The following is a 144,179-nucleotide window of genomic DNA, read 5'->3' as shown; positions in this document are numbered from 1 at the left end:
CAGACCATTATCTGCCGAAAATGCCTGTACCAAGTCAATAATATGACATTTGTTTTCTATTCGTTCCGTTGGTTAATCCAGTCAAATGTTTGGTTTTTTGGATTTCCTATTTTTTGTTTACATTAGAGTTCGTTTTTTTTTTTGTCAATACTCTATTATGCTTACTGTTACATGTATGTGAACTTTTGTTTCTTTTCGTCGTTTCTCATGTGGTCATGGTTTTGTCTCTTTTTTCTCGATCTGATGGTTTTCAGTACCCCTTTGGTAATTTCCTGCTTTGTTTTTTTTCAGCACATGAATAGGAAAACGAAAGACACTATTACAATTCTTGATGTGTTGGCAGGGGATATTTATTCCGACTTATTCTATTACATCATCGGTACTGGAAATCGCTGTAGTTGATAGACGCATACCGTGTAACTATTAAAGAACAGTTCCATCAACAAACTTATAAAAGGCTGAAAAATCATAAGAGGTTGTAAGCTTTTTTCCTTGAGATCATACTATTTTCTGCATTCGTGGTGAGTATGTTACCACGAGACAATTGAGGCGGTGAAAAAATGACAATGTCTCTATGATAAAATGTTTTATTATTATCATACATGCCGCTTTTGAAAATAACTCTAGAATGTAAAACATTAAACAATTTTAGCTTCAAGATTGAAGGAATAAGAAAAAAACGTATTTGATAAAAAAAAAAAGAATGGCAAACACAGATATAAATATTTTGTATAAGGACCGGACACATCATCCTTTTTTAAAACATGCTTTCTGATTAAAACAAGTTTTTTTTTTAAACTGACATAATCAAGGTACTAGAATGTTTTTTGCCAATACCATCCTTAGATCTTTATTTTTTCCGTGTTGCTTAAGCTTTAGTTGGATGTTGTTTGTTATTTCATCGGCTTTATAGTCCACGGTGTTGTCTTTTATCTTATGCTGATGCCTTTTGAATAATCGCATCGTATCCTTTTCTTTTTTTTTTTTTTTATACTATCTGCTATATATAGTATACCGTTCTTTAATTGTGCTTTTTAGATAATGTATTTGTGTCTTTTTAGATAATGTATTTGTGTCTTTTTAGATAATGTATTTGTGTCTTTTTAGATAATGTATTTGTGTCTTTTTAGATAATGTATTTGTGACTTTTTATGCATGTCTTATTTCACAATTTAAACTTTGACTGAGTATACCTTTTTTGTATATTTTCAGATAATGGTGTACTATAAATTGTTACTCTGTCCCCTTTTGCATTGCTTATGTTAGCTTCAATTGCAAAGCTAAGAGAACTGAAATTGTTATCAAGTGTTAATTTTAATACTTCTGAGTAAGGGTCCCTACGCTTGGACTTTCAGTTTCTTTAGCAGTGTACTATCGAACCAGCATCAAACATTTTCAATTCATGAATTAGGTAATTGAACTAAACTGAAGTTGCAATACAGATGTGCTGCCAGTTTTATAATCGTATTACCATATTAGATATATTTTATCTAAAACAAAATATTGTTTTTCAAGCTTTTGAAATTTACGTGACTAATATTATGCCAAACATTTTGACCTGTTTACCCTTTTTGGCATACTCTGAGCGGAAACGTCAAATATATTTTGCTCTTACACTTTTGGTCTCGATTTTTTTTTTTTTTTTTTTTTTTTTTTTTTTTTTATGGGTTATTCCTGAAATACGTGTCTTCAATAGAAATATCGGTAACATTGGTTTATATTTTATATCTATTGTGTTGCTCCGTACAGTTTTGAAGACTGTTGATGGTCTTTCGTGTTTTCTCTTCTCTGCCATGGTATGGTAAGTGTTTCATCATCTATGATCTTTTATTGTCAATTTAGGTATTGTGCCTCTTTTGTGTTTTGTTTTCCAATTTTCGTTTCATGCGATTAGGAAATGCACTTGAACCTCATGGAGGCACATGCAGAAAGTTAGATCATACTAGCGTATCTTGTTTTTAACTTTTGTGTGGTCTTTACACCAACACTTCACTGCTAGTGCAAACACATTTATACATGTAAGTTTCAATGCTGTTTTTTAGGGGTAGGGTATTTATATGGTAATGAATATTCATAATAAAATATTAAAACAAGTCCTTTAAAAGTTTCCGCATTGTTATTATTTCATCGATGGAAAAAGGCAGGAAAACGCAAACGAAACAATCAATATCACCAAGTCAAAGGACTAAAAAAAATCAGGATCAAAAGAAAATACATGAAATACGAATATTATTCAACAAAACAACTCAACCCTACAAAAATTAAAACACTGAGCATCGACAGGCAGTCTGATATATTCTCTAAATGACACAAAGTAGTAGAGTACGAAGTTCGAATAATGGCTGAGGTATCAACAAAAAGCTTTTAATCCAAAAATCAAGTATTTATTCAGATTGTAGACGGATACTTGTCCGGTCAGTTAGTTATACGAATGAAAAATCAGACGACTAAACTACATGAAATTACATTAATCATTACTTTAGGTTTTGCCTTGCAGACAGAAAAACACTCAGATAGTTTGTCTTGTTATTTGATACCTAAATAATGATGATGATGATGATGATGAGGATGATGATGATGATGATGATGATGATGATGATGAGGATGATGATGAGGATGATGATGATGAGGATGATGATGATGATAATGATGATGATGATGATGATGATGATGATGATGATGATGATGATGATGATGATGATGATGATGATGATGATGATGATGATGATAATGATGATGATGATGATGATGATGATGATGATGATGATGATGATGATGATGATGATGATGATGATGATGATGATGATGATGATGATGATGTGGTTAGAAAAAAATGTATTTACAATTACCTAAGAACACATAAACAACGACGCAAGAGAGAGAGAGAGAGATCATAGCTGCAACTTTGCAATAGAACTTGAACTACACACTGAAATTAAGATTTAAGATGTCCCAGTAAATACATAATCGTATCATTATTCAATATCATAATCTTTCCTAACAAATATCATTAATATTATCATTGATCCCGCTCGAAATAATGTAAATGAATTATTTTCTATTTATGAACGAATTTAGGAGTGACAATTAGTACATGTTTGCCCTTCCAACATCTACATATCAATACTTACACATAGAATTTGATCATCCGAGAAACTACGTCAGAAAACAGACGTAAATGGAAAAAAGAAGCTGTGATAATTGCTCTCTCCGGGATATTTAATGAGTGAAAGTTAGCAAATCTGCTTTATGTCCACTTATTCCTTAATAAAACATCGCATGCTATCTAATCTCGTCAATTGAATCTCCCATTAGAATCGTAATGTTAAAGCTGTTATATAATAATTGAAAACCAAATAAAAATATTACGTTAAAATATGTGACATTGTCAGAAAAAAGAAAATGACAAACATACCGAACTCCAAAAAAAAATAAAAACGGCAAAATCTAAGAATCAAACACATCAAACGAATGGAAAACAACTGTTATATTATGTTCTAAAATGCATGTACCAAGTCAGGAATATGACAGTTGTTATCCATTCGTTTGATGTGTTTGAGCTTTTGATTTTGCCATTTGAATAGGGAATCTTCGTTTTGAATTTTCCTCGGAGTTCGGTATTTTTGTGATTTTATTTTTATTTTTTATTTACCTGACTTGGTAGAAAATGATGCATTAAACCTGTTTTTATAGCTAGCTAAACCTCTCACCTATATGACAGTCGCATATAATTCCATTAGATTGACAACAATGTGTGAGCAAAACAAACAGACATGATAGATAGAAATGTCAAAAATTGGGGTACAGAAGTCAACATTGTGTTATAATCTTAATCACTATAAAAACAAACAACTATGTCAACAACGAAAAAAAAATGGCGAATAGCCACTTTATAGACAAAGCACAGAAGCAAAAATAAAAGACAAGAATACAAAAAATATGACCATAGCACAATAACACAATAGCTGGATGTATAACTACCGATCCACGCCAAAAGGATATTACCAAAAATAGACTAAACAGTTAAGGTTAACAATATACAAAGACAAATAAAAAGAACACTATAGCATGTATAACACGTAATTAAGATGATAAACAACGTCAGGACCTAGAATCTATACCTGTGATGTTGATACGGAATATTTATCAACAAGGTCTTGGTTTCTTCCGATTAAATTTTTTTAGAAAAAGGACGAGACGTTCTTTGAATTACTCTTGTTCATCAACTTCCTGCTCAGACACTGATGACGTCTAATAAATTCTGAGTAGCAGCTCCAGTTCTTGAATACTATATAAGTTGGTAAATGTATTTCTCATATCAAGGTGACGTTGGTATATTGCTGATAATAGTGCGGTGACAGAAGTGTAAAAAGTCGTCTAGATTTCGAGTTTAATCTCCCCAAATAACACACGGCTAAAAATAGTTTTAACTTAAAGACAAATATGTCTACTTTATTTTCCACCTTGTTGTAAGAATTTCGTATGGTAATATTTTTCTAAAGATTCTTTTAAATGACTAGAGTATATTGAAAAGTTTGCAACCCCTCTTTTTCAAAATGAAAATTTGAATATAATTTATTACATTTAATTTATATAATTTTTTTTCTAGCTATTATCATATGTCAAAATGTTTTATTCTGTATTTTATTTTCATCTAATCTATAAAATGTGCAATGTTCTGACTGTTTAAAAGTGAAGTAATTACAAATTCAGACACAAACTTTAATTTCTTCTTCATAGTAGTAGTCATTACTACCTAATAATGTTTTAAGCATATAGTACTTCATAAAACTTGTAACTGATAAAACTTTCAGAACGTAAATATCAAATAGCCTTAAGATATCAACGAAAAGAAAATAGAGTTAAAAACTGCAATTTTTATGTTTCTTTGATACATATGACGTGTCTCTGTACTTTAAACATCACGCCATTGTGTTATTGTTCTATTATAATTTTTGCATACTTTGAACGACAAAATTATTTTATATCTCTACCTGTGTGACGTTTACATTCTGAAGTCAAACGCCAGAGTTAATGTTAAAATTACGATTCGGTCCCAGTGCTTAAAATCCCTCGATCCTTTATGGGTTGATTTGGCATACATAAATAAAATACAAAAACAAGCAAGCAATGGACGAGGTTGTTAAATGTGATATATGCTTTTTTTGCTTCTTTATTAAATATTTGTTTGCTTTTGTTGTGATTAAGATTGTGACACGGTGTTGACTGCTGTACTCCTATTTTGACATTTTTAACCATTATGTCTGTTTGTTTTATTCACGCATCGTTGTCAATATAACGGAATTTGATGCGACTGTCATACAAGTGAGAGGTTTAGCGCTATAAAACAAGGTTCAATCCACCATTTTCTACATTACAAATGCCTGTACCAAGTCAGGAATATGACAGTTGTTGTCCATTCGTTTGATGTGAGTGTGCTTTTGATTTTGCCATTTGATTAGGGACTTTCCGTTTTGAATTTTCCTCGGAGTTCAGTATTTTTGTGATTTAACTTTTTTTTTCATCACGGAACTTGATCACTTCCCTTTCATCACATTTTGTGTATTATTAAACCTTACGGTTAATAATTTGCATTCAACTGATATATGACATTACTACATTTGTCGCTTTTATATACAGATATTTTCAATTTAATGCACTTATATATGCATACATGTTTGTATATGTTTATATCTTTATTGTTTTTTTTTACTATAATCCGTCAAATATCACTTTTTCAGAAAAGTTTTATTGTATAAAATCAAAATAAACTTCCAGAAAATACATGGACCCTATTTCCTTTTTCATATCATCGTTTCAAACAGCTGTCGATACCAAACGTTTTGCTGAGGTGAATGTGTTTTTTTTTAACACACATTTTGCCTTTGACTGAAGAGTTCCGGAGATGGGGTTGTGGAAAGTCTCCCACATATAAGTTTTGGGACATGTTTTTGCAAGCAATTTAGTTACTTCTTTAGAACGTTTGATAAAAAAAAGAGTGAGTGGTCTCTTCACTTCAGCTCCATTGCTGCCATGTTGCCCTATATCCTATATATATGTAACAAATAGAACCAACTACTCATTATGGCTACCTGTCTACCTGCTAGATATGATAGCTTTACCAAAGGATGTAGAACTAGCATTTCAGCGAGGACAGTTTTCGATACCTCATAAGCCTTGAGATTTCAATGGAATATGGAGCGACATAGCTACTGAAAAGGATTCCAAAGGTTGTGGTGGAATCAGTGGTATAACACGTCAAAAGCCAGCCCTGATGAGATAGTGACTTACTCAACATGTGCTTGCAGACTTTTTTTCACAAATGAAAACCAGGTCTGGTTGCACCAATGACCAAAGCGTGGAGCATGATGAAGCCAACAGCTTTGACCCGAGATTAAGAACAAATTTAGAAAATTATTGACCATGTTCTTGAAAAAAGACTGACCCGTTCGCCACAGATCTTCATCTACCATCACTAATTAACATTTCAACTGGAATGCAGGCTTCAAAAGTCATACAGACCTCTTTGACGTCGATTGTTGATGATGGTAATACAATGGTAAGATCATTTATCGACGAGACATTTGCGGAATGCACGACTCGTAGTTTCTTTGGTTCTATCCCTCTGTCAAAGTTACTGAAACATTTGATGACCTAACGAAGAAAACAAAATTAACAGTTGAACAGGAGAAATTTTGAATCTTCACATCAATCCTGAACTCGTGTTCCGTCGAGCATTGATGTTAGCGACGCTGTTGTTGAAAAGGTTTTGTCATTTTTGATGGTTCCTATACCTACAGCCCTTTTTCATGATGGTGGAACCATGCCTTGAACTGGAGAACGAGACATCGTATTGTCACTCTCTCCCCGAGTTCGATAAATTGCTTACCGTTTTGATTAGGGATGGTATGTCTCTGATCCAGTGTATCAATGCTAAAAATTTGAAACCTTTAGTGACCTAGGGACAGAGATCGTCCAAGCTCAGCTCTGCTGTTTTTCAAGGGCTACTTTCGTTGTTGGTATCTTTGACAGATATGACGTCAAACTTTCTATCAAGGCAGCAGAACGGGGCCGAAGATCAAATTTTACACCAAAGGTCAAAGGTATTCCAAGTAATTGAAGGTCGCTCCCTTCCAGCCTGGAAAATGTTTTTATCTTCCAATGAACATAAGCAAGCATTGGTCCAGTTTCTTGTGAATTTTATTGTTTGTTACCACAAAAAAAAACATAATGCACTAGCAAATAATAGTGAACTAATTTTAGCTGGAACTTTTTCTGATCCTCAAATTGTAAAACGCATTTGTGTTTAAACTGTCATTGACTGCGTCGACCTTTACAGTAAGCATGAAAAAGCTGATAAGCGTATGATTTTCCACGCCATGTATGCCGATGGACAGTTTGGAAGTAGTAGCTGTAAAGGAAGGATTAAAGTGAAATCTTCAGACACGGATGTTTTAGTTCTTTGTGTCCACTATTTTTTTCCCTGAAAAACACAGAAGAACTTTGGTTTGAAACAGGAACTGTAACCAGCACCAAGAATGCAAGACGGTTTATACCTATACATGAACTATGCAATTCTTTGAATTCCATCGTCAGTTAATGCTTGCCTGATGTGCATGCAATTTCAGGATGTGACTCCACATCGCAATGTTTTGTAAAGGTAAAAAAAAGGTTGTAAAGGTAAAAAAAAGGTTGTAAAAGTCCTGAAATAGGTGTGCAGTGATGTATCCGATTTAGTTAACCTGACAAACTGTGATGTTGATCAATCTCTTTCAGTTGTAAGAAATCTCGTGGCTTTACTTAATGATCAAAAATATATAAATTCAAAAGCGTACACAGTAACCTCAATAAATTACGTGTAAAACTTGAGACTACTAAAGATGCGTATTTAGCCAAGGTTCCCCCTTGTGAATCAACATTTAGGCAACCTTTGCTTCGAACATCTTTGCAGAAAAGTATATGGACGACATCACACCTTCCTAAACCACTTCTAAGATCTCCATTTAATTTTGAAAGGACTGATAAGGATGGTTTGAAGCCGGTATTTTTTCGAGGTCCAATGTCTTCGGATTTCCTACAAGACTTTGTCTGTACTTGTAAAGGAAAATCTGTGTGCTTAAAAAAAGAATGTGTTTGTTTTGAGCAGATCCTTTCATGTACAGACCTGTGTCCATGTCAGGCAAGTGAAATGTGCGGAAATATTAATACATGTCTTGTGATGGTTGATGGAAATGAATAAGCTGGAGATTAGACTTGAGTACCTTTTGAAGTCTTTGGTACGTTGCAAGGGAAAAAAGGGGGTTATGGGAGTAGAATCGATCATGTTATAGACATTTACTTGAGGTAAAATACACAACAGTAGATAAAGCTAACAAAGCATCAATAATCGGTGAAAAAAATAGAAGCAACGAGTCGTCTATAAAAAACAAAAGTATCCGCAAATTGCAATATGAGGTCATATTTGACTAGTGTACTATTGCTTCTGGCTTGATACCTCACCCAATATGCTAGTTCAAAAAATAATTTTAAAGGATTGTCCTTTATGACATGTGCTTTTTACGTGAAATTAAAATAATTCATAAGGTTTAGGTGCTATAAATATTGTATGGGTTGAAAACTGGATTTATGAAATTTTGTTTATAAAAACGTCGTTTTGGGAAATTTTTGAGAGAAAAAATATTTATGATTAAAGTTTTTTATGAAATCAAACATTACTAAAGCCAAAACAGAATTGTTTGTATTTAGGGAGAAGTTACAAATAGAAAAAATTGTCAAAATTGAAATCCTTCAAAATTTTCACAGATTTGTAAAGATGACCTTTGACAACAATTTAAAAAAAATGTGACAATATCCGGTCCTTACGACAGGCAAATTGTTTAAGTACAAGGTTTCCTCTTCCGAATGATATATAATAAAGGTGTGTGTTCTGTAGGGAGATTAAGTTCCAAAAATTCTGCCCTCAGTCAACGCACTATAAGGTGGGGGGGATTTATAGTTTAAGGAAAAGAAAAGAAAAGACAAAAATATCTTATCGAATCAAGTAAGTTATGTATATTCTAGTATACATTTAGGAAATTCAGTCGCCTATCTTTGTTGAAGTCATTCACAATTTGTACCCACTCTTGGCGATTTAGAGCTGATCCTATGATTGAGACGCTTTTCTAATACTAAACATATGTTTTGAAATGATTGCATTGTCCCATTGACGTTAATTTGATATAACGTGTATTCATACCATTAAAAAAAAACAAAGAATTTTACTTTTAATAAATCTTTCAGCTTATCTCGGTGCTTTGTATCTATTGTTTTGTGTTAGTTAGTTCTGCCTCGTACCGATCTTTTGAAATAAACCAATTGCAATTGATTTTTAAAGTGCATTCCAATGTTGTGCTGTTACACCACTGTCCAAGGTAAGGGAGAGGGTTGAGCATTCACAAACATATTTCACCAAAACAAAAAAAACTACTAGATGGCTGAAATATACAGTCTTCAACAATAGACTGGTGTCTATACAATATGTCAAGATAATCTAAAATGTCCCGGGTCTTTACAGTTGTGAAAAATTAAACAAAAAACGATCTAAGGTTACACTAAGCACAGAACAAAACTGTTTTTTTTATTGAGAAAGGCAGCTTCTGACGAGGTTACGAACATAACACGTGCAATGTGTTTACTTGGTTCGTTAAATGGTTTGAAAGTTCTGACGCTACATGTTTTATTGACAATAATTGAAAATTGTCTGATTTCGTTCAGATTCGAAATGTTATTACAAAACATTAAAATTTACATAGGGAAAAACTTGTAAACTTTTTTTTTTTTTTTTTAAACTGTTTCCTTTGCGTTTTGCAGAGAAACTTTCATTCGAAAGTTGATTTATTCAGATACAATTTGAAATTCAGATATCATAAAAAAAAAAAAGTGAAAGTTATTGATGCTACGTCAACATTCTGGTTTGCCTGATCTGTAAAAGAGCCACAGGTACTGCAAAATGTTTTAAAAAATCCTAAAATAAAGTGTGTCTGATTGATGTACTGTTAACCACCTTAAAAAACAACGGAAAAAATGTTTTTTGTTTCATAATATTTGTTTTCGTTTGTTCGTACTTCTTTTTGGTTTAGTTTTAATTTGCCCGATTTAGTCCCTGATTATACAATCGGACCAGAAGTCTGTGCAAATCAGTAACTCAACATATATATACTAATTGTATTGTTTGTTTTAAATGTGTGTTTGTATCAAACTAAGCCGTTGTATAAAATCCTGCAGAGAATATTAAAGATATATGATGATTTATCTGAGAACTTTTTCATTTGAATGTTCCAAACCGTAATTTTATTTAACATCCATACTTCTTGTTCGAGCCAACTTGATGAATCTGCATCCTGAAACGTTTTGGACACCATTATCATTAATATTAATGATTCAAGGTCCAGTACCATGATTAGTTAGGATTCTTGATACAAACAGACAAAAAATACATACACAGTTTTTGATGTTTTATATTTGTGTGTACTTGTTTGTATGAATGTATGTAGGTAGGTAGGTAGGTAGGTAGGTAGGTAGGTAGGTAGGTAGGTAGGCAGGTATGTAGGAATGGAGGTAAGCAGGTAGTTATGTAGGTAGGTAGATAGGTAAGTAGGAGGGTATGTAGATACGTAGGTAGGTAGGTATGCCTGTATGTATGTATGTATGTATGTATGTATGTTTATATGTATGCAAAACAACTCGACATTACTTAAGTAAAAACACTCAAATTTTCATACACTTAAAATGTGGTATGAATAATGAAAATAGGCAAAGCCAACCTTAATTAAAGATATTAGCAATATCTCTACGACATCTATGACATTGCTTTCCTTTATGTACCATATTTTCCATTAGTTATTAGACAATTACTTTCAACGGTCATGTTTTACGGAGTTTACCATGTAAGATACACATTCTGAACTTGATATAAATTACTGAAAGATGTATTTGTTTTAATCGTCATCGTCTTATGTAAAGTTTAAAATGTCTTTCAGGCTTTGATTGTTCATATGATTGATTTTTTGAACAGAAATAAAATCACCACACATTCTCGTGTAAACGAACATATGTATAATAAATACATCAATACAACTTATGTTTTTAAATTACGAACTCAAATAGTACAGAGGTCAACATACTATTACTTACATAAGTCATTAATCAAAAATTGAAATTGCTTAGTAAGACAATTGACGTTTTTGCTATTTCAAAACAGACGAACAATATTAAAATTTTGGCATTTTTATAATAAAAGAGATACCAATTATTGTTAAACATTATATTCAGTAAGTTCATTCTCAAATTTGGTAACAAGTCCTTCCGTATAACGTATTGCATTTCAGTTTTGATGGGTTTCACATATTGCTTAAAAAACTGTAACATTACAAAGCGTTGAGTTACGACACCCCATGGTTGTAATGCCTAAATTGATGGTACAGTATTTAATCAAGCTTCTCGAATATTGTTTTAATTTTCTACTCTGTTCTTCGATGTATACCACACATACAATGTTTGATGTTTCAATGAATAACTTTACATTGTAACAGAAGTCTTTGGACATACATATGTTCGCACAAATCAATATTTGCTGCTCATTTTGAAAGTCAGTTCAATGTTCACATTATGTTTGAAAAAGATTCGTTAATTAACTCATATTCTAATCAATATCAATATACAGATTTCATCTATCATTTGCCGATCAGAGCTTGATCCGAGAATGATTTACATGTAATTCGTCACTTTAACATTGCCAATAACACTGATGTCCTAAATGCGTTAGCCGAAGTGTCAAAACATTGTCAGTCGAACCCTATGATGTATAATCACAACGTAAAATACGAGGATTATTTCAAATAATGAGCAAAACGTTAAAAAGAAGACGTTGATCGTCGTTCCAAATGTGTTAAAGTTTTGCGGTCGTTCACACCAATAAGTATTAAAGTATTAAAATAATTTGGGCATATAAACAATCATGCTACATCTATCTTCGAAATCCCAAATTTTGATGAATTCCAAGGCAATTATGGGATTGTCCTCGCATCAAAAACACAAATGAAAATGAAAATTTGCTATTTTGTTTAAATCGGATTGTATTTACAAACTATCTAATTAAGAATTTAGATATCGACAATTTGCTTGGAAAGCAAACATTAAAAAAATATAATTTCCAAAGAAAAATCCTGACAAACTCCATGTTTGGTGTCTTATCAAACAAAGTTATCCTGATGCATGCAATTTAAGAGTTTTATTTTTATTTAGCGACTTTTGTATATGTACATTTGTGAACTCAAATGATATGTAATACTTTTGTCCATTTTTGTAGTGTGTTAACGATTTAAATAGGATGTCAAGTTAAATTATCATAACAACAGTTTTATGCATGAAAATGAAACTGAAGGTACAAGAGATACACGTGTAAACAAATAGCTCCTAGTATTTATTGCAAAAGACGTATTATAATGAGCAAACCACATTGAAAATTTTACCCCACAATCATAAAACTTTCCTTGACTCGTTCACGAAACGTCATAATGCAAACAGGACCTTTCAATGGCAAATTGACTTTTTTTTTAATATTTCAATACGGTTTATTTCAGCAATGTTTAATAGTTTAGTCTGAAGCAACATGGATCTAACCTTTATTTAACATTTACCACATTGTCTAGAGAACATTTTATAGTGAATAATTGATATTTAAGATTCAAAATTAAATTTCAAAGTAATTAGATGCTTCAAATATCATATACTATAATAAATTAGATAGTAAAGCTTATATTAACATTTATTGTCTTTTAAAGACTCCTAACAAAAAGACGATGCAGTAGAAACAGTAATCCTTCTTATAGTAACTTTAATGAAATAAGAACTCTTAACGGTGTGGGAGCAGGTGCATAGGCGGGTCAATCAGTACCAGCTCGTTTTCAAAAGAAGTGATATCAAGTAGTGATATCAAAGAAATAAACTAAGCAACAGGGCTAAAATGTTGGATTAGTAATGAATATGTGGGATGTATGGCAGGGTTAATTGGGAAAATGAGACACTGTAACAAATAACCGATAGCACGATTTGTAATCGAGTCTGTCAAAAGTGATAATTGAAATTGTTTATATAGCTTGCTGGTGTTTTTTAAGTTAAATTATACCATACTCTGTTAGTAAAATAATCGCAAAATATCAACATTTTTTTTTATCTAGAACAAGAAAATAGTCTCTACATTTGTTTCCATTAGTCAAAACACTGTTTGATGCCGAAATGATAAATCATTCAAAATGACAAGAAGAAGTGGTAGTAAAAAACGTGGAAAAGTCAAACATTTAATGTAAAATGTGAGTGACTGACATAGAAAATATAATAAAAATCAGAGAAGATACCTAGTTGGCAATCAAGAACCTAATGTCGAAGAAAACCAGACCAAATACAAAATACAATTTACAAACACACTACATATAATTCTAAAGATTTAGCAACGCGAATCCCACAAAAGTTGTTTCGAAAGGTTATACAGTTAATGGGGTAGTGCTAAAGTACGAAACGCAACGCAACGAAACGCAACGCAACGAAACGAAATTTACTATTATAAGAAACGCAACGCAATGGAAATTCCTATAATGCGAAACGAAACGCAACGAAACGAAATTTACTAAACTGCGAAACGAAAAGATATTTACTAAACTGCGAAAAAAATAGAGATGTATTTGCTTTACTGAAAATAAAAATACAGATGAAAATGGTATGGAAAACTCAGAATTTAATGTTTGTCGACCCTAAGACAATTTAAAATCACCAGGCTTTGAAAAAATCTTAATTAACTGACATACAGGATTATTTTTCCGAAATGAATTGGATTTGTATTGTTTTTCGTTTAAATTGTGGATATATACGCCATGCCTGTCTAGCGGTCATTTATTCATTGCAATCTTTATGTCCTAATAAAAAGATAGCCTATAAGAATTGATTATTAATTCACTATGATTCGAATTTTAAGCTTCCGTGTGCTTGCATTGTAAAATTCAACGCAGATTTCAAAAAAAATATAGCGAACTCATGAGTCGAAAAAAAAAATAATAATTGGTTTGTTGATGATGATGGGGGTTATTAACGACCTTGACTGGCTGCGAAGCCCTCGCACGATCGGTATGGTTTGAGTCATCTAGCCTTTCCCCTATAAAAGAGGACGCAATTCTTTTGATGATTTGCCGCAGTTCAGTATAGGTGATATACGTTAATGCCTTTTAACTTTTTTCACGTTACTCGTTCTAAGCGTTATATATTCATCTGTTGCATTTAATGCTCGTGCAGCGAACGAATGTATCTGATCTTCAAAGGAAAATTCGGCACAATGATTCCTTTGAAGTCGGTAAATCCGCAATATGTCGAAATTTTTTTCCCACGAATATGGTATATAAAGAGATATGCAACTTGTTGAATTTAATAAAACAATGAATCCTATAAAGATGGAAGGTCGTGATTCCCAGCAAACAAGGTAAATATTTTTCATTCTTTATTCTATGTAGACATACATGTACATAACGGAACACTAATGTTGAATATATAGGAAAGAATTAAAAATCGAAGCATTGTTCAGTAAAAAGGAAATTATATGGGAAATTAAAAGCCGGGTCTAGATAGAACAAAAGACAAACAATAATTTAAAAAACAAAAGACAATTGTTAAAAACAGTTTCCCTGCTAAATTTTAATGAACACTAGGTGCCCCGAACAGAAAAGCATATCCTGCTTTTTGCAAGATATCAGCGATATATACCATCTATTAGACTTATCTATTTTATTTTATGAGGCAATATCCATTTGATTTTTTGGAATGAAGAGGGATTGGCTTCTAATAAATAAAAAATCAGTTTATATAAATGGGTGTGTCCATTAATTTCATTTTTTCCGCCATACTATTCAACACCTTGAAATGCATTTTAGAGAGGTACGCAATGTCGAAAAAAATCAGCAGACGTCCATATTTTCTTGTGATCACCCCCCCCCCCCCATACACACAGTGGCGGATCAAGGGGGGGGGGGGGTCCGAGGGTTGGATCCACACTTTTTTCGACAATCAATTCATTTGAATGGGGACATACATTTGGACGCCCCCTTTTCTCCTGTGTTGGAACAATCCTTTTTTCAAAATTGCTGGATCCGCCCCTTACAGACACACACACACACACCAACACACATCCCCACCCCGACACCACACACACTGACAGAAATAATGTTTGCCCTATCGAAACTACATGTATGTGTTATTTTCTATACTGAATAAGTGTTTTTAAATGGACATTTTTTATTATAGCACTATTAAAGACAGTCCAAGTCCTGTTAAGAATGCAGATCAGAGCATTAATGAAACAGCAATTTACGACTACAGTTCAGTAAGTATTAGTTTTCTTACATCTGTGTATATCATTCATCAAACCAACTGATGAACAGTTCCCCTTTTTTATTACACCGAATTATTCTGTCTCTTATGTTCAGTTTTAGCTTATGCCATCACTTAGCGTCCGTCGTCGTCCGTCGTCCGTCGTCATAAACAATTTCAAAGATTTTCTCCTCTGAAGCCACTGCCAAGATACTTCCAAATTTTAACTGAATGTTCCTTAGGGTATCTAGTTTATAAATTGTATCCGAAGTTTTGATCCATCAATTAACATGGCCGCAATGGCTAAAAACAGAACATAGGGTTCAAATGCAGTTTTTTGGCTTACATTTCAAAAACTAAAGCATTTAGAGCAAATCTGACGGGGGAGTAAAAAAGTTCAATAAGTAAAGATCTAACAAGCCTGGAATTTTCAGACGAATCTAACAATCCATTGTTGGCTTGCTGCCACTGACATTATAGTAATTTTAACGGGAAATTTTGCAGTTTTTGGTTATTATCTTGAAATATTATTGAAGATAACGATAAACTGTAAACAGCAAAGATGTTCAGCAAAGTCAGATCTACAAATAAATCGATATGACCGAAATTGTCAATTGACCCCTTAAGGAGTTATTGCCCTTTAATGACAATTTTTACACAATTTGTTCATTATTTGTTCATTATGTTGGATGACTTCTCCTCTGAAACTACTGATTATAAAAAAAGAAGATTTGGTGTAATTGCCAATGAGACAACTCTTAACAAGAGATCAAATGACACAGAAATTAACAACTATAGGTCACCGTTCGGCCTTCAACAATGAGCAAAGCCCATACCGCATAGTCAGCTATAACCAATTTAAGATACACTTATTGATCCTTAGAGTATTAAGTATATTTTTTTTGTTTTATTTCCTTGTCAACAAGAATTATATATAGCCACTATGGCTTTAATAGATCATATGGGTAAAATGGTTTTTTTTGCATTTGAAGACAACGTGACAGATACAAAGAACATTTTTAAGCACTTTTTAATATACATTGAAAAGCAAAATTAATCACCGTGTCAAAAAATACAAACAAAATGGACACAAGAGAAAGAATAATTTCGGTCTACATTTTCATATATACATGTCTTACTTAAACAAGTTGTTTTCAGTCTGAGGACGTGTCATTGTCATACTCTTATTTTAGTTTAATCGAACAGATCATATTCAAATTCTGTTATATTAGTGGTTGTTTGCAAAAAGAAGGGTTGGTATTGATTTGGATAGTCTGTCATGTTCGTAACCATAAAGAGTTAAATAGGGAAACATTTATGCATATATATATAATAGTTCTTATGGACCGACCAAATTCTTGTCCCCCAATTTGATAAAAAAAAAATATTGTGGTCAAGCAGCTGACATAAAAATATATTCTGAATCCAAATTTCCCCATACCATTAAGTGTTAAACAACAAATCATTTGATTGATAGCGTTGAAAAACTAAAAAAAAAAATCTGACTCAGACAAAAAACCATTACGTCCCGGAACTCGTCCGTCCGTCTGTTCCGAATCGGGTTAAAGTTTTTAAGGGAGAGTACTTTACTAGGATAAAGTCGCATCAACCTGAAATATAGTACATATACATTTTGTATATAAGTCATGTTTCTTATATGCATTTGTGTTTTGATCTGAATTTCATGGTTTTAATGATCATGATAAATAAAAGTGCGAGAATCAGTGTACTTTGGACACATTTTCTTGTGTTTTTTTATTCCTTTAGGATTTGCACTTGCAGCATTGGCAATAGATTAGATAAATACAAATTACTTAAACGATTTCGAAAATATGGGAAAGGGAGCTCAAATGGGTATATATCTAACAAAACCAATTTGAGATGCATTAAACATACCAAACCAAATGTGTTGCTTGTGTCGAGAAAAATATATTGTACTGTAGAAACACTTTATTATAGAAAATCCCTGCATGGTCTGTGCACCTGTCACTGTGTCAGTTCATTTTGATTTTCGCCATTAATTTCTTAAATATTACAATCTTGTTAGCGAATGCTTTGATTTTTTTGTGAAAGTTATATCTTTTCAAGCCGTGATTTCCAGATCTGAACAACATCAACATCAACTCTTGTTTGATATAAAGACAGTTTAAAAGTTTGCCTCACTTTTCTAGACCTTCGACATTTATAGTATAACTAATCCAAATATTCAAATATAGAAAAATATTCAACGTGTGACCGAACAAAACATTAATTAACGCCTGAATGAGCGTAGCGCATGCTTTAATTATCAGTGTTGTTCGGTCACGAGTTGAATATTTTTCGATACTTTTTATTATATTCATTTTAATGGAAATGTTATAGAAAATGTAAGGAACTAGATTTGTTCTACGCATTTTCAATCTATTTTGATCTTGCATGGTCATTAATTATCTCGCTTGCGCACAAAGAAGCGATATCATGTGGTGTTGCGTTTCCGTCCAGTCCGGCGTCACAAAAATTAACATCCGCTAACATGTTTAACCCCGCCACATTATGTATGTATGTGCCTGTCCAAGTCTTGAGCCTGTAATTCAGTGGTTGTCGTTTGTTGCTGTGTTACATATTTGTTTTTCGTTCATTTATTTGTACATTAAGTAGGCCGTTAGTTTTCTGGTTTGAATTGTTTTACATTTGTCATTTCGGGGCCTTTTATAGATGACTATGCGATATGGGCTTTGCTCATCGTTGCAGGCCGTACGGTGACCTATAGTTGTTAATTTCTGTGTCATTTGGTCTCTTGTGAAGAGTTGTCTCATTGGCAATTACACCAAATCTTCTTTTTTTTATCGTACTTTTCTGAACAACTACATTGGACACCATCTTAATATTTGGCATAAAATTCTGGGCCAATGTGTTCTACCGTGTGTAGCGATTTTAATTTTGAGGCTCGTCATATTCCTATTTAAACTTTTTGTATCTTGGCCTGTCTCTCGTTGAAGACCCACGTCAGCTTTATAATTAACATGCGATATTTAACTGTGGCTGCCGTAAATATATTTTTACATGACGCTGAAATAAACGGAGAATCTGGAGTTGGACGATTCCAAAGGACTCCTTTTTTAAAAATATAACTGCCTATTATTTTTGTTTTTATTTCACCGCAAAAAAATTGCATTCGTATATTTGATATCACGTCGGCGTCGTCGGAGTCAGCGTCCGTAGACAGATTGGTTTCCGGACAATAACTTTAGTTTATGGATCTCTATAAAATGTTGACCAAAAGGTCCAATACCACAAAAGAAACGTTGGGATTGATTTTGGGGGTGATGGTTCCAACTAAATAGGAAAAAGGGGCCAAAGACAAGCATTTTATTGTTACCAGACTATAATTTGTGTATATGTGGATAGATCTCTCCTAAATTGTATCAAATTTTTCAAAAAAAAATCTGAAACATTTCAGCTTTGGTTTTTTTTGGGGTGGGGGTGTGGGGGGTATCTTCAAGATTTTCGATTTTTTTTTTTTTTTTTCATTTGGGGGGGGGGGGGTCAATTTTATTTTTAACAATTTCTTTTGCTTATTCTTTGTATATAGTATAAAACATATTTACTTAAGTATTGCACAACAGCATAGTTCTTTGACTACATTTATTCTGTGTCAGAAACCTATAATGTGTCAAATATTAAATAAAATCCAAATTCAGTCCCGTATCAAGCCTGAATATTGTCAATACTTGCCCCAACTTTCAGGGTTCAACATCTGCGGTCGTATCAAGCTGCGCTCGGCGAATCATATTTTTATTCTGTACTCCCATGACAACCAAATTTATTTTTTTCTTATTCACATATGAGAATACTGAAATTTAAAAAGCGTATATCGATTTAAAATTTTCGTTTCTTTGTAGGGTGATTCATATGGATTTTCGCCTACTGCAGAGATGGAATTAGATGATGCATTGCCAGATCAGCTATCTGTAAACTCAGCCTCTCATGCACATGATCCAAAACAAATAAAGATAGAACTTTCCGATTCCAAAGAACCAGTTCAAACGCATACAGTAATTGAAAGTTCAGAAATAGCTGCACTCGATCCAAAGCATATAAAAATTGAAAGTTCAGACTTTGCTGCTCCTGATCCAAAGCCTATACATATTGAAAGTTCAGACTCTGATGAACCCGTTCTAAAACATGTAAAAATTGAAAGTTCAGACTTTGCTGCTCCTGATCCAAAGCCTATACATATTGAAAGTTCAGACTTTGCTGCTCCTGATCCAAAGCCTATACAAGTTGAGAATTTAAACTTTGCTGGTCATGATCCAAAGCCTATACAAATTGACAGTTCAGACTCTGATGAACCCGTTTTAAAACATGTAAAAATTGAAAGTTCAGACTTTGCTGCTCCTGATCCAAAGCCTATACATATTGAAAGTTCAGACTTTGCTGCTCCTGATCCAAAGCCTATACAAGTTGAGAATTTAAACTTTGCTGGTCATGATCCAAAGCATATACAAATTGACAGTTCAGACTCTGATGAACCCGATCAAAAACATATAAAAGTTGAAAGTTCAGACTCAGACTCACCATTTTCAAAGCACGTCAATATTGAAAGTTCAAAATCAAAAGCACTAAATACAAATATCGTCAGAATTGAAAGTTCAGACTCTGATTTATCGGACCCAATGAATATCTCGATTGAGGTCTCGAAATCGGAACCAATCTTGAAATTACCAATACTGGAACCTCCCAAGAAAATTCGTCGTGGACCTAAATGGAGAAAACAGTCTGAATTTCTCCCAGAGTTTACATCATCTCCTGCTAAGTTGTTTACCTGTGAACCAATCAAAATGGATGACGATTCTCCAACTGCCATGATCCCAATGTCGTACCATGAGAGTCCAAAAGATTATACACCCGAAGTCGAAATGCACAATGGCAATGTACCTATATATTCCAAACCGTCAAAAAGTCTGACTTCTAAAGAAATTGTTCAGTTATGTGAAGGAGAAGTAGAAGATAAATACGTTTGTAAAACCAAACCTGTAAGCGTTAGATTCAATGCTGTTTTTATTATAGACCTAAACAAAGTAGACATGAAATCCATTTACGCGGACGATAACGGGGTATGGAAAACCTCGTGCCCCAAGAGTCACCTGAATGTTTGCTTTAATGTTGGAAAGGTAGAACATGTAGAAATTTCAAACGCTGTAAACTATACTCATTATATTAAAAGACAATATGGCACTCATCAAGGAACGTTAATATCCAAAGGTGTAACGTTTCAAAGAATCATTTCTTCGCTTACGTCCAAAAATAACAAACGGTGTCGTTATGCTACTATACAATATATTGTTGACTTTTTTGAAGGCCTTAACAAATTGAATAGTGAATTTAAAGATATCCAAGCTTTTGGGTGTGATGGCGATCTAGCGTTGTTGAATGCAGTAGCAATTTGTTACCCTTCGCCCTTGCATGTAACATGTTCAGATCACAAGAAATCTAACATCGAGACGAAGCTTCGAGAATACAAGGCAACGAAAGGTGCAATAAAATACATTTTAGCAGATATCTTCGGCAGAAATTTGGGAAGTGTCTTCGAAAAGGGACTCATTGACTCTGAAGATAAGAGACAATTCGATTCACATGTTCGCGATTTCAAAGCAACATGGGATAATTTGGTACCTTCTTTTCATACGTGGTTTATCGCTAACGAAGCGGAGATGTTCAAATCTCACTTAATAAGGGAACAAACAAGATCCGCCAGGTTAGAAGAACGCTTCTCTAATAACAGAACTGAAAGCATCAACAACAATATTAAGGATTGGATAGGGAGAACGGGCAATCTAAGTTTCCCACAACTCAACAACAAGATAAAAGAAGTTGTTGAGGCACAACAACAGGAGTTTGAAATGTGCCTTTATTCCAATGGGTCCTATGAGCTTTCAGACAGTTTTTTAGCTTTTAGAAAAGAAAGACACGTTTGGAATGGTTTATCATCGTATGATCGACAGGAAGCTCTCGACAAATTTTGGAGTGCAGAAATTGGCGGTGAAAAGCCACATACATCTTTAGTACGGTTTGCCGGACGACCTACGTGTAGCAATGACACAGTGGTGTTACTTGGACAGGATAACAAAGATGTAGAATCGGGAGTTACGTCACCAAAGTTGTCAGTTTCTCACGACACAGTAAATTTAGTAGGACTATCTGAAAATTTTTTGGCGGAAATTTGGCTTAAATCGGAAGCACTTCTGTTAAAATCAGACTCAGTTGCCAAAGCCCCTGGGTTTAATGGTTATTTTGTACGACACTCCGTAGATAAAAACGTACAGCCGCATCTAGTAACAGTAGGTCTAAATGGTAAAGTCACTTGTTATGACTGTGTAACTTATAAAGGACTAAAGCTTTGTCCCCACGCTCTTTGTGTCTAAGAAAAAATGGGTATGTTAAAAAATTTTTTAGAATGGAGGCAAAAATTGAAACAACAAGTTAACATCACCACTGTAGTAATGGGAGAAATTGAGTCTGGTCATAAGGAGAAGAAGGTAGCGAAACCAAGAAAAGGAGGTCGAACACCAATAGAAAAAGAGAAACCAGAGCAGGAAATCTTAAGACAGCCAATAGTAGCAGACTCTTCCGTTACAGCGACACTTGAGTCTCTTGAAAATATTGACGAAAGTCATCCATTTGAACTGATATACCTTTATCAGACCCGGGCGTCTTTATGTTATAGATGTGGGATCAAATTTATTCGTGAAACAGAACAAAATACCTTAATAATCAGGCATTTTTGTGAAAGAGACTATACTGTTCATGGTCAAAAGAAAACGAAGTATCAATATGCATACTTTCATTTGAAAAGCACATGTGCCCGTAAGAAGTTTCCAGAATTTAAGAAAGAACAGCTAAAGATTTCAGGAGAATGCAAGACCATTATACCCGCAGAAATTTTAGACAAGTTGAAAGCAATGGGAATTGAAGTGGATATTTAACTAAATAAAAAATGTGCATTGCATTCTTAATAAATTGTTGACTGTTAGAGAAGTTTCACATTAAAACAATAATAATTTTTAGCTTTTATCATATTCAGATTATTTCAAAATGTTAAATTTGATGTAATAAATGAAATTAACTCCAGTGGATCTTTCTGTGTATATCAGTCTTCCGACTTCTAAAAAAGAACAGATAAGAAGTAACTTTTATAAGAAGCAATATCTGCATACCCTTCCCGACTACACGAGGCCGCCCTGTTTTTATTTTTAAGGATACCTTGGTTCTGATCTATCTTTAGTTTTAAGCACATGCACTTGTTGTGTGGTTCCTCCCCCTTTTGTTTGTTTGATTTAACATGAATATATATTCTTATATATTCCAACCTATTGCCAATTGTTTTCACTTCTTCAAAATGTTTTCACTTAATATTCAAAATGTTGTATCTATTATACATCAGATAAAAAAAACAACAGTTTATAAATGTTGGCGTGCATTCTTATTTACAAGGGAAGCATATTTAAACTACAGTACTGTTTAAAAATTGCATGGAAAAGATCGAGTTACAAAACGAATTAGTTGAAATACGAAAGAATATTTTCAAATAGATTAAACACAAAAAAGAAAAATGTGTGTGCGGTAGTAAAAGGAAAGAGGTGGTGGCAGGAGGTAGCTCCAAAAAAGTGGCTTTGGTTTTCAATGTGGTTGTCCTTATAAAATTAAAAAGATGAGGTATGAATGCCAATGAGACAACTATCCATCCAAGACAACATGACGTTGATGTAACCAGTTATATGTCCGGACGTACGGCCTTCAACTGATATTGTTTCTTTTTCATGCGTTTCATTGTTTGTCCCTTAATTTCCCTCCATTTTATATGCGTAGTTTGTCTAATATATCCTTTTGGCAAAAAGAAGAATGAAACCAGAAATCGGTTACTAATAGGTCAAATGAAGTTTCCAGCAAAGAAAAAACAACAGCACTACAAATTGAGCTATATATATGGTTATAATTATCCAACTAACTTCCCTACCCAATTTCAATTGAGTTTGAAATTGCGTAAGTATGCTACAAATGCATCACTAAATAGATGAAAACCAACAAATGGAAGAAAAAGTGAATTAGAATGGAATAATCAGCATTTTGGTTTAAGTATCACCTAGTAGCTAATTTGCACATACACTCCATACATGCCAATTCTATTCACGTGTTTAAGTCGTGTTGGCACTTTTTTATTTTCCTACAAACCTTGTTTTTCAAAATTAGTAAACATATTCAGAACTCAACATAACAGCAAACCCATTTCAACATGATCAAGCCAACAGCGACATGGAAATTATGTTTACCCAAGAGAGAAGCAAACTTGTAGGTTAAAGTCTTTTGCATTTCTAAACATTCTATGCACACACCAATAAAACGTGGCGAATACATCAATATATAGAATAATGGACAGAACATAAGTCTCTATCAAACTCGGTTTAAACATTATAAACAAAAACAAAGTAAGAAGATTGTTGTATTTTTAATGTAAAGGACATCCTCTACTTGCAAATTTAATTTCTTGTACATAAAAATGGTCAACTATCAAGGCGAAATTAAAACTTTGGTTCTTAATTTATCTTGAATTTTTGTTGAACTGTCATACTTAATTACCCTTAAAATTAAAGCTTGCAATATGTATTGTGTGATTTTCCACCGAGTTGAAGTCCGTACGTAAGATTGGTAACATCAACAGCATGTTTTCCTGGGTTAAGAGTTGTTGCATTGGTCATCGTACTATATCGTCTTTGATTTCTTAACGCGTGTCTGGCGAAATAAAAATTACCTTTGATGTGTATTTACAACTACTGGGTCAATGCCACTGCTGGTGGACGTTTCGTCCCAGAGGGTTTCACCAGCCCAGTAGTCAACACCACGTATAAATTTAATGTTTGAAAACTATGAATTATTCGAAATACTAAGGATTTTCTACATCCAGGCACAGATTATCTTAGCCGTATTTGGCACAACCTTTTGGAATGTTTAATTGGTCCTCAATGCTCTTCAACTTTTTACTTTATTTGGCTTTTCAATAATTTCGATTAGAGCGTCATTGACTCGTTTATAGACGAAACGATGGTCTGGCGTTATATAAATTATAAGAGGGGGTGGGGTGGGGGGCAAGGGGGTCCAATAACAGTTAACAGCAAATACATTCTCATAATAACAGATAACAAAAAAAATATAGTCCTATAACAGCTAAAAAGGAATAGTCAATAATAGATAACAGCAAATATATTTTCAGAATAACAGATAACAAAGAATGAAATTGTTCGATAACAGCAGAACAGTTATACCCCTTGCCCCGTCTTATAAGCCGGTTGATTCCTTTGATATGTATTTAAAGAGGTATAAAAAACTGTGATTGGGAATAGCCATTATCCATTTCAGGGACAAGGAAATGTTTAAGATGGACAAAAAGTTTGATCAACAGAAACTAAAATGTTATAAGCTTATAGGACTGCACCAAATATGAGGAGCCTTAAGCATGGCCCTATATATGCACCGTTTTTCTTTCGGCGTTGAACACAGATTTTATTTTTCCCGAATTTCCAGGGAAAAACGAATGTGTATTCAATGGAAATGTAAACAAAAGTTATTTCCATATAAAATAGCAGTGTTTAAAAAAACGACACAAATGACCACACCGCTAATTAAGGTCTCATGCCTGTAATTTCGGGGAAAAAATGGCGGTGCAGAAAGACATGCAAGTATATTAAAAGGCGATATGTTACTCTTCATAGAGGACTGGCATACCAATAATTAACTCAATATCCAATGGCGAATCCGGAATTTTAAGCAGTTTGATAAAAGGGGGGAACACAATTTACCTAACTTGAATCCCTGTGATTTTTTAATATATTCAAAGAAATGGGAGTTGGGAGGGGTAAAAGGTTTTACCCTCATGGATGCCCAACACCCGTTATCACTGTGTAGCATCACCACTGGATAAAGCTACCTTGGACTGGCTTTTCGTTTTTACAGGGTGTTATAAAGTGTACATTAATATCGTTTTCCATTACAAAACTAGCCAAAGTTTCTATTTGCATGGTGATGCATGCTACATGCATGGTGATGCATGCTACACAGTGATTAAATATGAATGAAATACCGAAAACTTGTGCTACATGTACGGGCTTGTCGGTTATTCACACATGTTTTTGTTGTTGTTTTTTTTTAAATAAAAATCTATATATCTTTTAAATCCGACGTAGCTGTGCATTATTGAAAAACATGTAATTTCCAAATACTGCATATCACGCAATGTGATACCGCTTTATTTGGCCGAAATTTCTCTGACGTCATACGGCCTAAGGACATGCAGGGGACGTTGGACCATGGCCCATGCACGGCCTCAGTAAGTCTTTAAAAAGTCTGTTAGAAATCAGAAAAATCGCGGGCTTGGATACTGCCTACCAAAAGAGGGGTTATATACCCTCATTATATATAATAGGATAACTAATTAAAGGTGCTACAAAGCTGTTATAATATATTGAGTTTTTATTAGGATAGTAATGGCATTGTTTTTACACTGAAAGAACATTAGTTTACTCCCAACCAGTATATGTTCTTAATATTGTTTGTCGCCAAAATCACAATACAATTACAAACGTTGCATGGGATAAACTTGCAACGTGACTGATTTCATCATAACTTAATTTTACATTTCACAGTAAATTCGTAGTTAAGTTAGTTAGATAATTTCTTTTCGTTTCGCAGTTTAGTAAATTTCGTTTCGTTGCGTTTCGTTTCGCATTATAGGAAATTTCATTGCGTTGCGTTTCTTATAATAGTAAATTTCGTTTCGTTGCGTTTCGTTGCGTTTCGTTGCGTTGCGTTTCGTACTTTAGCACTACCGACAGTTAATGCCCAACAAGTGTCACCTGCCGTGTTACTAGAACGTTGTTCTTGGTAAGTAAAACTCCAGTAATAAATCGAATTTTGTTTTTATCGGAAACATCAGAACGGGATTCCGTCACAGATATTCCGTAGCGGTCAAACAAATCATAATAGCGTCCTTACAACTGTTTAAAGACGACTTCAACAGTACCACAAGAAACCCTTGTTTCGAAATCTTTTTTTGTAAGCAGCAACTCTAAATCAAGGCAATCATGGTATGATAAAAACCGCAAGTAGTTAAACATACTCCTTTAACGCATTGTGAACGTGGTCATTGGATCACTTAATGTATTATTTGTTCAAAGTATTTTAACTATTAAAGAGATGTTTGCTTATGAAAAATATATTGTGTAAACAGCGCGAATAACATAAATACTTTTAGGTTGTTGAATTATAGGCAAACGATCAACATGTTTATGAACCCTATTGTGGCGCTGGGTAGTTTTAAATAGTTCCAATCTAATCACTTGAAGTGAAACTAGCTTAGACAAAACACCACGTACACTTAGTCTATCAGTTTTGTCGTTATATTGATTGTGGAGAGCTTTGCCCTGCTCCAATATCTAGAGGTCTTTTCTTTTACATTGAATATTTTTTCAATTCAACAACTTTACAAAAAGCATACAGTGTGAAGATTTTAAAAATGTGTGTTGTTGAATTAAGCAATATTTCAAATGTTTAAGCTTGATAATTAAAGGGCAAAATATGGATATATGTTTTTTTTTCTTTCTATTCAGAATAGGAATCTTAAGACTGAACATAGGTAATTAACAGGGGTGTGCTTCTTACTCAAAAACTGCTTCAAAAGAGTAATGAGGAAAAACTACTGAAATCGAATCTACATAAGTTTTACGGTGACAGCACGAATGGGTTGACCGATACGACGTGTCGGTGTCAAATCTCATCAGCGAAATGCTTTCGCAGTTTTATATCTTAAGATCCAAGTAAAGTTGTTTGATTCGTTTGTGACATTTTGACTTAGTGTGAAATCGCATTTCGGGGGATGCATGCCTAGAAGAAAAAAACTTACCATGTCGACGCACAGGATATTGCTACTTTTGGAGTTCATGCGATTTTATAAGTGTTTTGTTTGTCACCTTGCTTTGTCTCTTCTCGATTTACGAGATTTCAACATTGGTAAAATACTGACGCCTTAATTCATTCAAAAAGATGATTTTGTGGATACGGGTTTTGAGCGTGTTTTAACAGATCTTTCGTGTTCGGAAAGGGGATTAGCGAGAGAAAACACTAAGGCGATAAAGGTGTAATACCACCAAAACATGGTACGTCCTATCCGGTTTCTTACAAAAAGGGGTCGAAAATAAATATTCCCTTGAATTCGACAGTGTAGAAAGTTAACCCTGCATTTCATTTAAAAAAAAAACATACCTTTGGTGATTCAAAGCACCATTATTTTTTATTTGGTGTTTCAAATAAAATATTTTGGAAACTTGAGGTGATACGGTTACTAAAGGTTGCACTTTGTAAATACAGCTGTTTCTCAAACCACGCCTCTTTTGGGGAGATATAGAATATTCATAGTTATGATCTCTATGTTTCATCTCATAGAGACATAACTTGGGAATGTTACCAGTAAATATACATATGCATATTGTTTACATGGAAATCTGTGGTAATCCTACTGTTAAGGTAGGGGTAGTTGAGAAATTTAGTGTTAGTTTAAACTCGTAGAAGTTTGGGGCATATAAACGTTAAAAATATGACGCACAGTCCTATATTTTGACCTTTGAAAAAAATAGTAGTGCATATGAACTTTCCATTCTAGGATATGATTTTTTTCAAAACTTCATAGTAAAAGTGGTACAGTTTTAGCCGTAAAAGAAGTTCCTATGGGAAATTGCATTGTCAATATTTACAGAAATGCAACCTATATTGGGTGAAAAAAGAGAACATACAGAATTTATCCAAATTTGGTTTATCTCACAGATTTTAATGAAATTAACTCAAATATGAAGTTTTATAAATATTTCATGAAGATTGGGAAAATCCTGGGCCTTAGCTATGATGACTCAGCCTAAATTCACAGTTAACAGTATGCATTGTTTACTTAAAGCCCTGAATGCAAAATAAATTCATAATATATGCATATTTGTTAGTTAAATTGTTGAGAAGTGCTTATTTTTACTCTTCGCAGTCATTGAAACTCATAGATCCTTCCTGAATATTATTGGTTGGGTGTTTTTGTCCTGTCGATAACCCAAAAGTAAGCCGTAACACCTAAATCTGCTTTTTGTCACTGCGGCATAAAAAATACAAGCTAGAAATACACAAATATCTCAACAAATATACATTAGTTTGTTCTATCCTGAATATGTACTAAATATTTCATATTGCTAGAAACAGCAAAATAATTGAGGAAATTTGAGGCCCCAGGGGCAAAAAACAGAGACAATTGCCTACCCCCTTGGTCATAAAACAAATAATTTAACTTGTAAATGCTATGATTTTATGGTTTTAAAGGTCTTTATATAGAAAACAATAACTGTGCTTGGAAGTTATGCAAAAATCAGATGTTAGCAGTCATTTCTATAAATTGTAAGTGAATTTATACATCAGACTTGTATCTGCATACATACAACTGTTGCAAATATGGCTTTGTTTTAACACTTCTAGTTCATATATTAGCTAAATTATGTCAGATATATAGTTAGAGATGATACTGTTGTGACAAGAATTCTTAACTGGCCATTTGAGGCAGAAATTGTGAACTTTCATTGACAAGTAGGCGTACAGTAAGATGTGGACTGGAGACAGAGGCAGGATTGGGTATTTTATATAATCTTGAATGTTGGAATGATTGACTGCTAAACATTACATTTACAGTATTCTGAAATGCTTTCAATTTGTTATCAGAACAGTTTTAGACAGATTCTAGGCATTTCATGTCAGAAAACATGCAAATAGGGTAAGCTGGCAATAATTAAAGTCTTGTTTTCAAATTCTTTAAAAAAAAAACTGAAACTGGGGAGGGGGTATAAAATGTACAGTAAAAGAAAACTTAGAGTATATGCAGTGATTTCTATAAGGCTATAAATCTGATAAATAATTATAAATGTGAGAAAAAGTGTTTTTGAGAGTTTTCTATTTAAATAAATTTTTGTATAGGTTGCACTTTGTAAATACAGCTGTTTCTCAAACCACGCCTCTTTTGGGGAGATATAGAATATTCATAGATAATTAATTTTGTTTACAAACTGGATCCCAGTTATGATCTCTATGTTTCATCTCATAGAGACATAACTTTGGAATGTTACCACTAAACATACATATGCATATTGTTTATATTGAAATCTGTAATAATCCTACTGTTAAGGTAGGGGTAGTTACGAAATTTAGTGTTAGTTTAAACTCTTAGAAGTTTGGGGCATATAAAAGTTGAAAAAATGCCGCACAGCCCTATATCTTGACCGTTGAAAAAAATAGTAGTGCATATGAACTTTCCATTCTAGGATATGATTTTTTTCAAAACTTCATAGTAAAAGTGGTACAGTTTTAGCCGTAAAAGAAGTTCCTATGGAAAATTGCATTGTCAATATTTACAGAAATGCAACCTATAGCTTTCAAACAGGTAAAAAAAGGGGTGACAACTTGATAGGTCAACCTCCAGTACATGCAATGAATTGTTATGAGAAAATTTGACTGTTTAAAGATAGCTGTATCATGAGAGTTTATGGACCCCGTTATTGTTTTATTCTTATTAGTATCATAGCCCTAACAACATTACCTTCATTCGGAAAGAGTAAATACATTTGTAATCTTTTTAACGTTTTACTGATTGTTTGAAATAATCCAGACTGAATCCAGAAGTATTGTAAACGTATATTTCCAGATTAAGGGTTTAGGCTTCGGGTATGGCGACCCTGTGTTAATACAAATAGTTGTTTACAATCTTTGAATTTTTCGAAGTATTAAGGATTGTCTACCCCAATAATAGATAACCTTAGTCTTGCTTGGCAAAACTTTTAAAATTCGCTTCAATCTCGTACTTTATTTGGCCTTTAAACATTTTTCATTCGAGCGTCACTGATGAGTCTATTGTAGACAAAAAAGCGCGCCTGGCGTACAAAATTCTAAGCCTGGTATCTATGATGAGTTTTATCAATACATTTTGATAGAGGTTTTGTTGACAATGTTAAAAAGGTAGACCTAGTTTGAGGTAAATAACTCCTTAAATTATCCGTACGTTTTTGTTAACCAATGTAATAGAGATACTGTAAGCTTCCAGGTAACACAGATTAATTTAATTCTGTTTCACATTTGAACTTAAACATCATTGATAGAAGTGTCTATTAAATGCGCAAGACTGGTTAAATGAATTGTCCCTATTAACCCAGGTCTACTGCTTAATGTCGCTAGTTAAGCCGTGTCCAGCTGGATTATATACGACTAAGGAACTTGCAAAGATGTAATAAGGAGGTTGAGATTTGAAGCAATTAACATGATTAATAAAGGATTGAATAGTTTTATATTTCAATGACGTATACAAAACAACGATCTCGCAGTTATTAAATTCGAACCCAGCAACTTTAAAGTTTATTGGTTTGAAATTGATAGTTTGTTGATGTGAAATCAGTAGTTTAAATAAAATAGTTAAGCTGACCACATAGTTTTTAAGTACAAAAGCACGTGAATTTTGGTTTCATTCATTAGGAGACAAGTAGGTGAATATCTCAGACCGTAAAAAACTGCATATTTAAACATCTTTAGATTAAAACAAACATCCGTTATATTTGCTTACAAAACGCTTGCAACTTTAAGAGGCGCAATACAAAACGTTAAAATAAAACTGGAAAGGTGGTATTAGGTAAACCATGATGTTAATTTTGCCGCATTGTTTCTGTTCAAAAACTTTTTTAAAATTGATTAATACATCCTTAAAAGCTCAAATAATTTTAGAGCATTGTTAGTTATCAGGGTCCTGACCTACAATCAATACCTAAAATTTGTAAATAGCATGTCAATACTCTGAATAACATTAAATTTACCAATGTCACTGCATCAGATGCGCATTTCGACAACAAGTTTCTCTTCAGTAATATTACAGATTAGCAAAAAAGATCTGTAATAGCAACTGTGTAAAGGCATACAAATTACTCTTACAAAGCAGCATATACAGGTTGCATGTCTTTTTCATGTACGTGGTACAACTAAATATATCTATGTATGAAACGAATAGTCTAGTAAAACGAATTGCATTACTTATTGATGTTTTTTCTGATATAAGTTTTTTCAAACCGGATGATATGCTAGTCGATATTGAAAAAATATCGATGCTGCCATTTCTCCGAACACATCTGGTAGACACCAATTCTTTAAACAAATCCTATTTTTATATGACCGATCATGTTCAAAATAGCTCGTTAAAATGGAATAAGATATAGAATGTTAAACTAGAACATCGATTTCGATATTCGGGGTAATTAAACATGACTATTGTATATCATGCGAAAAAAATACAAATCCAGACAAGGTAAAATATTCTGAGCCGTAAGTCTATATATCAATTCATCAGAGGAAGATATTCCCTGATATTATTAGCGTCTTGTATAAGTAATTACAATCACATCTGGTAGGTAAACTAAATGATCTTGTTTCTTTTACATTGTTATTCATTACCAATCAGTCAAACATGATTATTTGTAAACCTGTCAATGAAAATGACATCGATATGTGACGTTTGATTAAGAGTGGGTTTACACTATATTGCTATTATTCCGATGATGAAAAGAAGATATGACGTTTACTTTTACTTTTGTTTGCGAAAGAAAAAATCAACAAAAGTGATTCTTTTAGACTCATAAGAAGCTAGCAAATTTACAAAATAAAAAAGTTTAACACAAAATGGACACACATTATATAGAACATACAATATCAATCGCAGATGCTGGTGGATTCGAAAGGGTTGGAAGACCAGCGGGCACGTTTAAAAAGCATGAGTAATTAATGCAGTTTGAGAACAAAAACAAACATATGTACCTTTGATTCCTAGCCATAAAATCTACTTTTATTTAAAAACGTGATTCAGCTAAATAACAGAAGCAACTATAACAATTATAACAATGAACAACAAAGTTTTGAAGAGTTTTTTTGTCATGAAATTGCTAATGCAAAACAGACATGTAAATACAGTCCAACTTCGTTGTGTCGAACTCGGTTGTGTCGTAAACTCGGATGAGTCGAAGTAATTGCTCCCGGAAAAATTCACGTTTAATCAATGCATTTTAACCTCTGATGATTCGAATTTTCGGTTAAGTCGAATAACTTTTATAGTCCCTTCGATGGAAACCTTACTGAAATTGCCCTCGATCATGTCGATGTTTCGAAGTTCGAAATTGAGAAATTTCGATAAATGCAGACTTAAAGATAAAAAATTCAAATCGGATGTTTTTCTTATGTAACCTAATCATTTTCATAAGCGATTAAAGATGTGAAAACATACTTGTTTGTATAACAGTTAGAATGACATGTTTATGGTGTCCGGTAAATAACATTGTTGTTGATCGTCCAAGCGAAATTTTAGTTTGATGACCATATCTCATCTGATATGAAAAAATGAAATGAATTCAAATGACCCATGCAGAGATTAAATGAATCGTTTGAATTGAAATTATTTAATTACAATATTTAAAAGGATTAAGACAATTATGACAAATTTACAATAATTGAATGAAAAGCAGATGAACCTCATCAGTGATCGCTCTGGACTACTTTCGTTCTGCGATTGATTCCATAATTTATAGTGACTGACCTTTGTAAATATTTGTGTATCGATTTTATTTGTGAATGTTTTGTATCTCTACTTGTGTGTTTAATTACTATGATGGACCAAACAATATGGAGCTTGAATACACAATCATAAATTGTCATATATAATCTGATGTTCAGTAGTTGTCGTTTGTTGATGTGGTTCATAAGTGTTTCTCGTTTCTCGTTTTTTATATAGATTAGACCGTTGGTTTTCCCGTTTGAATGGTTTTACACTAGTAATTTTTGGGGCCCTTTATAGCTTGCTGTTCGGTGTGAGACAAGGCTCCGTGTTGAAGATCGTACTTTGACCTATAATGGTTTACTTTTATAAATTTTTACTTGGATGGAGAGTTGTCTCATTGGCACTCATACCACGTCTTCTTATATCTATATAAAAAAAGGTACAATGTTCAAATTATTTAGCTTACACAAATATCATACCGTATCTCTTGCATTCCAAATGTGTTACGACACACTTGACCTCGAATGAGTTCAACCTCGGATAAGTCGAAATTATCGTCTGGTTCCTTCGACTTCGACATAACGATGTTAATAAGAAATCGAATGCTTTGAAATTGATTCAAAAGTGCTGTCAGAATAATCTGAAATCATGTATCAATTCCAAAGCGCAGTTGTTTGGGTTTTTTTTTGGTTTTTTTTTTTTTGCATAAGAACCGAACAATTAAAACCTATTCATCTGCATTTTCGTTATAATATCTGCAAAGAACACTGATGTAAAAGGCAAATGATCAGATCTAATAAATAATCTGGTGGTAGAATTAACCTTATAACAAGATGGTTTCATAAAAGAGGGAAAACAGATTCATCATCACTCTTAGACAATTTGAAGTACAATGATAGATCAACATAAAACTTATTTGGACCTAGTGACATTAAAGTTATAAATTGCCAATCAAGATTTTGATTCCGTTTAAAAAGAAAAAAGTAAGTTCACAAGGGTAAGTTATATAAACAATATATTTTCAGACGTAATTCTCAACTGACAGTGTCATAGACATTTTCTTGAAATGCTATGACGAGAAACTTAAAAGTTTATAGATAACGTAAAAATACTATGAATTCAGAAATTATTGCGTGCATTTATTAGTGCGATTTTTTAAAAATGGACACAAGTGCGAGATTAATTATTGCGATTTCGGGAAAATCTGCATACAGATGTAAGTATAAGTTATTTCAATGCGAGTTCTTATTATTGCAATATTCACCCAGTCTCATTATCCGCATTACTAAATATCTCGCAATAATATCTGAATTTACAGTACGTCAGGGAATATAATAAATGATTTACCCCACGAAACGTCATCAGCAAATTCAGATGTCATTATTAATATTTGAAAAACATTAAAACAAATGCGCCTGTTTCGTGTAATCAGAAACAAGGAATTACCCATTAAGAAGAAATGCCAAATCGTACATGCACCAAAACGATTGCATAAAGTTATATTCTAACGTAAACAAATATGTATACTGCGATCGCTATATTTGCGGAGGTGAAATGCTTTGTGCATATAAATCTATGTGATATTTAATGACTGTCTGTATAAAGCCTTTACCGCTGAGACTTGTTTTTAAAATTCGTAAGGTTTACACTTCCACGAGGCGGGGACCAACATTAACACATTCATTCCACAAGCATTGAGCAGACGTATTGTGCTGGTTCTTATTTTATTTGTTTTGTTGACATTGTTTACATTATTACGTTCATACTTATAAATAAATTGTAGTTTATAATCAGTCGAACTCGTTCTTACAAAATCCTATTTTGAAACGTAGCAATATTAAAGGACTTTTTGAGGCTGTTGCACCTCTGTTCCAGGTAAGGGGTGGGGTTCAGCGATCACATACATGTTTAACACCGTCATATTTTTAATGTGCCTGTCCGAAGTCTAGAACCTGAAATTCAGTGGAAGTCATTTATTGCTGCATACTTTTATTTGATTTCTTTTAGTATAATATAGACCGTTGGTTTTGAATTGTTTCAAACTTTGGCATGGCGCGGGCTCTTATTGCTTATATCTGGGTCTCTTTTCGGTCATATAGCTCTTCATAAGTTTTGGGTCTTATTCTTGAATTTTAATTTGTTTTGGCTTTGCGCGTTTCTGATAAAGGTAAACCCCAAAAAATGCGCTTTAGACGTATAAAATTTAGTAAATGATATTTGAATTTTCTAGAATTAGGTCGATACCGCTGCTGACTATAAGTAAACGAAAGTATCATCAGCTCAGTATTTTGTGCGACTCTAATGACATGATTTATAATTTTTTCAGTGTTATTTTCACTATTCGGTTATGGTTGTATTCATGGTTGAAGGCCATACTGTGCTATACACACGCTAAAATCCTCGTCCTTTGTTCTCTTGACGATAGTTGTTTTATTGACAATCATACCTCATCTCTTTCTCTTTATATAATATCATTTCCGTGTACAGTATGTCAATGTTGAATCTTTCGAAGCTTACAAAATTATAAGCCTGGTATCTTTGATGTGTTTATTTTTATGAAAACAACAATAGTGAATTGGCCTTAAATGAATAGAGACATCAACTGTCTAGTTTAGTCGTGTGCCTATGTAAATAAATTTCGAAGAAATACATTTTGATTAAAGTATAGAAGATCACAGTTCATGTTGCGGTGATCAGAAAACAAACACTGTAACTTAAAGGCTGCAGTTATTGCTGTTGTTGCTGTTGCTTCTGTCAGTTTCCACATTCTTGATTGTGAATAGGATTATTTTTTATCGGTACAAATTTTAAATATATGTGTATGTTTTTAGTTTTCAAATGCATTTATCAGATTTTCTTTCTAAAACCCTCTAAATCCACCACTAGCTAAGTGTACAAATATTTGATTCAAAACATAAAAAGCTTCTAAAGAGTTTTGAATTTTTATCTTCCTCAAATTATAAGTATTGGTAAACGTTGTGTTTGCTGTGTTTAAAAATTGTCATTAGTATAATTGCATTTTAGTATTGTTGACAATCAATTACCGTTCATCGATTTCATTTCCAAAGACAGACATAAATATAATCATGTTTGCTGTTTGGCAATGGAATGCAATGTAAAAGAAACAATATCATTTAGTTTACATGCAACTTAAAAGATATGAATATGAAATTTGATACAAGAGACTAACCATCGAATGGAATAGTTCTTTATCTCTCTCTGATAACCTCTAATACAACCTATCGACCAAGGCAGTTTATCTACTTTGAACAGGTATTATTTGCAAATATCCCTCCTGAATTACGCCAAATATCAATAGAGATGATTAGATTGAACTTTCGAAATTTGGTCCATTATTATTTCGCTATCAAGACGTTAACAAAATAGTCGCATTCATTAAAAAGCACAAATGTTCAAGCTTCTCCCTGTCACAGAGCTAGTTCTTCCTTTAGTGATTTCCTTGATAGAGAGTTCCTTCGGTATTAGCCTGAAACTACGGGTATCATTTATTAAAATGCGCTGTTATAAAATTTCGAATCAATTCAAAATTAAGGAATGTATCTCACTGATGCATAGCTCTGATTCCTTGTCAGTGCTTGGGTTTCCTTTTTGGTCCTTTTTGGTTTGATAAGCTGTTTAACTTTTGTATGAGGTTTTGACTTTCAATGGTGTGGCTTTGAGCATAACTTATTACCTTTGCTAGTGGACTGAAAGTTCCTGAGGGTTTCATTGGCCAAGTAGCTAGTACTTCGGCACTGGCATGAAAATAAGCAAATTTATCTCCATCATGCATAGCTCTGATGCCCTGTTCAGGTTTTGCTTTCTTTGTTGTCCTTTTAGTGTGACCAGCTCTTAAAAGGTAGGACTTCATTATATTTTTTTATTTTTTTGCGTCGGGAATCACTGAAGAGCCATTTATTGTCGAAATACCCATCCGGTGCAGTGAAATTGGTACCGTTTTTGTTGTTACTTACCTTGTATTGTGTAACATTTGTTCAGATATCAATAATCTCTGCGCTCAAATAACTAAAGCACCTTTACAAATCACTTTCTTTGCACAGCTTACGGAGTGTTATGCTTTCATTGCTCTTTGCATTTTTAATTGAAGTAGCTTTTTAACTATTTTGATTTGAGCGCAACTAATGATATCTTTAGACGAAATGCGGACCTTTGGTTCTAAATTATAAGCCTGGTAACTTTGATGAGGTTTTAAAACAACTGGGTCGATAACATTAATGGTGAGCGTTTCGTCCGTCTCGAATATATAAGTTGCCAATAGTCATCACTTCGGCAATATCATTGATGCGACGATCCTCTGTTAATATACTGTTCATAAAATGGCTAAATCAAGTTTTATGCCCGAGGTTTGATTGCCTTAGCCCGATTTTGAATTTTTGGTTTACAATGTTACAATTGTTAAACTTTTTGATTGGTTGACTTTTTCAACTATTTTATTCGAGAGTCGATGCTTAGTCTTATATTAGTGTACAATATGTTCAGCCTCTTATCTTTGATGTGTTTTGACCCACTCTTGTAGGATATTTACAAAATTAAATGACTCTTTATCAGGCGATGAAAGATTAATCTGAATTTCAGAAGATCTGTCAAAAAGATAAAGGAAAAAGGAAGAGACATTACATTGCATAATCGAAATATAGAATAGCTTAAAAACCAAATATAAGATTACCACATATGTTCATGGTTACCAACACAATTTGGTTGCCCGATACGGTGTATTTGTATCTCTAATCACGAGAAAAATATATATCCCGTTCGTATATTTCAAGATACCGGAAAAGTAATTTGTCTGTAATAGTATCAATTGTGCTTGTTTACTATCCTACATTTTTTGACTGAATCTGGATTCGCATATCTGCATACATGTACAGCAAGATGTGTTTATCTTATATAGCTACGTTTGGAGTTCATAAGATTCCCAAAGTTTATTTTATCTAGGATTTTATATTCAAATGAACCTTCAAAATTTCATCGGCGAAGCACTGTTTGAATAAGACTTTGGTTTTCATGTATAACAAATGCACACACATACAAACACAAACACACCAACTTGTTGAATAATTTATTCAAACATGTATTATTATTGTTTTTTAATATTTATTATGAAGTATATGACTAAGCAAAATTTGTTAACAGAGGGATTTTTGACAAACAAACATGTTCATCTTCTTCCGCTAAAACACAAGTACGCAGTATATATATATGTGTACACTATATATTGACTCTTCTATTTTCGTCAAATGAATACCGGAAAAAGAATTGCGACTTCTACTTAAGAAAGGATTGATTTCATAGTACGTTAAGGCTAAATGTGTTGGAACAAATAAAACTTGACATCTAAACAATGCCGCTAAAAGGAAATAGAATGATTAGAAAAGTAAAGAATTCCGTTAAGAATGTCACGGTTAATTAAAACTCTTATACTGCAAAACGAAGTAAAATGCATTAACAAGTTTATCTTCTCAGGATGGAGATAAAACAATGACAAACCCTGCTTACACCTAATTTGTTGAATAGGATATTTCCGGTCAAGTGTCGAATATCATGAAATCCTAGATAGATATCTGCCGAGTGCAATAAATCTATTCTTAAAAAGAAATCGAGTAATTCCTTCGAAAGTTTAACGGATGGAAAAATGATTTGGTATGTAACAGATGCTTTCCCTGTTAGAAACAATAAGGCTATTTTATCCTAGGTTTAAATACATTGACAGTCATTTCATGTCAAAACCATACCTTGACCAGTCTTGTGTTGAAAAATAAAACATACTTTTTACAACATACAAGAGCACACTGATTCCCGGAAGTTTGGTAGTAAAAGGGATAGTGCTTCTGATATGAACAAAATGCTAAATATGCATACCTGCGCCGGCTTTTCGGTGATCCTAAGTTATACAGCTTTCATTTGATACCAAAACTTACCTAAATTATTTGAGTACTTATAAAGTTACTGTTATGCGTAGGAACTATTATGTTTAAAATATTTACTACTTTATTACACTCTGATTCAAACAAAAAATTCTCTGAAACTGACATTATAAAGATGCTTGATTTCTTGATTAACAACATATTTGTTACATTTGGAGGACGTGTTTTTCAACAAAAAATCGGCATTCCCAAAAGAAACCAACTGTGCCCCTCTTCTTGCCGACTTGTTCCTTTATTAATATGAGACTGACTTCATACAAGAGCTTCTTAGGGAGAGAGAAAAGAAGTTAGCATTATCCTTAAACTTCACTCTCCGCTTAAGGATACAGCAGATACAGTTAAGTCTGATTCATATCTTGACTTCCATCTAAAAATTGACAATGAGGGTCGGTTGAAAACAAAACTTTACGACAAACGGGATGTTTTCAACTTTCCAATAGTGAACTTTCCATTTCTAGGTAGACTGATTTGAATTCCAAATTTTTACGAGATGCCGACGGTTAAATGTTTAACAATATTCATTCAGTCATAATTCAATGTTAACTGATCCGATGTTTTCAATATTCATATTTGATTTTGCAAAAAAGAAATGATTCCATTTTGCAGGTTTTAACACACATTCAAACATACTCTCCTTCCTTTTTACGAAATTCTGAGTGTTAAAACATCTTGTTGATTTCATGAAATATGTTTCTGCGTTATTTAAAAGGTTTATCCATATCCATACGGCTGCAAATACGTGCAAGAAAGCAGTACATATGTACTGGGCAATATTTGACGACATTAAATACAAAATATGCAGAATTTTCTGACTTGCTTACAAGACACAACTTAATACTACATTCAAGGGGGATTAAATTACACCTAATGGGTAAATAAATGATGTTAATATACAACAGTAATTAAATGTCAAATCTATAAAATTCAAGAATTGAACAAATTGTCAAAACAAACAAATATTTTGCTTTCGGGAATTACATAATCAGTAATAAAGTAATGGGATATGACGGGGGCATGTGAAAAGTTTGCGTACATGCCATTAATGCCTGGTAAATGCATCCTTGAATGTTTGATTAAAAGGATATAATATGAATAATAAAACTATTTCGGTTTGGTAAACAACACAATTAATTGACTATCTATTACGATGTGATGTGAGAATTCTTTACAACCATAGTCCCTTAGCATCCCCCATGTTCCATCTGACTGGGAGTTAGTACTTCTGTGTTGTCATTGTTTCAATGATATATTCTTATTGCAAATTATCAGTTGATCCATAATGTAATAGGACGGGTGTCACTTGTGAAGTAGGATCTTCTTATACACTCTAGAGGAGCACCTGAAATCGCCTCCAATTTTAGGTTGGTTTCGTGGTGTTCATTCTTTATTTGTCCATTTAGTGCTTAGTTAATATGTTTGTCTTTCTTCGTCTTTCGTTTATTGCAATGGCGTTGTCAGTTTATATTTGACTTATGAGTTTTGAATGTCCCTTTGCCTTTTATCGCCTTTTTGTCGAAGCAAATTAAAAAAAACAATATATGATACAATTTTGCAGGTTTCGACACGCATCCAATCACAATGTTTCTTCGTGCTCACTGTTTATCTTCTTATTGTTAACACAAAATGAAAATATTTCATTTTCTTTTGTTTTGTTTTGTTTTTTTTTGTTATTTTGTAGGTGTTTAGATTATAAAGATTAAAAGGTGTGTCACTTATGACCAGGAATATGACCCAATTGTCGTAGCCAGTCATTCTCCTATCTTTTTTTTTCTCGATTATGACAATATCGATTGAGACTCAACCCCAAAAAATATTTCCTTCCCTGAGTAACACAATATATACCACAAGTGATGTAGGCTATGCTTACCTTTTTGAAGGACCTGCTTTATAAACCGTTTATTGGTTGGATTGTGCTGATAATAAACTCCATGCATCAAGAAAAAAATGTATATGGTGTAAATTGTTTACACATTTGATCACATGAACAATAGGAACTCATATATAAGGAAAGCGTAGCTTGCAAAAAGCTTGATGAATAATTATTATTTTATGAGTTAGTGAAAACGTTGATATACCTTCATTGCTCATTGCACAGTGGAAGAACAGATTAACTAATGTTATGTCTACAATCATAATTTGTTAGCTATGTACAAACTGTGACTATACTACGTTTGTATTTATAGTTTCCTTTGCAAAACCTCATTTGGCACTCGGTATTCATTGCGCAAACAGCAGAAGAGTGATACTGTCACAATTGTGTCAAATATGTTTAAGAGACTTAACAGAAATGTTCAAATGTAAAACAACGTTTAGTTAAACGTATTATCGGTTTTCATTTCAATTTTCTACAAGCAATTTTGATAAATGAGCTTTATATATTTAAATGAAATATAATTCAAAATACAAAAAGGGATACATGCATGTTTATGTAATATGGCTAGATGTAATAAATATGAGAACAAAACTTTTGCAATTTTCACCACCTGAGGAAAACGAGACATATTAAGCAACAAAACAAAATTTGAAGTTTCTTCTTACATTGTCATAACATCAATAGAGACATTTGACGATTTTATATACAGAAGAATTTATAACACTAAAATATCTTATACAATACTTTCACTTCACCATTAGGTATAATGGGGATGCCCTTACTTCCATCCATTCGTTGATTCATTTTCAGTCAGTATTCGAAATTCATACTAAATATACAGGACACTAAAAAGACAAGCATTTGTTTTGGCTAATAACGGACGGTGATAGTCTACTCAATCCTGCAAACTATGACACACGTATTTGCTTCCGCTCATTGACAAATTCTCTAGGAATAACACTCACCAACTCCTTTCCAACGCATATACCGTTCACAGTATATACAAGAGCGTGCTGTCATTAGGATTGTTTGCATTTCAAAGATACTATTTTGTTTGCTAATTGGAGAAATTTTTAGAAAAAGGAGCTAAGCTCTCAAGGAATTGTAAAAAAAAGCCATAATTGAAGAGGAAATGGCAATGCCATGGCAAACACGAAAAAAAAAGAATATAAACAACAAAAAAAGCCACATGTTATGAATGTTGTAAATCTAAAGTGTTTTTTCTGGATTTACCTTCATCAGGAACGCTCTCAGCCGAATATTTGTAAGTCAAGGATGTATAAGAACTGAAACAGTTGAAGAGCTATATGACCAACAGGCTATAAAACACTATTTTGAAAACTATACATTCGTATCCGCTATTTTATTTGCAGATTATATCAATATAATTAATACATATGTATTCTGTTTCATAGTGTCCACCATGTATCCTACAAAATTCCATCATAAGTAAAACTTATTTGTACTAGAATACCTAGTAAATTTTCCTATGGATCAGAGCAACGTCTGACAACTTCATTACAACATTGTCAAATATTTGTACAATGAAATATAAAAACGCAAAGAAAATAACTTTGAAAAACACTTTCCATTTCGCTACACACGTTATTAAAGATTCTAGTTTGACTCAGTATATCATCTGTTGAATTTTTTTAGTTCATACAAGATTAGGCGTTCATGATGTTTTGTCTGTTGTTATTAGGTAATAAGTTGTTAATGTTACCTTGAAGTAACAAAGTATATTAATGAGGAAAAGACTTTGCACATTGTATGTTATCTATATCCTTATATTTTGCACGATATTTGTTAAATTAAGAAAAGAATTATTGACCGGTATATCGATAAAGAGATGTCCGATTTCTATGTACATAATATCTGACAAAGAAATACAATGTGCACAGTCTTTTCCTCATTAATATACTTTGTTACTTCTAGGTAACATGAACACTAAGTATAAAATTAATGTACAGCATCACACTATATTATTATTTAGCAGGAAAGTGTCACATGGGAGATGATATTTTGCTAGTTGTTTTACGCTTATCGTCTACAATCTGACAGATTTACCATACTTATAACAATTTATAAAGCATTATGTCTTTAATCTTACCGTTTTCTATGTTTATTGATAAATAGAATAACAATTTGTTACCCAATAATAACAGACAAAACATCATGAACGCCTAGTCTTGTATGAACTCAAAAAAATTCAACAGATGATATATTGAGTTAAACTAGTTTAATTCTCCCTTTCAATGCTTCGAATTCTCATGTACATGTATAAGAATTAATCTGTTTTAGATGTATATGATTCCAATAATAAATTATTAAGTTACAATATTATTTTTAACATAAAACGAACGTTTTTATGTCGTTTAATGGAATTCTGGTACATGCTCTTGAAATTAATGTATCAGCTGGAACCGTTGGTATTACAATTGATGTTCATTTAAATCTAAATTCGATAAGGTGTGTTACTTGTAACTTTTATTGCTGTTAATTTTGTTGCTTTTTACAGTTTCAACATAAATATTAAAACTGTTGGCAAAACTAAACAAATGTGAGAGAAAGAAAACGTCATTTGAGAGCAATAATACTGATACGGAGTTGACTAACAATGTTGTCAATTTGACACGCTTGTAGTTCACTTTTTGATGATCCTTTTTAAGGGCAATTAACCTGTAAGAGAAGTCAAATGTTAATGTCTGCACATGTCGTTTTGACATATTTGTGGCCAAAGTTTGGTTGCAATTGGTCTGACAGTTTCAGAGAAGATTTCTGTTTAAATCAATGGACAAACAGATAAAACTTGCGTGCTTAGTTTGTATGGTTTGAAGAAGAAACATATTTGTTTTTGCCGAACAAACATGTCATTTAATTAAAGTTATGACATTAATTTTCTACATAATATCAATAGGACTTTTAAAAAATTAACTTCAAAATGTACTGTTAGGAGCATTTGGCAAAATGAGATTCAAACTTAAAAACCAATCTGTACATCTAAATTTTTTTAACAATAGCTACTAAAATGAAAATACATGACACAGGTGTACAAACAATTAGCAAAATTTGATACTGAAAGTTACTAACTGCATTTTTCGTCTGTTGTCTCCTGAATCAAATAATGGTAAAAATGTGAGGTAAGGATGATTTTGATCTTTCGTATGTAAGACGTTTTTTATCTGTTATAGTCTTTAAAATTGAAGCTGGAAGAGTGAGTGGTATTTATCTCACTTGTACAACACTGGACAAAGTTATTGTACGTTTTTATTGTAACTTTAATACACAGACGTGATGATAAAAAACAATAGGCGTTAAGGTAAGAGGTGCGTCAAGACTAATATATAAATAGAGAACATCAAAAATATCAAAATATACCTCTAAACATATGATCAAATCAAGTACGAAATTACAGAGAAACCGTATAAATCATATTTCTACAGTTTGATACCAGTTTGTTTGTGTCGTCAACATTTTTGTTTGAGTGTTTCAAACCTCTGCTGGATAGTTGTCTCATTAGCAATAATACCACAGTTTATTTGTTTCATTTGTAAAGCATCACTTGAATGTAATATTTGTACTTTATGACGTTTAGAAATCACTGGTTAAAATATTTTAAAGAGTTGATACAGTGATTTGTTCAAAATGACTTCTTTGAACTTACCTGTTTATATAAACCTCTTAGTACGCTGAAGCTTTTTCTGGGGTTTGTTTTTTTTTTTTTGCTGGAATCCTGACACCAAATAAAGTTCATATTTTAGAAATGTCTCTTACAAAACAAATCTAAAAGAAAATCATTGTTATTTACTTTATGATATAATCTAGGTTAATTTGAGCAACAGGATAGTTTAATGGACGCACAGCTGTAAAATGTAGCACATTTCAATGTCAACCCAAAAATTTGTAAAAGTATTTAATTGATTTATAGTATTAAGTCCTCTTGCGTTTCTTGTTGGAAAAGACAAAATGCAAATAGATATGTCAGCTGGATACCGTTTATGGTTCTATGTATGTGCAATTTCTTTGAAAATCGATGTGTTTTGTTACTTTACGAAGTTTTGAAATGAAATGAAAATATTAAATATTGCTGGTTTAACATTGCAAAACAATTTATTTTTAACAGCATGACAAATCTTCTTTATCATCTTGTTGGTGTCATAATTATCATTTGTCGTTAGATTGAACGCAAGATCGGAAAACAATGAGCATATATCTGTCAAGACAATGAAGATTGTAAGATATCAAGAATTGAGTAGAATCAAGTACGAATATCAAATTACAAGAGAAGAAATTTATGTTATGCATCGTTCGCGTATTTAAAATTATTTCTCATCAGTGGCGCTTTTTACAAAATATTTAAAATCCAAAAGTATCAAAAGTTGATTAGAGTAAACTCAAAATATAAAAACTAAGATATGATACGAATATGACATAAGGAACATTTGTAAATTGGAAAAATAACCTTCGATTAAACAAGGTACAAATATTAGGAATTATCTTCTGTCAAGACAATCATGACAGGAAATGCAAGCTCTGGAATATTGTATCTATAGGGAGACTTATACCTTATATGCCGATGAATGAACTTTTTGAACTGCCTACACACTCTTCTGCATAATGGTTTACGATTTTACAACTTTTTGTTAAGCATTAAATACACACACATTTAAAAAAAAAGTAAATCCACATACTTTTTCATAGATACACGACATACAAGTATATCATATTTCCAGATTGTTATTGACAGCATCATAAAATAGATAATAGGCTCTCCATATCAACCCTTGACTTGGGTGCCTCTTTAAACTGAAGGATGGTTAAAATACACGCGTCTTATATCGAGGGGATGGTGGTCTAGCACATTTCTAAGAATTCTGGTGTTATTTTATTTCTTTGTTCGTGAAATTTTACTGTTATCCCTAGCACTGTAAGACAAAACAAAGTGTTATTGAATAAAAAGGATGGTTAAATGCCTACGAGCTACATGTAGCGCGCTTAGACATATAGTTCTTTTTTAAAATGTATTTCTAGGAACTTTTGGCTTAAAGTGCATTTAGGATAGGTGCACTTAAACACAACAATTAATACTGTTTTGTGTACAAAGGAAGGGTTATTTTCTTTAATCACTTCATAATAGTAAGTGATTACAAGTACTTCAATGTCTGCAAGTGATACGATTGTCAATTAATGCCAAATCAACTTTACATGATCGAATTCTGAGTTTTCTTATAAAATTGAATGAAACCGTCTAATCCGACAAGATTCATATTAACAAACAAATTCTGAACTCGTGTAGAAGAACTTCTACCAAAACAACCATCGTAAATTAGCAAGTCCTTTGATAAACAAAACAAATAGGAAAACAGTCAGTGTAGTTAACTAATCTAATGTCAGACACAAAACCGTAAGAACTCTGCAAATACACGAGAACAGACCTTGCCTATTACAAAGGGGTAGATATATGGTACATTTTAAGGTGATGAAAACGAATTATTTTGATAACACATGTACATGTTAACATATATGTACTTTATCTTTTTGTCATGTTCTAGTAATACCGAATCCTAAATGTGTATCAGATTTAAAATAATGAGATCATGATAAACTACAAAATTGCAATTTCAAAACAAATCGGGAGCCGGTCTGTGTATGCCCAAATGCATATCTTAATGTTTTGTCAATATGGAGATTTTAATATTTTTGTTATTGCATTTATTTGATAGCTTCTGTTTATTTTTTAATTATTTACTTATTTGGACTTTATAATAAACAAAAACACTCTGATTCAAACAAAACATTCTCTGAAACTGGTACTTTCAACATTTTTTGTTACGTTTGGAGGACGTGTTTTTCATCCAGCTATCAGTATTCATATTGAAATCAAATGTTCTCCTCTTTTTGCAGACTTGTTTCGTTATCCATATGAGACAGGCTTTAAACAGGAACTTCGTATGAGTATTCAAGTAGTAAGATTGAAGTCGTCCCTTCGAAAGTTTTACGGACGCCAGCGTGAGTTGGATGCTCGTGATGGAATATCTGGGTTACAATGACCACAGATATGTTATATTTGTCATCCACAATCCCGTCCTCTATTCCACGATTGTGACATCACTGAATCAAACCTATCACAATTTGTACTTACCATGAGACATATTCCACTATAAGAACATAATATGTTTACCCTTCAATAGACCCTGAGATCACCACTGCTTTGGTAGAGTTCATATTGCTCTGACTTTATGTAAGTTTTCTTCATACTGTTTATGAACTTATCTGCTTTCTGTCATCTTTTGTTTTAGCCATTAAGTCAAATTGTTTTTAACTTCTTAGTTTTGGAATCCCCCTTGGAATATTCCTTTTTTTTTTGCACTATTTAGAGCTTGACTTATTGAAGAACCACCGGTTTATGTTGAAAATTATATAATGACTTCTGGTATTTTTTGGCTCTTTGTATTATTGGTGAATTGTCTCATTAAGGCAAAAACTACATTTCCAATTTATATCATTTACAACACCATGCATCTGAAGGAGGTGAAATGTATCTCCAATTGTTTTACTGCAACAGTTTTTATAAAAATAAGAAGATGTCGTATGATTGCCAATGAGACAACTCTCCACCAGAGACCAAATGACATAGAAGTAAACAACTGAATATCCTTATCGCATGTTTCAACTTTATTCTTCACTCACAATCATGAAGAGATTCATGCCTTCGTATCGACATATTACCATGTGGTAGGGGTAGACAAGTACTTTGAGTACTTACCTCCCCTTCAAAGCCATGACATATCATGTAAAGCAACCGAACTGTTCTATATTTGTATCTATCCAATATATAATAGTAAGCTTTAATATTATTTTTTAACATAAAACAAATGTTTTATGTGGTTTGTTTTCTAGTACCCGTTTATTTTTTAAAAGTGCTGAAGCTAAATAAGTGTATCAGCTTGGAATCGCTGACATAACAAATACTATAAAATTAAATCTGAAGTCGATATGTTAAGTTATTTTATATTGAAAGGATATACCGAAGGCCCTTTGTTACAGAACAATTTATTTTTCACAATATGATAAACCTTCCTTATTATCTTGTTGCTGTCATCATTATTTTTATGATTTATTTGGTAGCACTTAAAATGCGAACTTTCTTGCTAATGTGTCCTATAGTCTGTGAAAATGACATATTTACAGACACGGAAAATTGCATGAAATAAACCCTAAGCAAAGTCAAACTTGAAAGACTGCTAATTATATTTCATGAACAGTATGCATATTTGTGAATCGTTTCTAAAATAAAAAATAAAAGCGAAAGTGCTAAAACCAACTTAAGATCAACTGTGCATCAATGAGATAATCTGCAAAATGTATCTCTGTTATAATTATGCTCCGTCAAACAGTCACGAGTTTTTGTCATGAAAATTTGGGTCGATAACACTGGATTTGGCTTTTAGTATCCGAGAGTATCGCTAGACTAACATGAAATATGCGGTCATTTTATTAAAAATTTCCTGTTTTCCTGTTATTGAAATCATTCGAAACACTATGAGTTTTTTACCCTACTGCATAAATTGCTACATTAAATAAATATTCTTCGACTCTGTAATTGGTTTGGATTTAAAACTGTTTGATTCGAGTGCTACTAGTGGGTACTGTGAACCAACTTATATTCGCGCATATTTTATTTCGATAAGTTCTTTCTATCCAACTTTGCGGCGATTTATTTCCGCGATCCTCTCGTTTTCTTGATATATTTATATAATTAAGATCCAATTTTCACATATTTACGACGATTTAATTTCGCCTTATTTTCTTCTCGCGAAAGCTAGTCGCAAAAATTAGTTACTTTACAATATCATAAAGACGAAATTCGCATCTGGTTTACTAAAAGGATAAGACTGTTATGACAATTTACAACCACGGGTTCGATACCACTGCTGGTGGACGTTTTCTGCCCGAGGAAATCACCAGTCCAGATGTAAGCATTGTTACGTTGATATGAAAATCATTGACGAGGTCATTTTCCATGCAATTTAAGCATGTAGAATCGCAAAAGACAGATTATTTGATACATTTGTATTGTCTTCAAAGCAGTGAGAACATCCAACATCCGGAGGCAAGCTTCAGCTGGACCCTAAACAATATTGTATACTAGTTCAGCGAAAGGGACGCCACACTAAACTCCGTAACATACAAATGAACCAAAATTTTAAAACAACAACACAAGACTAATAACTGCTAGAGGTTCTTGTATTGGGACAAGCGCAAGCATTTGGCGAGGTTAAATATGTTTTGTGAGATCTCAACTTTCCCCCATACCTCAAGACAAAAAGGCCCTAATCTAAGTGATTTCACGCCAATATCGTTTGTTATCAGTGACGATGTCACTATCAACCAGGGAAGTCCATTTTTATTGTTTTATTACTTAAAAATATACGATTGTAGAAAATAAACTAGATAGAAAACCGTTAATGTGTTCCCAGTATATGGAGGATTAATAAAATGCTAAGCTAAGCAGATGGTAACTCGGTTTTTTTCAACTTTATGCTATTTTCTTTTACTATTTACATGATCGGATATTTTAACCCCAGCTTCTTCATTATTGGTAATTGGTATTTGTAGAAGATTGAAGAGATAATAACTAAAGATGGTGAAACATTCAAGATTTGTGAAGTGCAAGGCAAATCTGCAATAATATGAATGTAATGTCGGTAATGAATTAATTTGAAATTTAAAAATAGTATATTTCGTCTTTCCTTATCTATAGATAAATACATGGGCGCAGTAAATTTATAGTAAGTATATATGTCCTTGCAAAACGAAGCCTGTCAATTATGAAGGCACTTTGACTAAGGTGACAACTTGTTCAGGCAAAGTTGACCTTAGTCGGATATGCTATTTATAGATCCTTTTTGGTCATATAGCTCTTCAACTGTTTCAGTTGTTATACATCCTTGGCTTTCAAATATTCTGCTTTGAACGTTCCTGGTGAAGGTAAATCCAGAAAGCTCTAGACGCATGAAATTTATAAAATGTCGGACTTTCTGTTCTGCACTATAACTAATATACCAATCCTAAAAATGCAAAAAACTAATCGAAGATACTTGGCTTATAATTTGGTTCGCCAGACGCGCGTTTATTCTACATAAGACTCAATAGTGGCGCTCGAATCAAAACAGGTGGAGGTCAAATCAAATACGAAAACGTGTATTCTTAATCCGTTCATGGTATAACATATTAAGGACGTACCATATGATCATTGTGATTTATTGACGATATAGTAACTGTTGTATTCAGTCATGTTTGCATGTGTTCAAAAAAGTTCAATATTCAACAAATTTCAATCTTTTTAGCAAAAGTGTATAAATTTTTTTCATTCTTTAATCGCCCAAAAAAGTCACATCTCGTAATATGTTTAATGTGTCTGAGTTAAAACGTAGCTTTAAACTTCAAGCATAATATCATAAGTTTTAAAAATATGTTTATGTTTTATGCATAAGTAAAACAAGTATTAAGCCCATGGAAAAAAATCAGGAAAACAAATCATTTAAAATTCTAGTTTAGCACATCTCCAGAACAAGTACTGATTTTAAATTTCTGTTCTTGCCGAACAGTTTAAGCCAATATATTTTATAGAATGACTCCGATATATGGTCCCATATACATGCATTCTGTACTTCAAGTTCAAATTTTTCCTAGTGTTTGCTACGCAATAATGTCACTTTGTGTCTTTACAAAACTTTACAAAAATTACTGAACTTATTTAATGAATACATTGATTTTGTTTGTTTTATCAAAGTTTCTTCATATTTATGACAAATTATCCATACATGTTACTTGTGTTATATGTCTGAATACGCGTAAAGTTGATATAATATTGCGCGCTATCATAAAAATTTACAGCTATACGTAGAAGAAGTGATTATTTTCTTCAATCCCTATTTGTTGACACTAAAACTGCACCATCAGTTAATGCCAAATTAATCTCATGTGATCGATTCACTGTTTTTCTATAAAATTGAATGAAAACCTTTTCTTTAAAAAGATTCATATTTATGTGGACAAGTTCATTTATATACAAATTATCTATTTGATATTATTCCCAACTTTGTACTTCGTTTATATCTATTTACTCTATATTATAATGATCTTACTATATTGAACATATATTTGTATTATATGGTTCAATGAATCCAAATACTCTATCTAGGATCTTTGATATTTACTCACCACTGGCTATTGGACAAATTACTTTTCTTAATAGTTGTTTTATCTGGTTCTGGCCAGTTTGACAGTTCACCTTTTGACTATATATACTGTAATTTTTAACTATATTGTCAATGCAGAATAAGTAACACCAGAAACAACACTATGAGCCGTAGCCAGCATTATAAGGTATTTATAGTTTAAGGGTTTTTCAAATTAATCTATGGTTAAAAGTTTTTGTCTTAAATATTTTATTTAGTTTCATTTACTTTGCTAATTGTATTTCAAACTTTATATTTTCTTTTTTACCTGTAATAAACTTTCAATGTTGTATAGTATTTTATTGAGACGTATGGTCAACTTACTTTAGTGAACAGTTTTCATTAGCATTAATTAACAAATTGTTTACATTCAGAGTTGTCATTTAACTAGTTTTGCATTATTATTTATTTGCAATAGTGTAATTAAACATAATATACATTATTTGTTACAAAATGATATATTCATATGCATTTATTTGTAAAATTATATTTATTTGTCATTATCTGTATATTTCAGATCTGTCGTTGCCTTCTTTATAGTATATAATAAAGTATTTGAACGTTCTGCATTCAATTCATCCATGCCTTATACCACCTGGTCACATAAGTATTTAAAATTCTAAACTCATGCATGTAGAAAGAACGTCTACCATGTACAAAAATAACCGTCGTAAATTTACAAGTCCTTTGATAAGGAAATAGAATACGAAAATAGTGAGAGTAAATTACAAATGTTATGTCATCAAAACGTATTAAGAGCTCTAAAAATACATGAAAAATGATCCTTGTGAATTTTACAGCGTCTATGGTACATTTTTTTCATTATAGAAAAGGAATTATCTTGTTAACCTTGACATCAAACACGATTTTTTAGAATAAACGTATAGGTAATTTGTTTTATAAAGTGAAGACTTGTGAACCTAATTGTGATGATTCAGATACCAAGTGTGGTTCTATATTTAAATTTTTTATGTACTATCAATGCCAAAATGTTTGAAGTCAGACAGATATAAAACAATGAGATTGTGCGTTATTCAAAAAAACAAACAATTTCAAAACGGTAGTCTCGTCAGTAGTTGTTTTATGTCATAACTCAATATATTTGTTATTTAGTCTATTTTTGGTGTTGCTGGGATCTGTTTGTTTTTGTTCCATTTTATAGTATTGCCAACGATTTTAGACTCGGGACGATTTACAGCTTGGCATATTGTATAGACACAGCGTCTATTATTGAAGACTATATATTGACTTCTAGTATCGTTTGGTTATTTGTCGTTTGATTGCTGTCTCATTGACGTATACCTCATATCTCCTTTTATTCATATCATTAACAACACTATATACCTGCTGGAAATGATGCTCGAATCTTGTATTATTATAGCAAGACAATTATCTACTGGCATTTTCCTTGCGCTACCTTTTCGACGATATAAACCTGATCTTTGATGGAGCAACCACGAGTATCGTTATCAGAAATACATTGACGACCATGTGATTCATGCTATTTATATTATAAAATATCAGATTCAATGGCCGAAGTTACCTTTATAATCGAGTAAACCTCGACTTGTTCCTTCGTCGGATAAGGCTCTTCTGTTCAACATGATTTGCTTTATTCTGCCAAATCATAGTATTGGTTATGTGTTTGAACATTCCGGTTTATTTTGCAGAATATTTTTTAACTTACCGTTCGTGAGCATGTTGATAGGGTTTGTATTTTAAGAACTATTTACAAAAATAATTATCAAATAGACACCAATTAGAATTATTCTGCGAAATGAAATAATTTCTACTTTGAAAATTGTCAATTGAGTAGACAAACTGTGTTACCTTTCACACGGCTAGTAATCTACACACGCAGAACAATCGGTTCTGCAATGAAAACCGTGAGAGGATTTTCCGGTTATGCTTGAGTGGAGTAATTGTCACCGCTTCGAAAGGTATGTACATTTCTAAATCGAAATTTTCTAGTTCAATTGATCAAAATATTGAAAATCGGAGAATGCTATGCTGTGATGAATACTTTAACGAAGAGACACATGTATCATTTACTGTTGTGCATGGAGTAAAACTCCTACAAAATCAATCGTCCCACGAGTAATTGATGAAAAAAGTGACATTTCAATTTTGAGATGGTTCTATTAACAGACCTACAAGTTCAAATTTAGTTTTTTTTTCTGTCAACGGGATTGAATGTCGTTTTAGGCGGCGTGTATGCTGTCCGGAGTTGAAAGACGTCGTAATTAATCTAGAAACTGCCAATTTTCATTATTTCATGCGTGAGGGGATCGGTTCTGATTAAGGACATCGTGAATGCGTGAGAGGAAGTGCAATTATAGTCAATCATAAATTTAAACCACTTATATTTACGTTGCAGCCATTTCCATATTCATTGTCAATTTATATTTAGTATGAACTTCAATAAAACTGTGCAAGTTACTTGCCTTTCTTTGAAAAAAGTAAAATCACAAAAATACTGAACTCCGAGGATAATTAAAAAAAGTCCCTAATCAAATGGCAGAATCAAATGATAAAATTGAGAATGGAAATGGGGAATGTGTCAAAGAGACAACAACCCGACCATAGAACAGACAACAGCAGAAGGTCACCAACAGGTCTTCAATGCAGCGAGAAATTCCCGCACCCGGAGGCGTCCTTCAGCTGGCCCCTAAACAAATATATATACTAGTTCAGTGATAATGAACGCCATACTAAACTCCAAATAAAACACATCAAACGAATGGACAACAACTGTCATATTTCTGACTTGGTACAGGTATTTTCAAATGTAGAAAATGGTGGATTGAACCTGGTTTTATAGCGCTAAACCTCTCACTTGTATGACAGTCGCATCAAATTCCATTATATTTACAACGATGCGTGAACAAAACAGACATAATAGGTAAAGTTGTCAAAATAGGGGTCAGCAGTCATCACCGTGTCACAATCTCAATTAGAACAAAAACAAACAAATATTTAACAAAGAAGCATAAAAAAGTATCTATCAAATTTAACAACCACATCCATTGCTTACTTATATATGTATTTTAAATCAACCAATAAAGGATTGAAATATTTGAAGGCCTGTGACTGAATGGCAAGGTTCACATCAATTCTAGTGTAGAGTCGCGTGTTTGACGTCAGAATGTAAACGTCACACAGTAAGAGATATAAAATAATTTTGTCGTTGAAGTGATTGTTGCATTTTTCGATATAAAGATATGATTGCACTTCCCCTCACGCATTCACGATGTCCTCAATCAGAACCGATCCCCTCACGCATGAAATAATGAAAATTGGCAGTTTTTAGATTTATTAAGACGCCTATCAACTTCAGACAGCGTACACGCCGCCCAAAACGACATTCAATCCTGTTAACAGATTAAAAACTAAATTTGAACTTGTAGGTCTGTTAATAGAACCATCTCAAAATTGAAATGTCACTTTTTTCATCAATTACTCGTGGGACGACTGATTTTGTAGGAGTTTTACTCCATGCACAACATTACATGATACATATGTCTCTTCGTTAAAGTATTCACCACAGCATAGCATTCTCCGATTTTCAATATTATGATCAATTGAACTAGAAAATTTCGATTTAGAAATGTACATACCTTTCGAAGCGGTGACAATTACTCCACTCAAGCATAACCGGAAAATCCTCTCACGGTTTTCATTGTAGAACCGATTGTTCTGCGTGTGTAGATTACCAGGCGTGTTTCATTGAATATATACATTGAATAGGCGTGGGTACTTGTTTTACTGAATTTTTTCAATGAAGTGCAAGAAGACATGATTTCTATATTCGCAGATTAAATGTTTTGAATTGGTTTTCAATTACTTCGACCATTTTATGATGTGGTATTATTTAGTTTAGACGAAACGTGTCTGGCATAACATATTATAAGCCCGACTTTTTGATGAAATATTTGCATTGATTCACTTTGATACCAGTTATTATAGAATTCAGGTAGATAGGGGTCTAAATTGAATACTATAAGATATTTTGATACTTTGCCAAAATGTTTATGTCATACTGTTTTCAAAATTATCTCTAAAATTATATGTCACAGAGCTTTTTCATCAAGATTAACATGGTCAAATAATCTAAAAATAGATAAATTAGAAATACCAATCCTAAAACAACTTCATACCAAATATCATTATCTTTTCAAATTGGTTCCCTTTAACCTGGCCTTATCACAAACTATAACACGTGAAATATACAAAGCCAATGAACCCTGATTCAGGGAAAGGCGTTTTATCTCCCTGAAAATGAGATGTGCTAATTCTGTTACAACTGTATACCTAATAGCATTGACTAACATTTATAATTAGTGGATCATCTAAAACTGACCTTATATCAAATTTTAACATGTCAACTATGCAAAATTTCCAACGTCAATAGGGTGCTGGTAGAGAACCACCAACCTTTGGCATGAAAACTGACAATCATTGTCAATTAAGATCGGGAGTTGAAGGCACCTTCGGTGTGCGGTGTTCGAACTCACAACCTCAGTGTTGGACAGTTACATTTAAATTACTCTATTGTTTATCTGGAATTCTGATCATTTTTGCTATTGATAGTTGATGTCTATCTTTATTAGTTTTCAAGACAATAACGGTATGGGGTTTCCTTATTGTTGAAATCCTTCCTGGTGCTCTATAGTTTCTTAAATCCACATTATTTGGACTTTTGTGGATATTTGTCTCATGAGCAATCATACCATATCTCCTAATTTTCATGTAATCGGAGAAATGCTTAAATAAATAGCCAAAATCATCTTTTGTATGGGATAACTCTTCCAAGGAGTAATTTGATTTTTTAAGTGCTAATTGCATTTGTGTATATCTTGTATTTCTAACTAAATAAATAAGATGAATAAAGGTTAAGATAATACTGGAACCTGAATTTTTAAGAAACAAATCTACTGTGTTTCTTTTCTAACTATTGAAAAGTGTGCAACAACGCAAATAAGAGGATAACCACAGAATCCATAGGATAAAATTAAATGTGTCGGAATTTAGAAAAAAATCTTAAGGGATTTTGCGGAATACTGTGTCTCGCGTGCGACTGCTGCTGTCAGTGTAAAAGTGTAATGTAGACTTAAAAAGTGAGTCCATTTATCAGTAAAATACAGAATTTAAAAAAAAAATCAAACTTTTTTTTAGATGCTATTTCATGGTCTTGAAGATTAGCTTCTGTCCAAGTTTCATAAAATTCAATGAAGGTTTACAAATTTATCATGTCAAAAAAGTTTAATCCCAGACTGTCTGTAAATGTTAACTGTAAAAAAATAAGTCCATCTATAAAAAAAAATACTGAAAATGAAAAAAATATATAATTTCAGAACTTTGCTTCAGTCATAATATATCATTATCATAAAAAAGCTTCTGCCGAAGTTTCATAAAATTCTATTCATGAAGGTTTGACAAAGTAATTAATGTGTAACAAACTATTTATTTGCTCTGGATACTGTCTTTTTGTCATAAACAAGCTTCTTTCCAAATTTCCTTAAATTCCATGAAGGTTTGACACAGTTATTTATGTTTAAATAAACTGTATACACAGAGATATTTCTCACCTTTTTGTTATTTTGGTAGTATAATGCAAATATTGAATCCAAATGGCAATATTTAAACATGTAGACTATGCAAAACATTCAAAGTCAATGAACCATGACTAATGTGCAGGACCAAATAGCCTCCATGGAAATGAGAAATGCCAATGCTTGTAAAACTCCATACCAAACACCATCATAAGCAGTGCCTTTTACACTAACCTAAACACAAACTTTAACTTGTAAACAATGTAAAAGTTTAAAAGTCAATGAACCATGATGAGGGGATGGGGCCATATTATCTCCATGGAAAAGAGACTTGCAAATGCTTATACAACTGCATACCAAATATCATTGACCTAACATTGGTGGTTCCTCTTAAAATGATCAAATCACAAACTTTAACATGTGAATTATGCAAAATATTCAGTCAATAGACCATGATTGAGGGAAGAGCCAAATAATCTCCATGGAAAAGAGATGTGCCAATGCTAATTCATCTACATACCAAATACCATTGAGTGGTCCCCCCCTTATACTGAGATATTGCTTACATCCACTTTATTTGAACTTTGGTGGATAGTTGTCTCGTTGGCAAGCCATCTCCACATTTATATATTAATCATAAACTATAAATACATCGATGTAAACCGTTCAAAAATCTCTAATTCAATACACTATGACTGAGGGGGAGGGGTCAAAAGATCTCCATGGAAACGAGATGTGCCAATGCTAATACAACTGCATACCAAATATCATTGACCTACCACTTAGTGGTTTCCAATAACCTGACCTAATCACAAACTAATACATTGGTGACTCCGCCACTGTCGCCGTCATAAACAGCATACATGTCTCGCTTTTTGACTCCATCAAGGGGAGACAAAAAACTTTAAACCACAGACTGAAACTAAATATTGACGCTGACGTTGGAATCTAGGATCGCTATGTCTCGCTTTTGCAACATAAAGGTTCGACAAAAAGGGGGACTTACAAGACTTATTGTATGCAGAAGATCTACATGCTACAATAATATAACTACTGGCTCTAAAGAGCCTGTGTTGCTCACCTTTGTCTATATACATATTCAACAAATCACACGCTCCAACATTATAGGCGAGAAAAGAATTCAGGACAAAAATCTCTGTTTTGTTGATCTTGTATTGCTGATCATTAAGTTCGTTTAGTTTCTCTCTATCTTCTTTAGTTTTTGCTCAAAACACAAAAGAGGGTAAAAAAAATCCTAAATTAAGGGCAATCACTCTTATAAAGAGTGACAGTCTACCAACTATATTGGCAAAATTTGACTTGTTAGTAGATCTTGTCTTGCTAATCAATTTTGCTTATCAAAGTTTCTATCTATCTATTATAATTTTTGTCGAGCCTGCGACTTTTGTCGCAGAAAGCTCGACATAGGGATAGTGATCCGGCGGCGGCGGCGGCGTTAGCTAACTTCTTAAAAGCTTTATATTTTAGAAGCTAGAAGACATGGATGCTTCATACTTTGTATATAGATGCCTTATGTTACGAAGTTTCCGTCTGTCATATGTCCATTGTCCTTGACCTCATTTTCATGGTTCAGTGACTACTTGAAAAAAGTCAACATTTTTTGTAATGTTAATTTCTTTCTTATTATGGGTAATAGGATAACTATATTTAGTATGTGCGTACCTTGCAAGGTCCTCCTGCCCGTCAGACAATTTTCATTTGACCTCGACCTCATTTCATGGATCAGTTTTCGTGGTCAAGTCCATATATCAGATACTATAAGCAGTAAGTCTACTATATTTGGTATATGGAATGATTGTAAGGTGTACTTGTCCAACTGGTAGGTGTCATCTGACCTTGACCTCATTTTCATGGTTCAGTGGTCAAAGTTAAGTTTTTGAGTTTTGGTCTTTTTTTCTAATACTATATGCAATAGGTCAACTATAAATGGTGTATGGAAATATTTTATGATGTTCATGTCAGTCTCACAGGTTTTATTTGACCTTGACCTCATTTTCACGGTTCATTTCTCAGTGTTAAGGTTTTGTGTTTTGGTCTGTTTTTCATCAACTATAAGCAATAGATCAACTATATTTGATGTATGGAAGGATTGTAAGGTGTATATGTCTGTCTGGCAGGTATCATCTGACCTTGACCTCATTTTCATGGTTCATTGGTCAATGTTAAGTTTTCATGGTTAGGTTTGTTTCTTAGATACTATAAGCAATAGGTCAACTATATGTAATACCTAAATTGATTGTAAGGTGTACATGTCTGTCTGGCATGGTTCATCTGACCTTGACCTCATTTTCATGGTTCATTGGTCAGTGTTACGTTTTCTTGTTTAAGACTGTTTCTTAGAAACAATAAGCAATAGGTCAACTATGTTTGGTTTATTGAATGATTGTAAGGTGTACATGTATTTCTCGTTTGGTTTATCTGACCTTGACCTCATTTTCTTGGATCATGTTAAGTTTATGTGTTACTTGTAGTAAAACTTTGTATTTAGGACTATCAACATAAAATCAATGGTTAGTAAAGAAGGCGAGACATTTCAACGTGTGCACTCTTGTTATCATATAAGGCACTACGCAAAAAATGGTAAAAATCATCATTAAAGGGCAATAACTCCAATATGGAGTCATCGGACTATTTCTACCATATTGTATAAATTGTAGATCTTATCTTGCTGATCATTTTTGCCTATTTAAGTTTCTATCTATCCATTATAATTTTCAATATATATAAGGCAAAACGCAAAAATTTGGTAAAAATTCATCAAAGGTCCATAACTCTAATAAGGAGTTGACTGACGATTTCAACCATTAGACTAATTTGTAGAACATGTCCAGCTGATTATTTTTGCATTTTAAAGTTTCTCTCTATTATAGTGTTCAAGATAAAAGGCAAAATTAAAATATGGAAAAAATTGTCTTTTAAGGGCAATAACTCCTATAAGAAATCGTCGGAGTTTTGACATAAATAGACAATAGGTAGAGCTCAACATTCTGAATATTTCTGCCCTTGTCAGTTTTTCTTTATTTACAACAGTTTTCAAAATAATAGACAAAACTTGTTTTTAACCCCTATGTTCTATTTTTAGCCATGTCGGCTATCTTGGTTGGCAGGCAGGATCATCAGACACATTATTTAAACAAGATACCTCGATGATAATTGTGGCCAAGTTTGATTAAATTTGACCCAGTAGTTTCAGAGAAGATTTTTGTAAAAGTTAACAGACGACGACAACGGATGCCAAGTGATGAGAAAAGGTCACTTGGCCCTTTGGGCCAGGTGAGCTAAAAATAAGGACTCCTGGAGATGTGGTATGATGGCCAATGAGAGAACTATCAATCAAAAATCAAATAAAGTGGATGAAAGCATTTATAGGCAAATAAGCCTAGTATCGGAATATTGTTTTACCATATAGCCTAAAATGGTAATGACTGGACAATGGAAAGCAAATCAAAGCGCGAAAGCGCTGTAAAGGCAGTTAATTACAGGTTGTGTGTATTTTTAGTCCAGTTATATCATTATCTTGCATAGTACATTGTACTTATGAGAGGTGGCTTCAGTTTTTAAGATTTAGAGTTCTCTGATGATATTGCACAAGTTTTATGAATGTCATATTCTGAGCACTATATGAAGGCGATTGTTCTCACTTGTTTATGAACTAGTGCATTTTCTTTTTAGTAATAAATAAATGTTATCAACTGTATTTTATTCAACTTTGCAAATGTGGTTTGTTACTGGTAAGTACAATGTATGGATGATAGGTGTTTCATTGGCAATCATAACACATCTCCTTATTTATATAATGATCTATATTCAACGACCTCAGGTACAAAAAAAATGTATGTAACTAAACTATGATGGGAAACCTTTGACTTCTTTCTTTTATATAAACTTTTGATTTGGTACCATAGAACTAAGTAGAATAAATGTACATTGCAACATGTCAACTCGTTCAATGACAATACTTTTTTTAGAAACTATAACTCCAAGCAAAATTATATTTCCAAGTATAAAGTAATTTATGAATGAAACAAGAGTGCACACGCTGAAATGTCTCGCCTTCTTTACTAATCATTCATATTATGTTGATAGTCCTAAATATAAAGCTTTATTACAACTGTCACATAAACTTAACATTAACCAAGTAAACTAAACATTGACCAATGAACCAAGAAAATGAGGTCAAGGTCAGATGAACCATGCTAGGCAGGCATGTACAGCTAACAATTCTTCCATACAACAAATATAGCTGACCTATTGCTTATAGTTTAAGAAAAACAGACCAAAACACAAAAACTTAAAACTGAGCAATGAACCTTGAAAATGAGGTCAAGGTAAAAAAAAACCTGCGTGACTGACAAATAGTCATAAAATATTTCCATACACCAAATATAGTTGAACTATTGCATATAGTATTAGAAAAAAGACCAAAACTCAAAATCTTAACTTTGACCACTGAACCATGAAAATGAGTTCAAGGTCAGATGACACCTGCCAGCTAGACATGTACACCTTACAATCATTCCATACACCAAATATAGTAGACCTATTGCATACAGTATAAGAAAAACAGACCAAAACACAAAAACTTAACTATAACCACTGAGCCCTGAAAATGAGGTCAAGGTCAGATGACACCTGCCAGTTGGACATGTACACCTTACAGTCCTTCCATACACTGAATATACTAGACCTATTGCTTATAGTATCTGAGATATGGACTTGACCACCAATACTTAACCTTATTCACTGATCCATGAAATGAGGTAGAGGTCAAGTGAAAACTGTCTGACGGGCATGAGGACCTTGCAAGGTACGCACATACAAAATATAGTTATCCTATTACTTATAATAAGAGAGCCGCCGGATCACTATCCCTATGTCGAGCTTTCTGCGTCAAAAGTCGCAGGCTCGACAAAAAGGAGTTCTTAATTAAGAAATAAACTGATTCGCTGAGCGCAGCTGGATACACCTGCAGAGGTCCAACCCTGAACAGTTGGGGCAAAAATAGACACAATATTCAAGCTTGATACAGGTCTGAATTTGGATTGTAATTAAATATTTGACATATTATAGTTTCTGAATAAATGTTGTCAAAGAACTTGAAATCAGTTATATGAATTGAATTTATATTCAATTAAAGATTTCTTGCTGTTGTGCAATACACCGTGCTGTTGCGCAATACTTAATAAATCTGTTGCCAGACTATAAACAAATAAAGTTCAATTTCTTCTCAATGTCATATTTGAAATTTATGAAAATCAATAGGGAGATTACATTAATAGCTATAAATAATTAACCAGAGTTTCATGCGAACTGCTTAAAGCATTTTTGAGTTGTTGTCCAAAAACTGGAAAATCCTCCCTTTTTTAATGAATAAAATCCCATAACTCAGAAATGTAAAATCTAAAATTTATAAAATTCTAAAGGGAGCTTTCGGATTGATAATTTAGTCTTAGATGCAAGATTTTTTTATCAGTTGTTAGTGGCTTTGAACTAGCTGTCAGTAAATGTGAGTACTCTCAGATCTGTACTTAGTGTCTTTTTGTTGTTTGGATGTACAACTACCCGGCCACGTCCACTTGTATTTGTATTTATCCATCTGATGAGTTAAGCCTCTTTCAACTGATTTTTATAGTTCGTTCTTATATTGTACTGTTACACCACCATGACCACTGTCCCAGGTTAGGGGGTGGGTTGGGATCCCGCTAACATGTTTAACCCCGCCACATTCTGTATGTACATGTATGTGCCTGTCCCAAGTCAGGAGCCTGTAATTCAGTGGTTGTGGTTTGTTTATGTGTTGCATATTTGTTATTCGTTCATTTTTTGTACATAAATTAGGCTGTTAGTTTTCTTGATTGAATTGTTTTACATTGTCATTTCGGGGCCTTTTATAGCTCACTGTGCGGTATGTGCTTTGCTCATTGTTGAAGGCCGTACTGTGACCTATAGCTGTTAATTTCTGTGTCATTTGGTCTCTTGTGGAGAGTTGTCTCATTGGCAATCATACCACATCTTCTTTTTTATATTTACATCAACAGATATAAACAATTCACCAAAGTCAAGTTGAGACAACAAAACTTAGTTGTAAGATCTCTGAAATTTTTTACACGATTGTACGGTGACAGTAACACCTGTAACTGCTTAACCCATTTCTTATGCACTTTGGTTCGATAAACTCACTGAATATCATACCACATCTCCTTATTTTTATATGCATTACAATTTACATGTGCATGTTATTGTAAATATATATATATCAGAACAAACTTCATTGCGTCACTTTTATTTATGCATCCTTTGGCCATGTCATGTTGGCACAATACAAGTTCTAAAATTACACAACATAAAACAACTAAATGTTATTTCAAATGAAAGTTTTGTTTCAGTTCCATTCATAGGATTTATCATGTTTATTAGAATTTTGTATGTTTTGCCAAGTCCAATAATTAGCTCTATGTGCACGTGTTAATTGGAGACTTTTCTATCCCGTATACACTGGTATAAGAGTTTTGGAACTAATTCTGTTTCTTTTTTTGAAAAAAAGTGAGCAAACAAATCTTGCACATTTAAACCTTTGTCTGCCATCACACTGTCACCTGGATCACATAACTGAACTATTCTACATCTTTCAACTATTTCACAGTCACTGGTACAACCAACATATGCATTAGAGACATAGATGACTAAAACACCAGGTGTCGAACATACAAGTATTTTCAGTGTTTCTGTTTTTATATGATGAAAAGGTTGCCTGAGCTCTAGGAGCTTTAGGTTTTATCACGGGATATTCTGTGCTGTCAATAATAATCCAAGTTGTAGGAAACTTTAATTTGAAGTTGGATGGCGAAAAATACCTGACTAAACCACTAAATGGCCAATTGTTAGCCTCATGCCACTGTTTAAAAATAAAAACAATCCATGTTTACACAACATTCTTAACACTAGTTTCAATCTAGAATCTGGACAGTTCAAAGTTGGTTGTATAATGCCTCAATTTCATCAAAGTCATAAAAAAACTGATTTTCAAATGACACCCTATCCATTTGAAAATATATGTGTCTCAAACAATGTGCTGCTGGACCAAGTGTGGTCAAAACAAATAAAAATTTAGTATACAACTCTAAACCGGTATAAAAATGCATGGCTGTGTCACGTGTCTTCATTTCAAAATTCTCTGCTGAAAATATAGGCATTGATGGTGTTTGCGTAATTCCATCTGTGAAGCTCAACATTAGCTCGGCAGTTGGTGGTGGACAGTCATAAATCCTGTCTGCAGTATGAATGACTTCTTCAGGAAAACCAACTTTACAATCAAAACTTTCCTCTAGATTTCTACTACAATATTCATCAAGTTTAGTTCTTTTGTTTTCACAGGAAACTGCCCTGATTTTTCTTTTTGTGGACGATTCAGTCTCTTGCTTGGTCCAGGAAAATAGGCTGGGAATGGCAGTAGAATTAAGTCTCTGCATGGTGGGTTTGCGCCCTGAAAAAGGTTATAAAACATTAGTTTTTTGATAATTAAATGAACTTCCATTAGCAATGCATACTTTGTACTACCTGGCAAAATATTAACTAGATTTATTCATTACAATCTGGATAAAACTATGTTTTCCTGATTCAATGTACATCAAAATGTATGTTATGTAAATCCAAAGGACAAACAATGAGAGACTTATGCAACAAACGTACATTGTTTGTACCTAAATAACTATAATATAGATGAGCATGTCATTGTTTTGTTCCTGTTAACATAGTCATTGATATTTTTCAAGAAAGTCTATGAGGCATAGCTTATGCATTCCTGTCATTACTACATTAGCATAATTACTGCTAAAATAATTCTCAGTATGATATACCTCTTGTAAGAAATCATTATAATTGTAGCGAGCACCAAAAAATCTCAAACAGATCACATTGAATCGTAATCCAAAAAATTATGACGTCTTCTTCTTCTTCTTCTTCTTCCAAGTAAGGAACCGAATTTCATATTGAATGTGTATGGTCCCGCGAAAACTTAGCGCAGTGCCGGGCAAGGCAGCAAGTCTTCTCAAGGTTATTTACATTTAAAACGTTGGCCAATTTACAATTAAAATTATGTACACGCTATGCTGTTTACTTCCTTCCAGATCCTGCTTTCAGAGCAGCTCTGAATCCCTCTATCGAGTCAGTCGATGTTGTTTTAGCTGGAAGTTGATTCCAATCCCTGATGGTCTTTGGGAAGAATGACTGTCCATAGGTGTCGGTTTTTGTTCTTTCTTGGTAGAAGCGGCCTATACCTCTGGTCCGGCTGTCGTTGGGTATAAGTTATTGTTGTCTATCTATATCGATTAGCCCGTGCTGGATTTTAAATAGCATACATAGTCTGTTGGTTTTCCTACGTTCTTCCAGGCTTTCCCACTGTAATTGTTTAACCATGTGTGTTACACAGCCAGGTGTTCGGTCTGAGTAGTTATTATGAACAAATCTTGCTGCTCTTTTTTGAACTTGTTCTAATGATTTGATCTTTTTTTGGCTCGAATTAACCACCCCCTTTTATTCTAAAACGATAATTGCGGTTGTAAACAGACTTTGGTTTATTCGCATGGCGATTACATATATAACTATATATTTTAAAAAGAAAATAGAGTTTTACCATGAATAGTTTCCTGCACGTAGTCTTTTTCAGTAAAATGTGCCTTGCAAACAACAGCTGATTGAGATGGACTCCACGATTTCATCGTGTTCTCGTCCAATCTGCGTATGGGCCATGGCGTTGATCCAACTTTTCCTTCTTTTTAAGTCATTTGGAAATGCATGTCCTCCATTTAAATGACATCCAGGTACACAACAACAAGTACTTGGCATCGTTAATTAAAAAATGCAACTGTATAGTTGCACAGTGCAGAAACCGGAAGTTTAAGAATAGGATCGACTATAGGTTACAATACACCATTAGATTTTATGGGCGCAGCCATTTTATGAGCATAACATGGTATTCAGAATTAAGAGTATAGCTAATCCTGATTGGTTGATATGTGCGCCCGTTATTTTTTGTAATTAGAGACTTCGTGCATTCTGCATTATACCAAAGGCCAAATAAATTATTTTCCTTAGCCCTAACGGAACTGAGATGTCTTTTAAACGCTAGGATGAGACACGTATTTTTAAGTGCAAAATTGATAGGCATGGGAGATAAGTACAAATTACGCTAAGAAAAGCAACGCGAACCTATATTTTTTGGACCAAAAAATACTGTCCTAATAACTTTTCTTTAATTCTAGCAAGGTTTCGTTAAAAAAATCAGCTTTCTAAAGTCTGTATCTCGAAAAAGGCTATCATTGTCGCCTATGGGGAAATTAATTGTTTATTATAATCTATACAGCGTCGACATTTCTTTATCATAGTGCTCAAAAAGTGTCAAAAACAGTAATTTTACTTGATATTTGATGTGAAACCGTATTTTTTGGTGACAAATGAATTATTGATTAACTAGTTTTTAAGCTATAGTCTGTTTCATATTTGTTTAGCGTTTTACCTTAGAAACAAGGGTGTGTTCGACTTTTGACTTACTGTGGAGAGAATATGTCATTTTCTGAACTTCTGCTGATTTGTTTGTAAAAAGCACATACACGTCTAGAGTTTGGATATACAAATCGATTTTTAAACATGACAATCTCGATCCAAGTGCTGTTATCGAAATTACCAAATTCAGTGAAAATGTACAGAAACGATCCCCTTCGAACATTGAAATGTTCACTCGAATGGCAGACTATAAAAATTAGAATAGGCATGACATTTCGTTGTTAACGAATAGTTTTCGATGTTTCAACACAAATATTTACACATTTTTCATATTTTGTAATGCTATAGTCTGTTTCAAAAATGTACTTTTATACGAAAATGGTTTCATTTAAAACTGTTGTTCAAAATTCACCGTAGTAGTTACATATTGGATCGGTTTTGGTATCAATATAATCAGTACTTGATGACATATAAAGAATCATTGGAGAAAGTGGACATTATCTTCAGGCCCTTTTTAGCAGTACCGCATTTACTAAAAAAATCAGAAATTTTTTTTTCACATTTTTTGACTGGGGTTACCTCTGATAAAAAATTGTGAAAATTCAGAGAGTAATGCCAGAACGTTTTGAAGATGATTTTTGTGTGGCATATATATTTATGCATCTAACGAACTATGAATTGCATGATTCTAGAAAGTATTAAATAGCGTATAGGTTACAATACACCATTAGATTTTATGGGCGCAGCCATTTTATGAGCATAACATGGTATTCAGAATTAAGAGTATAGCTAATCCTGATTGGTTGATATGTGCGCCCGTTATTTTTTGTAATTAGAGACTTCGTGCATTCTGCATTATACCAAAGGCCAAATAAATTATTTTCCTTAGCCCTAACGGAACTGAGATGTCTTTTAAACGCTAGGATGAGACACGTATTTTTAAGTGCAAAATTGATAGGCATGGGAGATAAGTACAAATTACGCTAAGAAAAGCAACGCGAACCTATATTTTTTGGACCAAAAAATACTGTCCTAATAACTTTTCTTTAATTCTAGCAAGGTTTCGTTAAAAAAATCAGCTTTCTAAAGTCTGTATCTCGAAAAAGGCTATCATTGTCGCCTATGGGGAAATTAATTGTTTATTATAATCTATAGGCTGGTCCTCTCCCTTGCAACATATACCTTTGTTGTCATCTGTCAGAGCCAAACAGATAAAGGACAGGGAACCAGTCTAGATCGACTACCACGGCGCCACCTGTTCAGGAACGATAATTTGCTACTTTATATAACTGCGAAATAACAATAACGTTAGACGGGTTCACGTGCATAAACAGAAATGCGCTTTAAATTATATAATATAATTCATGTTCAGTCGACCTTTAATTATTATATCAACGACTGAAATTGTTTATTAACATCTAGATTGCAGATAACACTCGAAATTAACCCGAGCTCTTTCCACACGGAATTCAAATAATTCTAGTTTGTCAATCGGTTGACTGCTTATAATGCAAAATACAAATATATCAAAAGTTTTTAAAACTAACAAAACACAATGATCGTTTCTCTATTTCCCAATGTAAATGAAATGAAACAAAAAACATTTTATATCACAATAAGAAGAGGAGAGAATCAACATTTTCCGGATCTACTTGGAGCCTAATGACCCCCCACGTAGATAAGTTGGATATCGCGGAAAGAAATATTAACACGGCAACTAGAAAGGCATTAAAGCACTGCCTTTAAAAACAATTTCAAATAATCAGAGAGAGGCGAGAGATACCATAGGCATATTAAAACTCATAAGTAGAAAACAAACTGACCCACAGTTGTTAATTTCTGTGTCATTTGGTCTCTTGTGGAGAGTTATCTCATTGGCAATCACACCACATCTGTGACTCATGTCATGGCAAAAAACAAAGTGATAAACAGTACAAAAAACACAACAAAGAAAACTGAAGACTGAGCAACAGGAACACCACCAAAAACGGGGGGTGATCTAAGGTGCTCCTGAATAATTAGCAGATCCTCCTCCATATGTGGAAAATAATTTCCCAGCCAAATATTAATATTGACAAAAATATATCTTTCAACCTCTCTTGGTCAAACCTCGTCTTTGAAAAACCAATAGTTAGTGCATTGTAATAATAACATAATATAAAAACAGTTGTAAAAATAATTTTATTGGTTGTCATTATGTATGTACAAATTCATGGTTTCCATGCACACAAAAAAGAAAGTGGAGTCTATTCAGTGATCAACCTGTAGCACTGATTCTGGTTTTGAAACTACAATGTGTGTCCATAGGACACCATGCCCCGCTCGCACTATCACATTTCCATGTTCAGTGAACCATGAAATCTGGGTTATAACCCTATTTTGGCATATATATTTAAAAGTTCATATCAGAATGAACATGTGCACCAAGTTTGAGTTGATGTGACCACAACTTCATGTTAAATGATCTTTAACCAAAACTTTTACCTACCATAAATAAATTTAACCTGAAACAGAACAGAAGGACGAACGCACAGATCAGAAAACATAATGCCCCCCTACTATCATAGATGAGGCATACAAAAACTTTTAGAATGGATGAATGTACTCATATACATAAATGGCGATTTTCATGCGAATTATATACTGTAAATTCTGAAAATATTGCAAGGTTTTTATTATTGTGAATAATGTGTCTTGGAGATTATTTCAAATAAGAACTCGCATCCTGATATCTGTTACCTATATCTGTATGCATATTTTCCTGAATTCTCAATAATTAATCTCGAATTTTTGTCTATTCTTCAATAATGGCAATAATAACTACATGCAATAATTTAGGAATTTACTGATGGCAAATAAATTATAAAAATAATGTCATGGAAATGTAACAATTATAGAATTCTATTACTATTGACATGGAATTATTAAGAAGTGTTGTTTTCAGTATAGTCTCTAAAAAGCACAAACATTTTGACATACATTCATAACTTATTGTTTACCATCTTGTGCATTTAAAAACATTTCATATTAAAAACATATTTAATTGGTTTTATGTACTATATTATTAAATAAATGTATGACAAAGTCTATGGTATGTAATTTTAAAGCTTAATGTAAGTATGACATTGTAATCAATGCCTTTCTTCATCGCTGTTCTGAGCATCTAGTAAAATTCTCCCTTTAATACAAGTTCCAGGAATAATCGTTCAATCCCTTAAAAGCATATAAAAAATGTCATAACTAAAAATCATATTAATAGTGTAGCATAAATGCCAATGTAATTTTGGTAAAATGCCAAAGACAAAATTTCGATTAAATTTGGTATGTCATTATGGTAAAATTTTCTGTTTTAATGATATGAAAATATCGGTGGGGTGTCACTTTATTCTTTCTTGCTGTTTAATCATTTAAGTTTGAATTAAGTAAGAAAAAACATGAAAAAATAAGATTTTGCAGTTTGACTCGGTCATGACCTTACAATTATATTTTTGTTTCATCCAGTTTTCACACTATACATATTGAGACTAGTTTATTTCTACTGAAAAAACAAACCCAGTGACCCCTTAAAATTTTCATATCATCAAAACAGAAATGTTTACAGCAAAAACATATCATCTTATCAAAATTCTGTGGACAAAATTTCAAGAAAAGACAATTTAAAATGAAATGATGTTATTTTTCACCATTTTTTACAATAATTATGTACATTTAATTTAAGACCTATTTCCCAAATTTTAAATTGACTGTATCTCTGGAAGTATAAATGCCACATATATTTTTTTTTCCAATATTCAGATGCAGATCAAAGATTTCAAAATGCTTACAAAATATCAATGAAATCCAAAATATCACCCAATTAAGTATGCATTGCCTTGAATAACAAACATTTCTTATTTTGAGAGTTTGATCAGAATTGTCTTCTTTACAACCTTTCAAATTTTCCTGCATTCCTTAAATTTGACAGAAATCAAGCAAACTTTATATTGGATAAAATAATACCCAATGAATAAAAGAAACTCAATTACTATTTCATAGTTATCACCACTGACTACACATACCTTTCTTGGGGGGAAAAAAGTCAGCTTATAAATGAATAACCTGAGAAAATTCACAAGTTCATTCTCAACAAATTTAAGTATCAACCAACTTTGATAAATCATAAAATCTATGACATGCCTTTGTACCGGGGCTCTCTAAATACATTCACACATCGTTTGAAATTTTAAACATTGAAATGACCTGTGTACAATTTATTCATATAACCGTTGTGAACTTTTGGTACAGTGATAGAAGCCACATTTTATACACATTGAAATCCTACATTTGTAAGGAAGATGGAAGACAAAAAGTTTTGCGACTCCAGCACAGAAAAAAAAAATAGAAATTTTAAATTTATACATCCACTGCAATTATTAATTTACAATATTTAAGTAAATATACAAATTCTGTTTATGTTATCATTGAATATTGAACTTGTTATTTCATGTTTCATTATTATTTTCCATTATTTTTTAAACCTATTGCAGATTTCTCCAAAAGTGGTGGTCCAAAGGTCCTGACCACCAAAATTTTGCAAAGGAGCAACAAAATTTGGGTATTTTACAATAGAAATAATAGTGTGGACCAGCAAATTTTCTTCAAGGAACAATAGGGAAAAAAAGATTTCGAGAACTCTGTTATTGCTCACTAAACATGTACATGACCTATAAACAGATGAATGTCTATATTTCAAGTAAACCTACATCAATTTTTTTTACAAGATATAGAGCAATAAAACAGAAACAAAGTTTTGATTTCTTTCCAATTAAGTCCTAGCCATTCTACTCATTTGATCAGAATTCAATCAGTCTGACCAAGCACACATTTTTTAAATGTAGGACTGAATGGGGAATAACATAAAATTCCTGTATTCTAAAACAAATTACAGAAGATAAATAAATACATAAATAGAAGTGAACAAAGAAAACAATCTATGACTATGTGTAACAAGACAGCAATACCAAGAATCACTCTTACACAAGTTACAGATCAGAACTAAAATTACATACAACAAATCAGTGAACATTCATAGAAAGAGAAGGATCGTGTTCATATCCTTTTGATTTTTTAGCTTTGGAAGCTTCAGATTCAGGATTTGGACTGGTTTGACGATGAAGGATTTCATCATAAGAATCCATGTAGCATGGTAGATATTTCTGAACCAGTCTTTCAAATTCTTCTTCTACTATCTTACCAGCTGTACCTATCTCTGACGTGGCCTGAAAAAGAAATATAAAATAAACCCTATTAACAGTTACTTTTAATCTTATAACTGTATATTAAAGAATGAAGCTACTTTCATGAATATCTTCAAAATTCTTTTCCATTCACTTAATATAACATAAAGTTTTTTGTTTTTTTTTTGGTAATGCAAATTCAATAATCCCTGATTTTGGATACAATTACCATTATATGGGGATTGTTAAAAACCTAAGATTTTAATTTCTGTCTGTTGTTAGGAATTCAGAAATTTTGAAATGGAAAATACTGCAAACATTATGTTAAATTTGTGATCAGAAACAAAACTTTCAAAGATTTAAAAAAAAATCTAGAACAGTCCTTAAATAACATGTATAAATCGAGAAAATCTTCAATTTCTTAATATGAGCACTCATTGAAAAGATGAATAACAATGTACAACTAAGATTTATACACAGGCTACAGAATACTCTAATGATTGTATGAAGTATGAAAATATATAAACATATCTATATACAAGAACATTTTGTTCTAGTTCCAGTTGAAATATGAATAAATCACATCCTTTCTTTTTCATTAAAGAAATTCTTATAAAGTCAATATATGAAATATTCAAATCAAGATCTTTGGTACCAGGGGAAATCCCACAGTTATTGCTTAATACCAGTTCAAAGTACAACATGCAGGAAGTCCAAGTATGAGTTTAAAAGCAGATAATTTATATTCCATTATCTATAGACACGATGATCTGTGTTTTATGGATTAAAATGTATTAGATTAAACAACTTTAATAAATTAAATTAAATCCAATAAATCATAGTAAAATATGAAATTTTTAAAATTCTATGCAAGAACCTTTTTTTGTGGTCTCATTGTTTTTGAAAATAAAAAACTTTACTATTTTTCTACTAATTTGGTAGAGTTAATTTTCAACATGTTCAAAGCTCAAATTTTACTTTTAAAATGAGTCAATTAAAAAATCATTAACATAAGATCATTTCTCAAATCTAAGAAAGCAAAGTACCCACACATACTTCATAAAGTTCATTTTATAAACTTTAATAAGTTTACTGCAAGTTAACTTCAAAATTATATAAAGAATTTCAAGACTATTTAATAATTTATTGAATATTTGAATTATCTGCTTTAACAATCAAATATTCAAAACATGAATAATATTATTTTGAACTGTTCTTTGAGAGGGAAGACAAAACTTAGAAGCCACATTAAAACAATTAAAGACCCACATGTATGTTTTCCATAATGCTGAAACTCACCTACAATAAATATAGTTTTATGACAAAACATTGCTTTATAGATAAACCACATATTGATCAATTAATTCATTCAAATTCACAAAAGCTATGTACATTCATGACTTTTTGAGATATTTCTCTTAAAAAAATGGATTTTTTTCTCATTTTTACTCTGGTTTCTAAAAATAAGTATCTCCTTCCATCATATACTGAACCATTGGTCAATCTTATCCCTTTCCATGTGCAGACATAGCAGAGTGGATTAAAGATTTACCAATATATACCATGGTAGTCTTCAATTAAAGTGTCTAGATGTTTTGTAATGGCATGTCAATAAATAAATCTAAGAGGCCTTTTTATTATTTTGCAATGACAGAGACTGAACTTTCGGTGCATGTCACCATAAGACACAAGTCAGGAACCCCATCGGTAGTTGTTGTATGTCATCTTTGATAATGTTTTTCAATATTTGGAGAATTGGTATTTAATGAAAGATCTTTTGACTGTTTCTGTAGAATTCATTCTCAACTTTATAAAGACTCGAGATGTTTTAAAGCTTGATATATTGTATGGACCCTATCTTTTGTTGAACCCTGTATGTGACCCTCTAGACGTGTTTTGATTATTTCTGTAGTTTGGTTGATGCTCAGTGATGTATACCCAATATCTTATTTATTTAAAGTCATTACAAATACCCCTTATGGCAAAATTGACATGTGAGGAAATCATCTTTGCTTGTACTGATGTCATAATTATGTTTTCATAGAAAAAAAAATAGTTCACAAGTTGAAAATGAAAAATCAAGTTTAGAATAAAAGTTTATTGATTAAGAGATTATTTACAACTTGATAATATAAACTAAAGGTACTGTATATAATTTTTACTCCCATTAGTTCTTTTTTTCTCTATTTTTTCAGGAATAGTTGCCCTCTTTGGATACATCTACACACAGTGCATTTTGAAGTTAAAATTACTTAAACATTTCAGTTTAATTATGATATACACAAAAGGAAAAGATGTCAAGTGTCTTGTTATGTATTAATGTTCTTTTATGTTGATAACAACAAAAATAAACATGAACATATCAGGACAAGAGAAGTAACTCTGCTATAAACTTACAGCATTGTATGTAGCACAATTCTGGAACACAAGTTTAACATCTGCTATGAATTCTTCTACACTATCATAATGATTAAAATTCTGTCTTTGGATCTTGACTTTGATCTTTGAAAAATCTATAGGATTGGTGATAATCTTGTAATAATTAGGAACCTGAAAAATACAGAACATGGCAACATATGATCAATTTTCACACATAATTGCCATTTATGAAATATTCATTCATTTTTCTCCTAGACTACAAATCAAGGCTTTCGAAGATTTAGATTTTGGATTCTTGTGTTCATGTAAAACTGATTTTAACCCCACCAGATTTTTGCTTGTACAAAGTCAGGCTATTTGGACCATGTTTTGTTTTTATTTGTACATGGTATAAGTTGTACATGTTGTATGTACATCTATTTTTTTCTTCAGATTATGATTTTAATGGTCGGTATAGTCTGTTGTACTGTCCTATATTCTTGGCAATTCCAGGTATCTTTCTTATTTATTGTCTTGTGAAAACAAGACCTACACAGGTTAGCTAACAATATTAGTATAAGGAAGTATGTTTCCAAATCGAGTCTCTGTTATGGGTATACTCGGTGTTTTCATATGCATAAAAAAGCATGCAACCAGAATTTTTTGAAGAGTTTATGAAGGATTTCTTGGATGGTACTTGCCATAAAATTGTTTATAGACTGCAAAAAGCAGATCTATTTATTATTAAACACCGAATAATGAGAAAAAAATGTTTTGGAAATTTTGCTCAGGATGCTATCTCTTGTTCATCAAGAAACTTTTGTCAAACATAGGCAAATGTTCTAAATATTTCTTGAAGGATTGACAAAAATTTCTCCTGTAAATAGACTGAATGTAGGATCACTATTTAATTTTGTGGATCTAGGAAAATTACATGTTCATGGATATTTGATTTTGTGTTTTTGCCAAAGTCTGCATACAAGCCTTTGTATTTCGTTGAACATTTAAATTATTGGTTCACTTTTACCTAACGAAATTGGTATCCCACAATTATTAAAGATTCCACAGTATATATAAATATCACATGACATGATTCTATATCTGAGTTATCAGTCAAAATAAACCACCATTCATTATATTTACTGTGAATTACTAAGTACCAGCAAAGGGTGTTTTTTAACAGAATCAATGAGTGTATACTGAAGATCACTTCCTATTTTGTTATTGTTTGTATTGGATTTACTAGGTACTTACAGCTTTACTAACAGGTTCATGGAATACTGTACTCTTCTCATGGATAAATAACTCTAGCAGAATTCTCTCGCATGTCTGTAATGTCAAATTGTCAAGTTAAAAATTTCTCATGGATATACAATACTCATTATACTTTCATACATATTTGCCATACAAATCATCTCATCTGTAAATAAATTTTCTTGCATACATGGCATGTATAGCTTTGATATCCTTAAATGTTTGTAAAAGATAATTAGTTGTGTAAAAACATAACTACCCATGGGTATAAAACTCTTACAGCTACACATGCCTAAAACTTTATTGAATTTTTGCATGTAAGACCTCACAATCCCTCAACTGTCAGGTAATAAAAAAAAACTCAGGATTTCAAATCCTCAATATATGTCACATCTTTTGATATTTTTTTAACATTTTTTGTATGTTATATTGTAGTTTTATTTTAAAAACTTCAGAAATGGTGTCTACAAAGTAAATTGTAAAATGTCTATGTAGTTCTTTATTAAGTAAACCATTGAACAGATTAACCAAACTATGTTGATATCTCAAGTTACCCTTTGCATGCTTTGATAGCCCTATCATCAACAATATGGAATGGATACTTGAACATATTTATTTAGAGGTTAAAAACACCCTTATTTATCAATCTTTAACAATTTTGTAACTACAGTCAAAATTAAGTTGAAATGGTTACCCATTATTCTGGTCTACATTTGTTTGGAGTTCAATGTGGTCATGACTGATTTTAAACTTGCATGTGTTAACAGGTAAATTATTTCTTTTGGAAACATGAACTTATGCAACATTATGGACTATACAAATCAATTACTGCAATTCAGTGGTTGACTTTAATAAAACAAAATTATTGATTATTGTTATGTCATGTTCATAAATCAGGCTGTTGATTTTTTAATTTGAATTGTTTAAATTTACATTTTGTCATTTAACGGGCCTTTCAAGTCTTACTTTACAACATGGGTTTTGCTCATTGTTGGTGGTCATACGTTGACCTTTCGTCATCTTGTCTCTGGTGGGTAGTTGTCTCATTGGCAATCATACCACATCCTCTTATTTTTATATAAGTCTAAACAAACAAACCTTCCTCTCATGTTCCGACAATCCAGTTGGAGCTTTTCTTTTTGTCCCAGGAATATATGAGAATTCTTTATTTTCTTTCTCTTTCAGTACAACCTGCTCGTCCGTCTTACACAGAGTACACTGCCATTCTCCACTAGAATACAAATCGTGGTTCATTTTTATCTTGCTAAAAATGATTAATGATGCGTTATTTACAACAAAGGAAAGCGCAAGCAAACATTCTCAAATGCATGCAACCAATGATTAGTGTTAAATGATCTGGGCTATATGTTCACAAAAGACTATGAAATACCACAGTTCCTTACTTTTAATTAAGTTATAATAGCTGGTTCATAACATACATGTACATTTTTGTTTATCAAACAGAGATGGTAGGTTCAAAAATTGCTGTATATTATAAAAATATATTTTGCAAAATGATCTGTGTCATATTACCTCTTTTCATCCAGTAAGTTTTGTTAAGAGTTATCTTCTGGTAGGGTTACATGTTTTTATATAATCATTGTTATCTACATGAATGTTAAAAAAATTAAATATTGTTCTTTTTTATTAAATTTATCCATAAATGGAAACAATTGCAGAACTAAGTACACTGATTTATCATTTGCCTAAATTTTCTATTAAAACTGTACTGAACAACAGGAAAAAATGATAATTCTATTTTTCCATTTATTATAAAATCAACTATTAAATACTTTGATGTACTTTACATGTATATGTATGTTAAATCAATACATGTCAATAATACTGTCTGTTACTTCACAGAGAACATGTCTGCACTTCAGTGTACTGACTTCTGGTATATATATTGTCCTATTGATTTATCGATGAAAATAATATTGTTCTGAAAGGCTTAAGGAATTTTACTATTTTTGCAATTTAAGGGGCCAAATAATGGCTCTTTTATCATAGCTCCTCCTTTAAAGATTCTTTTATCAAGATTTCAGAAAAGATGACTACAAATTTGATGTGATTTATTATTTTTCATGTTTGATGAAGACAAAAATGGAAGAAGGGATAAGCATGAATAGGGATAAAAGGCTGTAAAATCTAACAGGTTTAGCATTCTTTTAATATTAGACCATACACAAATAAAATCGCCATATATATAACACCATCAAGATGCCCTAAAATTTGATATCACAATAAAATGCTCCACTGGGTGCAGCTTGATACGACCGCAGAGGTCGAACCCTGAACTGTCGGGGCAAGTATAGACACAACATTCAAGCTTGATACAGCACTGAATTTAGATTCTGATTAAATATTTGACACAGCATAGGTTTCTGACACAGAATGAATGTGGTCTAAGAACTTAAAAACAATTTAATTTACCTATTCAAACCATATCATTATTATTTGCTTTTATATATAAATCAGAAATAACCAATTTAAAATGGAAAATTTTAAAGAAAAAAAAAGGAAAAAAAAAAATCCCCCCTCAAATTTTTTGAACCCCCTTATGATTCATCACCCCAAACTCAATCCCAGCCTGCTATTTGCTTTTATATATAAATCAGAAATAACCAATTTAAAATGGAAATTTTAAAGAAAAAAAAAAGGAAAAGAAAAATCCCCCCTCAAATTTTTTTAACCCCCTTATGATTCATCACCCCAAACTCAATCCCAGCTTGCCCTTTGTGTTACAATGTATGGTGCCTTGCAGTATAATTTCAGAGAGATCCGTACACTTGAACACAAGTTGTTGTCTGGAAACTAGAAAAATGCTTGTTTTTTTGCCCCTTTTTGGCCCCAAATTCCTAAACGTTTAGGGCAATTACCCCCAAACTCAAACCCAGCTTTCCCTTTGTGATATGGAACCTTGTTGTACCATTTCTTAAAGATCCATACACTTACACACAAATTATTGTCCTGAAACTAGAGAGATGCTTGTTTTTTTTGCCCCTTTTTGGCCCCTTATTTCTAAAATTTTGGGGCAATTATCCCCAAAATCAATCCCAGCATATCTTTTGTGGTATGGTACCTTGCAGTACAATTTCAGAGAGATCCATACACTTGAACACAAGTTATTGTCTGGAAACTAGAAAAATGCTTATTGTTGTTGGCATGACACGGGTTATGTTCTTCTCACATATTTTATGACGGTATTATACTAAACCCCTAACAGGAGGGATTGTGCCTGATATTCATATGATGAAGACATAATCTTTCAATCAGTTTAATTGAGGTCTGGCGCTGGCATGTCAGTAACTGCTAGTAGTCTGTTGTTATTAATGTATTATTGTCATTTTGTTTATTTTCTTTTGTTTCCTATTCTGACATCGGACTCGGACTTCTCTTAAACTGAGTTTTACTGTGCGTACTGTTGTACGTTTGTTTTTTTCTACATTGGCTAGAGGTATAGGGGGAGGGTTGAGATCTCAAAAAACATGTTTAACCCCGCCACATTTTGCGCCTGTCCCAAGTCAGGAGCCTCTTGCCTTTGTTAGTCTTGTATCATTTTTAATTTTAGTTTCTTGTGTATAAATTGGAGTTTAGTATGACGTCCATTATCACTGTACTAGTATACATATTTGTTTAGGGGCCAGCTGAAGGACAACTCTGGGTGCGGGAGTTTCTCGCTGCGTTATAGACCCATTGGTGGCCTTCGGCTGTTGTCTGCTCTATGGTCGGGTTGTTGTCTCTTTGACACATTCCCCATTTCCATTCTCAATTTTATTATTTTTGGCCCCCTTTTGGGCCCTAATTCCTAAACGTTTTGGGCAATTACTCCCAAACTCAATTCCAGCTTTCCCTTTGTGATATGGAACCTTGTAGTACAATTTCAGAAAGATCCATACACTTACACACAAGTTATTGTCCTGAAACTAGAAAAATGCCTGTTTTTTGCCCCTTTTTGGCCCCTTATTCCTAAAACTTTGAGGCCATTACCCCCAAAATCAATCCCAGCCTTTTCTTTAGTGGTATGGTACCTTGCAGTACTTTTTCAGAAAGATCCATACACTTGAACACTAGTTATTGTCTGGAAACTAGAAAAATGCTTATTTTTGGCCCCCTTTTGGCCCCTTATTCCTAAACGTTTTGGGCAATTACCCCTAAACTCAATTCCAGCTTTCCCTTTCTGATATGAAACCTTGTAGTACAATTTCAGAAAGATCCATACACTTACACACAAGTTATTGTCATGAAACTAGAAAAATGCTTGTTTTTTGCCCCTTTTTTGGCCCCTTATTCCTAATATTTTGAGGCAATTAGCCCCAAAATCAATCCTAGCATTCCTTTTGTGATATGAAACCTTGTGGTACAATGTCAGAGAGATCCATACACTAACACACAAGTTATGTCTGGAAGTTACAAAAATGCTTATTTTTGGCCCCTTTTTGGCCCCTAATTCCTTAACTGTTGGTACCATGACCCCCAAAATCAATCCCGACCTTCCTTTTGTGGTATTGAACCTTGTGGTAAAATTTCATAGAGATCCATTCACTTAAACTAAAGCTAGAGTGCGAAAACCAATGTGTCTTCAGACGACGACGACGAGGACGCCAACGTCATACCAATATACGACCACAAAATTTTTTAGCAGTCGTATAGAAATAAGAGAGATGAATGATGATGATGATGGATGGCTGTTTAACGTCAAGCGACATATTAAATGCATAAATATTCAGGACGAGAATATGTTAATGTAATATAAATATTAACCCTGCTTTGTACTAGACTGACACCCTGAGTCTGATTTTAAACCTGCAAGTTCACAAGGTAACAGTCCACCAGTCTTTGCTCTAATTATAACTCCTTAGTGCTTAATGTTTAGTGGAACATCATCAAATACCAATTTTAAAGTCTTAGGTTTGATCCGCTTTGGGTTTGAACCCAGGAACTCCCTCACACTAGGCGAACACGCTACCACAAGCAAATGACAAGACCAATAAGGTGGTTAAATAAGAGAATTGAAAATTACTGAAATAGAAGCATGTTTTATGTTAAACTTGGGAGACTATCTGTTGTCAAATTAATGGATAATTAAATTAAACACACCTTTCTAAATGTGAATTTTTTAAATCCAGTATAGAGGAATCAGATTATGGTAATTAATGGCCTAATCTACAAGACAAGCCCCAAGAGTGACTGGTGTATAGAAATATGGCCACTATAGGACTTCTTAAGACCGCCAGTATACCCTTACCAAAAAGATGCATTCATTTGGCTGTATGGGATGGATAAATACTCAGCCACTTCAGGTCAGAATGTGGACAATAAATCTGGTGACTGCTGTAAAGAAAGTGCAATGTTCTCTGCATGTCAAAATAAAATGCTCCAAAGGGCGCATCTTGAAATGATGTGATTAAATATTTGACATTGCATAGGTTTCTGACATAATGAATGTGGTCTTAGAACTTAAGGTGGTACCAAACACCTTGACTAAAATTTATTTGGCTCGTTTATTTTTCATAAAATTTAGACAAATAATTTACTTTGACCCTTTGAAAACATGACAAAAATATAAAAATTCAAAAAATTTGAACCACACTTTATTGGAAAAATTCCATTGGATATATAGCAGTTTGACAAACACTAATTTGGATCATTTAAAAGCTTAATATTTCCTTAACAATAGAATGTGATTAAAAGGTTCAGCTGATTTTTACAGAGTTATCTCCCTGTAGTATTATGTACCACCTTAACAAGAATGTGTCCATAGTACACGGATGCGCCACTCACACTATTGTTTTCTATGTTCAGTGGACCGTGAAATTGGGGTCAAAACTCTAATTTGGCATTAAAATTAGAAAGATCATATCCTAGGGAACATGTGTACTAAGTTTCAAGTTGATTGGACTTCAGCTTCATCAAAAACTACCTTGACCAAAAACTTTAACCTGAAGCGGGACAGACAGATGGACGCACAGAACAAAAACATAATGCCCCTATGTGGGGCATAAAAATTGGAAATTGGACATTTACCTATTATGGTCCAATATCCAACATGTCCAAAATCTAAATATATGGTTAGATTCAGCATATAAAAAAAAACAAGTATTCAATTTTTGATGAAATCAAACAAAGTTTAATTTTGGACCCTTTGGACCTTAATGTGGACCAATTTAAAAACCCGGCCCAAAATCAAAAATCTAAATACACTGTTAGATTCAGTATATCAAAGAAACCTCTGAATCTTAGTGCACAGTTAGATTCGGCATATCAAAGAACTCCAATAATGAAATTTTTGATGAAATCAAACAGAGTTTAATTTTGAACCCTTTTAGCATGTTTAGACCTCCATGACTTCAATGCGGACCCATTCAAAAACGGGCCCAAAATCCTACTAAATCTAATTACAGGATTAGATTCAGGATATCAAAGTTGACTTTGAATTAAACCCCATTGAAATTAGTCAAAAATTAAGCAATTTATATAGTGTATTAGAAAAGTAATGTTTTTGGCCCGTAAATCCTACATGATTAGGGCCATCCATAACCCCCAAAAATCAATCCCAACCTTCTTTTTTTTTGGTATGGAACTTGTGGTACAATGTAATAGAGAACCATAGGCTTAAACTCAAGTTATTGTCTGGAAACCAGAAAATCCTTGTTTTTGGCCCCTAATATACACATGATATAAGTCCCAAGTGGTTTGGGCCATATTCCCCAAAATCAATCCCAACCTTCCTTTTGTGGTATGGAACCTTGTGGTACAATTTTATAGAGATCCATTTACTTATACTCAAGTTATTGTCTGGAAACCAAATGTCTTCCGACAAAGACGACAAGGCAGACGACAATGCCATAGCATTATACCACTGCAAATTTTTGCCGGTTGTATAAAAACTCTTGCAACATCTATAAGCAGTCTGTAGGTGAAATGTTCCTACAAAACATTTCTGTCCCTATCCAGCATGCCCTCATTTTCCAACCAAATTTCCCATCCTTCATCCAGGGAGACCCCTGCCCTGCAGACTGCAGAACATATTTATTGTTCTCATCCTGAACATACATAAAATATGGTTGTCTCATTGGCAATCATACCAAATGTGTAACATCTATAAGAAATATTTGCAACTGGATGTACAGCAAACAGCAATCAATCCGCAAGATATAAAAAAAACAAGTAAAACTGTGAGCTACTGCTCACTGATGATACCCCCGCCCAAATATTTCGGTAAACAGGAAGTTGTTGAGTGATGAATCTGAAAACGCATCACACTGTATAGCTGACTTATATAAACCCTGAAACCAAATTTCAGAAATCCTTGTCAAGTAGTTCCTGAGAAAAATGAGACGAAAATTTTCAACTTGGCTATCATGTGTAAAATAATACAAGTGTTCTATGAACAGGAAGTTGTTGAGTGATGAATCTGAAAATGCATCACAAGGTGTAACTTACTTATACATGTTATATAAACCCTGAAACCAAATTTCAGAAATCCTTGTCAAGTAGTTCCTGAGAAAAATGCGACGAAAATATTCATGGGACGGACGGACTGACGGAAGGACAGACAGAGGTAAAACAGTATACCCCACTTTTTTAAAGCGGGGTATAAAAACAGATCAAATCATGCATTCGTCATGCTTTATTTGAACTGCATGCAGATGTATCACTACTAGGTTAAAATTATTCTTCAAAGTTTATTAAGACACATAAATGGATGCATATGTTATTTATTGTCATGTTATATAGACAAACACATATATATATAGAGGACATAGCACAATCATTACAATCTTTTTATACAATGTTCTGTGGATCCAATTTATTTTGTGGATACTAATTTTCGTGGATTGACGAAGAATTGTATTTTCTCTGACGTTTGTTTCCTGGATATGCTAAAGTCTGCATACAATGCAGAGAAAATTTGTACTTCAAAGAATATTTAAATTTGAAGTATTTCTTCACCCACAAAATCCACCAAAATTGCAATTGGTATACCATGAAAATGATGAATTACAATGAATTCACAGAATATAAATGATTTAATGGAATTCCAAACTAGTGAAAGCATTGTTTCAGAGTCCCTTTTCAAACTTGTATTGAGTTGTTATCCCACAAAAAATCTGTTTTTACAAAATGACATAGACACTATACGCCCTATAAACCTGACTGCAAAATTTTGGGTTAACTCTGCTTTGTACTATAGCTAGACCACATCTCTCAGCTGGATTTTTAACATGCTATTTCACAAGGTAACAGTCCACAGGAACACATGTCACCCTTACCAGTTACATTATTCTGACCTCAAGCTTACCCGTATTTGCTCTTTTAAATGCCACATGCTTAGTGTAGAAACAGCAATTCAAACTTACAAGCTGCAAATAGTCCTATTTCTCTTAATTTGCTTGTATGTTTTAGAATCTGAACTTTGAATCAATATAAAATTAAGGAACAATTAAAATACACATCAAACGGGGTATCAATCCCTTATTTAGACAAAAGATAGGTACACTCATATGTCATGCAACATGTGCAGTGTGACAAGTGTAATATTACATGTATTGATAGTAATCATTTTCTTGTTGCATAAATAGTTTTATTATTAGAAAAACATAAAAGCATAAAGTTGTTTGCATTTCATTTTGAAACTTACCATGGGAATTGACTTAGTTCAGGAACATGACATTTCAAATGGTACACTTTTGGACATTTGTCACAACACAGTAAGTCTCCCCCATTCTGACAAACAGCACACCAATCTTCATTTGGATCCTCTTCTTTGGTTTGTGGCATAGATTTTCCCGTAGAGGGAGGGTAAATAGGTGTCGGTGGGTTACTTGTTTGAGTGGTTCCTGCAGAAACTGGTGTTGAAGTTGGTTTTAACGAAGGGGGAGTAGGTAATCTTTTCTCCTGTGCTGATGAACTGAAGGCACAAGATGATCTTTCTTCCCTTTTAAATTTCTGATGATCACTAAAATTATAAAATGAAATAAATAACTCAAAAAGGCATAGGATTTTTTAGGTGAATTTTGTTTCTTCAATCTTGTAAATCTTTTGTTTAATTATCATGATTTAAGAGATAATTGTATTGTATTTGATGCTTGGCCAACGTAAAACATGGGTTTTACTGTTTCAAATTGAGTTTACCTTCCAACGTGTAGCGGAGCTGGTAAATGGATACTTGCGACAGTAAAAGTTACTAAAACCAAGTTTCATGTAGGCCAAACTTCAAATACAATACAGTTATCTCTATTCTAATGCAAAACAAACAAATCATTTCATTTCAATCATTATTTTGGTGTAAAATTTCATAAAACAAAAATTCTGTGAAATGATATTATTGTCTTTGGCAACTAAACAAGTTGACCTCACATAATATGCTTCCGGCATTAAATGTAAACACTGGCATTTTCAGTCTTCTTGTACGCCTCAGAATGTATTAGAGTTAGATGAAAAGAACATTTTTAGGAGATTTTTTTATTTATTATTCAAGAAATAACATGTCAAAACATTCCATAATTCAAAATGTTGGCTTCCTTTAATAATTAGCTACAGATGGGTAGTTAGAGGATTGAACGCTAGTTGTCATCCAATCAGAACCCTTGATACAAAGTGATTGCATGTGAATAGGAGATATTTAGCTTTCTAGATGAGTTGTTAATTTCTTTTGGTTTTGCTTCTGATTGACTCCCTTTACAATGTTTAGCTATGAACAAACACATTAGTTTTTTTAATTCATCATTAGCAACTCAACTTTTGTTTCTAAGCTTTCTTGATGATTAGTCAAGGAAATTCTTCTAATGTAACAATTTTAGTGCAAAATGACAGCACCCTTTAGTTATTACAGGCATATTTTTTCTGTAATAACATAGGTTTACTATGCATGATTGACAAACTATGAACTGTTATATTTTCCATAGTTTAGAATACATAAAGACAATAGTAATATTAATAGCACTTATAGACATTTTAACAAAACTAATGATGTATATTGTCCCTTTGAAACATGTAACATACATATGTTATCACAGTTCTTTGACTTTTTAGTCCTCAATAACAAATGTATGTTATTTTTCTCTAATAACCCTATAGACAGTCAGGGATATAACTCTATAGGGTTATTACAGAAAAATAACATACATTTGTTATTGTGGACTAAAAAATCAAAGAACTGTGATAACATATGTATGTTACATGTTTCAAAGGGACAATATACATCATTAGTTTAGTTAAAATGTATAAAAGTTCTATTGATATTACTTTTTTCTATATGTATACTTAACTATTGAAGGATATAACAGTTCATAGTTTGCCAATTTTGCATAGTTCACCTATATGTTATTACAGAAAAAATATGCCTGTAATAACTAAAGGGTGTTATCACAGCTTCTCTATATCACTTCAAAGCATTTGCTCAGACATACATCATGCTTTATTACAATGTATTTTAATTTATTGTAAGAAATAATGACCAGAGCATGTAATGAGGTTCTGCGCAAGTTTCTCAGTAATTCCCAAGTGTCTTATATAATAAGTTACATTCCTTTAATAACCTAGCCTTGTTATCACAGCTAAGTTTATCCCTTAATAGCCTTGTCTCATTGATTTACCATGGTTAATCAAAAATGAATTTATTTAATTAAAAAATTAGTTATCAAGCTTAAGGCTATGCATTTAGTTTCTGCGCAAAGTCTCAAGAGTTCCCTAGAGCCCACTATAAATGAAATAATTTAACAAATAACAAACATATGTTATTACAGATTTAGAAAATTTAAGGAATAAAGAGTAGACAACTCATGAAAGTGTCTGTAATAACACACGCAAGTTATTTTCTGTAATAACCCTATAGAGTTATATCTTTGACTGATAGAGTTATATCCTTGACTGATACAGTTTATGGCAAATAGGCATAAATACACAAGCTTTTGAGTGGTTTGAGAATTCAAAGTACCTTTGGACTGTTTGAGAGGCCCAGGCCTGTAGCTGGTCTATTGGTGCTGGCTGGCTTGCTGCTGCACCAGACTGATGGTCAAATCCTGCTCCTGCTGGACTTGGCGTCTTGTTGGCATAGGCTGCAGCCTGGGCACCTATATTATTAAACATGATAATATATGAGCTTTTATCATTTATTAATGACCGTGAAACATGTATATTAATGCACTACAAGCAAATGATGCTTGATGCTATTTTTGTGATAAAGGTTGCACCAATTAACACCAAATTGAAATAAAGAATACATAATGAGTGAATAACATGTATGTACTCTACATACATCATGTACATGTACAGAACATACAAATGGTTCTACTTTTCAGAGAAAGGTTGCACCAATTAGCACCAAATTGAATAAAAAAAATACTGGTACATGACATATTTTCATATACAAACTGCACTAATAAAGTACATGTAAAGTTGTGACATATGTATATAATATAAATGTGTGTGTGTGTGTATGCCATAGTATAATCATTTATGCGTAAGGAAAAAATTACTACAACTTGTAGCCGGTACGGCGAAAGTGAGAAAAGCAATCGAGTTGAGATGACCAAGGATAATCTGTTTATCGCTATTTTACCTATGAAGACGTTGTTAATTTCCTTGACAACGGCACGTGTTCCCTTAGTTTCTAGCGATAATTTTCATATCACTCGACTCCGCTGAGAACGCAAATTATCAGTCAGCAAGATCAAAGGAAAAATTCTTAAAATAGCGATAAATATGAATTACACGTAAAATGTACATGATGTAGTACTGTCATGACTGTAGAACCCCCATGAGATAAATTTGAAAATGTCAAACGGTAATTTTATTTCCAAACTGTATATGCTCCTCTAATGATGAATCTATACATGTACTTTAAATGTGCAGCATGATATGATTCTTATTTACATTGTATACCTATGAGAAGAATATTCAGATGTTATATATTTATGTCATAATGAGCCATGCTTTGTTCTTTGACCAACACCCTTATAACAGTCAGGGGACTTACTTAAACAAATGATTTCTAAATCACTGATGCAAGTAACATTTTGTCCACAAATGTTGGAAGTAAGAGTTGTCTTTTTTTAATAATCACCTATTTAAGTACATGTAGTACAAATAAATCACTAGACTAAGTGATTTAATTTTATTGTAGCTTTAAATATACAATACTAATGATCCAGGGACTAATTATGTTGCTAAAATTATCAGAACCAACATCTGTGTTAATAGGATGACCGGTCATGTCAGGTGATGACCCTTGTACTAAATCTGGGATAATGACATAAAAATCACTTCTTAAAGTATCATACCTCTATTTTCTTCCAAAAAATTACTTCTTTAAGTATTATTATTTTAATAACAGTGAAATTTTTATCGCAAACAGTAAAATTTTATTACATAATCTGTAAGATGAAACCTTGAACTTTACAGGAAAAATACTCCCACTGCTGGGAAAAATCTGTCAAGAAAGTATCAGTTCATTATGTAAAGCCTTCACTATAACATTTTTTCAACAAATATAGAATTTACAGTTAAATGATTGCATCAAAGGCATAAACCTTGCTACTTAAAAGAAGCGAAAGGTTCATTTTTTTCAATTTTACCAATAATAAGTTATAATCAAAACCTATATGATTAAAATTTTGGTAAAACTACAAAATCATAATTTGTGACAAAATTTCGAATTTGCTACTTAAATAAGTGATTTTATAAATCACTTATTTCAGTAATTCCCCTGACTGTATAAGCTGGATGATTAATGTACTGACTCACAATGTACATTTTTCCATTGCAACAGTCTGTAGGAGGCATGATTCTTAAGTAGTGCCAGCACTACACCCATGCAACCCATATTGTTTGATAGGACCTGGCACTTCTTTGGTGTTCCAGCAGTAAAAGCTTGGGAAGGTCATCATAAGATGCATGACTTTGGTATAAATAAATACAAGAGTGCACATGCTTAGATGTCTCCACTGTTTTACTGACCATTGATTTTATGTTTCAAAAGTCTTAAAGAGAAAGGTTTTACTAAAAGCATTACAGAAACTTAACATTTTTAAAAATCTATGACAATGAGGTCAAATGTGTCAGACAGACATATATATATATATACATCTTACAATTTTTTTATACACCAAATATAGTTGACCTATTGCATTCGCTAATTGAAACAGACCAAAACACAAAAACTTAATATTGAAATGAACCATAAATATGAGGTCAAGGTCAGAGGATACCTGCCAGACAGACATGTGCACCTTACAATTATTCCATACACCAAATATAGCTGACCTATTGCTATTAGTATTTGAAAAACAGACCAAAAAACAAAAACTTAACATTGACCAATGAACCATAAAAATGAGGCCAAGATCAGATGATACCTGCCAGTCAGACATGTACACCTTACAATCTTTCCATACACCAAATATAGTTGAGCTATTGCTTATAGTACTTGAAAAACAGACCAAAACACAAAAACTTAACACTGACCAACGAACCATGAAAATGAGGTCAAGGTCAGATGATACCTGCCAGACAGACATGTACACCTTACAATCTTTCCATACACCAAATATAGTAGACCTTTTGCTTATAGTATCTGAGAAACGGACCTAATCACATAACTTTAACCTTGATCACTGATCCACTAAATGAGGTCGAGGTCAGGTGAACTCTGTCTGACTGACATGTAGACGTTGCAAGGAACCTGTATACCAAATATAGTTATCGTATTACTCATAATAAGTGAGAAATTCACATGACAAAAAAACTCAAATCATTTTTTCAAGCAGTCGCTGAACCATGAAAATGAGGACAAGGACAATGGACATATGATTGACGGAAACTTCGTAACATAAAGTATCTGCATACAAGATATGAAGCATCCTGATAGTAATACCTATGTCTCGCATACTGCGACTTTTGTAGCAGGCGAGACAATAAACTACAGATTTTCTTTTTGAAACTGACAGGGAGAAGTGGTGGGACTTCAAAAATAATTACTTTTTTTATTCCTGGTGCTAAAATTAGTCTGTAATAGTGACACTTAATTGCTCAAATAACATTGAGTTTAGATTCCTTCAATTTGTTTAAAAACCTAAATTGCAGTGATTCAGATGCTTTTCATTCCATACATGCAAATCTAAAAATCAAGCAATCCAACAACCATGATGACACTGCAGGGTTTAATTTGTTTCAATTCAGTGTGATAACAGAACATTTATAAGTGATTTAGACTTACATGCATACATGTATATGACTTATGGATAAAATGACATAGGACATGAGCACCTCAAAATATTGTTGGTCAGGTAACCAGTCAGTGCTCAGACATAAACAAGTCTGCTTTTGTTCCGGACTTATAGAAGTGTTTACATTTTTGGACTTGACCTAGTCAGAAATTGACAGAGTCTATTTATGCTTTATAAAACAGGATGAAAACACATTTTTTTACTTTGTGGTCAAAGAACATCACCTATGACAATACAATCTTTTCTGAGAAATTACAAGGACCTGAGTTATCTACAAGTTATGATCTGATTGAACAGTTTTTCGTTATATCTACATTTTTTCCAATTTCAGTGGTTATAAATGGTTGCATCAGAAAGTGAATGGACATTTTTGTTCAGAAGACAATGCATTGCCTATCAATGTTGTCTCAATTTTATGCAGATGAGTGACCTTTTTATATTTGTGCATGGGTCTTGAAGTTACTTTTTGACTTTGAAAAAGTCATTAATTGCAACATTTTGACAAAGGTCAAATATTTTTTGCTTAACATATATTGATGTGTTGGAGTCTTTTTTTGTTTTAAAATAAAGGGAGAGATCCCATGAAACATGCAAATTTAGATCTCTACAAGGCAAAAGCAAAATTTGATTCATTTATGTCTGAGCTCTGACTGGTAACCGTGAACAGACTTACACATGTATATATTTTATTTCTATGGACTTATATCGAATATGGTCTATCTTTGATGAAATAACTTTTTTTTAAATTAAGGTATGCATAGTGTATTAATGAAGAATGGCAACATGTGGATGTCTGAACAACAATGAACATGGGATATAAATAGAATTCTTTCAATTAAAAACCTGTGCAAATCATTTCTATAAATTATCTGTCCATCTTAATAGTACATATTTGTATAGATTTACATTTAGAAACAACAGATGCATGCTCAATTACAAATTTATGTTTCCTGCTTGTAATTAATTTCCTAAAAAATGACTTTAAAATGAACAATAAAAGTTTTATATCATATACTATTCATGCTTATGTGTAGCTGTTGATTAAACAATTCTTAACATCAAAGTTGACTTTTATTTCAAAAACTTATTCTCACTTCAACTTTATCCTTTCATTTTAATTAATTCAACCATGAAGCTTTTTCATTTAAATTAACTTTTAGAATTGATGAAACTCTCCTGATAGGGCTGTCCCTGTATAAAAAATAGTTTATTTCTTTACCGTGCCATTTTTTCAGAAAACATCTTTTTTTCACGTTTCGCTTTTTGTACATGCAGAACTTTTACATGGCTAAATTTGATTGATGATCAACGTTAAAAAAAAGAAGGAATGAACCCAAAGATTATGAAAAAATGCAATTAAAAAAAACCTTTTTGATCCAATAATAAAAGATCATGTACACAAATGTAGGTGTAGGGTCAAACTAAATGGAGAAATTAAGGTTATAAAAGACAAAATTTTACAAACTACAACAAAGGTTTGCATGCAGGATAAAACTGAGTGGATGTTATGGTTGATATGAAACAAGAGACGAGTGATGGGAAAAAATCCAGTGTCGTATTTACCTGGCGAGGTTTCAGCTGAGGCCATGCGACAATTACTCCATGATTTTTCTCTGTTTACAACTGGATTGGGCATATTAGAATTCCCATTCTGAGCCCCTCCCACCAATGTAATGTTATTATAATGTTGGAATGTATTCTGTGGATTAGGTCTCATACCTGGTACAGCTGGAGCAATGTTGCGATAATGAGGTGGCTGTGGAGAATGCCTCTGATGTGAAAGGGCAGCTAAATGTCCAGCAGCAGTCATAGCAAGCTGACTATTCTGTTGAGGTAGTGATCTGTTTGGAACCACATGCTGATTTGGACGGTTCATAACATGGTTATTTAACTGGTTTTGGATGATAGAAGTATTCTGATTTCTGTTCATCTGTGCTTGCTGAGCTTGCTGTTGTGCTTTTATCTGAGCTTGCTGTTGTTGCATGCGAAACTTTTCACGCAATTTTGCCTCATAAATTGACTGCTGTTCAGGCGGTAAATGACGAATTTTTTCTCTTATCTGTGCATTAAATGCAGCTTGCGATATATGTGTTGAGGGAAATCGCTGTGGTCGGTTTTGTTGTTGCTGTGGAATAACTGGATGATTTCCCTGAGATTGAGGAGCAGCAACAGTAACTGTTTTCTGGGGGAACCAGCCACCATCAATTTGTAGAAAACCTAATTTCTGTTGGTTCTTTATTAAAATGTCTATTTCATTTTCATAAACAATGCTATAATTAAGAAAGCTAGGCTGAAAAGGAATGCCACTTTCTGAAAGTTGCTTCAAGTTTTTAACCATTAATCCTTTTGTATACAAAATTGACACATCATCCCCAATTGTTAAAGCATTTTCAACAAAGTCTACAGAATGCTGCATTTTTAAAAGTGCTTCAGCAACAAGCCGTTGCTTCTCAGCAATTATAGTAGTCTTGTTACTAACATATTGTTCTAAATGGTTAATTAAACTTTCAGAATATTTCTTAAACTTTTCTATGACAGTATCACGAGCTTTAACTATTTTTTCTGATTCTTCTGTCATTCTTTTTCTTAACTCGTGATGCTTACCTTTCAAAATTTCATTAGCTTGTTTATAATTTCCTAACTTAGTCTTTAAGTTGACAACAGCGTTTTGTAAGTTCTCACGTTGATGCGTAATGGCTTCTTGTAAAAATTGATATTTATGGTCTTTATGTTCAAGTAACTGACAATCTCGACAGGTCAGTTTTTCACATGTTTCACAAAATAGTTTGAGTTGTTCATGTTTATGTGTTTGACAATTGATCATTTTTTGTGTGGAATTATCGGGTGAATCATCATCCTTTTTACCTTCATCTTTCGGAACTATGGTGTGGTCTTTAGTTATTCTGACTCGTTTATGAGCAAAAACACACTCATTACACAAATATTCTTGACATTCATTACAAAACGATGTAGCTTTTACATTCTGACTTTCTTCACATCCTGTACAAATAGGTCCTTCGTCATCCTTTTCTTCTTCATCTTCTTCTTCAATTACAGCAGGTGCTTCAATAGACAGAAATCTGTTATCCACGACAGCTGACTTTTCTACAGTACAGTTACAAGCTGGACACAATATTGTGCTTGGCTTTGGTTCTAAAAAATAAAAATTTACAGAAAAACTGAATGAATAATAAATATTGTGCTTAATGGAGTTTGTACCTTTGTCAATAAATAATGTGTCTTTCAATGGTTGTCTATCATTTGTAACTCACATTTAAGAACCCCAAAAATCTGCATCCCAATATTTTGTATGTTTCCAATTAATGTATTTTGTCTACATTATCAACTCTGATGGTTTTACTTGAATGGCAGACACATGTAGTCTTTTGAAACAGCAAATTAAAAGTATTAAGTCTCTTTTGTTTGAATTGAGTTCATTGGGTTGCTACATGTATGTACATTTATAGACATGTTTAACCAAATTTCCTGACAATTTTACTGTATTTCCAGCTTTTGATGTTTGATATATATGACTATTATTTCTTGACAATCATAGCAACTCCTTCATGACCTTCAGTTGACCTTTCATATCAATTTTATTTTTTCAAATTTAGCTAAGTTCTGTACTACATTGAAGTATAAGTTTAATCAATGTCATAAAATCCTTAAAGCATAATTATCAAAATGAGTTTGAGATAAGAAAGGATAACCCTTTGACTCATCATAATGTTATGATAAATGTAGGACAGAAAGTCACAGGACAAAAAGTCACAGACAATAAGTCGCGGACAATTGCAAAAAGTCAAAATTCAGTTTTTGAGATTATTTTCTTTCAAAAAGAAAACACTTATTTTTAAAAAACATTTTTGTATTTTTCTTGAACTATTGTCATGATTGTATATATATAAACCAACTTTGTAAACAAAATTTCAATAATGGTCAAATAATTGTTAAGATAACAAAATGTCAAAGTGGCTTGGTACATGTACTTAAACAGCGTCATGGTGCCAAGAAATATATCCTTTGCATGATTAAAATTTAATAAATCTTCATTTATCAAGTCTAATGAATAATTTCCTAAACTGTAAAAAGAATATATATATGTAACATGTGTAATAAAAAGTAAATATTTCAAAATCTTTCTCTTATATATATATATTCAAACAATTGTCAACAAATTATTTGTGACTTTTTGTCCTGTGACTTTTTGTCCTATCAAATTTGTGACTTTCTGTTCTGTAACTTTTTGTTCTGTGACTTTTTGTCCTGTGACTTTCTGTCCGCTTGCCTGTTAATATATATAGATTAAGAAAGGCTACAAAGTCTTTTGACAATTTATTGAATAGACCAATGCATTGAAATTCTCTTTAAGGTAGATGTATACATGTATGGATATCCCATTTTGACACTAAATGTTTACAAACTTAAAGAGCTCGAGGGAATAAAGAATCCTCAACCGCCTTCTTGTCTTAACTGATCAGATGCTAAAAGACTTTTATTCAATGACATGCAGACTGTGTTTTAACTTTTATTATGTGTATAAATCAATGACATTTTTATAACCTGTAATGGTTTACCTAGTCCTGTTTCTCTCACTTTTAATTACCCTAATTATCAAACAGTTAATTAAATAAACAAAAAAAGACAATGGGCTTACTGACCATAAGATAATATCATGAATATAGTCTGTTCAAAATATATTTCAACATATAGGTGTATCAATGAATAAAATTTATGCAATCTACATGGGAAAAGTAAATGTTTATTTGTGGTTTTTATTGGTTGAAAGAAAATTTATTTTATTGTGTTTTATATAATATAAAAAGTTAACTAATTTCTTATTTAATCCTTCTTTTTTTCATGGTATTAGGCAATTTTATGTGTTTTTTTTTTATACTTTATGTATTTTTTTTACACTTCTTGTTATTTGTTTGAATAACAACAAGGCTAACAAAATATATATGATATTTTTTTAATTTAAGTCATATATACATTTTGTACATGTATTCACTTAAACTCATAACATATACATTGTATTGACATAATTCAAATTACAGCACATCATCATTGACAGTAAGCATTATAATGAAATAAATTACCTTTAACTGAAACATACATTGTTATACATTGTACTACAAAACATCATCTTTCAATATAACAGTAAGCATAAAAATTTAGTACAAAATCAGTTTAAATGAAGAAGGTAGACAGCTTCATCTCAGTAGCTGATAACATCTATCTGGCTTTGCTGGTATCTGTCTTTGAGTAGCTGTAGTCTTGTGTTGAGAACTCTGTACTTGCGTCTGGTTGTTTGAAGGGCACCTCCTGCAGCATACTCATACTGGATTATAGTGCATTATGTGAAGGCCTGGGTCTTTTGTAGGACTTCGATTAAGTTGTACAGGTTTGGGTGGGGGTGCTGCACTTTTTTTCTTTATTTTGTTGTGCCATCCTTCTGGATGGATGGTCGTACTGGGTCATTCAGTCTGTAAGTGGTTCCATAACAATCTGTGGCCTTTAACCCAATACTCTGTCATGTAATCTGTAAAAACTGTTGTGTCTGGAAAGTGGTCAGCTTCACCAATGTCCTCCAATGCGTTGAGCCAAACATCTTCAACCTGTTGCTGTGGGATGAGTGGTAGGACTGCTGCTCTTCTAACTAGTTGAATAATGTTGTCATTCGCCTTACAGAAGGTTTGAAGTCTGCATTTCTGATCCTTTCTCCAAATACATTGTATGAAGTGGAAGAATCAACCTTTAACTTTTACCCCTGGGAAGACTGTACATGCTGCGCTCTAAGTGGCTGTCTCGTAATCGATAAAAACTGTGTCAGGTTGGAATTGAAGTTGGTATAAAATTATGATACAATTTCAATTGCATTGGCTAACCTATCATTTACGAATTTAAAAGTCGAGTTTCTTATTGGCAGCTTTTTACAATTATCTATAAATGTATTGGCTTGGGTGCAGATTTAAACTCACAACATGTCACTTATTATTTTTAATTAATCTTAAATCTTAATTTTTTGTTAATTTTTTTTTTGTATTATTCAACAAGAAAATAAATATAACAGAATCCCTATGTTTTTATTGAACATTCCACAAATGTATTTTAAGCACATGTATTTTTAAAATTAACTTCTATTTTTTTCTAAAAAAAATCATTTTTAATATTATAACCATGATAACATAAAGCTGGGACATAATATATTAGTATAATAGCCCCACCATAAAGACATAAAGCAATTTTTTAAAGTTTACAAGTGAATTACAACACAAGAACAATTTAGAAACCAACTTTAATTACTAAAACAACATATACCCAAATGTTTATATAGGCATATGTAATTACAAGTGGGAGAAACAGGATGTCACCCCTGTAATTAAGGAGATTATATATAAACAAAAGATAAATCCGTACAGGTAATAAATGGGGTTTGTGTCCATAGGACACTGATGATGCCCCCTCTTGCATATAATGTTATAAAGGGACATAACTCAAGAACAGTAAAAGTGACACTACCCAAATTCATACTTGATCTGATTTTTGTGGTAATAAGCATTGTGTATAAGTTTCATAACATTTGGTTGAGGCAAACTTAAGTTATACAATGGAAACGAAAAATTCAGCAATTTTTCCATTTGGTCCGGGTACACAGTTATCGTCCTTTGATTTTCGTTGTCCACGAATATAGTCCCTAGTGTGAACAGTGTGTTACTTGTCGATTTTTTTTATACCCCTTCCGAATTTATTTCTCCATGTTTTATGACTCAAATAGTAAGTACGGGGGTGAAATGACACTGTAAAAAAATTTGGGTCATGAATTTTAAAGTAAAGTAGTGATTTGGTCCAGCTGAAAAATGTTAAAAATTAGCACTTCGGAAGCTGTCAAAAGATTTGAAGACCCCCTTAGCATGAAATTGTCCATATTTTGAGTTAGAGCCGATGAAGTTTTCTATAATTTTGATATAATTTGTCCCAAAAGTAGTACAACACACTGTAAAAATATTATTGAGAAAGTGCAGGTGGGATTTTTTTTATTTTCATTTATTGTCTAAAAGAAATGCACTACGAAATAACTGTGTACTCAGACCATTTGTAAAGGTGCACAACTCTAGAACGGTAAAATTGACGCCACCAAAATTCAAACTTGACCTGTTTTTTTGTGCTTATAAGCATTGTGTATAAGTTTCATAACAGTTGGTTGAGGCAAACTAAAGTGAGAGAACAGAAACGAAAAGTCAGCAACTTTTCCATTTGTAAAGGGGCATAACTCAAGAAAGGTAAAAGTGACGCCACCCAAATTCAACCTTGATCTGTGTTTTGTGGTAATAAGCATTGTGTATAAGTTTCATAACATTTGGCTGAGGCAAACTAAAGTTACAGAATGGAAACCAATTTTGGGACGTACATACAGACAAGGGTAAAACTTAATGCCCCCTCAGCTACGGCAGGAGCATTATTAAGTTTAAATTCCCATCTATCATGTCTATTAAATTAGTTGGGCAAACTATTTCACCTTTTTTATTCTATTTTTCAGATAAAAAACATTGAAATTAATGAACTGTATGTTACAGTGAGTGAATTTGTAAAATCAAGGGTTTTGACATGATTAGTAACTTTGTAAAATTGATAACAGTTTAAGTGATTTTGTAAAATCCCTGAAATTGTTATGGATTTTATTAAATCACTGAAAATATTGCAAAAGTCCCTAATTACAAGTAAAACTTCTTAATCATGTTAACAGAAATGTGTTTTCTGTAAATAAATCAGCCTGTCCTCGGAATTGAATGTTTTGCTTATTCATGTTATTATAGACCAAATGACACAGGGTTTTCAATAAGCAGCGGCACCCGGCAAATTTTCCCTGTTTCATATTAAGGAATTCTATGGTTCAAATTGTGTTTCCAAATAAAAATAAAATAAATAAAACTGTGCTATCGTTGCGTAAAACAAGTTGTTACCGATTGAAATTGACTTTTGTCTTCGCTTGCGCTTTGTTTAGGTGTTCTCGTCGAGGTCCGCATTATAATATATTTATAGATTCTCCACAACGTTAAGAAGATGGATAAGGAACAAGACATCATAAATGATTTTTAATGCGATCATTTGTGTGCTTCATAAAAGGATAATTCTACATCTTAGTAAAGCACCCTTTTGTCACAGAGAGAAAACACATGTTGACCCAAGATGACAAGTAAACAAGCAAATAGAAAATTGACGTTGCACAATTTCTTTACAACCCCCATAAAGAAAAAAGAATCACATGTTATGCAATTAACGCATGAATATCGATAGTTGTCACTTACTTCAAGAACTTGTTGTGACTGACAATTCTTTAATAAAGATCATAATAATTTTCGGAACCATTCAACGCTAATATGGTTGTCAAGTATACGTATAATTATTAACGCAGAGCTCAACGAGAACACACAATATGTCAGTGTAACAACAGGTCAATGTACATGTATTGTTATCCTGTTTCCAGTTTCTGTTAAACATGTTATAGTTTTATAGTCTAACCTACTCGGAAAATTTCGATTATAAAAAAATAATCACAAAAATTTCATATAGGTTTGCCTGCAATTTTTGTTTTTATGCGTTATTTTTTTCAAGTTTTCGTTTCTTCACAAAATTTAAATGTATGTTTGGCTAGGCTAGGAAAAATACTGCCTTAATTTCTTCATGGTAAGAATCGATTATTTTTGTGTGTTTTGACTGGTAACTTTTATGATCCAGGTTTTGAGGTTATTTCTTGTTTACTCGAACGTTTATTTTCAGGCGAGGGGAGGGGGGGGGGGGGGGGGGGGGGAGGTCGTACATATCGGTGCTTACTGGCTAAGTGATAAGTTATGTAAATATTCAAAGTCAATGAACCATGACTGAAGGTACATGGCTAAACAATCTCCATGGAAATGAGATGTGCCAATGCTAATGCAACTGCATACCAAATACCATTGACTTATTATAAGTCGTTCCCTTTAAACAAACCTAAACACAAACATTAACTTGTAAACTACATGTATGTAAAAGTTTCAAAGTCAATGAACCATGATGAGGGGGTGGGGCTATATAATCTCCATGGAAACGATACTTCCACATGCCAATAAATTTGCATACCAAATATCATTGACTTAACATTAGTAGTTCATCTTAAACTGATCTAATCACAAACTAATACATGTAAACTAAGCAAAAGTTTCAAAGTCAACAGACCATGACTGAGGAGGCGGGGCCAAATATTCTCCATGGAAATGAGATGTGCTAATGCTTATACAACTGAATACCAATTAACATTGGCCTACCACTAATGGTCCCCCTTGAACTGACCTAATCATAAACTAATACATGTAAACTAAGCAAAATTTTCAAAGTCAATAGACCATGACTGAGGGGGCAGGGCCAAATAATCTCCATGGAAATGAGATGTGGCAATGCTTATACAACTGCATACCAAATATCATTGACCTACCACTTGTAGTTCACCATAACTAGACCTAATCACAAACTAATACATTGTTGACGCCGCCGCCAGAAACAGCATACCTGTGTCTCGCTTTTTGAAATAAATGGGACTATATTTCGGAACTGGGATATTGAGGACATGCACATGGGTCTCAATCTAGATTTGGGGTTCTATGACTAAATGAAGGTATACACAGACGTGCCGCTGGAATTGGTCCCCTTTTTATATTAATGGCATACACTGAATTTCACAGAGGTCAAATATCAATGGGTCAGTAATTTTCATCCTTCGAATTATAAAAGATGTTTGTTTAAATGCTGTTTTATCGTTTTTATTCAAATTAAGATATTAAAACTTGTACTTGAGTTGTCTCATTGGCACCCATACAACATCTTCTTATTTATATTGTAGAATATGTGATTATTGAGAAAACTATGAATGGGTCATGATTTTGCCATCGGAAACATACATGTATTAAGTGTCATGATTTATTCTCAAGGTTTTTGGTGTTTTCCCAGCTGCAGTACTGTACCCAAAATCCCATGTTTAGATCGACCCCACTCCCCGTGATTGAGAAATAATCTTCATTAAATGAGAGTGGCTTGAAAGATTTTGAAGCAAACTATTTCAATCCTAATATTATTGAAAATTATAGTTTTGGGCTAAACGTTGGGGAAGTTTTTATCATTTGCAGAATTACCTGGGACATAAATAGATATGATCGTGCCACTTATAATCCCCCCTACTTTTTGCCCTTCCACCCAGGAATTTACCTTCACTTACTATTGCACCCAAATTAAACACAGAATGGAAATAAAAAATTGAATTTGACTTTATATAACAATCTATGATTTCACCCCCAAAATACTGAGAATTAAAGTATATATAAGACAGGCATATTAAATTGCACATTGCTAGAACACAATGAAATATCCATACCAAAGTTAAAATCGTGATACAAATAGACTGGAAATACGAAAAAAGTTCAAAAACATTGCATAACAAATATATTTATAAATGTGCATATCACGTATGTTTACATCATTGTTGTTTTCTGACCTCAAGAATTCTCATAAAACTTTTCTGGTGCATCTATCTCCCCTACAAAGTTATATTCGTAATTAGCAGTCTGTGCCAAAAAAAAGAACAACCACTTATGGTTACAAGAGCACAATTATTCGTAATGCATTTTCCATAGGGTACCAGTGGTGTTCTGTATTTTTTTTCTTGAAGACTACACAAACTAGGGAAAAACGGGGTAGCAGTTCCTGTTACTAGAAATACCAGTGTTGCATTACAACAAAAAAATATACCGGTATACATTTTTTGTGTACATTGTATATGGTCATGCGGCAAAAATTGACTTAAAATGCAGTTGAAAAATATCGTCTATTTTTTTCACTTAACATGCTTAATGTAAAAGTCAAATTTCTAATGGCCCTGACGTGCAGGAATGGAAGATAATTTCTATACTTTGCAAAATGTGAATTTGATTTTCTGGATTTTTTAAACCTAATTGGGTAAGCTTTTGATTAAAAGTAATTCCAATTCTGTATCATCTAATCAGAAGCCGTACAGCAGACTACACGATTGAATTTTATTTTTACAGGACATTCGGTCTGGTAAACAACCTAGCTTTACCAGACCGAATGAAATTTTACCAGACCAATTTTTTTTTACATCTAATTGTATATTATCCGACAAAATACAACAAACTTATGACTTGTTGTGCCCTACTCCTCTCTAAAATGCATAAAAACAAAATCATGTGACAAGAGTATATTTTGATGAAAGTTGTGCACAATTGCTTGAATGCATTAATCAGTAATAAAGAAAAGAAATGTCACATTTTATTCGATTTTGACATGAAAATTATTTGTGAACTAAAAATATTTTACTATAGAGTTTCTGTATAAAATAATTCCTGTTTCTTCTTTCTTTTTCACATATCTCTTGGTTTTCAATTCCAGTGTTTATATTTCATACTCATAGCTGTATTTTGTGAACTGCTTGGATTTTTATTGTATTTGATCGGCAAACCCGGAATTAGCCTTATCCGTTTCGGAATCTGATCTGGTATTGTCTACATTTCATGGCAGCCATTGTTGTTTTTGTTAGTCAGATATGTTTTTTCCCGGATTTACACATTACTTGTTGACGATTTTCGGCATAAAGCTAGCGGTTGAACAAAATAAGCATCGCTGTCATGAATAATAAAGATGAAAATGAATTTTGAGATCGTTCAGGAATTTTGCTAGAATGCTAGAAAAATCCATGAAAAAAACAACACCGGACATTCGGACCGGAATTCAACAAAATTTTACCAGACCGATCCATTATTCACCGGATTTGTCCGACGGTCCAACGAATTTCGTGTAGTCTGGTACAGGATTCTATTCTGAGTACCATCTTGGGGTAAAAAACTTGCCGGTAAAATGTAAACAAATAATTGCGCTCTTGTAACCTTATAAATTTACTATCTTACTTAACTCTGAGGTTGTATCAACTATGAAATATGTATAGATGACCTGCTCGTTATTGTCTTATTGAAAAATATCACTGAAAAGTATGTTAGTGTGGTCGACAAGTTGCTAAATGCTGTATATCATATACATGTATGACCATGATGACAGAAACGCAACATGAAATTTCATTGAAATGTAACCATTCTTTTAAGAGCAAAGAAAAGTATGCAGTTAAATGGTTACAAAATGTTGATTATGGCTACTCAAATGTTCCTAAACCGCATTTTTCTTCACCAGCAGACTGTACTATAGCTACATGTACATGTACATACAGTGAGATTACTAAGTGTATGCACACTTGGCGGTGGAAAGCAGATTTAAACCCAAGATAAATTCCACTTCAATGGGCTTTATTTTTCAGATTTTAGCAATTTCTGCTTATTATAGCGTGCATAGCGGAGAAGTTGATCTCACTGCGGATAGCATCCACGGCATACTCAAATCCTTAATTGATTGAAATTGTAAACCCCAACCATAAATAATCCGATTGAGTTCAATAAAAAGATCAGAAATTATCCAGCATTTGCATTTTTTTATTTAAGAGACCCTTAATTAAGTATCAAGAAAATAAACAGATCATACACTGTGTACCCTAAATTATCCAAATTTAACTTGTCAAAAATCCAATAAAATTTTACTTAGACAAACATGTGACAAAAGGGATTTGCATAGAATTGCAAAACATGTACCCGAAATCTGACATTCTGACAAAAAGGTTACCCGAAATCTGCTTTCAAGACCATTGCAGACCCAAAAGACAAATGCCAACCCGAAATTTCTTCAAACTCACAAAAATGCCCAGAATTTTCCTCACATAAACAAACTGAAGTTATCCCCCAACCCTCCCAGTTCACCCGAGGAGACAGCCACCACTCGTAACTAACTTAGGTATACACATACATACCTAGACCTGACAGCAAAATAAGCGTAAACAATGATCTGCACAATGTATTATTAATGCTTTCGTTCGATATGGGTGACTCGCGGCTTAACGTCAGCCTGGGAGCAAATATTTCATGGTCATGACAACAAATAAACCAACATTACGATGTGTAATGTTCTTTACACATGTTACAGGGCTCACACTACTTCAGAATCATAGGGAGAAGTGACTTCTCTTTTTGAAACTGAGAGGGAGAAGTGGTGAGATTTGACAGAGAAGTGCTCGTTCGCTTGCGGCGCTACAATGTTTGGTTTTACTATAATACAAAGGGCCATATGTATCTTATTTTTTTATATTGTTCAATTTGTACCTGGGAGTACAATAAAAGTAACAGTTCAAATTCAAAGTTGTTTAACTTTATCATATCTAGTTGCACAATCATATTAGTCCTATTGTCAGAAAAAAAACAGTTTAATATCTAGCAATAATAAAAAAGATTTTTTTTTTTCAAAAAGGAAAAGAAAGTTGTAATTTCAATTTAAAAATGTACTAGTACTCTGGTATGTTTGTGAAATTCAGTGGTTAAAATTCTCATTTAAAAGATATATAAATTTAACACAGTTAAGCTTGGACATACAATGTACATGTAGTATAGTAGTCCCAGAGTTGAGCAATTTTAATTAATAAATTGAAACAATTCATATACATGGAAATATATACATTAATCAAGTAAATCTAACCAAAAGTATGTTAATAAGCGTGGAATGCGTAATCAATATTCCTCTGTCAGCTGTGCCATTCATTCTTCAGGAGTCATTATCGTAAGAATCCGGATTTTGGTCATAGGTGGTTCGGTCTGATCAGTAGTTTAGTACAAATATTTCAATGGCGGACGAAGAAAAATTTACAAAAATAAACGATGTTTGACACGCTACTTGGAAAGGAATCTGACGTTTTTAATGCAATACATGGATAACAAATTTACTTCAGGCAAATTTCATCACGTTCTAATGAAGTAACAAACTTATTTTGGCGAAAATTAGAATGATTTGATGTACGCTCTCTAACAAGTACTGGAAGTGATAAAAAATTGTTTTTATGAAATAACATGCAACCAACTTTAAAATCAATGCTTTAACCTCTTTTCTGAAGAAAATAAATCGTTTATGTCTTTAAATTTCTTTACTTTTTTACTGAAAAATTGCTGTTTCATCGACTTGGTAAAAATTGAATATTGCTGATGACGAAAGCCACTGAAAGCGAGTATCGTAAACAACAGGGCGACTAGATTTCGCTTTTGATAGTCGGGCAAAGCAAAGTGACGACCGGGAAAGTGACTTTGTTGCCCCAGTCGCATGGTAGCGTGAGCCCTGATGTTACATGTAAATATAAGCCGAATGTAAACCTGCTTACACAAAAACAGTCCACAGAAAAACATTCTAACCACTCAATCATATCCCGATAATCCCACTTTTCGGACCCATACATATCAGTTCACACTGACTTTCCCTATATCAGTCAGGGGACTTATTGAAATAAGTGATTTTTAAATCACTTATTTAAGTAGCAAATTCAAAGTTTTGTCACTTTGTGATTTTGTAGTTTTACCAAAATTTTAAACACATAGGTTTAGATGTCTTTTTATTAGTAAAATTGAAAAAAATGAACTTTTTGCTTCTTTTAAGCAGCACGGTTAATGCCTTTGATGCAATCATTTAGCTGCAAATTCTATTTTAGTTGAAAAAATGCTAAAAATGGCTTTACATAATGAACTTATGCTTTCTTAACAGATTTTTCCCAGCAGTGGGAGTATTTTTCCTGTAAAATTCAAGGTTTCATCTTATAGATTATGTAATAAAATTCTACTGTTCGCGATCAAAATTTCTCTGTTCGGGGGTGTTGAAATTAGTGGGGGTTATTAAAATAATGATACTTAAAGAAGTTATTTTTTGGAAGGAAATTGAGGTATGATACTTAAACAAGTGATTTTTATGTCATTATCCTAGATTTAGTACAAGGTCATCACCTGACATGACCCGGTCATCCTATCAACACAAATGTTGGTTCTGATCATTTTAGCAACATAATTAGTCCCTGGATCATTAGTATTCTATATTAAAAGCTACAATAAAATTAAATCACTTAGTCTAGTGATGACTTTGTACTACTTAAATAGGTGATAATTAAAGAAAGACAACTCTTACTTCAGTCAGGGATATAACTCTATAGGGTTATTACAGAATAAACTGCTTCGCTGAGCGCAGCTGGATACGCCCGCAGAGGTCCAACCCTGAACAGTTGGGGCAAAAATGGACACAATATTCAAGCTTGATACAGGTCTGAATTTGGATTGTAATTAAATATTTGACATACATGTATTACAGGTTTCTGAATAAATGTAGTCAAAGAACTTGAAATTGGTTATATGAATTGAATTTATATTCAATTAAAAAATTCTTGCTGTTGTGCAATACACTGTGCTGTTGTGCAATACACTGTACTGTTGTGTAATACTTAGTAAATCTGTTGTCAGACTATAAACAAATAAAGTTCAATTAATTCTCAATGTCATATTAGAAATTTATGAAAATCAAAAGGGAGCTTACATCAATAGATATAAACAATTCACCAAAGTTTCATGAGAATTGCTGACAGCATTTTTGAGTTATTGTCCGAAAACTGGAAAATCCCCCCTTTTTAATGAATAAAACCCCATAACTCAGAAATGTAAAATGTAAAATTTATAAAATTCTAAATGGAGCTTACATCAATAGATATAAACAATTCATCAAAGTTTCATAAGAACTGCTGAAAGCATTTTTGAGTTTTTGTCTGAAAACTGGAAAATCCCCCTTTTTTTTTAATAAAACCCTGTAACTAGGAAACTTAAAATCTAAAATTTATAAAAATCGAAAGGGAGCTCATGTCAATAGATATAAACAATTCACCACAATTTCTTGCAAGTTGGTGAAAGCATTCTTGAGTTATTGTCCGAAAACTGGAAAATCCCCCTTTTTTTAATGAATAAACCCCATAACTCGGAAAGGTAAAATCTAAAATTTATAAGAAACGAAAGGGAGCTCACGTCAATAGATATAAACAATTCACCAAAGTTTTATACAAATTGGTTAAAGAGTTTTTGAGTTAATGTCCGACATGTTGACGACGGACAGACGGACGGACAGAGGTATACCATAATACGTCCCGTAAACGGACGTATAAAAATAACATACATTTGTTATTGTGGACTAAAAAATCAAAGAACTGTGATAACATATATATATGTATGTTACATGTTTCAAAGGGACAATATACATCACTAGTTTAGTTAAAATGCATACAAGTTCTATTGATATTACTATTGTCTTTATGTATACTTAACTATAGAAAGATATAACATTTCATAGTTTGCCAATTTTGCATAGTACACCTATATATTTTTACAGAAAAAATATGCCTGTAATAACTAAAGGGTGTTATCACAGCTTCTCTATATCACTCCAAAGCATTTTCTCAGACATACATCATGCTTAATTACAATGTATTTTAATTTATTGTAAGAAATAATGACCAGAGCATGTAATGAGGTTCTGCACAAGCTTCCCAGTAATTCCCAAGTGTCTTATATAATAAGTTACATTCCTTTAATAACTAAGCTATGTTATTACAGCTAAGTTTATCCCTTAAAAGCCTCGTCTCATTGATTTACCATGGTTAATCAAAAATGTATTAATTTAATTAAAAAATTAATAATCAAGGCTATGCATTTAGTTTCTGCCGCAAAGTCTCAAGAGTTCCCTAGAGCCCATTATAAATCAAAATATTTTTGATTTATTTTACAAATAACAAACATATGTTATTGCAGATTTAGAAAATTTAAGGAATAAAGAGTAGACAACTCATGAAAGTATCTGTAATAACACACGCAAGTTATTTTCTGTAATACAATGTAACCCTATAGAGTTATATCTCTGACTGTACTTCCAACCTTTATGGACATAATGTTACTTGAATCAGTGATTTAGAAAATCACTCATTTAAGTAAGTCATGTAAGTCCCCTGACTGTATATTGGTACATATAAAGACATTGAGCTGGGACATTTAAGTTGAAATTGTAAAAAAAAAATTATTATTTCATTTCATTTCGTTTCGTTTTGAGCTATTTTGTTTCTTTTTTTTTTGGTCCGTTTCGTTTCGCACTTTACAGGTACCCTAATACCACATATCTTTTTATATAAACGAATCATAATTAAGTATTGACTGCAAATATTGCAAAATTGACCCGACTCATATGAGGGTAAAAATCTGTGTGTTCTGGATTATGTTATTCCATTTAATGCAGGGTCTAGAAAACCAGATTTCAATAACAATTAACTACAGTAGTCACTGCTCCAGGGTTCTCACTAGGATATTGTTATGGTAGGTTCTGGGTTGGGTGGTAAACATGGTAAACTTATGTTGAGGGTTTCTGCATTTGAGGAAGACGATAGCAAACTATGATTTTCAAATCTTAGAATATGACCCCTCAACTGACGGTTTAAAACGCGTCAATTGTCAGGCAAGTTCAGCCAAATTCGAATAATTTGATTGGTCGATTATCAAAAAGAAAAAAATGAGCCTTATTTGGTATCTTACCACTTTTTTCATTGTTATTTGTTGTGCTAGAACCTTCAGTTTGTTGCTGCACTTGTAACTGGAATAAACTATTTAGACAGTTTTCGCACAAAGAATGTAAACACGGCAGGAGTTTGGGAGACTTGTCCTTCAGATCTGTTGCACATAACACGCATATCTTTAATTGGCTTAGCTCATCTTCTTCTCCATTTAAGGATACTGTCTCTTCTGCCATTTTATTTATGAATGCAGCCTACAAAACACAAAACCTATCAAAATTTAACATGTCGTTTGAAAGCTTTACACCAGTGCCGCCATTTTAGTTGGAACCTCGATTTCAATTCATTGGCCTTCTTCCGGGTTAAAGTGCAGATGTAGTTTCTTTAAAGTTACCGAAGCATTAATTTTCGTGAGGTCTATAAAACCGAGGAGGCCAAAATTAAATAAGATAAGACAATCTAATTAATAACCAAGCAATACAGTTACACACCTTGAGTTATATGATACCATTTAGCCATGATGGAGGAAAAAGGGGGGTTTTAAATACCTGTATATTCATTAATATTTTAGGACATTTTTCTCTATTCTTTAGTTTTTATCCATTAATTCAGAGACATATATGTATATGTGTCTCTGATTAATTATATTATCCATTCACATGCACTTGTCTCTGAAAAAAATCTTACATAACTTAATATGATCTGATATAACACTGTAGTGTTACTAGTATATATTAAAGTATATAACGTTATGGGTAATTTTTTTCAGAGACAAGTGCCTGTGTATGATCGTGTATCCTATTCCTTATATTTAAGCAACCCGTTATCATGTCTCACTCTATTTTTTAATTCGTTAATTCGTTGGCCCGCTTTGTTTTCTGTATTCTTTATATATATATATTCGGTCCCGTACGTACGTTCTCCTCTATTCCTTAAAACCCCATCCAGACCTCCCTATGTAGTTCAGCACTATGAGGGTGTGTATGGGGATCTCTATTTCTGTATACTTTATTTTTTAGCCCATTTTCTCTATTCTTTATTTTATCTGCCCTTTATTCTGCCCTTTTTGCCCATTAGTATCTATTCTGTAAACCACCTCCAGACCCTCCTTTATCGATAAAAAGTTATTCCAATGAAGAGTATTTATTTTCAAATTTACAGTATAAAGTGCATTATTCGAATGAAATCAAGACCACTAGATTATTATTGCATAAAAATAAGGAGATGAGGTATGATTGCCAATGAGACAACTATCCACCAAAGTTCAAATTAAGTGGATGTGAGCAATTATAGGCAACCGTACCGGCTTCAGTACGATCTCACATTATTGATTTAAGAAAAATCATGAAAAAAGCAGAATAGTTTCAAAATGTTCCGAGCCCTAAACCCCCCCAAAAAATAATATTACCCTCCTCTAAGCGGACACTGAACTGATATATAATTTACTTTTTATTACTTAGCATAATATTAAAAGAAGAAGAAAAATCGTCCAGCACAAAGATTGTTGAAATTGCACTGAGATTTTTTGCTATCTACAGTTTCTGTTTAACTATTACAAAGCGTTAATTGTAAATCCTATATAGCAGATAATAATGTTGTTTACTTTTATTGCCTCTCTGTTATAGTTTTCGAGATAATTACCCAAAAAACAATGTCATTTAGGGACAAAGTCGTCTGATAGTTTTGGTGGAAAACGACAGTAATAAACTGCTTAGATGAGCGCAGCTGGATACGCCCGCAGAGGTCCAACCCTGAACAGTTGGGGCAAAAATGGACACAATATTCAAGCTTGATACAGGTCTGAATTTGGATTTTAATTAAATATTTGACATATTATAGGTTTCTGAATAAATGTAGTCAAAGAACTTGAAATTGGTTATGAATTGAATTGATATTCAATTAAAGATTTCTTGCTGTTGTGCAATACACTGTGCTGTTGCGCAATACTTAGTAAATCTGTTGTCAGACTATAAACAAATACAGTTCAATTTCTTCTCAATGTCATATTTGAAATTTATGAAGATTAGGGAGATTACATCAATAGCTATAAATAATTCACCAAAGTTTCATGAGAACTGCTGAAAGTATTTTTAGTTATTGTCCGAAAACTGGAAAATCCCCCTTTTTTATGAATAAAACCCTGTAACTCGGAAACGTTAAATCTAAAATTTATAAAAATCCAAAAGGGAGCTCATGTCAATAGATATAAACAATTCACCAAAATAGCTTGCAAGTTGGTGAAAGCATTCTTGAGTTATTGTCGGAAAACTGGAAAATCACCCCTTTTTTAATGAATAAAACCCCAAAACTCGGAAACGGTAAATCTGAAATTTATAAAAAAAAACGAAAAGGAGCTCACGTCAATAGATATAAATAATTCACCAAAGTTTCATGCATATTGGTTAAAGCTTTTTTGAGTTAATGTCCGACATGTTGACGACGGACAGACGGACGGACAGACGAACGGACGGACAGACGGACGGACGGACGGACGGACGGACAGACGGTCAACGGTATACCATTATACGTCCCGTAAACGGGCGTATAAAAACTATTATAATAGATCTTGACCTGATTCGGAGCATTTCAGCATAAGATTTGCTCTCTTTATAATATAACGAGTTTCAAGATATCAAACGATTACATTTTATTCTCATTCTCTCTCTTTATCCATTACGACCATTATGGTTGATTGACAGAAAAGAACAAAGCAAATTTTATACGTATCATTCACTGCCCAAGTTTAGTTGGTCCTGTACTTGAAGAGAAGATTTAAAAAAAAAATGTGAACGACAACGGACATCAATTGATGGAAATGGCTCAAGTGAGCTATACAATAAAACAGAAACGGCCAAATCTATCCAGAGTAATTAACTGGTGTTTTTTTGGTGTTGTGTTTGAAAGGGGAAGAACAAAAGCTTCCTTGATATTTAACATTCAACTTTGATCGGTATTTGACGATTTAAATACGAATAAGAATTAGTTCCTTGTTTGACATTAAATCATTCCTTATGAAAAACACCGTAATCTGTAAACCTGTTGAAATGGGAGTTTGACAGTTGTATGTCCATGAACGTGTTCCCTGTTTGCATGCCATCACAACCATGAAATGACCAATTAGATTGCAGAGTTAATTTTCTGCCAGGAAAGGTGGTAATATCATGCACATTCCTTGGATTTCAAGTAGTTTCCTTAAACAGGAACAAGGACATCTCTTTACAATGGGGAATGTGTCCATGGGACACAGATGATGCCCCCGCTTGCATATGATATAAAGTTATAAAGGGACATAACTAAAGAACGGTAAAAGTGACGCTACCCAAATTTGTACTTGATCTGAGTTTTGTGGTATATAATAGGTATTGTGTATAAGTTTCATAACATTTGGTTGTGGCAACCTAAAGTAAGAGAACGGAAAAGAAAAATTCAGCAATTTTTCCTTTTGTAAAGGGGCATAACTCCAGAACAGTAAAAGTGTCACCACCACAATTCAAACTTGATCTGTATTTTGTGGTAATAAGCATTGTTTATAAGTTTCATTACATTTGGTTGAGGCTAACTTAAGTTAGAGAACGGAAACGAAAAATTCAGCAATTGTAAAGGGGCATTACTCTAGAACAGTTAGAGTGACATCACCAAAATTCGAACTTGATCTGTATTTTGTGGTAATAAGCATTGTGTATAAGTTTCATTACATTTGGTTGAGGCAAACTAAAGTTAGGGAACTGAAACGAAAAATTAAGCAATTTTTCCATTTGTAAAGGGGCATAACTCTAGAACGGTAAAAGTGACGCCACAAAAATTCTAACTTGATCTGTCTTTTGTTGTTACAAGTATTGTGTATAAGTTTCATAAGATTTGGTTGAGGCAAACTAAAGTTAGAGAAAGGAAACGAAAAATTCAGCAATTTTCCATCTGTAAAAGGGGCATAACTCTAGAACGGTTAAAGTGACGCCACCAAGATTCAAACTTGATATGTGGTTTGTGGTAATAAGCATTGTGTATAAGTTTCATAACAATTGGTTTAACTAAAGTTAAAGAAAGGAAACCAACTTTGGGACGTACGTACAGACGTATACGTACGGATGGACAAGGGTAAAATTTAATGCCCCTCCACTACGGCAGAGGCATAAAAAGTATCGTCCTATATCTTATTTGAAACAATATAATATTGTCTATAACTATAAAATATGAGTTATTCATCAATACTTTTAATGATTTTCGAGCAAATTAAACAAACAATATGTTTTGTAGTAAGGATAAAGTCAAAGAAAACTGTAAAAGCCAGTTGTCAGTGTGGAAAAAAAAGAAATACGCCAATTTTTGTTTGTTTGAGCGACTGTCGTTGCTGCTTAATCTGCCTCGTTCGTGTAACTGTCCTCAGGACAAGAAAAGGAGAACTTCGAATGTTTGTGTATTTATAGATATGATAATTAGAAAACATCAAGTAAAACATGTAAAGCCAAATACCGAAACGGACCCAAACTGTTGCAAATTTGAGGATCTGGATGGATATAAAATAGAGAATAATGTGTCAATACTACAGAATAATGTGTCAATACTACAGAATAATGTGTCAAAAAATACAGAATAGAGAGGAATTAGAAAAAGTAAAGAAAGGAGAATAATGGAGTGTAAAATATAAAGAATGAATAACAAAGGGCAAAAAATATAATTTAAAAATAGCAAATATTCAGTGATAAAGAAATGAAGGATCCCCATCCTGGCCCTCGGTTATGACAAGAACTGAACGATTTTAAGTTATTCCAAATAAAGATTAAATCAAATAATTAAGCTTTATTTCAAGTCGATAAGATCAATAACAATAAAACATGTTTAAAATGCTCCAATTGCGATTTTGAATCGACATATATAAAGACATATGACTTTTTTTGTGCAAATAGTTAATTAGTAAAAAGTTACTGAAAAATACAACACATACATACAAAACATTAAAACATTAAAAAATAAACGGGGAATGTGTCCATGGGAGGGGGTCATGGGACACAGATGATGCCCCCGCTTGCATCATAACGTTATAAAGGGAAAAAAACTCAAGAACTGTAAAAGTGATCTGAGTTTTGTGGTAATAAGCATTGTGCATAAGTTTCATAAAATTTGGTTGAGGCAAACTAAAGTTAGAGAACAGAAACGGAAAATTCAGCAATTTTTCCATTTGTAAAGGGGCATAACTCTAGAACGGTAGACGTGACGTCACCAAAATCCAAACTTGATCTGTGTTTTGTGGTAATAAGCATTGTGTATAAGTGGCATACATGAGGCAAAATAAAGTTAGAGAACGGAAACCAATTTTGGGACGTACGGACGGACGTACGTTCGTACGTACTACGTACAGACGGACAAGGGTAAAACTTATTATTTCTAATGCAGCAAAAATACTGCAATCTGATTGGTTAATTACCCCGGTGTAAATAACACCCCACCCTTGTTCACCCCGGGATAAATAAAATTTGGCCAAAAAATTTAATAAAATAAAATATTGCCAATATGAAGAAGAAAATATTTATAAATTTTTTTTTTGAAAATTCAAAAGAAAACAAAAATTTTCTGAATGATTTCAAAAATAAAGAAAATAAAAAGTATTTGACAATGCGCAGCAACATCAACGATGAAATTATGTTAGACTGGAAATTTTGTATTACCATTTTTCAATTTTACATCCTGGTTTAAAAATGAGTAAAGGAATTGTTCATAAGAAATAAATTCGTTATCTTGGTGTAATCAGGGGTGTACGGAATTTTACACCGTTAAATTCTGTACACCCCTGATTACACCAAGATAACTAATAATGCCCCCTCCGCTATGGCGGGGCATAAAAAAAACACTCAGCAGTTAAACGAACACAGAGACACTTAAGCACACGAAGCATGGGCAGTGAAGCATATATTTAAGTAATTGTATAATAAGAAGCATGTTGAACAGATGCCTACACATTGAGGAAGCAGTCTTATCTCGGTTTTCATTTGACTTTTATTATCTTTTTCAATTTCAATCATTTATTCTTTTTCCTCTTTTGGTGATGTTTTGCCTGCCTTTCCATTAACAGTTCTGATTGGCTATTTCATATTTATGAATCAATTGATATAACATGGAATTTCGGGACACGGTATGTTTTGGTAAATATAGTTTTAAATTTGATAAATTATTTATTCATAACTTAATTTTGGATGCAACACGTCTTCTGATTGGTTGAAAGTTTTTTGTTTATCAGCTCATAGACATAATTTTGTCATGTGACCGTGACGTCATCAACGTTTTTACATGATTTACTCCTTAAAAATGAAATTTAGAATTAAATTACAAGGAATGACTGGAATAATTTTTCTGTCTATTCGAAATAACCTCAAAAATGTGGTTCACACTTTTGAATAACCCGCTAAAAATATTACAGTCATTCCTTCAATAGAAATACAGAATACCAACTGTACTGATGCACATTCTTTAAAAAAATATAGATAAACATGTATTACATGTACTGGCTAGTTTGGAGGAGGGAGACGAATGTATTAAAATGACTCTCGTGGGAACAATTTGTTGAACTAATGGAAACTTGTAATTATTTATGGAATAATTGACCGTCATAGTCCTGACTTGATACATGAATATCTGAATGAAATAATGGGCAGAATTGGGTTTTATAGTACGTCAAATCTCTCACGAAATATCTTGCAGTCAATGTCCCAAAACGGGCCACGGCTTTATATTAAACATCCGCACAACTAACCGGGAGCCCTTAGCAAGACCGATTAGTTTCAAGTATTCAACGTCCTCAATCAGATCAATTATTATTATCAATTTATTAATACAACCCGCACGACAAAAGGAATGTGGCTATGTATTTATATATCCCACACGACCAACCGGATGTGACTGCATATTTAAATATCACACACACAGTCAAACGGATTACTATTGGCCAGACCAGTCGAAAGGTTATACACTCATTATAAATATTAGAAATTACAGATGTAATTATTTACAATTTCTATCAATAAACTTGGATATCGGAGGCTGACTTGCTCAACTTATAGCTACATTCTGCATGTGCCTGTCCCAAGTCAGGAGCCTGTAATTCACTGGTTGTCGTATTTTGTTGTATATCATACATGTATTTCTTTTTCGTTGATTGTTTTGTACGCAAATCAGGCCGTTCGTTTTCTCGTTTGAAATGGTTTACATTTGTCATTTGGGAGGCTTTTATAGTTTGCTATGCGATATGGGTTTTGCTCATTGTTGAATGCTAACTTCTTCGTATTTTGATCTCTTGTGGAGAGTTGTCTCATTGGCAATCTTACCACATCTTCTTATTTTTATATAAAACAAATTGATAAAGATACCAAAAAAAACAACAAATATAAAAGAACAGAGTTACAATGTCCCCCGCGTTGCACATATTTTATCTATCCAAGGTACAATGGCAATAATAAAAACTTTTTAAAAACTTTTTATTAATATCTTAGAGAAATGGAGGCTTCAGAGCAAATGCAATGTGATTTCAAAAAAAGTCGTTAAAAATATTTGATCAGAACTTATTTTCGAAAGACATTGCTGATATAAACTTATGATATAAGTTTCATAAAATTCTAGCAAGAATTGAACATATGAGAGCGCTAACAATGCAATTTTCCATATAATCAATATTTCCATGGGGCATAACTCTTTTAAAAATAACTGACCGGCACTACTTTTTGAACTTGTCTAAGACATTGCTGATATAAACCTATCATATCAGTTTCATAAAAATCTGACAAGAATTGAACACATGAGAGCGCTACCGATGCAATTTTCCATATAATTAATATTTCCTAGGGGCATATCTCTTTTTAAAATAATTGATCGGCACTGATTTTTGAACTCGTCCAAGACATTGTTGATATAAACCTATGATATAAGTTTCATAAAAATCTGGCAAGAATTGTACATATTAGAGCACTCATAAGGCAATTTTCAATATTAATTAATATTCTAAAGGGCATAACTCTTTTAAAAATTATTGATCGGCACTGATTTTTCGAACTCGTCAAAGACGTTGCTGATATAAATCTATGAATTAAGTTTCATAAAAATCTGGCAAGAATTGTACACATGAGAGTGCTATCAATGCAATTTTCCATATAATAGATGTTTCCAAGGAGCATAACTCTTTTAAAAATAATTGATCGGCACTGATTTTCGAACTCGTCCAAGACATTGCTGATATAATTCTATGATATAAGTTTCATAAAAATCTGGCAAGAACTGTGAGAGCGCTAACGAGACAGGACAGACGGACGGACAACCGGTATTTCTATGTCCCCCGCAACGCGTTGCGCGGGGGACAAAAAAAAAACAACAACAAAAAAACAAACAATCTTAAGAACAACGCAAAAACCAAAACCAAATACTTAGACAAAATACAAAAAGTAATAAACGAGTCATCCATTTTAAACTGGTTCTAACATCAAACAATGCTTTGATAAAAATTATTAATACGAAGAGCAGCGTGCGCATAAAAAAATACTAAACGTAGTTAACATGACTGTATACATGTTAGATATAATGTACTATTGCAATGCGTCTATAAGAAAGATCATAAATGATATATAACAAATAAAATTTCCTATGCCTGGTCAGGTCATTGTAAGCCATAAAACCTCGATAACATTAAAAGATACAAATCCACTCAATGCAACTCATGACCATAAACAATAAAGCAGAATTCCATAGAATGAAATGAGACGATAAGAAACAGCATACAATTAATCTAACCCAAATACTTCCTTCCCACTAACACAAAAAATACAACCCTAATAACAGAAGATATCAAAGCGACACCTTTGGTGAACACATTTCAACATTTTTTGTTTAATAATGATTTTAAATGATATATATATACACATTTCTTCTTTTCAGTTATCTTCTTTCCATATGCATTTATGATATTTTATGATGGCCTGTTCTGTTTAGCAATCAGCTGCGTATTTGCGGGGAAACAAATCTCATTTAATATTTTGAAAAACGTTTGATTAAAAGTTCTTTATTTGACATCATAGTTTTCTTCTTATCAGCGAAAGTTGAAAATTTAAGAATAAGCAACAGTTCTTTTTTCATTTTCTACTTAGTTCCTTAGAAATAACGTTTGAAAGTGTAACAAGTAAGATTTTCTCATATTATATATTAAGTTAATCGTTATTGAACATATTAAGTTGCCTTTATGACATTACGTTGTTTTACATAATCCATTTGTCTCTGACGTCAGTCAACTGTTTAAGCTAGATAACATTTCGAAGAATCCACGACAGACTGAAATTAACGTAAACATTAACTTTAACTTATGTAGACATAAGATGTTGTATGATTGCCAATGAAACGTCTAAATGGCCAAATAACGTGGGATGTTGAAGAGCATTGAGGACCCAAAATACCGAAAGGTTTTGCCATATACAGCTAAGGTAATACATTCATGGCGAAGAAAATCCTTAGTATTTCGAAAAATTCAAAGTTTTGTTAACAGTTGATTATCAATTATGACCATATCAATGATAATTCATGTCAAAACAGAAGTGCTGACTACTGGGTTGTAAGTGAGTTGCAACTATAAAAAGTGAAATAACAAAACTACCGAACTCCAAGGAAATCCAAAACGGAAAGTCCCCTATCAAATGGCAAAATCAAAAGCTCAAACACATCAAACGAATGGAAAACAAATGTCATATTCGGACATGTGTATTTTATTGGACAATCACTTGACTTGATAAATCTTATAGCCCTGTACATAATAGCTTGCCTGTAAAAACGTAAATTGTTCTTTGGGAATTTGTATGGTAAAAACTTAAAAAATACAGTTGAAACGAAATAAATGTTGAATGTCAAAAAAGAAATTGTTCTTGGAATGACAGTCATATAAGTAACGCGTCTGAATGTCGGGTGAGGATCGAATTAATAGTGATGATCACAGCAACGAATAAGGCAATACCGATGCAGGTATATGAACATATGACGGGTTAAATTAGTGTTTTACTTTCCAAGATCTCAGCGTATCATTGGTTTTTTTTAATGTTAAATACATTATGAAAACTGTATCCCTTTGCTTTTACATTTTTATATTCTTTCAATATTCAATGAAATTTTGTATTTTATCACCGGGTGGAGTACAGGTCGAAATGGATTGGCGTGATCTCCCGACCGGTGATTTTGTCCTGCTTGCAATTATTTCACTAAATCCCTTTGCGTTTGGGAGTCAGGTTGTTTGGGTTTTTTTTCTCGGAAAAACGTCCCACTTTTTAACATTATCAATGAACATAGATAAAAATAACACTTTTTAAATGTTATGCGTTCGAAGTGCTTTTCTGGATAAGATATGTTTTGTGCACGATTCTTTAATATTTTAATATGCATTGTTAGATAAGTTAAAGTACTGTAAGCTTTTATGCGTAAGGAAAATGACATTTTCATATTTAAGATGAGTTGAAAGACTAATCAGATACAGTTATCTATTTTATAGTAGCTGTCAAATGATAAACTAGAGGCTCATCAGAGCCTGAATCACCAACCTGTAAAAATATATCTTCTATTACTGATCATATTGGTGTTTACAGTCTCTACTCATATATCATATTTTTCAAGATAACAGACAAAAAAATCGAAATAAGTTAAAAATCGTTATGTAAGAGCAATTAGGCCTTATTTATTTTTTAAACCCCTTATTTAAGGATTTATTCTTTGATTTCAGTGATATTTGTTTTTTTGTAGATCTTGTATTTCGGATAATTTTTTGCTGTCTTCAGATTATATCTGTCTATTAAAGCTTTCCAGATAAAAGTCAAACCTGGAAAATAAATCAAAAATCGTTATCAAAGGGCACTAACTCATATTAGAGTCCGCCAATTGTTTCGTTCAATAAAGCATTTTGTCACACTACATAGTCGTATTTGGCACAACTTTTCGGAATTTTAGGGTTTTTACAGCTTCTCATATTTGATTTTGTCTTACAACCGTTTTGATTCAATGAGTCTTATGAAGACAAAACGCGCGTCTGGCCTACCTAATTATAACCCTGATATCTTTGATGAGCTTTTTTTCTACCTGTCTATTTTATTTTTCGATAATAGGCCAACATTTGACAATAAGTCAAAATCGTCAATTAGAACAATATATAATTCCTATATAGAGTCATTCAATGGTTTCGGTCATAATAGAATTTTTGTAGATATTATTTTCCTGATAATGTTTGCTGTTCACAGTTTTCACCTATCTATTTTTATGGTTGTCGAGATTATTTGCAAAAACGTTTTAAAAATCTACCAAAAAAACCATCATTTAAGGGCAAACGGAGTATAAATGATCCACAATAAAATATCTACAAATAAGTTAATGTGATTGAAGGCGTCAATCAACTCCTTTTTGGAGTTATTGTCCCTAAATTGATTATTAATTTCCATTATAAACTATAATACTAGATGAGCAGAAACTTTGCACAACAAAAATGACCACTAACGCATGAAATACTCATATATTATTTGACTGAAATCATTAGTTGGCTCCTAACCGAAGTAATTGACATAGAATGACTATTTGTACCCACTTTTGTTTTTACCTTTTAGCTTGATAACTATATTACAACTGTTTATAGGTATATAGCTACTGTAAAAAGCAAACATGATCATCAAATAAGATCTTTATATTCAACGTGTAATCAATGTTCATTGAACACTTTTTTGAAGTTATTGCCCCTAAAACAAAATTTGTAAACATTATTGACTGTTTTCTTTAGATGTTTTCGTGGAAATTATAACAGAAACTGAAGAAAAAAAAATTCAACGAGACACATTTGACAAAATAAGTTTGTAAAACTTCCAATAATTACCATTAACCAAGGCCTCCAAAGGAAGTAATATTACAGCTCTATTCAATGAACTCCTTAAATGTTTATTGTTGCACTTCGTCTATTCTTAGAAATCATAAAAGATAGAGAGGAACAACATGTGTGGTCGAAATAACTGAAACATTGATCAACTTCTTTTGGGAGATATCGCACTTTAATTACTCCTAACTTAAAACAGTATATTAGACAAATAGAAACATAAACACAAACGATCAACAAAACGAGATCTTCAAAGGTCAAATATTGGGACGCAGCAGTAGTTAACCGATGTTAAAATCTCATTCATCCATTTAGAAGATACAAATCAAGGTTAAAAGAAAACATGAGGGGTCGAATGAACTCCAAAAGGTGCGAGACCGGGTATTTGAGTGCTGCTATGCGTGCATTATCCGCCATGCGAATCAACACTCACTCAAAATGTCAAAATTGGAATTAGGACACAATTGGTAATTTACAGATCAGAAACGCACGTCTGGCGCAAATACAAAATTTCAATCCTGGTATCTATGATGAGTTTATTTACATATCAGACGACTATTCTTTAATGATTTGCGTTTCCAATATTGCAAGAGATGTTTTCAATGAAGTGCATAAACAAACAATGATTTTCATTTTTTGACGCGAACTTATTGATAATGTTATTCAATCAAAATATACAACTTCCTGCAGAATTTTACAAATCCTTACAAGGAAGCATGTGACCTTGAGGTGTGTCATTTTAAACAGTAGACCGGATAAGTATTAACACTTAAGATCGAATTAAATGCCCTTTTCCTTTAAAAACAAACCGAATAAAATGCTTTGCTGAGCGCAGCCTGATACGACCGCGTTGGTCGAACCCTGAACAGTTGGGGCAAATTTGGACACAATATTCAAGCTTGATACTATCTGAATTTGGATTGTGATCAAATTTTTGACATAATATAGGTTTCTGACACAAAATAAATGTGGTCAAAGATCTTACAAATCTCATGCGCAATACTGTGCAATTGAAGATTTCTTTTAAAACTTTTCAAAAAATTTGAAATTTTGAAAATTTCGAAAAAAAAATATGAACCCTTTTAAAAAAAAATTGGAACCCCCCTTCCTCCCAAACTTTTTGAATCCCCCTTTTAGCATTAACCATCAAACTCAATGCAGTCTTTCCTTTGTAGTATGGAACCTTGTAGTACAATTTTAGAGAGATCCATACACTTAATCACAAGTTACTGTCTGGAAACCAGAAAAATGCTTTTTTAAGCATAAAAGCCCATTTTAATACATCATAAAAGTATTAAAATAGAAAATGACATCATAGTCATGGCTAAAACTAAAAAACCTTCATCAGCAACTTTTAATAGTAATATCTTAAAATAAAATTCCTTCATCAGCATTTAAAAGTAACTTCTAAAAATGAATTGACAGCTAGGACTTTGCAACCATAAAAACCCATTTAAATACATCATAAAAGTATTAAAATAGAAAATGACATCATAATCATGCCTAAAATTAAAACACTTTCATCAGCAACATTAAATAGTAATATCTAAAAATAAAATTCCTTCACATACATAATCATGGCTAAAATTAAATAATTTTTAAAATAGAAAATGACATCATAATCATACCTAAAATTAAAAAGCCTCCATCAGCAACATTAAATAGTAATATCTAAAAAGAAAATTCCTTCACATACATAATCATGGCTATAATTAAATTACCTTTATTAAACATTTTTAAAATAGTAACTTCTAAAAATAAATTGACAGCTAATCACCTAAAGACAATACATTTCTTTATAAATAATTTACAAACAGTGTAAGGGAGGTAATTTGACAATATGTGTTTGAATTACCCCCCTTACACTGCTTTAAAATTATGTTTTGTACTAAAGTAATTGTCCATTAACCTGGAAACCCTTGTTTTCCCCTTTTTTGCCCCTAATTCCTAAACAGTTTGAGCCATAACCCCCCAAAGCAAATTCTTACCATCCCTTTGTGATATGGTAACTTGTGGTATAATTTCAGTGAGATCCATACACCATTTCACCAGTTGTTGTCTGGAATCTAGAAAAATGCTTATTTGGGCCACATTTTAGCCCTTTTTTTCCTTAACTGTTAGGACCATAACCCCCAAAATCAATCCCAACCTTCCTTTTGTGGTCATAAACCTTATGGTAAAATGTCATAGGAATCCATGCACTTAAACAAAAGTTATTGTCCGGAAACCAATGTGTCTTCGGACGAAGACGACGACGACGACGACGTGATACCAATATACGACCGCAAAATTTTTGCGGTCGTATAAAAATACAAGCGTCTGTTATAGATTTCGTCATGGTTACAGCGGATAATTGTGAAAAAATATTTAAGCATAAAAGACTTACTGTTGCATCTGTATTTAAAAATTCTCTTTCAAACACAGCTCCCATACTATATCATTTAAATATTTAAAATTATAAATATTTAACAGTATAGACTGTTTGCATATATAACTAAATAACCCAATAGAAATTGTTTTTTAGAATTGAATCTTAAAAATATAAATTAATAAGCAGCTGTTACAAACTGCATGTCAGTAAGTACACTAACTAACTATGCAATGTACAAATGGATAATAGTTCTTATAGATTGATTTGTACTATTTTTCCCGCTTAACAAGCTACATTAAGTACAACAAGTTATGCATGGTGTACTCAAGGTCAAAGGTGTACACGACAACCTCTCCGATCGGAAAAATCTTCAGTATACAGAGGGACCTTTCGATTAACAGAATGTAATGCATATTTGTATCGAGTAATATATATATATTGAAAACATTAGGTAGAAACATTTAAAACATGAACACTGAGAAATATGCCTTTGTGTTTGTACAAACACAGGAAATTGTTTTATTTTTCTTTCCTTTTTTGTCATTATGTGTTTTAAAATACGACCACTCTCCAAAAGTATAGACTAGAAAATAATTCATGACTACATTCTCTATGTTTATCTTATGCTGCTGATCATTTTCCTGTTTAAAGTTTTTCTCTCCCAATTTTTTTTATCAAAATGTAATCGAATAGGTAAAAATGCTCATTTAAGGGCAATTACTATTATAAGCAGTCAATTGAAAATAATAGCTATAATTTGACTTATTTTTATATCTTTCCTTGCTGATCATTTTTGGGTTCTATTTTCAGTAGGCTTTTTTATAGAGCGCAAAAACTGGCAAGCTTCTTCATCTAAAGGCAATTGACAAGTTCGGTTATGTAGACATAAAGACAGATTTTGCATTGGCTTTAAAAGAGAGACGGAAGATACCAAAGATACATTCAATCTCTTAAGTCATTTTTTGCCTTATACAATTTTTGTCTTTCTACTATAGTTTTTGAAAAAATGCAAAAAATGGAACAGAATCATCATCATGATCATTTAGGTACACTATCTCCTTTTCCGGAGTTATCGCTTGAATTCAACTATTTGACCTATTATTGTTTTACTGATCATTTTTGCTGTTCATTAGGTCTTTCCACTTTTCCGTGGAAAGACCTATTGATTTTGTTCTGATTATTATTAGGTCTTTCCACTTTTCCGTGTAAAGACCTATTGATTTTGTTCTGATTATTATTAGGTCTTTCCACTTTTCCGTGGAAAGACCTATTGGTTTTGTTCTGATTATTATTAGGTTTTTCCACTTTTCCATGGAAAGACCTAATGCTTATGTTCTGATTATTATTTTTTTTTTCTTCTGCCTAAATTTTTTTCCTTTGCTGTTTGGTTATTTCGCAAGATGTCGCTTAGACATTTGGTATTTGATATCGAACAGTTAATACGCTTTTGAAACTGACATCGCTTAAACGAATACTTTTCCATGTAGGAGTTATCTCCCCGAACACTGTTTTTCTTGTTATTTCTAATACTTCGCAACAAATTTATTTTTCAAAATTGCTCGTTATATCCTCAGGATGTTTTGATTAATTTTGACCAAAGCGGTAAAGAGATTCCACATGAGAGTTATTTCCCCTTATGCATTTGATATAAATGATATGCATTTGTAACTGGTAAACCATAAGTGATAGATACCTAGGGTCTTTTGATTTGAGGTCGTTGGTAAAAAAAAAAGAAAATAAGGTCAAGGTCATATTCTAAATTTTGATTTTGGCTTATTTTCACTTCTTTTCAAAAACCGTATAAGATATCGACAACATATTTTTACTAAATTGTTAGTTGCGACATGTCGTAACACATACATTTTGGTTGAAAGGGTATGTTGACATTTAATGGGAGTTTTCTTCACTTTTATATTTAATATTACGCATATGACGATATAGCTCTTTAACCATATATAATAAAGACCTAGGGTCTTTTGATTTGAGGTCCTTGTTTTATGACCTTGAAATTGAGGTCAAGGTCACAGGTAAAATTAACTTTATAGATTTCGACCTTTGCTTTAACTTAATATGTATGCATGATTTTTGTTTACGGGCCAGCTGAAGCCAGACTCCGGGTGCGGGATTTTCTCGCTGTGTTGAAAACCCATTGATGGCCTTCGGCCTTGTCTCTTTGACACATTCCCTATTTTCATTCTAAATTTTATGATAAAGCTATGGGACTTTGTGCATTAGGTTGCAAGCCTTATGACCTTGAAAAAATCAACCGGAAGTGACCTTGTGTAAACCGGAAGTAGCTATTTTTTTGTACTTATTAAATGTAAAAGTATATAGAACCATATATTTTTGGAATCAGTGTCAAGTAAACTATCAAAAGATACCGGAAGTGACATTTTTCAATCTGGAAGTAACAAATTATCTCCCTTATTTCAAACAAAAGTTTATAGAAACCATATATTTTTAAAATCATTTTTCATATCAAAATATATAGTATCGGGTGGAAAGACCTTCAATTGTTCAGAGTGGTTTTTAATTTTTTTTTTTTAGCCTAATTATTTTCTTTCACTGTTTGGTTGTTTCACAAGATGTCGCTTAGATATTTGGTATATGATATCGAACAGTTTATACGCTTTTGAAACTGACCCTGTTTAACTGAATACTTGTACATGTAAGAGTTATCTCCCCGAACACTGTTTTTCTTGTTATTTCAAATACTTCGCAACCGTAGAAGAAACCGACAAATTTATTTTCCCAAATTGCTCGTTATATCCTCAGGATGTTTCGTTTAATTTTGACCGAAGCAGTATAGTGATCCCATATGAGATTTATTTCCCCTTCTGTATTTGATATAAGTGAAATGTATTTGTAACTGGCAAACCATAAGTGATGGAGACCTAGGTTCTTTTCATATGAGGTCACTGATCCATAAAAAAGAAAATGAGGTCAAGGTCAAAGGTTAAGGTAATGTTCTAAATTTTGATCTTGGTTTGTTAGCACTTATTTTCAGAAATCGTATAAGATATTGATAAGATATTTTACAGAATTGTTAGTTGCGACATGTCGTAACACATTAATTTTGGTTGAAAGGGTACAGATACATTCAATCGGAGTTGTCTCCCCTCTCATATTTGTTAAGACGTATGGTGATATAATTTATTAACCATATATAGCAAAGAACTAGGGTCTTTTGATTTAAGGTCCTTGTTTTATGACCTTGAAATTGGGGTCAAGGTCAAAGTTTTATTTGACGTTCTAGATTTTGACATTTGCTCTTACTTCTTATTGGTTCAAGATAAAGTCAAATGGTCTTTTACATTGGGTTTCAGATATATGACCTTGAAGAAGGTCAACAGGAAGTGACCTTTTGTAAACCGGAAGTAGCCATTTTTGCATTATTTTCATGAACAATTTACGAGAACTTTATATTTTTGTAATCATTGTGAAGTAAGGTTGAAATGTATCCGGAAGTAGCATTTTGTAAACTGGAAGCACCTACTTATCTCCCTGTTTTTGCCAAAGTATATGAAAACCATACATTTTCGGAATCAGCATAAATTAAGCTAGAATTGACATTTTAAATCAAAATTGAATATCTTCCTGTCTAGATATCTATTTGGGGTGGAAAGACCCGCCACTTTCATTTCTTGCGAGAAGATTTTGTTTCGCAAGATGTCGCTTAGATATTTGGTATATGATTTCAAACAGTTTATGGGCTTTTGAAACTGACACCGTTCAACCTAACACTTTACTTGTAAGAGTTATCTACCCGAACACTGTTTTCCTTGTTAATGCTACATCTTCGCAACCGTAAAAGAAACCGACAAATTTATTTTTCCAAAATGCTTGTAACATCCTAAGGTGGTCAAAAAAAATGTTTACCGAAGCAATCCTGAGAGTTATTTCCCCTTCTGTATTTGATATGTAATAGTAACTCATAAACCATAAGTACTAGGGACCTAGGGTCTTTTGATATGAGGTCCTTGGTCCACCAAAATGAAAATAAGGTCAAAGGTCAAGGTCATGTTCTAAATTTTAATTTTGTCTTAATATGGCTTTTCCTCTGAAACCGTTTAAGTTATCGACAAAACATTTGACAAAATTGTTAGTTGCAACATACCTAATTTTGGTTGAAAGAATACGTTGACATTTAATAGTTTTTTCCCCTCTTATATTTAAAATTAGCTGTATTGTGATACAAATCATTAACCGTATATAGTAGAGACCTTATGATTGGACACCAAAAGTAACTTTGAGTAAACCGTAGGTAGCTATTTATGAATTATTTAGAAATTTAATGTGGAAAGACCTTCAATTGTTCTCTGAACAATGTTTTTATTTTTTTTTTCTGCCACTTCTGATTCTTGCGAAAAGAGTTTCTGATTATTATTATTTGGTCGTTCCACTCTTCCCTGGAAAGACCTATAGCTTTTGTTCTGATTATTATTAGGTCTTTCCACTTTTCCGTGGAAAGACCTTTTGCTTTTGTTTTTTTTTAATTTTTTTTATCTTCCGCCTGATTGTTTTTTCTTTGCTGTTTGGTTGCTTCGCAAGATGTCGATTTGATATTTGGTATATGATATCGAACAGTTTATACGCTTTCGAAACTGACACCCCTTAACCGAATACTTTTCTTTGTAAGATTTATCTCCCTATCACTGTTTTTCTTGTTATTTCCCATTATGCGTTTGTAATAAGTGATATGCATTTGTAACTGGTAAACCATAAGGGATAAAGACCTAGGGTCGTTAAATTTGAGGTCCTTGGTCCAAAAAAACAGAAAATAAGGTCAAGGTCAAAGTCATGTTTAAAATTTTTTATTTTGGCTTATTATAATTTATTTTTAAAAACTAACACACTGTTTTAATTGTTATCTCTACTCCTTCGCAACCGTAAAAGAAACCGACAAATTTATTTTCAAAATTGATCGTTATATCCTCAGGATGTCGAAATGTTTTTGACCGAAGCGATCAGGAGACTCCATATGAGAGTAATTTCCCCTTTTGTATACAAATAATTGATATGTAACTGTAACTGGTAAACCATAAGTGATTATACACCAGGTTCTTTGGATTTGAGGTCCAGGGTCCACCAAAAAGAAAATGAGGTCAAGGTCATGTTTTCAATTTTGATTTTGGCTTGTTATAGCTTCTCATTAGAAACCGTATAAGATATCGAAAAAATATTTTTTACAAAATTATTAGTAACGATATGTTGCAACACATATACTTTGGTTGAAAGGGTACGTTAATAGGAGTTTTCTCCCCTCTTATATTTAAAATTAGCTGTATAGTGATATAACTCATTAACCATATATATGACAGAGATCGAGGGTCTTTTGATTTGAGGTCCTTGCTTTATGACCTTGATATTTAAGTCAAGGTCAAAGGTAAATTTGACGTTCTAGATTTTGACCTTTGTTATAAATTCATATTTATACATGATAAAGCTATGGGGTCTTTGTAATAAGTTGGTAGATATATAATCTTGAAAAGGTCAGCCGGAAGTAACCTTTTGAAAACCGGAAGTAGCCATTTCCTGCACTGATTTCATTTAAAAGTACTTAAAACCATATATTGTTGGAATCAGGGTGAAGTAACCTATCTGATGGTACCGAAAGTGAAATTTTTTAGACCGGAAGTTGCAATTTATCTCCCTTATTTCAAGCAAAAGTATATATAAACCATACATTTTTGGAATCAGTGGGACTAAAGCTATCATATAAGACTGGAAGTGACATTCCTAAACCGGAAGTAACAAATTATTTCCCTTATTTTAGTCAAAACATACAGAAACCAAATATTTTTTTAATCAGTTTGAAGAAACCTACGAATATTTACTTTGAGTAAACTGCAGGTAGCTGCTTATCAATTATTCAGAACTTAATGTGGAAAGACCTTCAATTGTTCTCTGAAAAATTGGTTTTTAATTGTTTTTCTTTTACTTCTATAGTTTTACTGAAAGGTATAACAAAATTGGTAAACAACTCATTCAAGGACAAAAACTCTTGTATGAAGTCAAGTGACCATTTCGATTCATTGGCTTGTTTATTGATTTTATCTTCTTGATAATTTTTCTGGCTACTTTCTTTTTTTTTATAGATTCTAAGATAACAGAGAAACCGTGATAAAAAGCATGATTAAGGACAAAAAGTCCTAAAAGGAATCGCCTGAAAATATCGACCAATTTGTATTGTCATGTTAGTATGCTTGTTCTCTACATTTTTCTTTATCTATTACGATTTGCAAGATAGTGGACAAAGAAAATGACAAACATTGTCATTTGAGGAAAATAACTCCTGTAAGGAGTTGTATGACAAATTTGTCCGAACAAGAAAGTATGTAGATCTTAATTTCTTAAATTCTTAACATGTTTACTTTTCAATAACTATAACGGTTTTAAAAATAATTGACAATACTATGATTTTACTTCTAAGTAAGATAAAAGACAATACAAGCATTTTACCCTTGTATTCTGTGTTTAGACTTAGCGGCCATGTTGGTTGACAGCGTGATCAACGGACACTTTTTTAACAAGATATTCAAAGGATTATTGTGGCCAAGTTTGGTTCAATTTGACCCAAAAGTAATAGAGGAGGAGATTTTATGTAAACAGTAACGGAAGACGACAGCGGTGAGCTAAACATGTCTTAGATTTCCTATGAACCTACCTATTATAAGAATGGTGTGATCTAAACGTAGAGTCTAACAAATAAGCCAAAGTGAGTTCATATAAGATATAACTAAATTTCTTCAAATACTCAGCAAAAAGCAACGCTTAATGTGTTTTTGCTCAAATTTATTTTGTATGGTTCAAATCACAATTTGACAGCCATACTTTGGTATATTGAGCCTAAGTTTTTTACGCGAATGTAATACAGAATGTTGAAAAAATGTTTTTGAAAATGGCATATACGATACATGGGGTAAATTTATTTGGTTATAATACATTTTGTAAATCAGTATCTTTTGTGACCACCAAGTCGGCTAACACTGTTCTGCATCTACTTACCATGGATCGAATCACATATTGTATTCGGACCTAGTCATTTATGTTGCAACGTTTAATTAAGCTGGTGCAATGATCGAGGTAGGATTGTCCTTAGACGACACGTCTATTAAATTCGCCTGACATCTGTAGCATGGGGTTCAAATCCGGCGACTTTGAGAGCCATGGGAATATATTCAAGTAGTTCTGAGTTAGAAAATCAATGATTAGCCTTGCTGTATGAGTCTGACATTGTCCTGCTTGAACCTCTAACTCTGAAGGTTAATATCATTGAGTATATGTGGCTGGCGTGCACATATCGTCTCTATAATGCTGCGCCGTTAAATTTACCTTGACACGCACTTGTTCTGCGGTTGTGTGATATTTCTGACCACATCATGACGTTTCTACCACCAAAAATCCATGTACGGAGGCAGGGGTGAAATGTTCATTTCGATGTCTATATATGCAGTTTGTTCGTCTTTGTAGAGGAAAACGTGACTCGTCGCTGAATAAATTCGTCACAAGTTCATCAAATTCCACATACCAAACCAACACGTGCACATCTGTATACCTTGGTCAAAACTGGTCCAATATAAGGTATTTCTCTTCGAATCTAGGCCTGCTACGGCCTGTCTGGGTTGAAATTCTGCGTAAATAAAGGCAACAGTAGTATACCGCTGTTCAATAGTCATAAATCGATTTACCTGAAACTAATCCGGGTCAAAAACCAAAACCGAGGGAAACACATCAACTATAAGAGGAAAACAACGGAACAACATATATATATATATATATAAACACTGAACTGCTACAAAAACAAACGCCAACATACATAGAAACAACTGCCATATTCCTGACTTGGTACAGGACATTTTAAGACAAAATGGTGGGTTGAACCTGGTTTTATGGCTAGCCAAACCTCCCGCTTATATGGCAATGTTAAAAATACCGCTAAAATGGCAACATTACGCGACAGGAATACATTACAACTAAACTCAAGAACACTCAGGACAGAAACATACATAAATAAATAATATAAAAGTACATTACAACATGTAAACCACAAAATAACAACGGACACCTCCCATTTACACCACAATTGATTTTTGAACTATGCGTCACACTAATGTATCAACGCCACAAAAAGTGACGTCACAGGTAAATTTCTTAAAATAAAATAGAAAATTGGGATTAAGTTTGTAATGGTGTTATTTTATGTATTTTCTAACCATTACAAGAATATTAATATAGAATTGTGTTAATAATGGTGTAATTATTTGTAGTTCCTAACCATGTCGGTTTTTCTTCTAAATCAAAACTGTAAAAACAAATTAATCCTGTGCATAAAGTAGCTTTAAACTAAAGATCATATAAATGAACTAGCTGATTAATTATCTGTAAACCTGTGATAGCAGCAGTAAAGGCTGTAGCAATGACTGTTTTTCCAAGGGCGAACTTGAGTTGATCCAATCTGATTTAATCTCTGGCAAAGACATCAAGTTGTGCTGTGGTGAACTTTGAATTGTCGAATGAATTCAGTTTTAGATTGTTCAGCCGCAACATCCAATAAAGGCATATTTACATTTCGCAGTAGCAGTTACAATCGCATGTTTTATTCAGGCGACAGTAGTTTACCCATGTTCGAATCTCGTAAGTCGATAAGAAAGAGACAAATCAAGGTTACACACAAAAACTGCGGGAATTTCACCCCTGGAATGAACTTAAAAGTAACCTAAAATTTCCCGCGGAATACACGGTAACTGCAACCTTCATTTTGTAGGCTTTGAAAATACACTTGGCGAGTTGCCAATTTGCTCTTATCGGCATTTTGAATTGTAAGTATAGCTTAAAAACTTATTGCCTAAATAATCAATCATTTAACAATTGACAATCTATTGTCAAATTTTTATTTAAAAATGAATCAAACCTATTCATGTCTTTCTTTTTTGCAGAGTATTCTTAAAACATTTAATGAAAATAGCACCTGCATTTGGAGAACATTGTATCTTTTTCCGTCATTATACGATATTTAAGAGCTTAATTCTATAAGAATCCCTTAATAGAGGATCAATGTCTTCAAGTTGGTCTTATCGTCAATTCTTAAATTTGACCATGTTGTTGCATGTCCTTCATCCATTTTAGATTGTTGATTTCCCTTTTCTATCGTCCTTCTTTATTTTATCAATGAATATTAGTGAACTATAATTGTTTGTCTCTTAAATTGTTTTACAGGAACAAAGTCAATTCTTAAACTAGACATTGATGCTTTCTTGCAAATGTCAAATAGGAAGAAAAAAGTCAAATATCACTCAAAGAAATATTACTGATTACTATGTCAAGCATAAACATTAAGAAAACGTTAATTGAAAAATACGAGAAGGTTATGTTTTAAATGTCAATAATGTATGTAGACTTGCTTATATTTTCATCAACTTTCGTTTTGTGCCATGGTGTCGTCAGAGTAATTTTTTTAATGTCACCTTGTTATCGTCCGCCTCTTTTCTACTTGTGTTAAAGGGTGAAATAAAGGACAAACAACTGGAATGTCAAATTAGGAAGTGTTACTGCCTCGCTTTTCAAATATAAAACCCGGAAGAAATTTGATTATCTAATAAGGAACCTTCATCGGAAAAAATCAAGACCGGAAGACTTGGGAGCCAAAAGTGTGTGGTGTATAAACGGAGTTTGCCCTGTTAATGCCGTGTAAATTAGAGATCTTTCCGTTACTGTACGGTAATGTCCTTATTGTTCAAAATTTCAACTCAGTGATTTTTAACCTTAAACGCAATAAGATAAAAACCAGTACATGTAGTAGTCTCCTTCCTCTAATATGTTACCATTATATTCTATGGATTTGGTTCTAGTTTTAAGTCCTTTCACATGCATCTTTCTGGAACAATCAGACTGGGAGACTTGGAAGTCACATCATTGCGTATGATATTAACTGGTTTTTGTCGTGTACATTAGAGATCTGTCGGTTACTATATGGTAATGTCCTTATTGTGCACAAGTTATACTCCATTTTTTAGTAATGTTTGATCTTGGACGTGATAAAATTTTAAAAAATCATTAGGATTCTTCATCTCCTTATATGATTTATATCCAAATGTGGTTCTTATCACATGCATTTTCCTAGAAATAGGCATTGGGAACCTCTTTGCCGGAAGACTCGGAAGTTAAATCGTTGTGTAGGGTATTAAAGGTTTTTTCCTCTTTCAATGTCTTGTAAATTGAACATATTTCCGTTACTGTATGGTAATTTCCCTATTGTCCACAAATCAAAATCCATTTCTAGTAACTGTGATTTTGACATTGAACGTAATAAGAGGTTTCTTCTTATCATAAGTGAACATATGCAATTGTCGTTGCAATCACATGTCAGATTATGAAGATGTTATCCGGAAACCCCTTTCCTGTGTCACTGCAGTATAGTTTTAGTAACTATGTTCTTGACCTTGGACACTGATCTTAAGTAGAAAATAAATATATATGTCCAAGTAAGGTTGCAATCCGAGGTAGAGTATTATCTTTATCATCCGGAAACGAAGATAAATGACGAACGGACGATTCATTTACTTTAAACCATCTCTACATTCATTTTAAAAATATGAAATAAAGAACAATCCTATCTCGATCGTTTTTCAAAGGTCAGATCATGAACAATATAAAATAGGATATACATATTTAGAATTTCTTAGCGGAGAGGTTAACGTTAACGACAGTCGATAATGAATAAGCATTATATTACTTGTTTGACATTTGAATGTCAAAATCGGTTTTGCTACCCATTTGTGTTTGTGGATGTATGGAATAGTTTTTATTTAGTTGAGTTATTCATTAATTAAAAACAACGATAAATGACATATGACAACTGCAAGAATAAAATACACCGATAAATCACGTGCAAAATTATTTGCCCGTCTAAAAAAAGCGGATTCCAAAAACGCACAAATCTCATTAATCAGGCATTAAAATTTCAGAAAAAGTCATCTCACAAGTGTATCAGACATACAAACTCATCATATGAAAGATGGACACTCCATAGGCATGTCATGTTATAATGGTCCTTCATAAAAATGGAATGTTCATAATGGGAAAATTGATGCCATAACCTTTGTCGGAAAGTTTAGTTCCCAAACGACCGTCACTGTTATTGTCAACGAGAACGTCATTATGCAGTAGACTTACTTCAAATTAAATAGCATAGATTCGGTTCACGTATTCACATTCAGTGAGACAGTGATTTGACATTATCTACAAAGCGGAAGGTGGAGTATAAGGATAATTGTAGCTATGTTACATCCATGATTAGAACTCATGTGTGAAGTCTGTCTCAAACAAATAAAAGACACAAGACGATGATCACCATACCGATTGTCTGTTCAAACAAGTACACATACTTTACGAAATATGCTATTAATTTAAAGAGCAAGCATCTTAATGACGTCAATGTCAGTGAATTTGTTCTTTAAATCTACCAAGGAATAGATTACTTCAGTTGTATGTGGCAGACGCTTTTGAAGTGTTTGGTCCTCAATGCTCTTCATCTTCGGATTTTATTTTGCCTTTTTACTTTGTTTTATTTGATTCGAGCATCAATGATTAGTCTTTTGTAGATGAAACGCGCGTCTAGCGTAAAAAATGTTATTTCCGTTATCCATCATGAATTTATTAGTAGGGAAATTATATTTTTTGTTAACATAAGTACTTCACTTTACAAAACATAATGATATAGCTAAATGCTCATTGCCACTGCATAACGTTAAAGATAAATAACAAAGGCAATAATGTCACTCGGGATCATTATTCAATGTCACTCAGTATCTTTATCTCATGTCACGTCAGTGTTGGGTACCAAATGATATGCCTGCTATGTTGGATGACATTTCTTTTATCCACGTTGTAATACTTTGACTGCACTTACAAAAAAGGTAAACAAGATACCTTCTTTCTTAGTTCTTTTTTGTATTCTTGTATTAACAAAATTTCATCAAAGAAACCAAGTTATCAGTGTGGTACTCCAGATACACATTTATGTCTTCCTAAGACTCATCAGTGAGGCTCAAATCAAACCAAGCGTAAGGCAAAATTAAATACGACGATGAAGAGCATTTTAGTAAAAAAAACTAAAATTTCGACAAATTTGCCAAATACTGCTAAGGCTTTTTGCGCGGGTGTAGAAAACACATTTTTCCAACATTTAATAAACAGTAAATGTCCAGAAAATGAAAGTATTAATGATACTTTGTGTCAATACAAAAAGCTGACTACTAAGCTGCTTAAACCCCGCGGGGATGAAACGTCCTCCAGCAGTGGCATCGACCCAGCAATTGTTAAATTATCAAAGATACCTATCTTATAATTTGGTACGCTAGACGTGCGTTTCGTCTATACAAGACTCATCAGTGATGTCAAATCATTACAGTTGTAAAGCCAAATCACATACCAAGTTGAAGAACGCAAAATACTTGTTCAGACAACATCTATGCTGAAGCGTAGAAAATCAAACATAGGCAAAGCATGGTTCCACACAAGATGCAAATAGAACAGCTTAAACTTATTTTGGTTGAATGATGATGAAATATTGTTGTTCAGTCTTTATTTTTTTCTGCGGAGTGCTCTTTGTCTGTTCGTTGTCGGGGTTTTATTTTGCCATGGTGTTGTCTCTTTTTCGTCGACTTGTTACTTTTTATTGCCCCTTGATATATTCTGCCTGTCGTTTACTTTCTTTTTATTTGATGGATAATAAATGATATTTAGGGCAATCAGGTAATATCTAATATAGGGTCGAACTCCAGACAATGCGTCTTGCTAGACTGTTGGGTGGCGTAAGTCGTGGATTGTTGTTTTTATTTGGTATTTTGTCTGATTAATCTTATCTTCCGTTATAGTCTATTTGAAATAATTCATGGTTTCTAACAATTTCTTCTAATTTTTTCTAACTTAAACTTGACTTCTTATTATAACTGATTTTGGGTTTTATTTTTACTTTAAAAATATTGTTTTACTTTTCATTCCTGTTTTACAACAAAAACAGGATACTGTCTAGCCTGTTACTAACAAAACTATTTATTTGTAAGTTTGAAGGTAAAGAACTACAAAACTGATCTTAAGATCAAATGACATATGTTACATAAACAGGTACTGTCCTGAGTTGAATGAAATATTGATTCAAAAATCTTTTATAATATTTTATTCATATGAAACTGTGATGTTTTATGAATTTGTTTAAAATATGTAAATACATGTAGTTAATGAATTATTTCGCAATCTAAATATATAGATAACTTAATTTAGAAGAAAGAATATGTAACTACTAGAAAAATGTCATGAATAAAGGCAACAGTAGTATACCGCTGTTCAAAAGTCATAAATCGATTGAGAGAAAACATGACTGCAACCTTTCCAGAAGGAACTTTCGCAAAGAATTTTAGAAATCGTGGTCAAACTACCTTTTCTTATGTAAGACCTTCCATTATGACATTATACTTTTATTCGGATCCTAAAATATACGTGATGATTAGTATTAAAGTAGTGCAAGTAAGTAATTTAGGAAAAAATCTGGTCAATGTCTTACGATAGCCCTAGTGTGGGTCGAGTGGAGAAAATACATCAAAAAACTTTGATTACTGCTATTTTCCTAGGAAAAGCCAATGAAGTGTGGTTAATGACGACATTTCATTTTCTTTCTACTCAAGCCTAATAACTCGAGTAGCGTTAACATGTCATTGATGTATCTTGTATATCATTAAATACAATTTTGTTATTATAGGATATAATAAAATTCTTTTTCGCGTATACTGAAATGACACCCCAGCAAATCATTTAAGGTTTACATGTGTAACTGCCAAAGATTATCAAATATACAGGCTAATAACTTTGTACAACAGACGTGCTTCGCGTCTAAATAAGAATCATCTGTGGCGCTCGAATCAAAACAATTCGAAAGCCAAATCAAATACAACTTGATCAGCAGTTGACTTTGCAGTAGACAATATGTCCAATTACAGACGTAATTTTGTGCGATTATGGATTCAAAAAAATGTTCACTCAAATATCATGCATGGGTTTCGAATCTCGCGCCAATAAATTCGTGCAACGTATTCACATAGTATATCCTATCATCTCAGGTAAGACAGACTTTTTATAACCAGAAAAAGTATGGTAAGCAGGAATAGCAATAATATGGGCATGAATCATGATAAGATAAAAACTTCCTACAAAATGTGTCCGTCAGTATATGTAGTTTATGTGTTTTATCAAAATAGGTTTATTGGTATGGAAAAAAGTAAGCGAGAAAATAAATACTAAATATATAAGAAATTACGAAATAAATGTGGATAGTGTCCACATGTGGACACAGGTGATGCCCCCGCTTGCATATCATATAGTTATAAAGGGACATAACTGAAGAACGGTAAAAGTGACGTTACCCAAATTTGAACTTGATCTGAGTTTTGTGGTAGTAAGCATTGTGCATAAGTCTCATAACATTTGGTTGAGGCTAACTTACGTAGAGAACAGAAACTAAAAAATCAGCATTTTTTCTATTTGTAAACACGCATAACTCTAGAACGGCTGTGTATAAGTTTCATAACATTTGGTTGAGGCAAACTAAAGTTAGAAAACGGAAACAAAAATTTGTACTTTATCTTAGTTTTGTGGTAATGAATATTGTGTATAGGTTTCCTAATGTTTGGTTGGGGAAAACCTAAGTTACAGAATGGAACTAAAAATTTTGCAATCTTTCGATTTATAAAGGGCATAACTCAATAATGGTTAAAGTGACACTACTCAAATTCAACTTGATCTGTGTTTTATCAGTGGAAGTCAAAATTAAAAATTGCATTGTATAAAGCATTGATTGTAGTTGATTCAAGTATAATCATAGACAAAGGAAGATAACTCCAATTTTAAAAAATTACTTGACATTTAGAAGAAAATAAAAATTTTGCAATTTTTCCATTTATAAAGGGGCATAACTCTAGAACGGTTAAAGTGACGCCACCAAAATTCAAACTTGATCTGTGTTTTGTGGTAATAAGCATTGTGTATAAGTGTCATAACATTTGATTGAGGCAAACTTAAGTTAGAGAACGGAAACGAAAAATTTTGCAATTTTTCCATTTATAAAGGGACATAACTCTAGAACGGTTAAAGTGACGCCACCAAAATTCAAACTTGATCTGTTTTTTGTGGTAATAAGCATTGTGTATAAGTGTCATAACATTTGGTTGAGGCAAACTCAAGTTAGAGAACGACAACCAGTTTTGGGACGTACGTACGGACGGACGGACAAGGGTAAAACTTAATGCCCCCACCGCTACGGCAGGGGCATAAAAAAACTCATCAAACATACCAGCAATATTATTTGGTACATTGTATGCCAAATGCACGTTACGTCTACAAAAGACTCACCAGTGGCGCTCGAATAAACACTGTTGCAAAGCCAAATCAAATTGCAAAGTTGAAGAGCATTAATAACCGAGAATTCCGTTCAAATAGACTTATATTAGAAATTATCCACTTTTAAATGTACATTTCTTGTCTTCCTTAAACATCACATCATACATTTCAGGGAATGAGGGTTTTTCTAAATTCTTTTCAGCCTCGATAATCACCTAATCGATATCGATACTTGTCTATATTAGAGAAAACAGTTTCAAATTTCAGCATTCGAAGTTCCAATAACATCCAAATTGAAAACATGAATACAAATTGTAATTTATTTTCTCTCTTCGGACTAGCCTTGACAGTTTTATTCAAGAACATATAATTACTTTTAATTATAGAACATTTGTGAAGACTTATATGGCGTGATTCGTCGATAATCGTGTATTATGAAGGAATGATTTAATTACGTAACCAATGAAGTAAAGGCCGATGAGATGACCTATATTGAGTAATAGATATCTTTGATGTTCATTTTATGATATATGATGTATGATTAACTATATGATTGTCAAATAGACTACCAACCATCAGAGAACAAAGACAAAGAATGATGCAAGTCAACCCATCATAGATATCAGCCTTACAATTTTGTACGCTAGACGCGGATTTCGTGTACCAAAGACTCATCAAATCAAATAAGTTCAAAAGTAAAATTAAAACATGAAGGTGAAGAGCATTGAGGACCCAAAATTCCGAAGGTTTTTTTAGCTTCTTTGTTAAATGTTTGTTTGTTTTGAGATTATGACACAGTGATGACTGCTGTACCCATATTTTGACAATGTTACCTATTATGTCTGTTTTGTTCACGCATCGATGTAAATATAATGGAATTTGATGCGACTGTCATACAAGTGAGAGGTTTAGCGCTATAAAACCAGGTTCAATCCACCATTTTCTACATTTGAAAATGCCTGTACCAAGTCAGGAATATGACAATTGTTGTCCATTCGTTTTATGTGTTTTATCATTTGATTTTGCCATTTGATTAGGGACTTTCCGTTTTGAATTTTCCTCGGAGTTCAGTATTTTTGTGATTTTACTTATTGTCAAATACAGCTATGGTAATCTATTCCCGGTAAACAACTACCGAAAGCGATTCCACATTGAATGTTTAAATTTTTGCTCCCGAAGAGTAAGCAGACCCTGTTCCACATTAGACACCTCAGAGTAAACAATCATTCATTGCTAAATGGTTGGAAGTGTATGTTTTAATGGCCTACCTGTTGAACAGAATTACAATAAATAAGAACAATGTATGGTACGTGTAAAATGTCCTTGACTTATAAACAAAAGACTTTATTTTAAAACCAAGCGATTGATATGTTGCGAGACAGTACGGCACTCAGTAGTAGAATTAAGGCCATAGCGATCCATACGTCGCTGAAAACCAGTTACTTATTTAAGTTATCTGTAGTAGTAAAATATCATTCAACTATTACGACAGAGTTTTGAATAGTGGACTAACAAATCAAAATAAACAAATTACGACGTTCGTATATTAAATTTACGTATTCACAAAGGCAATTCTTCATTCGGCACTGATTGTATAGGCGACTCAACGAAACAATAATAGCCAGGTATAAATTACGTTTTACTTTCAATATATACAATGTCACAATACACTGAACGTAATTAATCTTACCATTACCTTGATCACGCTAAATAAGTATTTAAACTGAACCTATGAATATACGACGACAATACTGCAAGACAATTGCTATCACTTTAATGTCAACAGTGATAAACAACTTAATCAATACATTACGTCAACACTCAGCAATCTATTTTCTATTATGATGTCATTAACGTAAACGTGAAAAAGAAAATTGTAATGGTCGCTATATTATTCATAAAATAAGACATTATACGATTATACATTTAGATAAATTTTGACGTTACACGGAAATATATCTAAAATTAATACATAATCCGTATACACATGGTATATAAAATGATCAATTCAACAAATTATAAACCATTAAAAGATTATGTAATAAATGTCAATGACGCCATCAATGTTATCGATAAGTATATATTTCAGAACAAGTGTGAGATTTGTCTAAATTCAACCACATTCAAACAAATATTAACGTACCTTCAGCAGCTATCTTCATATAAAATGTAGTCGAGTATTACATCAGTCTGAGGACATGCGCAAACATACCGTAGTTTCTGGTTGAAACCGGTTGGAACTAGTTTTTCTATTTTTAGAATTGATTGTATTTGTTGTGACAAGTGTGCTTATATAAAGGTAAGCGCGCGTCTATCTCATTGTCCTTGTTTACCAATACTTCAAAGGTCGTTGTACATAAACAATTAAAAAAACAACCAGGAATATATAAACATTTTATTTCAACAGCCAAGTCGCATACAAACACAATCATTTGTCAATTAAATAGAAAACGTAGGCCGGATGATTGCTGACTCATGTGTTATTTATCAGAATGTTATCGGAGATTTAATACTTGGCACGATAAACACTCCACGCTTTGCACGGATCGATGCGTCATCATGTCGGCCAACTAGCTATGTACTATAGGTTTACAGCTGAAGGTCGAATGAGTCATTCCCGGCCAAGAGGAAATATGAAGTAAAAATGTGGTAAACCAGGCGTTGTTTGATAATGATATTTATTTCTAAATTATACTAAGGAGGATTTCCTGTCAAACAGGAATTAGACATATAAAGAATGGGATATCAGTAATCCTAACTGAAGCACAATTCAACAGTCATAATAGTTGAATTTCTGATTGATTAGTTTGGGTTAATTAACGCCTTCTTCGGTACAAATAATATAAATTCGATCACATATCCGATATGAATTAAGTTGAAACTCATTTCAAACAGAACCCAGAATACATAGCGAATACAAAACAATCAATTACGAACCAATAATGTTTTGACTGATTGATTAGTATGAGGGAATTAACGCTTTTCTGTACAAACAATAGTTAAATTCCAATTCAAAGTTTTAAATTTTTTTCTGTTATTTGTTTTGAAACTTTTGATAATTGTTTTCCTGCTAACTCATTGGAAATTTATGTTTTAGTCCTTCAACGACGTTGAACGTAAATATTGTTTTGACGTTATAAAAATCATCACGCCATGGAGCTGAATTGCAATGGCTTAAGATTTAGTCTTGTTTTATATTACATATTTTCCTCTTTTAAGAAGTTGTAATTAAAAAATCTTCATACTTTTTTTTAAACGACACATCTATTTCTCTGTTATATTTATCATTCTTACGACGGCGTAATGAATTCAACGTCACTAAACCAACGTCGTGAAAATAATGGTTTTTATTACAAATGTCGACATTCTAAATGTATTTTATATTATCATAAGCAGCCATCTGTCGCCATTCGGGAAGAAAATGTACGATATTGATTAGGCTGACAAATAAATCCACTGATTGTACTATAGAAGCAAAACATCCTGTCTCGAATTTATACAAATAAACGCCTACGAACATGTGTTAGTGTAATCATGTACCATATGTCACGTAGCAAATTCAGTTTACAGTAAAATCGTTATGATCGTTAACCTTTCATTTATCGGATTTTGTTTAAAATTGATAATTTTTATTGAAAATATGTGATAAAACATATAATCATAATTACAAGCTAGTACATAATTATTTTTTCTCACTTGTCGTATAAATGTTTATCTACAGTACAACCTTTATCATTTGTACCAACTGTAACACTTAATGATACATATGTAAAATTGAGAATAGAAATGGGGAATGTGTCAAAGAGACAACAACCCGACCACAGAACAGACAACAGCAGAAGGCCACCAACAGGTCTTCAATGCAGCGAGAAATTCCCGCACCCGGAGGCGTCCTTCAGCTGGCCCCTAAACAAATATATATACTAGTTCAGTGATAATGAACGCCATACTAAACTCCAAATTGTACACAAGAAACTAAAATTAAAAATAATACAAGACTAACAAAGGCTAGAGGCTCCTGACTTGGGACAGGCGCAAAAATGCGGCGGGGTTAAACATGTTTATGAGATCTCAACCCTCCCCCTATACCTCTAGCCAATGTAGAAAAGTAAACGCATAACAATACGCACATTAAAATTCAGTTCAAGAGAAGTCCGAGTCTGATGTCAGAAGATGTAACCAAAGAAAATAAACAAAATGACAATAATACATAAATAACAACAGACTACTAGGTTAACTGACATGCCAGCTCCAGACTTCAATTAAACTGATTGAAAGATTATGTCTTCATCATATGAATATCAGGCACAATTCTTCCCGTTAGGGGTTTAGTATCATACCATCATAAGATATATGAGAAGAACATAACCCAATGTACATGTTCCGGTTTTCGATAATGCAGTACAAATAAATCGTAATAAGAATAAAAAATATCTTTGTTCTAAAAAAAATTGCCCTGCTTGACTGTTAATTAAGAATTAATTCATGGCAGCCGTAGATTTGTTTTCATTTAACCGTAGATTTGTTTTCATTTAACCATGGGTTGGGCATTTATATTCGATTATTTTACCTCGAGCGTTAGCGAGGGGTAAAATACGAATATAAATGCCCAACCCATGGTTAAATGAAAACAAATCTACGGCTGCCATGAATTATTTCGATTCTAATAGGAAAATTACGGCAATTTTGTCAACCGTGAAAGCCCTATACACATGATACTGTTTAGCTGTTTCGTATTACCCTCCGTATTTAAAGACAGAATTTTCATTATTTTGTGCTTGAATATTGTATTGAGTGCACATTCATCTGAAATAGAAAGGGAATAGTTATTTAGGCTTCATCAACACATCAATGTTTGAAAGAACACTCATTTAATACTAATAAGAAGTAAACGCTTGTGACCTAATTCAAACATAAGTCAGGAAGCCGGGTCCGTTCGCCCTAGTAGCTGTTCGCCCTAATACCTGTTCGCCCAGGGTCCATTCGCCCTGATTTTTATTATTTTATCTTTATTGCTATTAGTTAACAATTTTGATAATTCTAGTCAGTCAATTTATGCAGTATAATAATAAATGAACTTATAAATCCGTTTTATGTTTTACAATTCGTACATATACAATATTAGGTCAATGTCAGAAAAATATAGTTTTTTTTTGTATGAGGCTGAGAAACTGGGCAGGTTTTACCGAGCCCTTCCCCAGTTTTGTGCGGAATACAAAAAAGTATATATTTTTATGACATTGACCTAATATTTTTTTTATACTTCAACTTAAAGTAATGCATTGATAGCTATTTAAATTGTAACACAAATTTGAAACTTATTTTCATCCCATAATGAACCCCTGATTGAGGAAAAAGGGTTCCATGATGAAATTGACATTGCACAAAATATAGGTGTTACTATATTTAGGAAATAAACACAACTAGTTGTAGTATAAATTATTGTTTTACTCATTCAAAGATGACTATGTTGTTGCTTTCAAAATGGTATGTTTTGGTTAAAATTTAATAAATATGACGACATTAAATCATGACGTCCCATTGACATCCTAATTGATATTCTTAATTTATAATACAAAGGAGCAGACATTTTGATTATATCTAAATCAGTGTCTTGACTAAAATGAAGATTCAAATCAAAATAAAGTACTGTGGAATCAAGATTATAATTATTCTTTCTCTGTGTTCACTGTGTTCATGCAACTGATGCCAAGAAAATCAATGTCCACGCAAACGTTCAGCGTTGAGTTGATTAACAAACTAAATCAAAATCCAATACTAGTATATTTTCCCCACATTGTCCATGTTAAAAAATACGCGGTATAACAGAATAATTTATTTTTTACGTGTATACGGTCTGAGGTACAAAAATGAACTGCCAATAAGTTCTTTGTCAGGAACCGCACTAATTGTAAAAGAAAGATTTCGAGGTAGATTACGAATATTTGCATTCCACAAGACATAATTAAAATATGCAGATTAAACTTGCGATTTAAGACAGGTCAATTACATCAAAGTGTGTCGCTCTTGGACTTGTTTTGTTAATTTTACAAGATCTACCTCCGGTAACGTAAAACTTATATGGACATCACAATACTATAAGTGTTATTTGAACATGCACCGCCTCCCCCTTCTTTTCTTTTATTAATATCTATCTTATGGATCTAATACTGTTTGGCTTCTTTCCCCTTTGACTCTGATCGTGGCTAATGAAGATCGATACACTTATACACATTGGAACGCAGCCAAAACAAAACGTTCTACTTGTATGTTTACTCAATGGCAAACATCGCGTGACCTTCATGTGATAATGAACTTACATAATTATATTTATGTCACGTATACATGGGTTTTAAACGTTATATACATATGATATAACATGTGTTAGTAAGTTAAAGGCTGTATAAGTGATTCGAGTACTTGTAGCTGGTATTTGATACAAAAAAAATAGTACTTTTATATATGCCGCATAAATAAACATTTAATTCGATATCGAGCGAGTTGAATACACGTCCGAGAACCGTATCGTTTAACGTTGATGTGTCCTATGAAAAAAAAAGAACACAAAAGGACAGCAAGGTAATGTAGTTTGTTCGAATGCCTGTTGTTTATTTGAATACGTCGAGTAGTATTTCATGCATATTCAGGACGAGAACAAATTAACAATTTTTCGACTGTTTGAATAAACTTATCATCAAAGGTTATCAATTTAAGATCGTAATAAGGTCTTTGAAAAACGTTTTCATCGGTCTTCACATTGATTTTTTTATCATTTAATTTTGGATGTAACACGTCTTCTGATTGGCTGAAAGTTTTTTGTCTATCAGCTCATAGACATAATTTTGTCATGTGATCGTGACGTCATCAATTTTTTTTCATGATTTACTCTTTAAAAATGGAATTCAGAATTAAATCATAAGGAATGACTGTATTATTTTTTTCTGTCTATTTGAAATAACCTAAAAAATGTGGGCATTTTAAAATGTTGGCAGGTATTCCATTATTCTCTATACATAATTTATTTTGCCCATTATTCTCTATTTTTTATTTTTTTTCCTAAATGTATCATTCTTTATATTTTTGCTATTTATTCTGCACTTTTTGCCTATTATTGTCTATCATATAAACCCATCAAGACCCTCCTAAATCGCTGGCTGAACTAGATTTCATACAGTAACGTCCTTGACAGTATAAAATGATAAGATCTTGTACAGTATTATGTAGCTTGATTCGCAGTAAGAAGTCATTTACATGCAGATATGTTTCTTAATAACTGTTGAAAACAGGCCAACAATTTCTGACCTGTTGCTTTTCTGTAAAACAGGTACTGTATATGGATCCTCAAGATGTACCTGACCACAACATACAAAAGTCATATGACATTAAATACGACTCGGTGTTAATACAAGATAAGAATAGCGAGTAACAAAATTATTAAACTTCAACCTGATAAGTCAACCATCTTCAATAAAGGAAAATGAATTCCTTTGACAGCTGTAATTCAGGGTCAAAGTTCACCGAGTTTTGAAAAGCATTTTCGCTGCAGCTAAGGAGGGATTTAAATGTAAAACTGCTAATGCAATTAGATGTTTTAATCTCCCTTTTTGATTCAATACCCTTTAATTGCCATCGAAACTGCTCAAAATCGTTGTATAAACGATGTTTGAAAGACGAAATCTACTTGAGGCGTTTATATAGTCACTTATGTTGATACCGACTATAACTAGAACTGCTACATATTTTATACAAAAGGTGAATTAGAAATCTTATTATCCACGTTATATCTTACAAATAAGATAAAAAACATAAAAAAATGACCTGGTCAACTTGCATCGTACAACACAGAA

General features: G+C 32.7%; 2 protein-coding genes across 4 annotated transcripts; both read right to left on the bottom strand.

Moving 5' to 3' along the window:
* Window positions 1-63,072: 63,072 nt before the first annotated feature.
* Window positions 63,073-65,509, bottom strand: LOC127706413 (uncharacterized). Its single transcript, XM_052211016.1, has 2 exons — window positions 65,290-65,509; window positions 63,073-64,140 (listed from the first exon to the last, which is right to left on the bottom strand). Exons 1-2 carry the CDS (start codon window positions 65,372-65,374, stop codon window positions 63,626-63,628), a joined length of 600 nt encoding a protein of 199 aa, XP_052066976.1. The 5' UTR covers window positions 65,375-65,509; the 3' UTR covers window positions 63,073-63,625.
* A 2,812-nt stretch (window positions 65,510-68,321) lies between these two features.
* LOC127706411 (transcription intermediary factor 1-alpha-like) lies at window positions 68,322-138,521 on the bottom strand. Of its 3 annotated transcripts, XM_052211013.1 has the most exons (9): window positions 138,476-138,521; window positions 106,728-106,959; window positions 90,781-92,370; window positions 85,929-86,064; window positions 83,631-83,948; window positions 76,085-76,250; window positions 74,987-75,061; window positions 73,772-73,924; window positions 68,322-71,416 (listed from the first exon to the last, which is right to left on the bottom strand). In XM_052211013.1, exons 2-9 carry the CDS (start codon window positions 106,939-106,941, stop codon window positions 71,213-71,215), a joined length of 2,856 nt encoding a protein of 951 aa, XP_052066973.1. In that variant the 5' UTR covers window positions 106,942-106,959; window positions 138,476-138,521; the 3' UTR covers window positions 68,322-71,212. The 3 variants fall into 3 exon arrangements, with proteins under 3 accessions (XP_052066973.1, XP_052066974.1, XP_052066975.1); XM_052211014.1 differs by lacking the exon at window positions 138,476-138,521 and having other exon boundaries at window positions 76,085-76,217; window positions 106,728-107,041; XM_052211015.1 differs by lacking the exon at window positions 138,476-138,521 and having other exon boundaries at window positions 90,937-92,370; window positions 106,728-107,041.
* Window positions 138,522-144,179: the final 5,658 nt, after the last annotated feature.

Source organism: Mytilus californianus, unplaced genomic scaffold, assembly GCF_021869535.1.
Source record: "Mytilus californianus isolate M0D057914Y unplaced genomic scaffold, xbMytCali1.0.p SCAF_6, whole genome shotgun sequence".
NCBI lineage: Eukaryota > Metazoa > Mollusca > Bivalvia > Mytilida > Mytilidae > Mytilus > Mytilus californianus.
Note: the sequence above shows the minus strand (reverse complement) of the source record. Positions and strands in the feature narration are given on the sequence as shown.

Bases quoted from the DNA above. Each gene is read 5' to 3' on its own strand.
- LOC127706411 (XM_052211013.1), bottom strand. From the start codon at position 106,941: ATGGCAGAAGAGACAGTATCCTTAAATGGAGAAGAAGATGAGCTAAGC. The intron at 92,371-106,727 runs GTAAGATACCAA...TTTATTTTTTAG, and splicing joins AAATAACAATGAAAAAAGTG to AACCAAAGCCAAGCACAATA. The intron at 86,065-90,780 runs GTAAATACGACA...TTAATAATATAG, and splicing joins CTCAGCTGAAACCTCGCCAG to GTGCCCAGGCTGCAGCCTAT.
- LOC127706413 (XM_052211016.1), bottom strand. From the start codon at position 65,374: ATGAAATCGTGGAGTCCATCTCAATCAGCTGTTGTTTGCAAGGCACAT. The intron at 64,141-65,289 runs GTAAAACTCTAT...AACCTTTTTCAG, and splicing joins CGTGCAGGAAACTATTCATG to GGCGCAAACCCACCATGCAG.